Source organism: Manacus candei, unplaced genomic scaffold (genome assembly GCF_025592945.1).
Source record: "Manacus candei isolate 608988 ecotype Guabito, Panama unplaced genomic scaffold, ASM2559294v1 h1tg000061l, whole genome shotgun sequence".
Lineage (NCBI taxonomy): Eukaryota > Metazoa > Chordata > Aves > Passeriformes > Pipridae > Manacus > Manacus candei.
In genome coordinates this window covers 4,000,088-4,144,266 of record NW_026138109.1, presented here as the reverse complement: position 1 = coordinate 4,144,266, position 144,179 = coordinate 4,000,088, and the positions used below count along the sequence as shown (strand labels likewise).

Sequence of the window (144,179 nt, the reverse complement as noted above, 5' to 3'; positions counted from 1 at the left end):
GACTTAGGCGCTCTGGATGGAGGGAAGAGTGGTTTCAACAGACTTCTGAAGGTGTGAAAACGAGAAGAGAAATGTGCAAGAAATCTGTGGTCACTGAGCAGAAGGCAAGAGAGTTACAAAAGGGGTGACAAAAGACTTCAAGATGCAATCATGGGACCTAGAACTCCTGAACCATGGATAGACACAGTGAGAGGGTACAACTGAGCACATACCCAAGGGAAACCTCACATCTACACAGGAGATGATGCCAGAAGCAAGAAAAATCTGGTGAAGATCAGCTGCACTTTTATGGAGAAGGGAGAACCTTTCTACAGTAACTATGATAAATACAGAAATCTCAACATGGCTCTGTAAAAAAGACCAATTCTGTGGTGCCTTTGTCCTTTAAAGCTCAGAAAGGAGAGAAGCAGATAACATGCAGCCAGTATGCAGAAGACAGTCAGTACTTCATACCTTCAAGGACAATTTCTGATAAGTGTAAAATAAGAAGTCATAATGAAGTCAACTTTGCACCAGAATCACAGTTTTTAAGTACAAACCTCCTAACTGAGTACTTTCAGGTGAAGCCATACTTCATGAAGTTAGTCTCAGCGACTTTCTCACAATGTATTATTACTAACAGTCCTTGGTTGGCTCCACAGCTTTCCAAATATCAGTGTTTGAGACATACACATTACAAACGTAATATCAAGGGTCTTTCACTTGACATTAAGAAGTCAATCTTGTATGAAAAACATCCTGGATTTCCCATTCAGTTTTCTTTCAGGAAGTTGAGGATGCAGTGGTTTATAAACAGAGCACTCTTTTAATCTCTAAGTTATGGACATTTTCCTAATTTATATGAAAACTTTTTTAATAATGAAGAATTTATCTGCCATATGGGAAGGGATATTTTGCTATTATACAGCCACATTGGAGCTTTTCTAATCAGCCTTAACAATAATTTAATTACAAAACAGAAAAGAGATTGGTATCCATCCCCCCACCATTCAGAGAACTCCAACTTGAAAAAACAATGGCACCACATCCACTTCATAGCCGCTATTTAAACTCCTTTAAATTTTTCCTCCTAGTAATATACTTATATGTTATAAAATGTCTGAGCATTCAAGAGTTTTGCTGAAAGATTCCAAGACATTTATTTTTTTAGTTTAAAGATTTATATTTTCCCCCTCTTCTCTACTATTCTGAGACCTCACCTGGAGTACTGTGTTCAACTCTGAGGCTCCCAACATATGGGGGACTTGGAATGACTCCAGAAGAAGCCATGAAGATGGGCAGGGCACTGGAGCACCTCTGGTATGGAGACAGGTATGGTGTTGAGGTTGTTCAGCCTGGAGAAGGCTCTGGGGAGAGCCTTAGAGCTGCTTTTCAGTACCAAAATGGGGCCTACGAGAAAGCTGGAGAGGGATGTTTTACAATGGTGTAGAGTGATAAACCAAGGGGGGAATGGCCTTGAACTGAAATAGGGCAGGTTTAGACTAGATATTAGGAAGAAATTCTTGACTGTGATGGTGGTGAGCCACTGGAACAGGTTGCCCAGAGAAGTATGGATGCCCCATCCCTGGAAGTGTCAGAGGCCACTTGCACAGGGTGGATTGGGTTTTGAGCAACCTAGTTTAGTGGAAGGTGGCCCTGCTCATGGCAGGGGGGTTTGAATTAGATGATCTTTAAAGTTTCTTTCAACCCAAACCGTTCTATGAATCTATGGTTATGTCCCACTGAAGTCAGTGGGATTTTGACTGTGACATCAACTGAAACAGGCAGAGTAGGTAATCTGTATTGCTCCTAGACTTCTCATTATGAAGGTGATAATCATTATTCTGTTGTGCTGAGGAGTTGGAGGAAGGTGGTATTCTTTTCTCTATTCCTTTGCACAGCCAGATGTATTCACTTTTAGAATAATTTAATATTATGATTCTGTTTCCTACAGATCAAACTAAGAGCTGATACGAGACTGAAGAATCTCCAAAATGGTACAGAGGGTGATCAGGAAATCCCAATTTTCAAAAGAAATAACAACAGTATTTTCAGAGGTGTCAAATTTTCTATGTTAATACAATTCAATAGGATTCATCTGTTTTCCTTATAACTTGAATTTTGACATTACATCTGTGACAGGGAAAACAAAACTCTAAGCTTCCTGATAAACCTGGACCAAGGTGTGAATAACTTTTATACCATAATTGGATTTTTAGTGAAAGTCATTAAGATTATTTGCTTTGAAGTTTTTATCAAAAACATGATGGTTTTAGCTGAGTTTCTTCTTACATTTTTGTTTGAATTCTCAGTGTATGCAAACCTTATGCAAACTGCAGCCAGACCAAAGTCAGAACTCTTGCCAGCAAAAACTGCTGAGTTTCACACAGCTTTAAATATTTTACAAGGTCTGAAGCTTTGTTTGCTCTCATTTGAAAGAACTGTTAGGATACTGCTCACAGTTTGCCTGACCTCAGCCTGTAATTTGGAAGGTTTACTCTCAGGCATACCTGTAACTTTCCACTTCACACTCAGTCTCAACTACTTGGGAAGAATTGAGTGGGCAAAATATGAAAGGAGAGTCTCAGTCCATATCAAAAATGGCATTGCCTTTTTACAAGTCACTGAGAAGTTAGAAATGGAGTTCTTGAATGCTTACAAATCAGTGTCCTAAAGAATGAACAAAGCAAAGTATTGTGTGGGGCTTGATACCTATCACACTAATGAACATGAGATCATCACTGTAAGAACCAGTGATGTATAATGTATAGGCTAGAAAGCTGTATTATTACAGGTCACTCAACCTGACAAACATATAAATAATGGCATGAAATCTAAAAACAGGTAAGGGAGTATACTCATTCATCATGTGAACAGAATGTGTCTATGCTCATTCTTTCAACTTTTTAATTTCAAAGTATCATTAATGAAATAGTGGTAACAATAATTATCAACTACAAATCTGTAACTCTAAAGCCACTGCACAGGTAAAGAAGATGTGGGCATTTAAAGAAAAAGTAGCTTTGGTTAAGTAGCAATGAACTGTAATTTGAGTGGATCTTATAGGCAAACAGAAGAAAACTGAAATTAGTAATATGCATGTATTTATACATCTATCAGTATTTTTTAGAGGCTAAGTTTATATTGCCAAAAATCAACGAATAAGCTACCTGAGAGAAAAATGTGACTGGTAGTAGAAAGCATTTTAAGGATATCATGAAAAATTTGGAAAACAAAACAATTTTCTGATGAATGTGGCAGCAGCAAGATTCTGTATGCACAACTATCCATATACAAAAATATATACTCAAATGGAAAAAGCAGGATACTGTCAGCAAGAAAAATAAACTTAAATCTGAGAAGTTTAGAAAACTGGTAAAGAAATTAATGACTTTAAGAAGAAATCTTAAGAAACCTGTAAGGATAAGGACAGTAACAAGACTTTCCATATATTAGGACCAATTAAGAAGTTGCTAATATTGGATAAAGACCATGGCCACACAGATACGGTAAAACATTAGTAAAAGGCAGCATACTAATATTATTTCTGGTCTGTATCTGCAGAAGAAAAAAAAAAGGCAGATTATTTATTTATTCCAGGAAGATAATTACACAATTTCCATGCAAAAACTGAGCAAGGATATCATATAAGTACTGGAGGGTTTGGAGGAAGTCAGTAGGTCAATGTAATTTGCATTTAAAGTTTTAGCAAGCTAGAGAGTTCAGTTATTTGAACCATAACTGTTGATTTTCAGTAACTGTTGGTATACTGAAAAATTCCAGAAAGCTGGAAAGAAAACTAATGCTGAGAACATGTATTTAAAAGGTGGGCAGTCCAGATAACTCCATAGTTATCCACTTGAGGTTGATTATAACAAAATCAATCACTAATACAGATAAATTGAGAATTTCGAAATGGTACTAAAACTATATCCATCAATATAAAGATAATGGAAATAGGGCCTGACAACCCAACTGACCCTTTTTTGCTAAGATGCCAAGACAGGAGTACTCTCTCTCACTCTTCTGTACAACAATTGACTCTGTACTGTTACCTCTTATCAGTTATCTGGAAGAAAAGGTAAAATTATCATTGCTAAAACCTGTAGATGGCACAGTTTGGAGAACTGGTAAGCAGTGATACAGATGGGTCACTGGTACATAATGAGGTCATTTACTAAAATGGATATGCTCAAACAGCATTCAAGACATCCAATCATGAGATTCTATATCAAACTACATTACCACAATGGGCACTTTCTCATCTTACAATCTATACACTAAGTCATCTAGTGAAAATCATTCTTTCAGCTGCTGGGCATTGGAAAACTAATCAGCACAGATCAATTCCAGACACAGCCTTGCATTACAATTTTGGTATTATGCCATCTGACATTTAATATAGAAACCTACAAGCAGTAACACAGATTATTGTGGCCTGATAGTAACAGTGGTACGCAAAAAGTCCCCTTATTCTCTGTATGCTCAAAAAGAACAGGAACAATCTCTCTAGGTTCAGAGAAATTTGAATCACAATACACCTAGATCCACTAAAACTCTGCAAGAGTTGAGATTCAAATGAGTCATTCAATTCCTTGTGCCTGAATGTTCTTCCTGACATGGGGAAATAGGGAAAGCTCTTCACGCTAGAAAAAAAAGAATGAAGAAATGTAAGAAATAATAAAGGACAGGAAGCTTGAATTGAATGAGATGGCAGGTGGAAAGTTTGCAAATATGGGAAGACCATGGTCAAATAGAGGGACAGGAATATGGGTTTCAGAGTCAGCATTTTTAAAGGACCAGCTCAAGCAAATGATGTTGCAGTAGGTAATGCACAGTGTAACTGAAGGAGTTTGGGGAAATTTTGTCACTCATCCACTGTATCTTGAAAACAAACCCTTCTTTCCTTTTCCCTTGTCTCATACATCCAAACCATATATAATTTTTTTCTTTGTGCTTAGCAACTTCAGGATACCATTATTTTCCTTATCACTCTCATTTCTAGGTCTTTTGTTCTCTTATTTCTCAAAATTTTGCCTTAAAAAATATTTTCCTGGAAACATTTCCTGCTCTTTTACTGGTTATTTCTCCTTGCCTCTTCTGTGCTCATCTGCTACATTCTTTTGATTCTACATGCTTTAAATAATAAACTTTTTAGGATAAGAAAATGATCTTATTGAATGGTTCACAAATGCACATTTAGGTATATGGGCATTCATTTAGATGGCACTACTGAACTGCACAGGCTTAAAAAAAAGCTGTGCTCATCAAGCAGCAAAGGAGCTGGCTTCTGATCACAAAGCATCCTGCTAGTCAGCATGCTCAGGATGGAAATGATTTGCTGTCAATAAAACAAATCTCTTTTTACATATTGGCAACTATTAAATATTAAAACAAAAAACCCATCTTATTTGCCATACATATAAATACTGTTTTCATCTACAAAAATGCTGACCCATGTGAAATTATTTAAAATTCAAACAAATATTTATGATTTTGGTAACATGTCTGCTCATCGTTCCAATTACTTTATCCTTGTATTTCTCACTAGAATTGTAAAAATGCATTTTTAGCATTAAACAAGAAAGATAAGATTAGGTTAGGTTAAAAAAAGCAGATTGGTTATCTTCAGTAAAGTAAAGGTTATACATTTCAACTACCATAAAGAATTGCAAAACTTCAGTGTGTGTAGGGTTAAAGGGTGGAAATGTGCTGTAACTCGCAGTGGAAATTTCCACTGCATGCTTTATTGAGAGAGGAATGAGCCATACCCATGCTAAGGGGGGCTGGGGGTGTGGTCTCTTCATAAACATATCAGAATGCTTTGTCACGCTACTTTTCCTTCCAGCTTTCTGACCAGTTTTTGGTTTTGATTCTCCTGAGTTTTGTGGGATCACAATGCACATAGATCCACTAAAATCTGTGGGACATTTCCTTAAGGATAAACTGCAGGATCGTATTTTAGCCTGCTCTACTGTTTTCTCATAATGACAGATTGTACTCCGTAGTATTCGCCAATCTCTGTCACCCATTCCCTCAGTCACCCTTTTTTATTATTGAATATAACCCTGCCTTTTTAAAAATTCTCTGTAGCAAACAAAGACATAAATATGGATATGGGGAAAAGTATAAGGTTTGGGGGACAAAAACTGTTCTGTCTGTAAAATGGTAGTTACTGTACTTCTAAACTAGTAGTTGGTTAGAGGATACAAGAAGGAAATTAGGAATACTTGGAGAGAAGTTACCTAGAAAGTCAAAAGAAGCTTAGTACTGGAACCTGAGATATTGGATTTATTTATTAGTTATTTGTAAAAGACCTTGTATAATGAAGCAGCATCTCCCAAGGTCCCTTCCAGCTCAAAATATTCTGTGATTCTGTGACCTTGTAACTAGATGAAAGTTTAGAACTCATGAGGAACCCTCCAGTCATTCCCATCACTTGGACCATATGTTAACATATACCTTTCTAAAGAAAAAAAATATTACAGCATTTCCCCTATAGCAAATGAAAGGTGATCAGAAATATAGATTTCTTTGTTTTTGATCTGAAAGCCTTGCAAAGGCTGGATATGCTTATTCTGCTAATGACTTGGGGGAGAATGGGGAGGGGGTTTGTGTAGGTCATGTCCAACTAATATATGACCCAATGAGAAGCAACATCCTCAAGCAGATCAGGTTGCTCAGAGCCCTGTCTAACCTGATCGTGTTTCCATCACCTCTTGAGGCAACTTGTTCCAGTATCTCGCCACCCTCACAGTAAAAAATTGTTCCCTACCTCTAGTCTCAGTATACCCTCTTTCAGTCTAAAACCCTTACCCCTTGTCCTATTGCAACATGCTCTGATAAAAAGCCTGTCCTTGTCTTTCTTATAGGCCCCTTTTAAGTACTGAAAGGCCACAATAAGGTGTCCCCATAGCCTTCTTCAGCCTGGACAACCCCAGCTCTCCCAGCCTTGATTTGTAGGAGAGGTGCTCCTGATCATCTTTGTGATGCTCCTCTGGACCTGGTCCAACAGGTCCATGTCCTTCCTCTGCTGTGGACCCCAGAGCTGAATGCAGCACTCCAGGTGGGGTCTTCAGAGAGTGTAGTAAATGGGGAGAATCCCCTCCCTCACCTGCTGCCCACACTGCTTTGGATGCAGCCAAGGACACACTTGGCTTTTTGGGCTGTGAGTGCACATGGCCGGGTCATGTCCAGTCTCTCATCCACCAGCACCCCCAAGTCCTCAGCAGGGCTGCTTCAAATCTGTTCATCCCCCAGCTTGTGTTGACGTCAGGGGTTGACCTGACCCTCGTGTAGTACCTGGCATTTGGCCTTGCTGAAGCTCATGGGGTTTCCATGGGCCCACTCCTTAAGTTTGTCCAGGTCCCTCTGGATGGCATCCCATCCCTCAGGCATGTCACACTCACCACTAACCTTGGTGTCATCTGCAAATTTGCTAAGGGTGCATTCAATCCCTTAATCTGTGTCATTAATGAAGATACTAAATACACTGGTCCCAGTATGGACCCCTGAGGGACTCCACTTGTCACTGATGTCCAATGGGACTCTGAACTGTTGACCACTACCCTTTAGATATGACCATCCAACCAATTCTTTATCCATTGAACAGTCCACCCATCAAATCCATCTCTCCAATTTAGAGAGAAGGCTGCTGTGGGGGACCATGTCAAAGGCTTTACAGGAGTCGAGATAAATGACATCTGTAGCCCTTCTCTTGTCTACTGATGCAGTCACTCCATCACAGAAGGTCACTGGGTTGGTCAGGCAGGACTTGCCCTTGGTGAAGCTGTGCTGGCTGTCCCAAATCACTTCCCTCTCTTCCATGTGTCTTAGCACATCTTCTAGGGGGATCTTTTCCATGATCTTTTCTGGCCCAGAGGTGAGGCTGACAGGTCCATAGTTCACAGGATCCTCTTTTCTTCACTTTTTAAAGATAGGTACAATGTTTCCCTTTTTCTAGTCACCTGAGACTTCACGTGACTGCTCTGTCTTTTCAAATATTGTGGAGAGTGGCTTGGGAACTACATCAGCCAACTCCCTCAGGACTCTGGGATGCATTTTGTCAGGTCCCATAGAATTCCGTATGTTCAGGTTCTTCAGGAGCCTTGAAACTGATTTTCTCTTACAGTGGGAGGGACTTTGCCCCCCTAATCCCTGCCTTGAGTTCCCTCCACTCAAGAGGTGTGGGAAGGGAGACCACCCATGAAGACTGAGGAAAAAATTGTTGGGTACCTCAGCTATCTCCTCATTCACTGTTACCAATTTGCCAGTCACGTTCATCAGGGTGTATACTTTCTTTGACCTTCCCTTTCACAGAAGCCCTTCCTCTTATTCTTTGCATCCCTTGTCAAATTAAACTGCAATTAATTCTTGGCCATCCTGACTCCTCCATACACAACTGGGTAGTGTCCCTACCCCTGCTTCCACTTCCTGTGCATTTCCTTCTTGCATTTTATTTTGACCAGCAGGTCATGGCTCAGCCATGCTCTCTTCCCTTTCCTGATTTCTTACTCATGGGGATAAAGAGCTCTTGTGTTCTGTGTAATGCACCCTAAAGATCTGCCAGCTCTTCTTCACTCCCTTGTCTCTCAAGGAAGTTTCCCAGGGGGCACTGTTGGCAAACTTCTCGAACAGCTCAAAGATTGCTTTCTTAAAATTTGGGGTCCTGACTCTACTCTTCACCTGACCCATAGCCCTGCAAACTAAAGGAAGGACCCCAAATTTCCAGACTGAAGGACTGCAAACTTCACCAGTGCACGACCACTGCAGCCCAAGCAGCTTCCACTCTTAATGTCACCAATTAGCTCACTTACATTGATGACTGACAGGCCAGACTGGCTGTCTACTACCCCTTTTAAGAAAATACTTATTAAATATTTATCTCACCTTAAACACTAGAGGGCACCAATGAAATCACCCATCAGAAGATCTGATAATGTCAAGACAAAATATTTTTTCAGAGTAACACAGTTCACTGAGGTATTTCTTGCTGTAAAGTGTTGTGGTAATCAGTATTTTAAGAGATTCAAAAGAAAAGTGACAAAGTGCAGTGAATTCAATGACTAGCAGTGAAGCTCTGCTGCTGCTGACTCAGGAAATAAGTAGGCAAAGGATGCTCAAGCAGAGTGCAAGTTTTCTCTCACTGAGCCTTCCACAAGCACCTACTGTGGAGCCACATTAGAATCAAAACTCTGAGATGAGACAAAACATTGGGGTGTCCAAGCATGACAAATAAATGTTCCTTACTCTAAACATCCAACACCACATTTAACAATAACCTAATACCAACACCTAAAATCTGTGAAACCAAGACATTTGTAATACAAGTGAATGAACAACAGGGCTCAAAGTGCTGTGGTCACTTCTGGCTGGCCCAAATGGATTGAGGGCACTCCTGAGGAGAAGGACTTGGGGATGTTGGCAGATGAGAATCTTAACATGACCTGGCAATGGTGCTGGTAGCACTTTCACATGCTCCAGGAAACTCCTAGACTGTTTCCTCACCACTGTATTGTATTTCCAGCAGATATCTGGTTAGCTGAAGTCGCCTTCAAGAACAAAGGCTGGTGATCATGAGACTACCTCCCACTGCTTATAGAATATTTCATCTGCCTCTTCACTTTCACCAGGACATCTGCCTTGTTGGCATTACCCCACTTCTTATCTACAAAAGCTCAATCCTATTGTCACCATAAAGCTTCAAAGTGTAATGACTTAATGACTTTGAATGACTGCTCCAAATTTCGTCTATTACAAAACAAAAAAAAATTAAAAATTGCAAGGGATCAAACTACATTGTCAGGCAGAAGTGTACCTGATGAAAATTTTCCATTTAGTGAATAATCAAATGGTGGAACTCACTGTCACAGTATTCTCTGAATATAAACACTATAAATGGAATCTGAAAATCAATTAGACAAAATAATGGAAGAAAAGAAATCAAGTAAAAGCCTCTAAACACAAACCCACATTTAAAAATTCCATTCACAAGTCACATATTTCCTCAGGCTAGAAGGATACATCAAAGGAAACACCGCTATGGTCCTGTGTTGCTTGCAAACTCTTCCCCTGAGCAGCTACTTTTGGCCATTGGCAAGGACAGATTCTGGACTAGATGGACTTTTGAACTGACCTAGAGCAATATAAAGGTAATTATCTCAGATCTTCGTACAGCTTTTGGTCATGCAGTTTGTAGAATGAACATCTATTCAATAGGTGTAAGCTCATTTCTCAAGATAAAAAAAAAAACAAACATAAAGGCTTGACCATATGTACATCTCTAATTCACTCTCAGGATATACATTTACACATCTAAATTATTTTAGGGAAAAGAAATTGCAAAATGTAATAAGGCAAAATGGCAGCAGGCAGAGGAGCTTGCTTTAATAATAATAAAAAAAAAGGTTTGATTTTTTTTCTTTTGAAGCTTTCTATTATTATTCTTTAAATTTGAAACTTAATGTCTGCCGATGAATTTTTTTTGCTTCTTTAAGGAGATAAGTCAGTGCAAAAATAAAGAGAAGTAACATGATATCTTGATAAAAATCCAGTTTGGTCATAGAAGAAGCCTGGACTGCAATAGCTAAAGCAGTAATTCAGAATGTCAAGTGGATAAGGCTCCAAGTATGCATTTGAGGGGAAAATATCATTCCTCTGTGAAATTATGTTTGTAGGCAGCAGTGATTCCCCATACTACCTGAAGGTGCCTAATATGTTAAGGGGAGCAATAAATTTCATTTGGAATCAAATCTAATCGAATAGTGAGAAATATTTTAAATCAGCTTTGTGTCAATAGCAACAAATTATGAAGTCTTGATCAACATGCCAGAATATCTATATGCTGTATCTAACAAAAGGTTCATGGATATGTCTTTAAACAACTTTCACTAATTTCAAACTAAATGACTTTCGGTTCCATCTAAGTGGGTGTGTTGAAGCTGTTGATGGCTACTAAAAACAATGTTAAAAAGATAAATAAAAACTACTCATTAATGATGAAGAATCTGACCCTTATGCATCCTTAATACTGTTAAATAAAGGACAGCATAAGTGAAATCCGGTTTGTCCCCTTACGATTTAAATGTAAGCAAAGAAATAGAAAACTTACTATAATCAAAGTGGGGTTCAAGAGGAAGAGTATACAAAATCCCAGCACATTATGGGATCATGAAGCTGCCATAGCTTAATGAACAAAAGATCATACTTCTGGGGTTGAAATTAAATGTTCACAAGTGGTGGAGAGGTGTTCCCTGTGTAGTCTGATATGTCCCTGCTGTGACATGTCGTCCCAGATGGCACACATCAATATGGGTAGAAGAGCACAGTAAGACACAGGAAGCCTATAATTTAGCCTGGAAGAAATTAAAATTATGCAACAGTCACACCCAAGACACACAGTCAGGACATAAACAGACCAAATGACCTCTGATGAAGTCAAATTTCAAAGGAAATTGGGCGGACAACTATTTAACTTGGAAAGAGTATAAATCTTCTGCTTGGCTTTAGTTCTTCTAACAGGAGATAGGGAAACATTTCTTTATAGAGTTGGTAGCAATCTTGGTTAGCCACATGGTAAGGACTGCATTGCCACAATGAAGAAATAAAGCAACAGGTAAAGGGGACCTTCTAAGTGCTGCTTCTCCACGACATGCGCAAGTTATTCCCCTTGGAAGTACTGCATCAAAATTGCCACACTACCTTACTTTTGCAAACGGAACCACCCAGGCACAACAAGGTTTCTACTAAGAGACAGCAATGCCACCACTGAATTTCTTAAGAAAACTGTGGTCCTGCAGCTTTTCTAGAGTTTAGTGAACTTTTTATAAAGTAACACATTGAGCCTTCTCCTTCTACTAATGAGATTTCAACCCCTCTTCCAGTCACTTGAGTATCAGTTATGTTAAGAAAAACAAGGCAGAAATGCAGCAAAAAGTAAAAAAAAAATGTTTTAGTGGTGAATGCTACTATTAAATCATAAAAACTTTTCTGAGCTGATGAAAACAGAAGTCAGAATTCAGCACTGGATTTCACATCATATTTCAGATGTCAGATGAAGAAACACAGAATTATTTGAAAAGTAACATTGTTGATATCAGTTACAGTTACATAAAAATGATACTTAAATATTTCTGAAATTGAGACAAGAACCAAGAATTTGTTATAAGTTGCTGATGTCTGGAAGCTTTAGACACATTGCACCTTTCACCTTGAATGTGAATGTGAGGCAGTCAGTCTTTTACAGTATCTTCTTCTGAACTGAGTTTTTTAAAAAACAGCTCCTACTGTAATAAATATAACTAAGGACGTGGCAAATGTTTGTAAGAACTATGCAGTTAACAATCAGAAAAAAAAAAAGTCCCTCTCAGAAACAAATATTTGAATTAATTGTAAAAATGCAGATCTTAGATGTGCAGCGAAAGATTCGGGGTTATTGAAAAACCAGAAGCAACAGGATATCTGGAGCTAGGGCATATTACAAGCATTACACTGCTTGTGGTAATGAGAAAGATATGCTTGGATATACTGACCAATATGGTTTCTTTGGATTAGACTTTTGGAATCAATAGACTTAAAATAAGTCAATACAAAAAAGCCTTTAAAGACTACACCTTAGATTCATCATTTTTGTAGGGATACAAGCACCTGATTTACCTCTAACAATTACAAAAGTTGCTTAAATACTTTAGAATCTGGCCCTGTCCTCACTGTGGTGACTGTTCAAGCTTTGTTTCAATAGCATTGATATCCTTAAATTTCTGATATGATCACACACCTTCAAACTAAACTTGTTTCAAACCTTTCTATAAAAGAATGGTGGCCACATAATATAATCCTTTGGTTAATTTAACATATGAAGTGACTGCAACCACCTCTCATAAACTACTCACTTTATATGTTTTGTTGTTTACTACACAACTAGAGGGCTTGGTGGATGGGGGGAAAGCAGTGAGTGGTGTTTATTGCAATTTCAACAAGGCTTTTGATCCAAAACATCCTTATAGGCATACTGGTGAAGTACAAACCAGGTAAGCAGACAGAGAGATGGAGGGAAACCTGGCTGTACTGCCAGGCTCAAAACAATGGATGGAGTCAGACTCTGCTCAGTGGTGCCCAGTGGCAGGACAAGAGGTAATGTGAAGAAACCAAAATAAACACTGTTTACACAGAAGGAAAAATCGTTCTAATGGAAAAGTGATTGAACACAAAAACAGATTGCTGGGAGAAGTTATAGATTCTCCATCCATGGCAATATCCAAAACATGAATGGACCCAGTACAGGGCAGCCTGCCCCAGCTGTCCCTGCTCTGAGCAGGGAGGTTGGGCTAGAAAGTCTCTAGAGGTCCCTTCCAACCTGTACCATTCAACAATTCTATTATTTAATTCACATCATATATTCCTCTAAACAGGGACCTTACTATCTTGTGTGTTAATGAAGCATAACGTAACAATCTACAGAGAATTCCAATGATTGATTCAATTACACCCTGAACTGATCTAGAGGCTTTCTCTCATGTTCCCCTAGTGGGACACCTGGAAAAGGAGGGTTTTCTACTTTCTCTGATATGCTTCTTTTCAAAGGCTGAAGAATTATTACCACCTGCAAAATATTAACTGAATAAACAACACCCAATAATTTAAAACATCTGCTCTTAGTGAGCAAATCTGAAAAAAAAAACCAAATTAAAAGCTTTGTAATAAAAATGCTGTCTAACAGTATAACCTTGAAGCAGTCTGACAAGTTGCCCAATTCTTTCATGGCTAGTACCCTTAAAAACTACTCCCTGTTGCGCAGTTCTTTGCTGAAGTTCTGAAGTCTGTTTTGTCTTGCCAGTGCTACTCTCCTTGCTCATGGTTCAAACACATGCCATGCAAAACACAGCATTTTTATGACACTAGCAATTATAATTGTTTATTATTTTATCTTGCCCTGAGTATGCCAGATATTTCTCAGAAAATGTATCCCAGAAACAGTTTGCCTTTATCTCATTGATAGCCTTCATGTCTAATATGACCTGTTTCCTTTTTGCTGTGTTGGGTATTTGGCAGTGCAGAAACAGCATGTTCTTGTTGTGTACATTAAAACATTATCCTTATCTGAGTTTTCTAAACTCAGGATCAGTGTAGCTTTTTCCCAGAAGCAATTGCCACCTGCACACAGAGCTATAGACTGGAGCAATATCATGAACAGTGATTTTACCCCTTCCCTGGGATGAAACAACAGACAAGGTTGAAAAGCCCATTCATTCCTCCCCCTCTAGCCCCTGTCTGGTGGCAAGTTCAGCACATCTGAATTACTGTGTTACCCGAGCATTGCACTGAATTCACACTTTGTTCAGGAAGGTTTCACAGTCTCACGCTGATGTTATACTTGGTTGCCACTTTTTTTCTGAGAAGCAGAGGTCCCTATTCAGTTGCATAACAAAATCTTCGAGCTTTATTTTCACATTTCTATTAGGGCTTTTCTGTCTTTGACAGATATGTTCTTCTGCTAATACTTATGAAGAAGAAAATGTTTTTCGACCTGTTATTTTGGTCCTGATACAATCTTCCAGGCAGTTTTTTAACTGACACTTTTTTCTTTTTCTCTAGAAAACACAAGCCACTGTCCTTCCCCATCTCAAAGACTTTTGGGCCCACAGCCCTAACTACTATTTCCCATTTTTACTGAGATACTGACTTCAATATTCCATCAAATCCCTTCTTCTGAAATATCCCGGTTGCTTATAAACAACACTTTAAATCACTCTTCATTAGACTGCCTACAAAAGGATGATAATTCAGTTTGTGGTTTGCTTATCATGCAGACCAATGCTATCTTAATGTCCTCTTGTGCTTATATGACAGTTTCTAGTGTCACTTGTTTTATACTGCTAGATTTTTGACCCAAAGAAATCACTCTTTGGAATCCTGGTTCATGAATTAGGCTTATTGGAACTAAAGTAATGCTGTTATTGTTCTCTGAGGTAATGTGAGTAATTAGATAACAGTAGTTATTACAAGGATTTTTATTATTATTATTAATATAAATACATTTCTTTATGCTATTCATCTTGCTACAGTGTAAAAACTGACAATATCATAGAGCAATAAATTATACATCCTTTCAATAATAAACAAATGGGATCTGCTTTATCCCCATAAACTCTGGGAAATACTGGCTTTCTCCAGAAGATGGTGCTTATGTGCCACTAAATGAAAACGACAAAGCAGTTCTATTTCAGGCAAGTTTCCTACACCGTAGAACAGAAAATAAACAATCATTCATGATTTCTGGGCTTCGTTTTGAAAAGACTTGACTGAACCGTCAAGATAAGGAACCGGTGTATTTCTTCACAGGAATGACTTTTCCAAGTTCTCTAAAATGTGCTCTCATCTCATTTTACACAGAGACTGACAGAGAAATAGGTTTTTGCTGCTGTCAAGCATTGGTCTATGCCCAAAACAATGAGAAATAATTTATATTTCCTTTTACAAGGCAAGAACATGTAAGGTGTTTTAAGTATGAATGATTTAATTTTGTACTAATAAATTCCTGATGAGAAGTTGCAGTTTCGATAACTGATTTTTACTGTTATGGATTAAGAAAATGTTTTTTAAAGCCAAAAAAAGAAGATTAAAATATGTTCTCAAAAGCAAGCTCAAAAGTGTTTCTTTGAATAAGCTGTGAAGTGTTTGGGTGTGAAAAGAATCTGTGAAGAAACCGATTTCTTTTAAAAAAACCACCATTTTCATTTACACAGTACCTTTCATCCAACAGGAACACAGAAATTATTTTAGAGGCTTTGGTACATAATATTTAGATTTTCAGAAGTTCTAGTTAGAAAGCTAATTTGAAGAGGTGAGGATTGTATCCTTTTTCCTTCTGTTATCAGTTGCTTGTAAGTAGTTGAAAACTTACCCATCTTGGTCTGAAACTTTGCTTAGACCGTCAGAAACACACAATCTCTTTCACTGATTTCAAACAGAGGACTGAAGGCACAAGAGACCAGAAACTGCTCTTCTGTTCTGTCTGTGCCTCCAGAGATTCTCTGCTAGCCCAGAGCACAGCATCCATGGTGAAACACAACCTATTCTGGTATCTAAAACACTGTGATGCACAGCAGTGCTACAGCCACCACGGTTTTTCCTGGCCCTATGACTTGGTTAATGCTCCATAAGCATGCAACCTTCATTACAGACCTCTGTGCCTTGCTCAAGTTCTCTACTGGATAAAGGCATTTAATTTAGAGTCTATAGGTTGATTGGTAACTCTGTGATGAACCAGGCAGTTACTTGACTGGAGAATCTTGTTAGAGTAGTGTCTGTCTGTATCTTATGCTCTATGATATGACATATGCTCTATGATATGATATGTGAACCTGAACTAATCTAACAGTTAAAAAAAAATTAAAAATCAGAATTACTACTAAAGGGAAATGGACGATCAATTTCAGTATTCAGATTTGGATGTTCATTACACTATCTTCTTTCTTGACAGAGACCATCAATGTCACACCACTGTGTGTTGTCACACTACTGAGTCGAAAAGTTAGCCAAAATTCAGGGCCCTTGAGGCTTATCTCCATTAGGATCAGGGATGGGGAATCTGAGTCAGGTTGTCTCCAGAGCTACTTTAAACAAAATGGAACTGAAGTTCTGTTTTCTTGAAGATACTTAAACCAGCTATGGGTTGATTCTTCAGTCAGAAACTGCCCAATCCATTATCCTGGCAAGTGTTGTGTTCAGGAACCTCTATCCCTCTCCTCAGATTCACATTTGCCTCCTGTTTAAGTACATTCTGTGCCTATTTTGAAAATTTTTACCATTAGAAGATACTTTGACTTGCTGCTGAAGGTGACCAACAGCCAGAGATAGTAAATTCTGCCCTAGGCCAAGGGAAAAGCAGGATGTCACCTCCATTTCATTTGCATGCACATCCAGTGAGTGTGGATGCAGTATTTTCACTCAGGGTGCTGACAGCTGGACCACATTTGGTCCCTTACAGGAAAAAATAAGAAAAGAAAAATATCCTCAAACAATTCAAATGTGCTATCCTAATCTGTGGCAGGGAAGCAGAAAACAGCAACCGCAGACAGCACTGTTCTGCTACTTATTTCCACTGCTTGGTTACCAGCTGAGTAGGCATCGATCCTGTTGAGAGGAACTGGGCATTATGTGGCAGTGGACTCCAATCTTTGAACTGGAAAAAGACTGAGTGTGCAAAATAAATAGCGTTTTCAGCCCTATATTATTCGTTGTAAATGCATGAACAATGAGGGAGTTATTTTCAAATCTAGTTTGGTAGAAGGGCAAAGGAGAAAAGAATATGCTGCTGAAGAAGGAAAATTGAATCTGTCAGAGCTGTCCTCACTTTGGTTTGTTTCCTGGAATTAACTTTATTTCTTTTGGTAGAGCTTAAATGACATAAAGTCTGAATTACATGTCTCTAGACTTTGCCCCTTCCTCAGTAGGATATTCTTCTCCTTCCCTTTCATCTGTTCTCTGTGGAGTTCAGAAACATGATATCTTGCGCAGTTGCAACTGCACGGTGTTTGCCCTCCTCAGAAGAATGACATGAGGCTCCCTACAGAAGAACCCAGTCTCAATAGCTGCTCTAGATTTTTTGGCCTGAACTCTTGAGAAAACAAGGCTCCAAAGAGATCTCAACTCTCTTTATAGAAGTCTTTGTGACCCAAGGGTTCTCTTCTGTTTTGGCTCTCTAGAACCTCACACAACAAAAATTTCAGTTGAACCTTTTACCACAGAACAGACATTCCTAGTATTTTCCTCTCATTTTTCAGATCTCTGGTAAGGCTGGGCTGAAAGCATCATCTCACCATGTTTTTATTAAACACTTTTACTCAACCGGGGCCCCATGGTGCTCTAGTGGTCAGGATGCAGCGCTCTCACCACTGCTGCTCGGGTTTGATTCCTGGTCAGGGAACTCCTCCGGGCAGATGGAGCTCGTCAGCCCTGTAAGGCCATCCATCTAAGAGAAGGTCACTCTAAACAAACCTACATCCTGAGGACCTCACTGCTACTGTTCAAGCTCGCTCGGCCCTGGCAGATGAACCTCAGGATTAAAGGTGGGCTCAGTTCAGCGCACACTGTGTCTCACCTAAAAAATCCACTGCGCAGGTTCAAAGGGTAAAGACCTTTCCCAAATCTTCGTTTGCAAAGACTGGCCATGATGATTTACTCAAACAGTGCATACAGGAAACCAGGCTTCACTGGTCCAGCACTCACTGAAATACTTCTTATTCCAAGCAGTCAGTCCAATATCTCTGTCAGGGAGGTACCTCTACCTGTCATCCCACGCTTCCATCTGGTGCCTGAAAATACTTCAATAACCAAATTGTAGGTATTTCTTTCCAAAGATTTCCTAGGAAGTGTGACCTGCATGGTCACTGCCCGCACAGCTGCTTGCTCTATTAACACAACAAGTGTTGAGGCCATGTTGCTGAGAACACAGCTGCGCTGGGCAGGGCACGTCTCAGGGATGAAGGACCACCGCCTCCCTAAGATCCTGCTCTATGGTGAACTTGCCACCGGCTGCCGCAAGAAAGGAGCCCCAAAGAGAAGATACAAGGACTCCCTGAAACAACATCTCAGCCTTGGCCATATTGATCACCATAACTGGTCTACTCTGGCCTCCAATTGAGAGGTCTGGAGACACACCATCTATAACACTGCTGCTTCTTTTGAGAGCACACACAGGATCACTCTCGAGGAGAAAAGACAACGCAGAAAGAACCGTGTCTTGCAGAACACACCATCTAAGGAGTCTTTCTGCTGTGCCTTTTGCAATCGGACATGTCTATCTCATATTGGCCTCATAAGCCACCAGCGTGCCTGTAACAAATGTGGATAGAGCTTTCCTAAATCTTCGTTCACGAAGCCTAGCCATGATTGCAACACTTGCTCCTCTTTAAATACTTGGGCTGGCAGAAATGCACTTTTTATTCTAGGCTTCTAAGAGGAGCTTCTACTCAGCACACCTCAGCTAGCAGAGCTGAAACCTCTAGCCAAGAGGCTGGTGAAGGGCTGCAGGACGGTGACTGCAGGACAGTTCAACACAATGTCTATACTGGATGTGGAGTTACTCAGCCCGCAAAGAGCTGAGGTCTTGCTGTCTCATACATGGAGGCCTTTCTGAGGAAAGATCTGAACCACAGATCTTGATTTTCGCAAGAGTAGACACAGATTAAACCCAAAATCTCTACATTGCCCTTAAATAAAATGCAGTATTTTACCAAGTAAGGACTTTTCTATCCTAATGTACCCTCAATAGACAAAATATATTAAACCACTAATATACATCCTCTTCTTTTTTCACCTATACATCTTTTGCAGGATTCTTTCATCAGTAGTTATGAGAGGCTTTGTAGTGCTATACATCTGTGCAGTAGCAGCCATGAAGGTTATAAGATTACCCTGTGTTGGAAAATTCTGAATGCCAGTTTTGTCAAACAGCCACTTTGTAAGTTTACATGGTGTTTTATGTATTTTTAACTGACTTTTAACTGCTAGTAATGCTGTGTTTGCCTAGTACTCTAAAATTTAATTTTCATCTTCAAGCAGTCTGCATGCATCAACATAATCCTCTTAATTAATTACTTCAGTATTTCTTGTTATTTCTCCTCCTCCCAGAAATGTTCAAGACCAAGTTGAAGAGCTGCTGCTATAGCATTGAGTGTGCAAACCTCACCAACATGTAATATATAACACTTGATTATACTGCAGTGGAAATTTACAGTACAGTGAAAAGAAATTTGATAAGGCTTTCTTCTTGCATACAAACTAATAAAAGAGTTTTTGAGAAAAGGTTGTCATTGCAAAGGGGCTAGAGGAATTAGAAAACAAATCTCTAAGACAAAGCTTGATGCTTACACAAAACAGGTGACGTATGTCATATATATTCAAACATTTCTTTTAAAAGATTGGTGTTGAATGTGCATCATCTTGTACACAATACCTCAGTATTTAAAAGGACTGCACATTGAAGAAATAGGTTAATTTTCTAATCTAATACTTATGACATTTTTGTTGGTGGTAAGAAAGATGAACAAAGAGTTAAAAGAGAGAAAGGACTGGTTAATCAGGACAGTCAAAATCATAAGTTTTTCTGAAATTACAACTTGAGCTCAGACAAAATGGATTAACCTTTCAAAAACAGACCATTTGATGCAGGAGACTTCTTTGAGGAGGAAAGGACTTTCAGGGAATTCATGTGCTTGAGGAGAAAATGAAACAAAGCTAATTCAAAGAAAAGTTGAGCTGAGAAAAGAAAACCTGCCTATTCTAATAACATTAAGTGCTCAGTAGGAATGTTCATTTTCTTTTGGTTATAAAACTTGGATTAGACTGGCAAATGAAGTGCTTGAATTTTAAGGGCTGAGTCAATCTTTAGAATATTTTGTGCAATTATGCTTTCCCTCTAATTCTTTCTTGAACTTTATCCTTAGTAATTTTCACATGCGTGCATTGCATTCTAAGTCATTAAGTGTTTTTTTCCACCTTGTTTTGAATGGGCCAAGGGCCTGCTCCAATAGAGCAACTGCTGTACTCTAAATCAGTGGTTCTCAAACTATTGTTTGCAGTCATCCACGGAGAGCTGGCTTGTCACATGGTGCTGGCTGTAACCTTGTAAACAGAAATAAAAGACACTAAAAAGATGTATTAAATACTTTCCCATTAATGGTCTCGGCAAAATAAAACTGAAGGGACCATGCAGTGCTGTAAGAGCATGGGAAGGGTTCTTGGACAAATCTTGGATTCTGGATGTGATTTTGTGCACTTCTAAACATTCAGAAGCCTTGCACTGCTTCCCCAGAGTATCAAGGCTACTTACCACAGAAAAATCTGTTATGAGAATAACAGTGAAGAGCAGTGAAACCAAAGAGAGGAAGGCAAAATAAAAACAATAAACTTCAGGAAGGTAGATTCCAGTAAACTCAGGGAAACATTAGTTAAGAATTTATGGCAAGCAAGTTCATGGGGGAAAGGATTTAAAGAGACCTGGCAATTCCTCAAAGAAATGGTATTGAGGCACAAGTACAAACTGGCCCAATACAGAGGAAGGATGGAAAGCGTAGAAAGAGACCGGCCTGGCTAAGTCATGAGCTTGTTATTAGCCCTAAACACAGGAAGAGAGCACAGAGAAAGTAGAAATTAGGCTAGACTGCTGGGGACAAGTATTTTTCAGAAGACACAAAACTCAGGCCAAGACACAAACAGCTGCAATTAGCAAGGAAGACAAAGAGGAACAAGTAAGAAATATATAAGTAATAATTACATTAGTAACAATAAGCAAAGCAAGAACAATAGAGCTCTGCTCTGTAGGACAGAGGCAAAGTTACAGGCTTCAGAAATCACTACAGAGAACACTTGAGAACAGGAGGTTACCACACTTCATGGAGTGACAAAACATATGGCTTGACCTTAAAATAAGGTAAGAACAAGATGGGCAATTTTAAAATATGTCCTATGTGAAAACAGCTCAAAATAACTTTCATATTGGTTTAACCCACCATCAGAATTTACTTAGCAAAATGTCCGGTATAAGCTCAGGGCCTAAGCGATCCTCTGAGTACTTGTGAAAGAAAGCAGAGATAAGAAACCTCTGCAGAGGGAAAATACAATACATAACTTTAATAGGAGAGGAGGGAGATAGAAACAAGAATCAAGTGTTCAATTACCGGGAAAATCCCACTAACAAATAAACAACTTGCAAATGTTGTCAAGAATAATGTTTCCAACTCAATAAGGTTTCCAGCTCAAGATATTCTATGAAATGATGTCAAATCTTTTTCTATAAAGTAACAGCACTTGCAACTGAGGATGCAGAAGATAAATAGCATGTCTCCAAACAGTACTGAGGCTTTAGATGACTGTTCCTTAAGACATCCTCATGACCATTTTATGGAAGTTTTTTTGACTCTCCTAACATAGAATGGATGCATAATTTGTTGGGAATCCATACCCAGAGTGTACTTATTTATATTTAGCTGTCAAAATGGAAGGAAGTATTGAGTGATGCCATGATCTGAATGAAGCTCAGCACGCATGCATGAAAGTACTATATGAAAGCAGAAGTAATCAACCAACTGTACCATAGACAGAACAGCTGGCTAAGGAGGAACTAGGGGTAAATCACAAGCTGAATGTGAGCCAGGACTGGTTTTCTGTTACAGAAGAAGCAAAAACTCAGACTAGGTTATATAAACAGAATATTTACCACAGAACAAGTGATGTAGTCTGTCTAGTCTGATCAGCACTGATAAAACCAGAGTACAGAGAATAGGGCATCCAGTGTGAGGCACTGCCCCTCAAGAAAGACTTAGATCCCCTGGGCAGGCTCTAATAGAACCATAGGATTTTCAGACATCTTGAAAGCATAACTTAAGCATAAACAAAAGAAGACTGAAAAGAAATGTCATAATAGTCAAGAACGTAAATGTTTCTGTAAAGAAAAATACATTGGTTTTCTCTACCTGCATGTGACTGCATCAGCTGATGAACTCATTTTTCTGTGTACTATGCACTAGAATCTTAGGCACATTCCTGTGGTTCTGATCAGACATTTTAAAAAAATGTTGCAGAAGACAAATTGAAGTTGCAAGTAAGCTTTCATTACTGTAGTGAACGTACCATGCTACATATACTCATACCTTCATGCTCAGCTCCAACTCAGAACTGTTGTCTTCCCCAGCTGAAGCAAAATGTAATACATATACAAATATTGTTCCCAAATTCCTTGTGGTTATTTAATGCTTCTTCACTTTCCTTTTAAGGTAGCACATCACCCAAAACTTATTAATGCTCTTCTTTCTAGCTTCATCTCATATTCCTCTCTTCTCCACAACAGTGACCAAAAATGCCAGCTGGATAGCTTAAATAACATCTCTTACACACACTCGGAAAGTTCTCTTGAAACATCCCATAAAAAATTAAGAGTGATGGTTTCCTGGTCACTGCCTAGGATCCACTTTCTTAAATAAATCTGATCAACTAAAACAGAAGGGAAAAATGGAGAAAATTCACAACAATAAAATAAATTCAATTAAACACCTAGTCAAGTAGATCACCTGTGCAAAACAGAATGCACCTTAAGGTTAAGGCCCTTTTGTATCTCAGTGTGCAAATACCACTGAATTTCTTGATAGGAATAAGTCTAAGTGTCAGTTTTTGGTTTTTTCCACAAAGGAATGAGAGAAAAATCTGTATCAGAAAGATAACACTCTTGCAATCATGAAAGCTGGATTACTTTGGTTTCCAAAACTGCTGGACTGACTGTGAAACAGTTGTACATTACATGCTGGATGCATAGAAAAAAATTCATGGAAAGAAGCAGATTAATTTCTCCTTAGAAATACTATAGCCAGAAATGGTTCATATTCCATAAATCAAAAAATGGTTCCTATTTCAGAAAAAAAAAAATACAGAATTAAAACTGTGTTTTGCACACTGAGGCTAAATTCTTTCCTCTTTAAAATGCCAATCCTAGAATCTGACATGGATTTGCAAACTGTGTAAATGAATTTTTTATATCTGTTTTTTGAAATGTTAGTCATTTATCATCATAATAAGAAACCAAGACTCATTAGTCTCCACTGCTATCACATTTTGAAGGTTTAGTTAACAGATGTTCAACCAGGTGTTAGAGAAGAATTTAAGTTTTCAAATGTCATAGAAACTGCTACTCTTTCTGCTGTTACCAGCAGATAGTAAAAACTCAGCCTTTCACAAGATAGAAGTGTGAGAGCACATACAAGGGCAAGTACCTCAGTGCAATTCTACAGGTACAAGGCCATGAGAGAGCCCTGCTTATTTCACGAGCGCATATCCTGTGTTCTTGAGGACAAGGGGCTTCCAATACTTGCAGACAATACCTAAACAATAAGCCAATTGGTTAGATAGTTCTGTATTTAGAAAACAGCTATGAAAACTTCACTGACATTGCAAAAATCAAGCTCTGAAAAATTAGGAGATCCCCTCTGCAACGTCAGCTTTCACAAGTTCACAGTATTTACACACTGAATATTCTGCTCCAACAAATGGCACCTTCCAAACCCAAATGTTTTGAGTTTTTGTAATGCAATGTGAGAAAAAGATAGCTTCTTCTATCAACAGTCAAGCTGATACTCCTACAGGAAATTCCAGTCTAGGATACTTAAAGTTGTGAAAAAACTCTGAGCAGAAGATTTATAAAGTTTTAGCAGAATAACAATTATGTAACATACACAGAGCTGCAGGCACAGACAGACATATACAACTTTTCCAGACTGGCAGAAATAGTAGAGAAACTTTGTGCCATTCTAGCAGTTACAATACTGTTAAAATATGCGAAGGTATAATTTGCAATTTTAAAAATATTTGTGAAGAATCCCTAACATAAACTTGTACTGTAGGTTTCATCCAGACAACTTGATTTTTGTGATGACACTTAAATTTTTACTGCATATGATATAATCTTTTTTGTTGTTTTTGTTCAATTTAGACCAGTGGGACTTTTATCATGCTGTAATCTGCATAATGCAGTGTTCACTTTTTTGTTGTGGTTTTTTTTTTTTTTGGTGAGGGATTGTACTATCTTTTCTTCTTCATTTCAAAGTGCTTCCTTTCTCAGAGTATTGCTCTCTCTTTCATGGTGAGTCACTCGGAAGTGCCCTAGCAATGCTACAACTTGCAAATGACTGAAGGCTTATGCTTTCTCCCTTGTTTTGGTGGTTTCTAATTTGGGTGGTCTCTAATTAGCATTTGGTTTAAATGTGAAGGCAGTTACTGTATGCTCAATTGCTTTTTTTAAGAACATATTGATTGTCTAAGAAAAGGGTAAAATCACATACCTGCTATGAAGCAGATCCTGATATAAAAGATCATGTTTTCCTTCAGACATGAGAACAAGCAGTAGCTGTTTCTCGTCAACAGTAATTGCAGAGAAAGCAGGGCTCATTTGAAGTTTAATTCAGGAGGATCACAGTAGCAGCACTAGTTCCAGTGAGCTGGTCATATTTCTGTCCTCAGAGTGACCCTGCAGGGCTCCTATTCCCTGTCTCAGCATCAATGCAGGCAGTCCCCTGAAGAAGGACACCCCTTAAGCCACCTTCAGGAGGCTAGAAGGATTAAATAATAGATGTAAGATTTATTTACAGGTAACTAGGATGTTGCAGTGTTACATTTCTATGGTTCAAAAGGCCTTACAAAACACCAGATGATAAGGCTGGCAATGAAAGCAGGCAGTTTAAGCAATTCATCTAAAAAGGAAGGAAATAGCTTTTTTGAGGTCAAATCACAGTTCCTGTGAAGTCAATTGATTCAGTGAGATCAGCTATTCATGCTGGTAAGATAATTTCAGTTGTTTGTGAAGGTAGCTCTAGTGTGCATTTACTGATTGAATAAGTACAGTTGGAGTTCATATTCTATTTAGAATTTCCCCCCTGTTTTGGTGAATGAATACACACACTATTTCCTTAGTCCACAGATTTTACTTTACCCGCTGAGCATATTTTTGAGGAAAAGAAACACTTCATTTTGTTGATAGAATTCTTATACACAAATATTTCCCTTCAACTGTCCTCATAACACCCCAACAGACACAACAAGTCTCTGAGCAACAGTCTCAGAGATGAAAAGGGCTGAATGATGGTAGAGGTAACATTTGCCCGCTCTTTTCCTTCTCCTGGATTTATTTTATGACCACTACCAGAGACAAGAGCTTGACAGACACTTTTGGTGTGGCACAGAATGGCCATTCTCATATTCTAATGTGGGGATTCCTCCCACTCAGGAACAAGGAATGACTGATGTGACTAAGTTCAGTTTGGCAGATGGACTCTGAGACATTTGATGTTGCCTTAGCTGTGTTAACTTTGAGTAGTCTCAAATCACAGTCTGTAAAAAATATCAGAATACATGTCTGGGGGACTTAAATCACTTCATGGCATTATGACAAAAACAGATGTTCAGCTAGTGTTTGCTTCTGCTACAAAATACAGTAGTATTTTCACCTTTCAAACCTAACTTGTTATGGCAACAAGATAAAAAGTCTGCGCTGCACAGAGGATTGTTATTTTATCTGTGGTGTCATTTCAGAAACATACTTTTGCTGCACAGCAGTGTGGCATACCACCCTTCAAGGAAAGGGAGCACCCAATATTCATAGATGTTTGTGGTCAAAAGGAACAACAAAAGTGCAAGAGTCTGCAAAATCTTACACAGTTTTACTAGTAAATTACATGCTTGGCACAGAAATTGGTACAAGTTAGTCCCCGATCTCCTCTACAGAGGTGGGTTTTGGATAAAGGGATAGGGTGAAAGGAAAAAGAGAGAGATGAATTAGACAGCGAGAGAGAGAGATGAAGAAAGAGAGAGAAAAAGAGATCACTAGTCCTGGCTCCAGCACTGATCCAGCTTATGAGGTGTCCAGGGCCCTGGTGTCCGTGTGTATCTGGGGTTCATGCAGGTACCTTTTCACAGATAAGTTTTGCCTGCCCTGGAGATAAGCTTCTTGCTTTCTATGCAAATTAGTTTTCATGAGCAGTCCATTCTTTCAGGCTTTTCTGGAATTGGGCGGGGGGCTGCAGTCCATGCCCACTTCTCAACCTCATCCTTGCACTTGTGTGTACTTCCTGTGCTGTGTTGTGCCTCCCTCCAGGAGCCAGAACAAGTACGTTTATCCCAGAAAAGTGCTGCCCTACCTTTGTATGGCCCCTTCTCCAGCCAATCCTGTTCATTCTCACAGTGTGTTCTTATTAACAATCCTTGCCTGGTATTACCAACAATCCTTGGCTGGCTCCACAACTCTCTGGCTATCTGTGTTTGAGACATACACATTTGCTCCCTTATTCTAGGCTTCTACAAACTGAGCATAAGATAGAAAAATAGTTATAATTAAAGATGGATGAATTACAAATTAATCCTAAGTAAAAAGATCTCAATAGTTCCCAAACATGTGGATTACATACCGACTTTCTTCTGCAGAGGCTTCTGAAACATTTGCTCTCTTCATCTACATAGTCATTGGAATAAACGTGAAATGTATCTGCAGATAGATATACAAAGTTATCTGCATTAGCATACTACATACTGTCCAAATCAGAGACGTGTAATAAAAATAAATTAAAGAGCATAACATTGGAAACAGAAGACTACAGGAAGCTTTAGAAAGGCAAGTATTGTAAAAGGAATATCGTCACAAAGCCTGGATTACTGGCAGATTTAGAAAATTATTTTTGAGTGCAAAAGGATCATAGTCTTCCATCTCCTGACTAGCATGCCTAAAATTTCCAGCCCACAAGCAATAAAAGGAAATATCTGAAGGGTCCTACAGCAGCACAGATCCTCAGTCTTTGTCCTGCATCCCTAGTGTGAGACTTCTACCATTTCTTTGAATGATGTATTTGAATTGCTTTCATTGCAAACATTTGCTGCTCCCAAAGAGTCCAGAGCTTGTTTCCCATGGTGCTGTGTACTTTAAAAGATGTGTCATATGTACAGTACCACATTTCTGTGGTTGCTATGGTAATGAAAGTACTTGTCTTTAGCAACATTGTGGAGTGAAAAACAGGGATATAAAACATGAAGACTAAACAGCAGAATTTGAAGTTAATTACTGAGTGGGTTTGGCTAATTTGGTAATTGATATGTCAGTGGACTATACTTTCTTTTTGCTTAATGTTAACATGAAACTGAACTAGTATAGTCAAAATGACCCCTTTATCTAGACAATAGGATTTCTGCTTATTTGATCTGTGCATTGATTGCACAAATGTATACTTAAATACGTACATTTGTTAAAAAGGGACAATAACTGATCAGTACCCCATTTCTGTGTTTTCCTGTACAATATAATTCCATTAATTTCTAAAGCATATCCTTATTAGAGTTTTTATTGAACAATGGCAAATCTTATTTGTGTCCAAAGCTAGAGTATAAAGCAATCCCTGTGCTATAAAACTAATATTTTGAAGCTTAAATGCCCCACCCAGTCTCATGTAAAGAGTGGAGCAAAGTGCCCCTCACCAAACTTTACTAACCCACAGAGGAAGAGAATGAACTGGGATATTGTATTTTGCAAGATATTCAAATATCAAAGATGGTAAACAAACAAAGGGCAGGAACACTGAAAAAACAGAAGTATAAACATGAAACAGCAAAACAAGATCTACTTGGGGAAAATAAAATCTAATGCACTATGGAAGTGATTCAGCATCTCATACACATAGCATTGTTATATACCATCTATACAAACACACAGAAACACATGTAAACATAGTCCTATACACACAAATGCAGGATAAACTTAAAGAGGACTGAGAAACAGTGGTAACAAATACAAAAGTGCCAATATTTTGGCATCACAACCAATAAGCCATGAGTGTGCAAAGAAATATGGCTAAAAACCCAATATATTTTGAAGTGCATATACCCAAGTAAGCCCACGTTAAGCAAAAAAGGCCCATCTACATTCTGTACAGTTCTATTGCAACCATACCTGTAATTCTGGATTCACCACATCTGTCAGAGTAGCACATTAAATCCTTTTTCATCTCTTGGAAACATCTTTACCAATGGTTAAGTTCCTAGGAATGTTTTCAATTACCTAGAAAAACATTGCCTTACGCTTCATACTATCACATTTCTATTACTCCAGTCTCAAGATCATTCAAATCTTTCTCTGTGACCATAATTAACACCAGTGCCTTCCAACCTCATGGCAGTGCATACAGGCATTATAGAGGTTCTTGTCTTGAGTTCATAGTCTGAAATTACTATGTAAAAGAGAAAATAAATTAGATGAAACTAAGGGCACTAAGTCTATGTGAATTAACTGTAGTCTCATATAACGTCTGCAACTTAGCCAAGATGTGATCCCAGATCACCAGGATCTCAGGCTATTGCCTAAACTGCAAAACAGTGCTTTGTGGGAGGGAATAATGTTAAGCCAACAAGTCCCTAATGCCATCACTGACATGACAAACTTGGTATTTTTTCCTTCCTCTTAATAATATTAATGGTAACAATTTTATTTGCAACAAACTTTTCTCACATACATAATCACAAAAAAATTATGCTCCTTCAAATGATAACGGGAAAGTTGCTCTAAAAATTCACTACATACTATTAAAATCCTGTCCAACAACAAAAAAATTTTGTTTTCCTTGTGTGTTTTTCTCTGACATTTATTAATGTAGTATATAAGTTGTTCGTTCTTCTAATTTGACTTCTACGACACTCATGAAATGAAGGGGCAACATAGCACCTTACAGATACAACAGTTGTATCTATATTAGTTGTTGCTTACTAATTCTAGGCAATTACTCTGAAGTGTACATTATTTCCTAGGCTTTCTCTGAAAGCAAATGAGAAACAACCAAACAACAAAAAAAACCCCATGTTTTGTCATGGGGTTCCCCCTTTTTTTCTCTCCATCCCATCTTTGGTTTTTGTTTGTTTGTTTTTGTTGTCGTTGTTAGTTAACTTGTTCTTTTATGTTTTTTAAACCAAGAAAAGAAGAATTTTAGACTTACAACAAAGCTACTAAAGGAGTCAGCAATTGCTGTCCTTAGCAAGGCCTGAGAGGTAGGAGGATGAATTGCTACTTGGCCAAACACTTAGATACCAGTTCAGAGACGAGCAGTGAAACACAGAAAACTGGGACATGAATGTTCTTTTTCACATCTTCTCCTGTTTTCACCATATGTTTTAAAGGTGTTATCTATTGACATTCACAGGTCTTCCCAACACTGTTAAACACTGTTAATTAATCTACGTTGCATCCACCTCTTGTGGGGGGTTACAGTTCTTAATTTCAGTCCCATTCCTTTTGCCTACACAGTCTACCACAAAATGAGTGGGGTTATCTCTTGTTCTCCCCTTTTCACTTTATCCATGTTTTGACTTACAGTCAGTAAATACACAGTGATAAAAACTAAAAGGAAGTAAATCCATCCTCTTGGTTTATCATTTGCTTAACCATTACCAGCAACATTCCTATGTATCGATCAAATCCGTTTTCAGACATTATCATTCATCTTGTTCCGGTCAAACCCATGTTGCTTCCATATTGAATCTTGTCAGATTTCTATCCCTGGACCTGCAACCCATGCCCCCATCATTATCTGCCATTTTAGGCATCCATCAATTCCCTCTGGGAACTCGGTTCCACAAATTACACTGAACGAACTGCCTTGAAAAGAGAGACTTTCTCAGTGACTGAAATTTATTCTTCTCCCTTCAGTGCTATGGGCTACATCCTTCTCCCATCCACTTCATGTTGGAACTGGCGCCTGTTGGACCCCTCGAACGGTCCCTTCAGTTTCCTTAAGCAACTTTGTTGCTTAAGATAAACTGAGTAGAAAAAGTTGGATAGGTTTCTTCAAAATACCTCCATTGAGGCAGCTAAGGACAGCATTATCAGTATCAAGGCAAGGAATAGGATAACGTACCTCGTGTAGGAAGGGGAAGGGGGAGGAGCAGGAAGGGAGTGTGCATTAAGCAATTTAGCAAAGATGATCTCCATCTTGATTTCCTCACCCTCATAAGGAACTGCAGCCTAAATCTTCTTCATATCTGTCTACCTAAGTATTTTCCAGTCTCACTTCTTGTTATCTCCCTGCCCATAATGCTGTGCTGTGTGTGTGTCCCACCCCCCAACTCCCAATTCTGTACTCCATTCCCCTTGCCCATCTGCACCCTGCAAGCCAACACTCAGGTCCCCACACTGTTCCCTAGGTCAGTCCTTATCTCTATGGCATTCCAACCAGGTATCTCCTGGGCCAGCACTATCTGCACAGCAAGGTGCAGGCTGGACCCTGCTGTTCCCATCATCTGCTTGCCTGGAACTGGCCCACAGGCAGCTGGGAGTGACTGTGCAGAGAGAGGTTTTGTGTCTTGGCTACTACACAGCATGCACAGCTGTGTTTTCAGAGTGACGTGTACAGGCTGGCCAGCATGAGAGGCCTCTCCATCAGTCTTGAGATTAAGGTGCTGAACTCTTCATAGGTCTTGCAGCACATTCCAAGTGAGCTAATTCAAAGCTGTAACTAGGCTTGTGTGGGTGGAGCTCCACTGGAATAGCTATAAGCACTCTGCCAAACTGCAAATACCATAGTAAAGGGATGGCAGAACTTTTCAAAGAAGAGGTTGATGGATATCTTTCTTAAGTTGAAAGATAAAAGATTGCTTCTATCTGAATGGAAGCATTGCATACAAAAGCATTTCTCCAAATGTTCAATTTATGACAGACATTCAGTCTGAAATGTGAGTAAAAGCTTGGAAAAGTTATAAGCAACCAATAGTACATTCTTAATAAAAATGTCAGTTCACTTTCATAAAAGAAAGGGCTACCAGCCCTACCTATAATTATTGTTGTATACATTACAGCTACAGGTCTGTGTGTTTTCCTGCAAGTTTATGCAAGTTACAGCCTATTTCTTGCAAGTTCAAGGAAGTGGGTCTAGTGGAATTATCAGATAGGAGAAAATAATTCCATAGGAATTAGTTTAAGCAGTACTCAGCGCTGGTGAGGCCTCACCGGAGTACTGCATCCAGTTCTGGGCCCCTCAGTTCAGGAAAGATGTTGAGGTGCTGGAGCAGGTGCAGAGAAGGGCAACGAGGCTGGTGAAGGGACTTGAACACAAGTCCTGTGAGGAGAGGCTGAGGGAGCTGGGGTTGTTTAGCCTGGAGGAGGCTCAGGGGAGACCTCATCGCTCTCTACAACTACCTGAAAGGATGTTGTAGCCAGGTGGGGGTTGGTCTCTTCTCCCAGGCAATCAGCAGTAGGACAAGAGGGCATGGCCTTAAGCTCTGCCAGGGGAGGTTTAGGTTAGATATTAGAAAGAAATTCTTTACAGAGAGTGTAATCAGCCATTGGAATGGGCTGCCCAGGGAAGTGGTGGATTCTCCATCCCTGGAGGTTTTTAAGATGAGGCTGGACGTGGCACTTAGTGCGATGGTCTAGCAACTGTGATGGTAGTGGATCAAGGGTTGGACTTGATGATCTCAGAGGTCCTTTCCAACCTGTCTGATTCTATGATTCTATGATTCTACATTTGCAGAAAGTATAAAAAAAAGCAACAGAAACACCAAAAAACCCCATAACCCAAACAACAGTCATGATGTTTTAAGAAACAAATAAATTCAGTCAAGATCCTCAGTCCTTTTAACAGGACAATATGATATAAATGTGTAGACACATAGGGAGTTGCTGTGATTATGAAATTATCAAGGGTCTGAAATGCAAGGAAAAGAACTGTAGATGAGGGGAAGTTAGCTAATGATGTTATTCCAAATGGTAAGTAGTGCAGTCAGACAGTGAACTAGAAAAATTTCATTAACTGCTTTGGAAACTATAAGGGTCTATAATGTATGTACTCAAAAGGCTCATTTTCTGCTAAAGAAATCTAGCCTAAAGCAGTTTATACTTCCTGAAAATCAGACCTTCCTCCAATTTTTAATAGCTGGCCTTCAATATGACTTAGAAAACCATTCTAGCTATGAGAATGGTTACCTCACTTTTGAACATGTTGTTAATAAAGTTTGTTCATCCTTATAGATGGAGTTCATGGAACCTAGACACCAATGACAATGTTTTTTGCATAAATGGGCATAAATGAAAGGAGGATTCCACTGACAGATCTCTACAGCTTTGGATGACAAAAGTGGAAGCAATATTAGTTAAGGCCAATACTGACTAATTTTGAAAATCTGTGCCAAATTGTTTTCACTCCTGAATGATTTTTCCCTTACCACTGTGGCAGAGCTGTACACCAGCATGGCATGAAGTCAGTCTCTGGAACTGAGTGAACGACTGATCCCCCAGTTCACTGGATAAAGAACTGGATAATTTGTTGGCTAAAATAAAAGGCTACTCCTTGCTTTCAGATAGTTTGCTTTTTTTCCATTAAATGTAGAAAAGTGAGAGATTTCAAAGCAATAACAAATATATGAAATGCACTTATAAAAATCTGTATTTTGTTTTCAAAATCCCTGAAATTATTTATTGAGTTGGACAAGTTTTACCAGAGATTATTTTTTCACTTAAAACTTCATTTTCTAATTTTTCCCATCGCTATCCATTTGTTCATTTCTGTTTTAATTCTTTGTTAGCTGATTGTAGTAGATGCAGTCCAAAATAGCAAAAGAAAACAAGAAAATCCCCAAATACACAAAATTACTGTTAAAACTTTTGTTACATTGATTACCTTAGTTCTGAATATCTCTCAAAAAATACATGATGAAAGAAGAAAGCTAGCAGTAGACATTGGTTCTGAAAAGTAGACAGCACTATTTTGGCTGAATTTGATTTTTTTTGGTGATGAAACCAAAACTTGTATCCCTGCAACGTTGTTGGTCACTAATTTGATCAGAAAATAAGCAGATATAAACTATCTTATCTTTTTCCTGTGAAAATTACAGAAGTATTTGTGTGCTCTACTTCATTAACAGGGAAAAATAGTATTAGCCATTGTGGTCAGAATATAAACACTGTCCAGATTCTTTTGAATTCCTATTTAAAAAAAAAAAAAACATGATGGAATGAGATACCTCTAATGTTGCTGGCTTGTTTGGTTTTTATATTTTTTTTTAAACAGAGCTGATAAGAAGTCTCATTTTATTGACCGTGGCAAGATCAAACTACATCAAGCAATTCTTTGCTCATAAGTCCAAGATTGTCGCTCCAACCAGCACACAGAAAAAAAAAACCTCTTATGTTCTCTGCTTGCTTGTATCACAGTGTGTGAATGTTTCCACCTTCCCTTTGCTCTTTAGATATTTTTAATACATATACACACCTATGTCCTTATCCTCCCTTTCATAGATAATCTACAAGACACAGCAAGTACCCAAAATCTCAGACAGTGATCTACAAACAACTTAGCCTTTAGATACTAAAAAGGCACTTGGTCATCATCCTTCATCTGCTCACACTGCAAAGTTCAATATCACTGAGGAAAAGCAAGGGAAGCTGGAGCCTGTATCATATGTTAGCAGCATTTATGCTTCAAAAATTTCTGGCAAACATTTCTTTCCTAATTGGGGAAAACAGAGTGGCCTTGTTTACAGATGAATCCAAATCATTCCCCAGGTTTTGTGTTTGGATGATGTCTCACTGTTTTAGCCATCAGTCAAAGAACAATAAAGGTACTTGTTTCCACATTTTTGACTGGGTAGGCAGCAGCTAACATACCTATCAGCTTGAGTGCAGTCTGAAGACTCCCCGGATCAAAAATGCACTTACTAGCAGCCATTAAGCATCTAGCATAACATGCCATATTTTGTCACTAATGAGCTACAAACAAAATCCCAACCATGTATTTGGCTGTATTGGAAAAGATAGGAGTCACAGGAAATACCTGACAGAAATGCTGTAATTAATGATGTAAGTAATTAAAGTGCTTGCCAAGGAACCTGCTATGAGAAAGAGAGACCCAGAGGGGCACAGAGCATCTGGGGAGAAAAAGAATGACCATCAAGATTTAAGCACCAGTTTGTTTGTCTGTCCGAGACCAAACTGACATTCGAAATGGGCTCAGATACTACAGCATGTTCAGCCATAGACATGTTGTTGAATATTAACAAGTGTCACTACTTGCCCATTGTGCAGAAGCCATGGCACAGCACGAGAGAGGAGTGGGCTGATCAGCATGATGGTTTCTCAGACAACCTCCCTGTCTTTCATCAGGGCACAGTGTGATCCAGAAGAAAACTCTAAGAATCACGGATCACAGAACCATGTGATCATCTAGTTTCAACCCCCCTGCTGTAAAGGCCGGTCAGGACAGCACGGGGTCCCAGGGAGGCATTTGCTGATCATGGGGACACTGAGGTTCATACTTTTTTTGTCAACAGGCTTCATTTCAGGAGTGTGGACCCTCTGAGATGTGGAGGTACGTTCACGGGTTTGTGTTACCCTAATGAATTCTTGGCTGTCGTCTGACCCATGGTGACTGACTGTTGTATTTCAAGCAGGTTTTATAAGTGGTTTAGTAATAATTACAAAAATATGAAAAAGGGAATAACTTCATTCAGGCATGAAGTGTATTATGGATGAAGTGGCTTGTGATCCCCCTGAACACTCATCCACCTAAACACTTTTTTTCCGCATATGAGTCACATTCAATAATGCTGTTACACTTTATAGATAATATTCAGTTTCTAAAATATACTATGAACAACCTTATTTTCAGTTGTAGAAAGCACAACACACAAACAATCTGAACTGTATTCATGGTTGTTGATTGCTAAATCACTGTGCAACGTATGAAAATTTTTCAAAGGGAGCTAAAAAATAGTGGGTAATAAATTGCAATTCCTGCCATAGGAAGATGAACAGAAAGCTCTTGAACCAAGACTCAAAGCCAGACACTGTACTTCCTGTCTTTTAGATCTTCTAACATGTAAATCGACCGTTACAAAGAGGATTAAGTACTAGAAGTGTACAACTGAAGCCCAACATTCAGCCCTGCTCTTTATTCCTCGCCAGAGCAGACCAGGTGTCCAGAATCCTAATGCTGGGCTCTGCAGTTGGGGCTTATATGATCTGCATACTAAGCACAAGTCACCATTGTTTTCTGGCTTTAATTTATTGGTGGCCTTAACAACTGGCTATTTTACTCCTAATTGTACTTTAAATTGCTAGTACAAAATCAAACAGCACTTAGGACTCTAAACACGCACTTCCATGAAGTATGGTTATTTTAAAAAACTGTTTATTTTATCAGAGAATTAGATTTATGCTCAGAGAAGTAAGGCTTTCTCACAGAAAATTGTCTTTTGGCATTTTAGTTATTTTAATGGCTTAAGCTTATCATTATTTTCCTAGGAAAGCTTTATAGTATGCACTAGAAATGGAGTGGTGGTGGAAGAAAGCATTTTCAAAAGCTGCCAGAATTTAATCACAGGCATATCTCTGTCATTGCCTTGGGCATTTGAGAATCTCCTCTTTTAGCACTTCTTGAAAAAATAGGCCCAAGTATTCTGACAAATTCCATTTTGGAAAATCTGACTTATTTAGCAAAATTCATCACATGGCTTCAGTTGGTATTTTAAAGCATACCTTGTCATGGTGTCTGTGGAGCAGAGCTGAGGGCTGGCAAGGAATATGGAGTCCACCATGCCTAACCACAGATGTGGATGTTCCTCTGGTACAGTCTAGTCCATATCTTCTATGAAGTCATTTCAACTTGGAGGAAGTGAATTTAAACTACATGGCTTGCTAATTATTTTGGGATATGTCTTACTGAAAGACACTGAAATAATAATAGCTAGCTTCTGTTCCTGGATCTCAGAGCATTTTACAGATCTAGAAAGAAATAGCCGATATTTGTAGGTGAAGAAAACCTCAGACTTAAAGATTACAGGTAACGTATCCTGGGGTCACGCTAAGCCCCACTTACAAAACTGGGAGCAAACACTCTATCTGTCATTTCTACTCTGTAGTCCAACAACAAGACCATATTTTTTTTCAGTAAAAATTGAAGATCATCTTGACCTACACAAAATACAGGAGTTGGCACATAACTCAGAAACAAGATCCCTTCTACAGACCACAGGACTGCATGTCTACTCTTCCAGAGGCTGGCTTCATTTTTCCACTTCAAAATACTGACCAGGCAGAGTTGACGGAGTTCTTCCCTTTCAATACATTTACCAGATGTGCAGTTGCCCATAATGAAAGTATAATTTCTAATGCTGTGGGACTGCAAGGTCAGAAAAATGCAGTGAGAACTATGGCAGCCATACAGTCAACTTTTGGTTATGCGTGAATAATTATTTGGGCTTCTTAGTAATCAACCTTGCCAAGCAAGCTTGAGTTCTTCTCAGAATGTCAAACAGTTATGTTTCCATCCCATGGAGTACAATCCTCAGCCATGGAATATCGTAACAGTAATGAAGTAGTTTAAAGTGCTTGGAATAAACAAATGAACAAAATGAAAACATAGACACAAAATATAATGCTCGGGGGAAAAAAAAACAACAAACAAAACCAAACCAAAACAACAAAATTGTATCTCAAACTCAGATCATAAAAGTAAAATCCTGGTTGCAAGTGCCACTTGTACAGTTAAAAATTTATTACAAAATATTTTAGGAGGCTATTTTAACAAAATTCTTAAAAAGACTAAGTCTGGGTTGAAATCTGCAAACATTTGATGCAGTTTTAATATGTGATAAGCAGTTGATTTAAAATTCTCTGTGGAATATGTAAGCTGAAGTACACTCTGCTTTTTAACTCCAAGAACAGAAATCCTCCCCAAACATATCAAAATCGCTGCTGTTTTCTTGAATGAAAGTTCCCACTGCAGAAGGGCAGACCTCCTCCTCAGCCCCCTGCCCTGCAAAGAGGCATGCTGCAGTTGTTTCATGAGATGCAACAACTCAATGAAGGGTGCAAAAAAATGGCAGGGTTGTTTCAACAGATAGTAACCAGTCTGGATTGTCTTTTCATTTTTTTCCCTTTTAACCTTGGCAAAGACACAAAGGTAATAACCCTATTTTTAAGAATACTGATGTAAATATTTTCACTATTCAGATGAGGGCAAAGGCTTGATGTCTTATTTCATTCAAGTAGTACCAGCAGCCAGTGTTCTATCACATTGCTGAGATTGTATGTAAGATAATCTGGAGTGCAGAGAAACTACTGCGAGCTGAAATGCTAACGTGGCACCAGCAAACGCTTTTTTCAGGCTGTGGCATACTACTGTTGAACCGATCAGAATAATTTGAGAGACCTGTTTAGATTACAGACTGACATAGAATGTGGTTAGTCTGTGTAACATCTACAGTATTTTCTTCAGTTAGAAAAGTCTGAGCAGCTGCAAGAGGACAACTTTAAATCGTGGTATTGGGAAATCAGTATCAGGCTTGAAAAAATGTATTAATCATTCTTTCTACTACTCTTCTTTCAAAACACAAACAATTAAACCATCATTATTTATAAACCCTGACAAATATAAACAGAGTATTTAAACTTTACTGAACTTTAAGTTTTCAAGATCCTTGGTTATTTGTCTTCAGAAATGTGATACTGTCATCTGACAGAGGTTTGGCAGAGCTCTACTTTGTGCATATAGCTAGAGCTGAATTGAATTGTAAACACTGACCTATGATTCTTTCCCTATGTTTAATGTGTATTGTGTGTAACTAAAAGTGAGGAAAAAAGCCTGGAATAGGGATACAGTTATTCAACCTGATTGAAAGACAGATTTTTGTATATGAGTGCTTAGTTTTAAAGGTCATATCTGTGTATCATATTGTACATCGTCTGTCAAGAATTGTACCCTTTGTAAGCCTGTTCTGCAGATTCAAGAACAAAAGGTTAGATTATTGCTCTGGAAGATATACATATATGTATTTATATTTTGATGGTGTTGTCTCTTTTTCTGTTCAGTGTTTCTTACCTTTAGTCAGAAAACCTTTGAGGTAATTAAGTTACTGCTTGGACTACTTGCTAATAATCCATGTGTCTAAGTTATGTGAAAGAGATTTCTGTCTTTTTAATCTAGAATAATATGCATTTATCTGTCACTTCTCAGTGGAGGAAAACTAAGTGCTATTCAAAAAACTCTGAGTTGAGGTGAAGAAGACTTTTCACTTCTGTTTTGTTGAACAATAAGGCACAGAAAGACTGCATTTTTAAAACTTTCCCAAATAGATGTGAATGGTTCATTTTTCAGAAAAAAAAATCACTTGATATGTTTATAGTGAGAACCTAATTCAGAGCCTCTATCTCTTTGCTTTTTCTGAGTGGTAACAGTAGACTGTTGGTCCTCTTGGAAATCAAAGAAGCACCTCTCTCAAATGATGTATAAAAATGGTAGGTATTTTTGGAAAATTTGAGCTAAATGGTGTCTCAAAAAATACACAGGAGTTCTGTGAAGTGCTCAGTGTTAGGACATAACTCTTCTGAGTATGATTCCTGCCCTAGAATTATCTTATACTGCTAGTTCTTACCAGACATTTACTAAAGGATAAACTTTCATATCTCTCTTTTCAAGCCAGAGATAAAGCCAAGTCTATGAATATGGTAATTTTAATAATACATTTGAAAGTGGTCTGAAATAACATTAACAGGAAGGCATCTGGCTCCTATTTATGTTAGCGCACCAAGTGATGATGGCATCAGTCCATATGTCATAGGAAGAAATAAAAAAGATTCTCTGTGAGTAAGAGAATTTTACAATGGAGAATTGACTCTCTAATTTACCCAACCAACACTGGTAGATTTCAGCGGGTATCATGTATTCATCCTGGAATACATATGGAAGATGCACATAGAGAAGAAAGCCCAGAAATATAAACAGACTCTATATCTGTCTCTGTCTATCTAAGTACAAATAAATATGCAGGCATTGGTTATCTAAATAGAACTCTGGAGTCATATCACAAAATCATTGAATCACAAAATGGTTTGGGTTGGAAGGGACCTAAAAGACTATCTAGTTCCAATCCCCTCACCATAGGCAGGGATGCCATACATGAGATCAGGTGCTCAGAGCCCCATTCAACCAGGCTTTGAACACTCGCAAGGTTGGGTAACCTGTGCCAGTGTCTCACCATCCTGACAGTCAAGAATTTCTTCCTAATGTCTAAATCTCTCCTCTTTTAGTTTAAAACTGTTCCCTCTTATAAGGGTCCTGTTGGTTCTTAAACTATATATTTATTTGTATTATAGGTATAGCTTCTATTTCAGAAAAAACCAAGCTATTTATAGACATACAAGAATGTTATAGCTTAAAAGCTGTGTAATACTCAATTTTTCTTATTGAAAAACCTGTACCTCCATACTAGACGTCTGAAATTCTGTAGGGATGTCTTTAATCAGGGGGTAGCAACTTAAGAAGATTCAAAGAAGTCCATTAACTTCTGAGTTATGAGAGTTTTAGAGGTTAACAATTCCACAGATATCTAGTCCTTTCTGTGTCTGTGTGGTTCTTTGATTATTCGGTTTGAAAGGCTCAACTCAAACAAAGCATCTTTATTTAACAAAAATTCAAATTTAAATTTTGGTTATGTTGTGTATTCAAAGTATTAACTGACATATGATTTAAAATCTGTTCATTATCATTCCAGAGATCCCAAAAATGCAGTGTAACTTGGATAAACACACGTTACAAAGAAACAGGAAGGGAGCTAAGCTCTCTAGAGATCTCTGTTTCAGTCCCACCCATTCACTACCCCACACATACATCTAAATTTTTACTCAATTTAGCACCAAAGGTAGCTCACCAGCACTGTAAGCATACACACCCTCTTACTCTCTATTTACTGATGCAATAATTTTAAAAGAGGAATGCCTTGTTTCCATAATTCTCCCCTCTGTATAAATACTATTTGTGATATTTGCTAAGTTGAAAGCTGTTCTTCAGTTTGCACAGAAAATATTTGTGACATAAAATAACTGAAGCCACCTATGCTAGATAACATACAGAAATGCTAAGAAATAATCAACCCTAGGTCCTGCCTCATGTCATCACTATGGTTTCTCCACCTGTAAAATAAGGAAAAGATATTGAGTTACTTTGTGAAATAGTTTCAAATCTGCAGATGGGAATCTCTATACAGGAACAAGGTATTTGTTATTGTAACTGATATTAGTAATAGAGAGTAAAATATAAGTTTTGGAGAACCAGCTTACACACAAAACTCTTGCTAATTTAGACACCTTTACAGAGATGCAGGTAAGTGTAAATAAACATTTGCTTTAATATATCCTTTTACACTACAGTCCATCCAAGTAGCTGTACAGTGAGTATTCGACAAACTGAGGTGACAGCACCTTCTTTTCAGACTCTAATGGGAGAGAGGATTCTGGATGGGGGATGAAAAACATTAGACAGTCTGAAAAGACATGCCTAAAAATTTGAAACTTTAGGAAAATGTTTATGATAATCTGGATAATGCCTGCAACACACATATACTTTTTCACTGTACTCGTGTTCCCTGACATCACTCTTGGCCTTAAGAATTGAAAATGAGGGCCCAAAAAAAAGTTTCCAGATTTCCATAGATAATGTTGCCTTCTAGTAGACCTGGGTTTAACTGAACTTAACTTCCTAACATTCCAGGAAAACTCTTTTTACATGTTTTTCCACTGTTGAGATGTCAAAACTCTTTATTTAGTTCCACGTACCTTTTTCTAGAAGTAATCTGCTTTCATGTCTGACTTGCAGAATAAAACACTGCATGCTTCTGCAGTGAAATGAGTAATATTAACATCTATAGCAGAATTTATATAGAGAATATATATTCTCTCTAGTAGAATATAAAACAAAGCTGTATTATCTCTCTGTATGAATGTTAATTTATGAATATTTATTCATTTTAACATATTGTCATTCTTCAGGTTGTGAACATCTTCCATAATACATTTTCTTACTATTTTTAGTTTTAGCATTTTGCTTTGGTGTCTTGATTTTACCTATCTGGACAAAAGAAATGAAGTATCACTTTGGTTACAAGTAATTTGCAGTCCATTCTCTTGCCTAATTCTTTCCACCAGGTTGACACTAATCCATGGACAGTGTACGTGAAAGTGTGGCCCAACAAATCAGTGAATAAAACAGAAACAATCCATACCCTTTACTGCAACTGGAAGCTATAAATTCTATAAAGACATAGCTGTGGCTTTGTTGCAGGTTTCAAGTAGTTGGCTACTGTGCAGTTATGCTCCCTCAGGATCACATCTGAAACCAAAATATAAATCAAAATATTGTAATTCAATCACTAGGTTTCCTCCATTCCATCTCTTAAAAGATGTCAAAACCACCACCCTTGCCTTAAGCATTTTTCATGCCATTCTATAAATTCGCCGAGCGTACTTTCGTCTGAACGTACATAAACTGTTCCCTTTAAATCAAATGAGAAACTACAAATAACATTAAACGTCATTCCAGATTCAGATTCAATTGCAGATTCAGATTACAGTTAAATTTAGATTTATTTCATGAAATGCTTTGGATTAACATGATTAACATGCTGTGTTCTTTCTGCAGATCAAGAAGACTTTTTTCCATTTGAGAACACAATATTTCTGACCAGGTACATGAAGAACCTACAGCAAAAAACACAACAAAATTCAAGCATTTCCTGTAAGAATTACCTATGAATGATAAGATAGTAACAGACTTGTTTGTGGTTTCAGATATTAACTGCTTAGTGTTTACAGAATTACAGATTTCACCGATATTCCACATCCTTCTAATATTTCTTCACTAGAATGGTTTTATTATTGGTTGGTAAACAAACTCACGTGGAATCATTTCTGGATGGATATCTACTCTACACAAATGATTTTAGCAAGCTTCATGGCTATTCTGGGACATATACTGGGAAAAAATTAAACTGATATGAATCCTCTCATTACTGTCTTTTTTTTCAGAATTTTTGTGATGAAAGATCAAAAATATGTTTCATGTGCCTGTCCAAGCAAGCAGTGCTTCATGAAAAAATATAAAAACTACCTTCAATATTATTAGCTGCTGCATATTTTGTGATATTTTTTTCGTGCAAACCTGCATTCCTCTGCCATCTAGTTTAGTAGTGGACTGTGAAGTTTGAGAACAAACCTAAACATACAGTCGAAGCTCCTCTACGACAGACTAACACATTATATAAAATTACTGCAGGAATTCAGCCAATAAAGCAGGGTTGCCTACAGCTTCTAAACACAACTGGAAAACCATAAAAGTCAGGCAGAAGTAAAGAGAAAAATAAGAAAAGTATGTATCTTCCTTTTATGCTCTGAAGTACAACAAATACCAACAGAAGGGTGGGGATGTCCTCCAGTAAACTTTGCTTCACTAACATTTTAGGAAATGAACAATAGTGACAAGAGTTAGCAGAATTTGTGTCCTCCAGCAATAGAAAATCAATAATTTACACCTACTGACTATTAGTTTACCTAAGTAGTCAGAGATTATACTTTTATGTGTTGTATTGAGTGTAAGTAAGTCACAGGTGTGCATTTTGAGCACCACTTTGATGCGAAAGTTTTACAGAATTTTATATTCTTGTAAGAAGTCTTGAAAGCTTGGCTATAAATGGATGAAAAAATGAGCAAGCAAGGTATGTAAAAAGAGGAAGTTGGTCTTTATTAGACCAAAAAATAGAGTTGAAAAAAACAGATAAGTCTTATCCTTGTGTTTACTTTTTTTGACATTATTTTTGTAGAATTACATCTGTTTCACCTTATTAAAACTGATGATTTTCCCGTGGTAGTTTCTCTTTTAAATAACTGGGCTTTTTCTGAGATCTTGGTTTCAAGATTAAATTCATTAAGGTTTCAAAAGTCTCTCAGATAGAACTAGCTATGGAAAGTTTTACCTGCGTTTGAATTCTCCAAATTTCTCTTCATAAAACTTTTAGTACAGACAAGTCAGAGCATGCCTCCCATTTAAGTCCTGACTTTTTCAACTGTAACTTCGCTGTAGTATTCTGCAAATTTCTGTGCAACATCAGCCATATGGCTTTTTCCCTTAAAAACTTCATATTTAAGATCTTCATTTAAGCAGTAGGAAAAAATCTGAGACAGAACCAATGTCCACATGTAGCACTAGCATTTGATCTTAATATTCAGATTTGTGAAAATGTTAGGGGTAGCTTCCCTGTTATTGATGGCATTTAATTCTGAAAGTGGTAGCTCTTGTTCCTGGCATAGTACAATGATTTGTGGTTCCTTTTAGAACACATTTCCATGCAGACATACGTTGCATTTTTGCTGGTAAAGCAAGTGCAAGAATCCACACGGAGGATTGCCCGGTTCACACAGCTCTTCCACTCCACAAAGGCTATCCAAAGTGAGTGCAGATCTCCTCCAGCCCCAGCAGGTCAGGAAGCTGTGAGAGGATGCATTGTGTCTGAATGTTTTAAGGTGATCTCTTGCAATTGATTGGGTTGGGGTTTTTTTTGATTCAGCTGAACACTGCTTGTTTCATGCTAAAAGTTATTATACCACATTACATCTTTGATATAATAAAACGCTGGGTGTGAAGTGCAGCTAAACGACCAAGAAAATGCTAGACCTTTTTAACAGGTTTTTGTATTAATAAAAATTGCAGCTTCTAAATGTGAACTTCAGAATGCCTAGGAAGAGATAAAAAATTTGGAAATATCATTCATGAAAGCAATATCATTCAAGGGCCTATGCTACCCTGTCACAGAGCGAAAATGAAGAGCAAAACCATGAAGCAGGTTCTAATAAATATTATTTTTCCCTGTGCACTGACACATTACAAACCTGAATGTAATCCCAGAAAAAGGCAATAGCAAAAAGCATGGGGGATCTGTACAACGACGGCAGTTTTGACTGTACCACAATGACCGAGACCCATCACTTGTAACTGAATCCTGAAACTTTAATGGAAACCTCTATTTATTTTTATGTGCCACTTAAGGCACATAAACACTCACGGTTCTGTTTTTTTTTTTTTTTTAAATGCTTTCTTCACTCTCTGGTAGTGACAGGAACTATCCAGAGGGTTGCTGTTTGTATGCTCTACCTCTTTCAACTTTTGGTCACATAATTAATTTGTTTACCATTACTATGACAACACTGACTGCTACAGCAACACTTAATAAACTGACACTAGAAAAGATAAAAGAAATGAAAAGAAAAGAGAAAAGGAATCAAAGAAAGCACATCTTGCATGAAACTGCAGGAAGATAAAACATTTTTACATCAGCTCACTTGTTGCAGGACCAGATTCCATTCCCCTTTCTCACTCAATGAGTTAAGGCACAACACTGATTAAGCAGAAAAAAGCTAACAGAAAGAATCAGACTATCCTAATTTACCCCATGAGGTTAAGTTTCCCACTTTTGCAGAGTTCTTCTTAATTCTCACCATACTTATGACAAAAGAAAGCTTCTTTTAATAGACCTTAATTTAAAATCAACCACCATCACTGTTTTTACAAGTTATATGAATCATTCAAGTCATAAGTACCAGATAATTCTTAGTGTATTTAGTTTCAAAGAACTCTTGTACAAGCACTCTAATGAGCTGGGCAAACATTTTGAAGAGGGAGGACTGAGACACAGAAAAAGTAAAATATCAGACACTTGACTTAGTGCATAGTGTAACGAACTGCAGTTGAGAGCAAAAGCATGATATCACCTTATGCTTGCTCCTAGCCATGGCAAGTGTGAATTAAAAGCATGGCCTTTTAGTTCAGAAATGCTCTATGAGAGACATCATGCTATCTTAAATCCTAATTTAAAACTCATAGAAACCTAATCTATCACAGGAATATTTCATCACTACTGCATTCAGTCTCAGAAGGCTCAAAACAACCTGTATATGTTATTTTTGTTCATATAATGAACAGTTACCAGCATGGCCAAATTTATAAATGTTCTAAGTTTCAATTTAAGTTTCAAATTAAATTCCAGCTCACAGGGTGGAAAATGCTATTCTCCTCATTTAAAAAATTGACAGCTCTTAGTGGGCTCTGTCTGTTGCTTGTACTGAAGATTTTTCAATCAAAATAGGTATTGCTGGCTTTAGATTTTTATACAGTAGGTAGAAGTGGTGAACTTTCCCAAAGGTGGTCAACACCCTTACTAAGTTATCTTTGCAGAAATCCTAACTGAAGAAGTGAAGGGTGCAGATTAAGTCTGAGTAAGAAGACAGTTTGAGGACAGGGCACCACAGGATAACTGGAAGGCTTCTGAGAGCACACGGTATCTCTGTGAACATCTTAAGGGTGTCCTGAGGTAATGAGATACTTCAGCTGCCTGCATGGGCAAGTCTTTTGTAATGCTTAAAAGGTAGGCTGTAATACATGAAAGGGAGACCTTTAGGTGAGTAGACCAGAGGTTCTTAAACATCAGTGTGACAGCAGGGATACCACATAAACTCTGAAACTCTCTCCCAGAGAGTTAGCAATTTATGATCTCTCTTCGATACAAATACAGTGGAGGTTTTTGATCTGCCAAACAGAAAAACAAGAAGTGGCAACTTATTTTCTTCTCATAACCATTTTCAGTAAATCTCTCTCTGGCTTGCAGAACAAGCAGCACAGGAGTATCACAGAGCTGTTTCTAGAAGTACTGTATGCAACTATGAAGAATGCCTGTTTTGTTAATATATTATTTTCATGGTTCAACCCCCGTCTATTACTTTGATATATTTTAGTTGCATTAGTAAGATAACCACCACCCCTATATACACAGAGTGCAATGCTCTCAAAAGAAAGTTTGTGTCTTTCCAGCATAATGCCAGATACTTTCTGCCTTTTAGAAACTCTCATAAAATAAAAGAACCTGTTGTTTTGTAATACTTGACATTAACCCCAGGAAGACAAGACATCAGTGGGCAAAATAATAACTGAAATTGGGAAAGTACCTGTGACAGAATTGATTCCAACAAGGTGCAAAAGGCAGACAGAGAGGACAGTTGTTACTGTCCACCTTCTGCCTCTGAACAGTTGTTATGCCCATATTGTTTCCTATCAATAACTACCAGTGGCAAATACAGTAGCATATCTTTCACCTTCACATCAGTAAGATAACTTTCCAAGGAGTGCTGGTATGAAAGGGAAAATCCATCTCTTTATATCCAGGTTTTCGGAATGCTTAATTTACATACAATGCAGGTGAAAGTTAATTACACCAAATTTGGTAATTTTTATATTAGTATCTTTGTAAATAGGAGTCTAAATTCAGGATTTATGTCCAAGACTCACGGAAGCAATTTATTCCACATAGATTTATAAAATGCTGTTAGTAAACAAACCAACCAAAAAAATCTAATTGAGTAAGTAATATATTTAGCAAGGAAAATCAAATAATTTTTTCTATATAGTATGTATAAAGACTGTATTGTATCAGATGATGCCACATTCTGGTATCAGTTAGCATTGTTCCAAAACACAGGCTTATTTCAAGAACTGTAGTCTGAAAAACATCTTTAAGTGGCATCAGGTCTGAGCTGACATGATCAAGTTATCTGAACTTCTTTACAGACAAAAGTATTGAAACAGAAATATTCCATTCCTTTTCTCCACTGCTTTGCCCTCAATAAAGTAAGTCACTAAATCTTTGAGACACTTTCTGCAATCTTTGCTGAGTTGCATTCTAATCTCATTCAGCAGACGAGATCCAAAAAATGAGCTTGGTATTGAGATGCTTAATGCATCAGTGCCTATAAGTGAAAATCCAAGGTGCTGATAAATTCCCTGTACAGTGAATTGGAGGGAGTTACATCTGGGTAGCAGCCAGTCTAAGAAGAAGGCAATATTTAATCCAGGTGGTCAGAAATACTAAAGTAAAAAATCCCAGAATTCTGTCCCTTGCCTGTCCAAGAGCTGCAGTTGTGAAACTTCAGAGCCCAGACCCCACTTATCACTGATACTTTAGCTTTGCCTGAGGAGACGCTTCCCAATCAAGGAAGTGACTGAGCTGAAAATTTGCAATTTTGTTTTTGATGTCACGAGTTAATTCTCAGCCAGATCAGTCCCTCAGACTGGCCAACTGTTTAGCTTGGCTAGAATTCATTCTGGCAAATAAGACTCTGGGCAGCAACTTGAGCAAAAGCTTACAGAAATCAAGGAGCTGCAGTTTAAGGATATGGTATAATGGTACAGCTAAGAGCACCTAATAGCTGAATGCTGCTAACAGGCAGAACAGCTCTCCCCTTGGCCCTGTCGGTGTTTGCTGCTTCCCTTGCATTAGCCATGGTTCTTCTTTGGCACTTCAGTGATCTGGGCCACGAAACTAAGCTAACTTAAACTAACATCATGAGGAGAGAAAAGCTGCATTCCCATCAGATCTTACCATTGTCTTTGCATCCACTTACTTATGCAAAGCACGAGGAGTACAATGGGAGTCAGAGAAGTGAGGGGAGGGCAGGACATGGGGAACAAAGCAGAGACAGGTTGGACTAGCTGCTGAATGGTCAGAACTGTTTGATGAAGAGGCTAGATCACATCAGCTGTTAACAGAAAAAACAAAGTCATGAATTTGAGTGCTGACACACAGGTCATTGTTTTCTCCTAATAGTGTAAAATAAAGTAAGTAAGGACTGGTAGTTTTATTTTTAGCATGGCAGTCCAGTGGTTTGAACACTTTCCTTGTCATTGGAAAATGCTGATTGTGTTCTACGTCTGTGAGATTTTTGGTGTTTTTTTTTTTTTAGTTTTGGTCTTACATCACACATGAAAGACAACAGTGAAACAAAAGCAAATGAAACATTTATTTTGGAGTATTTTGGTCTTCACAGAGTCAGTAAAGATGTCTGCATAAAGCATTCTGCTGTTCATCAGAAGGTAAATGAGGTAATGACAAAATCATGTGGAAACAAGAAATCAGACGTTTTTAAATGTATATGCAGTTAATCTTGCAAAGATAAAAGCTCCTTCTATAAAATGAATTCACTTTGCATTGCTTTCCATAATGTTTTAATGTTTGTTCTGTCTAGAGATACAGTCTGTCCAAATGCAAGATATATTTAAATGGATTTTTTTTAGGCTCTGTCCATTCCATGCAGTATAGCTATGATCTTATCTTCCTGTTCTTTGGGCTCTTACTTTAATTTGGATACACGAATCTCTTGATAGTACACAATAGCATCATCTTTTTCATTTTCCCTCAATTTCTGAACTTAATATGCAACGTTAGTCAGTCCTAAAAAGTTTCTCTGGGTTTTAAGGCATTCAGTCCATTGCCTACTTATTGTTAGGAGCCTTTAGAGACATCCAAGGGCTAACAAATGCAAAATAAAAGAACCTGTTTTTCATGTTGCTAGAGGAAAACTTCTGACTAAAGGAAAAACAGGAAAAGAATTATTTGTTCAAGATTCTCCAAATTTCACTGAGAATATGATTTCTAGTAAGGGCATTTCCTGCTTTTTCACACATCCCTCAACTGAAACAATTTATGTCTAAGTAGAATTACAGTGTGTAGAGACTGTTAATATTTTAATCATGTTATACAAATACAAAAGTCACAGTATCTATGACTTCACATATTACCCCTTCAGAAGAAGAAGCAGCATAGTAGGATGAGCTTAATTAAATAAGCCCTGTTTTCTTTTTTGCATCTGTCATGATTCTAAGTGTGGCTGCAGGAAAAGAATTGTAGCCTTAATAATGTTGGGGCAAGGCTAGTAAAACATATTTAAATCTCTTCTGTTCTTAGTCCCCATCTTTGGCAAAATCAAAAGTAGAATTTAGGCACTCAAAGACTAATTTATGCAGAATTTGAAGGCTTATACTTGTGATAAGTAACATCTGTAGTATCAAACATTTTAAACCAAAATTATTTCCCTGTCTAAACTTGACATGCTCTGCATTCCAGATGCACTGTCAGCTATTCACCTCTCACCTAAGGCCGCTTGGAACCCACAGCAAGGCATCCCTGTGCCTTACGTCCAAAGAAAGGGGAAAAGGTTGGGGGAGAGGGGAAAAGAGGTGTGCTCTGCAGTAGAGAAAGTGGAGCTAATATTTGCTCTGAGATGGAAATTCTGAGTGAAGAATTTGTCCTGAGGGTTTATGTAGCATAAACCTCATTCTTATCTCGTATTTACCCAGTAATTTGAATTCCTTCTAGCCCACTGAATTATGATATCTTAACACCAAATTATTCCTGTAGCTGGCATGACTAGTTTCCTAGTTTTTATTCATAAGATCAGACTTAAGAATTCTTGAGTTGTTCCATAATAAAGTGTAAGTTTATACAATTACAAAACCAGAATAGAACACTCTCTCTAATTCCATCTCCTAAAGATAAATATTTTACAGGAACCATAAAGGAAATACGGTCACAAAAGTTTTCTAATTAAATCCTGTTGAAACTCGTCTTGTTCAGAGCATCAGTTCAGTGTATATTTAGATTTGTCTCTGTATACATTTTTAATTATGCAAACCCAATTCTGATGTTTATGAATTACATGTCCTACTCCAAACCTCTTCTTTGATACCTCATATCCAAACTCACTCACTAATTTTCTTCATCATATACTTGCATTGGTTTAAATATACTGACACAGTGAAGAAGTACTATTATAGTGACTGACTTATATTGGTGGAGAAATGAACATCTGGAATGCAAGAAGTAACACACCAGTGCCCTGGATGATCTCAGTATGTTTACTCCCTGTCTTAGCAATGAAGGCTTTGCTTCATATATTCCTTGTATTGTTGCTTTTCATATTTTCCAAAAGGACTGCGTGGCTGTGCAAGAAATTAACTTCCAGCACAAACACATTCCCTGTGGGGTACACCCTAATGTCTCAGTCTGCCCCGCTGTAATTCAAGACAGAGTCTGTTTTATGACAATGCACATCTCAGGCCAAGTTTAAATAGCATTACATTCACTTCAGCAAAACATAAATAAATTCAGTAGTTCAAGACAGTTTTGATCCCTTTTACTATTAGCTGGCTCGTGGTTTTTATCTGCAGCATCCGTTGCCAAAATTACATCTTACTATGTCTTTCAAGGTAATGCACTCAACACAATGACATAGGGCAAGGTCAACAGCATGTCAAGAGAGTTACAGATTTGTGTGATTTAAGGCCTTGCTACACAGGACCTCATACAGTTAAATTTTGAATATCTCCTCCACTGATGAGGAGTCCGCAACCTCTCTAGTCTTCTCTTCCAAAGTCTATCACCCTTGAGTTATAAAAAATACTGTCATGTGAAGTCCTTTCTTCCAACTTGTGCCCATTGCCCTCTTGTTCTTCCACTGTGTACCTCTGAGAAGAGTCTGTGTCCACCTTCTACATCCTCCCACATCTGAAATGTTTGAAGACATGTCATGGTTTGAGAGCCTCAAAATCCAATTCCCTAGTCTAAGCCCCCTCCCACATCTCAACCCAATGTGAGATGGTTTCCAGACACCACACGAGACTCAAAATGGGGGAAAGGGAATATATATTACAATGACTGTACAAATAAATACTACAATACATTATATACAATCTTTGCTATCTCTACCATGACATAAGTATTTACAATGGATCAAATCTCTTCTCCCCTCCAAATAAAAGTCCAGGAGGGAAGAAGGAAAGATCCTTTTCACTCTCAGAGCAGCAGTTTCTAAGGTAGCAGGCTTTCTTCTTCTCATACATGCAGCAGCTGTGACTGGATCTCTGCCAGTACACACAAGGGGGTATCCAAGCCCTCATGGCCCGTCGTCTTCAAGCAAGGGTGTTCTCTTCCGTGGACTGCATAGCAGGGACAAAACTCGCTTCACTACAGTCATATCATGGGGTATAAGACCCCCATGAAGGTCCCTTCCTCAGGGGATTCACCCCTGAGTCAGAACATCTCGGGTAGCTTTCAGTTGGAAGCCTTTGCCTCAAGAGTTCTACCAGAGCTCCTGTCTCAAGCAGCGGGGGGGCCAAAGTCACCCCCTCTGCATTCTTCTTGGAGCTTTCCAGCTCCTCTCTGTAGTGCATCCTGCACTTCACCCCTCCCTTCTAGGATGTGCGGGATCTCCAAGGAGTTTGGGGGGGTTTAGTTTCAGTTCTTACCCCAAAACTCTCTCTGTAGAGCTTAGGTTTACTCTCTCTGTTGCTCTCTCTCTCTCTCTCTCTGTTCTCTCTCTCTCTCCTTCCAGGAGTTCTCTCTGTGTGCTGCCTGCCTGTTGTTGCTGCCCGGTCTTATCTCTCCTGGCTCTCTGCCACCATTTCTTCGGTCGGTGCAGTTCTGCCACTGCTTTTCCGTATCTCTTGCTGTGGCTCACAGTGGAGAAACATCCCCTGGCTTACAGCTACAGATACATAGTCCAGCTTAACACTGTTCCAAGTCCCTGCAGCCCCAGCTGGGGGCTGGGGGGGCCAGAGCCCCCCAGGGGGCTCCTGTCCTCGCTCCTCGTGGCTTTCACAACATGGTTACTTCTTCTACAACCAAACTACAACTACCCTCTCTTCCGTTCTGAGTGCGATATGTTTATATTTTGCAGAAGCGCTCATTGGGTAAAACTTCAAAACTTCAAGGGTCACCACCCCCTGGGGTTTTACCATTTTATAACTGCAGGGGGAAAACTGTTTACCCCCCCCAAGACGGCAGTAAGATCTGCCTCTTTTTGTCTTCTCTTTTAAAGGCAGAACAACCTCAGTTTCCTCTTCATCTGTCCCATATGCTCCAGCCCCATGATCAGTTTCACAGCTCCCTGACTCGTTCCAGTCAATGTCTTTCTTGTACTTGGAAGTCCAAGACTTGACACAGTAGTCAAATTGAGGTACAACGAGTGCCAAGAAAAGGAGAAAAATAGGTTCCCTCAGCCTACTGGCTACACTCTAAAGTTATCGTGCTAATGTGGTTTGCCTTCTGCAAGGGCCCAGTAACATATCTGCGAAAATATACTATTCCTAACAGAGACAAAGATATCTATGCACTGACACTGAGTTACAAGGCCATCAACAAAAAAGGTTCTGTTTGGTCTGTATGCTTAAATGTATCATCAGGCCTCCCTTATTTCAATTTCAAACAAAACAATTATGCGTCCCTTACAGTTTACCTTCCACCTTAGGAAACATCCTCTGTTCAAGATGGCAACTTAGTTCTTAGTTCCTAAGGGAAAAATAATACAAATGGTATTTGATCCCAAAGACTAAACAGTGCAATAGGAAGAAATGGTTCAAGGGACGAGATGTAATGAGAAGGAGCAAGGAGAAGTAATGACATGGGAAGAAAGAAAGAGGGACTAATGAAAGGGCAAAATGGGAAATGGTAGGGGAAAGGGCAAGAGAATTATTGTAGAGGTGAAAGCCGGGAAGAAATAGCCTTTAGTCTTTAAAAGCATCTGGAAAGTCTGGCAACACTAGCAAAGGCCTCTTCTCAAGCCCTAGAGCCTACTGCAAAAACAGACCCTGCTGACCTCTTCTTTCAAACCCTTTTAAAGTTCTAAACACTATAAAATCTATCCTAGTGTTTCAATAAACTCAGTGACTGCTTGCAGTGCGTGAATCCTTGATCAGTCTTTTGGCTCTGCATAATCAACTTTCCACAGAACACTGAGACTCTGGCATTGCTTCTCAGTGGCCAGTGCCAGCAGCAACCTGAGTTTCAACCATTTTAAATTTTGGAAGGATTAAGAATTTAAATCTAAATTCAGTGATTTGTTTGTCCTAAAGAGACATTCTAGGTTTCGAATTTATTTTTTTAACAAAATCACTCAACAAGTCTAGCAGTTGTTCCTAAACCAATTCTGTTAATTTTGCTTTTCAGCTTTCACATTTAGTGTTCAAACTACCCCTCCTATTTTTTTTAGCCATTTGCCCCAACAGGATCAAACAGGGCATTTTTGTGTAATGAACTCCTTTCTCCATGACCACAGCTTTCACTGTGCACAGCAAAAACGTTGCAAATTGGGCTTTATTTATTTATTGTATTTGTTATATAACACCCATCCCCATGTATCTGGCTGCCTTACAAAAGTTAAAGGCAAGAATAAATAAAATAAGGCTATACCCAATGGCCAGAGAGAAGCAGCTGTTCTGCCAAGAGAAAAGCCAAGAAAAAACAACCCTGAGAAAAAGAGCTGTTGGGAAAATCAAGATAAAATGATCAAAGATGCACCATCCAGAAAGGTCAGCAGAGTTTATTATTGAGGTTTTTGCATGCCCTGCCTGCTTAATTGCTGTATATAAGCATTTTACAGTCAGCCCTGGAGGCTAATGCAGGTGGAGATGGTGTGCAAACCTATCAATAGAACCAAAAAAGGGTCTGCAGCTGTCCAAAAGTCACAGCTGTGAAAAAAGAAAGAATGATGACACTCAACTGTGACTGCTTAACAAAGATGAGGACACTTTACATGCATTTTTTACAGTCACCATCATAAAATGTAAAAGTTACTGTATTTGTAGAGCAGGAGCCAAGCAAAAGAAAATGAAATTATTTTTAATACTAACAATAAAAGACAATATCACAAATACTGCAGAAAAGTACTTTCTCCATCATATAAAAAAGACATCAAAAATCCAAAGAGTTAAAAGTTATTAGCACTCCATTTATCTCCAACCCTGTTGAGTCTCTTATAGATTAGTAAACTGTACTTGAAATATATCCCTCCAAAAAACAGGGGGCGGTGTACTTCATTTTATTTGTTTAACAGAGCAGAATCCAGAAAAGATCATTTACCACATGATCTTAAAATCTTGCACAGTACAAATACCAGCCAGATCCCCCCAGCTTTTTAGTCTATATGACTATACGAAGATACTGAACCCTACCTGGAAGACAAAGGACAGGATCAGTTTACATCTGAGCCAAGCTTTGTCATTTGAACCACTGGGCAGGCAATGAGATTGTTCTGCTCTTTTGCTGTTTCTTTTTGCTCATGTTCCCTGCTGACCTGGCATGCTCCACCAGAGGTGCCTGCCCCTATAGTAGCAGAATATATTTTAGGGCACACATGGGCTATGCATCCTTTCTGGCTGCAGCTGTGCCAGTTCAAATCCCTGCAACTGCTGTTCATCTTTGGCTACTCACTGGTGCATCCTTTGCGGTGTTTACCACACTTTCTTTCCTGCCAGCAGAGCTTTTCTACAAGCACCTCCTAAAATATGTCAGTCAAACTGAGTCAAATTCACAGGATTCAGTGGGAAACTTACATGTGTATCTGGTTCCTGAATAAATTCTGACAGTTCAAAGCAGTGTGCGTCCAGGCTAATTTGCAGTAAATGAAAATGAGAAAGTAATGACATAATAAATAATACCTGTTACTTTAAGAACCTTATATTCTCTTCTTTTTTCCTTTTATCATCAAAATCCTAAACACAATTAAAATTCCTTCTATCATGATACTGTGGTTCAAAGAATCTGTCTCTTAAAACTGCAATAAATAATCAGACATATCTTTATCTTCCACCAAATCCCTTCGTAAGGCCTCAAGCTCCTGGCAAATTTCCAGCTATAAAGATTGTGTGGCCGTTTCCCATCCCTGTATTCCTTTTATAGTTGCTTCCTCCCCATCTCCAGGCTCAGGGGAAAAGAAAGAGAGTGCATTCCTTACAAATGTGACAGCAGAGCCAATTCCCCCAAAAAATTATTTGCTTGGTAAAACCTACCTTATTCTGTGTCTTCAGACAGAAAGCCCTTCAGGGCACAGTCTGTCTCTTTTCTGTGCTTAGGAGACACAAAAGGCCCAACCCTCCCTGGGGACCTGTGTGCTGTCTGGATTCTCAGAGATGCTTTATCTCCCACCATTATTAGGCTATCCCAACAAGGCTTCATCAAGCTGGGCTTAGTTTACTGAGGCTCTTCAACATTTGTCATCAGACATTAAATCCATATACAAATTAAGGTACCTTTCTTTTTTTTCTTTTAAAAAAACCTCCTTGTCCTTAGTCTCTCTGTGTGTCAGTCTAAGCACAGTGAATCCATCCCTTACACTCTCTGAATTTGTGCACACAATTTACCACACCCAGGACTCTGTAGTTGCTAATATAAGCTGGCCCTACAGTCAGAAACCAAACCTCCCAATATACACAGTCAAATATGGATTTTTGAACATGCAGAACTTGCAGATACCATAGTCAGAGTGACAAGTACCTGGAACACAAATCCCTGTGAGCTTTTCGACTCCACGAAATCACCTTGCAAATACAAAGAGCGTTTTCTGAGTTGCTCATCACACTAGGAGCAAACCAAACATGCGCAGAGACTGAATTACCTCTTGTCCGTGAAGAAAATATTGCTTTTGATCGCAGGGTTGAGGTTTTTGGCAGGGTACCAGGGAGCTCCCAGTGTGGCTGCCTGTATGACACAGAAGTATATATGGCTGGAGGGCAAACATAAGATTCCCACTGTGCCAACATATCAACCTTTGTAAACACAAATACGGAATGAAAAATAAGAAGCAGCATGACCATATCATGCCATAGGTACGTGTCATATTTATTATTCTAGTGCAAATGCTCTGAAAAAGAGTCTTTGTGGGGATTCTACTGCCTTTTCCCTCAAAAATTAGACATTTCTAAATCCACAACAGCTGACGGGAATATTTTTTCAAGTTGAAAAAGATCCTATGAGGAGAAATCCAGTTTAAGAATGTCTACTTTTTTCTTAGTGCCTTTTCAGTTTTTATTTTTCTCATTATGGTGTATTTCAAATCACTGTACATTATCAAAGTGAACCCAAAGCATACCCTTATAATGCAGTGTTTATGGAAAACAGCTCTCCCAGACTCCAATCACCAACTCTCTGCCATTGAGTGGTTTACAGACAAGGTGCATTCTATAGGAATAAAATTTCACATAAAACATCTGTGACAAAAGACATTGTAATAATTTGAACTGTCTGTTTTCACTGTTATAATTTAATTAGAATTTTAATTTGAACGGATATGAGGAAAATGAATATTTTTCTAAAGTTGTTTTTATTGCCTCATTTAAAAATTCTTATAGAAGATATCATAATGATGAAAAACACTGGGACAACTGTTTTAATCCAGTTTCAATCTTTCAGTTAACCTACACCTAAATTTTATATGAAATTTCTTCACAATAGCCCTTGGAAGGAATTCATACCTCTTACTGCAAGCTGTGTGAAATGTAATCTTTTTTCTCTGAATTTGCCCAGAGGATGCATGTTTTTCTGAGTATAAAAGAAAGCAAATTTCTATACTTCATCTGAATCAGAACTCTCACATTTTCATGTGCTTAGAGACTCAACTTTTTACTCTTCATTCACAAGGAATCCACAGGCACCACCAGAACGAGCTGTGCCGGAGGAAAGGCAGCTTCAAGATCAAAGTGAATATTTATCAAGAAAACAATGAATAATAGGAAAACAAAACCATTTTAACTATGAAAAGTCATTGTACATTCATACCAAGAAGATTTCACTCATTATCACGTTTGTGAACAAAAGGGAAAGGCAAGCATAAAGAGGAAAGGCAGAATGACATTAATGAGGTTGCAAAAATGCAGCTGAGATTTTTCCCTCAAGTTTCAAATGTGTGTAATATAATCAGTGATAGATTAACACACTGGAAGTGAAAGGTTTGGAATCTTTTCTGAACTCCAGAGAACACCTGGTCTAAAAGTGGTGCTGTAGCTATTTGGACAGTCTCTCCCAAAATTTTCCGAGTGTATCTATGGCAAAAGTATTTCAATATTAAGCTTTTCTAAAAACATTATTGTTTCAGTCTTACTAGAATTTACAGTGCCAAAATGCAGGCGTACCTCCAGGGAGAAGTTAATGTTTTCATGTCTGCAAGGCCAGGCTATTTGTGAACAAATTCAGGAACAGAAGGATATTATTAGTATAACAAGGTGGACAGGATGTAAACTCCTCAGGTCTGGCTGCTCTCATTAATTCCAAGTAAAACTGTGTCTGCTTTCTCTGCCCCGTGGTAGAACTAACATTTTTGTCCAGAGAGTGAAAGACTTCAAAGATCTCAGTATGAGGAGAATAGTTTTAAGATTAACACATATAGCTTATTTGAATATTCAAGTCGAGTTTTAGAATCATGTTTTTGCTCACTCAGTGTCAGCATTCCACAGATATTTCTAGGGAGTTATTTGATCTGTTTATAATGGTAAAGAAGGGCAAGTAAACATGCAGAGCCCTCCTTTGCTTCTCTGGATATATTCGTATATCCTATGACTTAGACCATCAAAGACCACAGCTCTTCTAAAGGGTCATCTTCCTTCAACTCTAACCACCTTTCTACTACCAGTTGCACCTTCCTGTCTTTTATTGTTACCTGAGACTTATTGGTTCCTTTCGTGATTTGGTCAAAATTACAAAGGAACAAGGAGTTTTGAAATCAGAAAGTTCCTAAACAATTTGTAGATGACTTTGTAGTCCAATTTATATTCCAGTAATCTCACTTGTTGGTCAAGGATTCATTCAAAAGCCACATATAACTCTTAATACAAAATTGAATGTTTTGCAGGCTTATAAAAGGTGAATACAGATGTCAGGAAAGACCTCTCTTCTATGAACTGTTCCTGGCAAATAATGTGATCAAATGGCCATCTATAGAATATTCATGAAGGTAAAAGTCTTTTTAAAGGATCTTTTCTTAAGAAATATCCAAAGCAATTGGTGGATACCTTAACATGTTATCTGAGATTGAAGAATATCTTCTGAACAAGATAAAAATCAGCTACTAGGCAGAATTTTCACAAAAGCCTCCACAATGACACCTTTTAAAAACATCTAGCTTTCAACATAGCTGACTTGTACTAATGCCAACTAAAGTCATAAGCTTTTATCTACAAGGAATCTACACATTAGAATGTAGAAAGATGTTGATTCATGTATACTAAAAGAATGGTCAGTTTCTGCTATTTTTTATGGTGACTAAAAATTACCTCAGAACATTCCAACTCTCAGAGTTAGTTTGGCATCTGGTGGAAGTCATAATTAAATAATTAAAAATAACTGAAAGTTTATGTTCATTTTTTATTTAAAAAAAAAATTAAAAAAAGGGACAAGTTGTAGCAGAGATTATCTTGCAGCCTGAAGATTGCAATTTATTCTCAGAGACCTCATCTGTGATGTATGAGGATCCTATTACATTGTACTGTGTTAAAAGTATCAGAATTAAGAGAACAGTTCTGAGATAGTGAGACTGGGACAAGGTATTATCATGACCTAATGCCGTACTGCAGGAACTTAATATGTTCCTTCTCCAGAACTCTTATCTGTATTATTATGACCTGATGCGCTATTGCAGGAATTAAATATGTTCCTTGTCCAGAACTCTTATCTGAAGCACCTAGAAAATGAATAGAACCATGAATGATTCTAACAGTGCTTGGGAATCCAGAGCTGCAACCTTCCTCTAGAAAGCAGTTTAGAAATAAATTTTTTAAAAATTGAAAATTCAAGAGGAAGTTAATCTACATAATAACAATGACAAAGAAGAATAATTTGGAGGCTATCGAAGCTGAGAGTAGAAGGCTTAGACAAAGTTATTAAAAAGCAAAACCTTGCCGGTGAGTTTTGAGGTGCAGAAAGGACTCCCTTGCTTTCTAAACTCCTTCTCACAGAGGAGTCTAGGTGCGGCTAAACTCAGTCTTAGCCTTGGATTATGTTAATGGTTTAAATTTAAGGAATTACAGACATATGATTGAATAACTTTTGTCCATCAGGTTTTAATGATTGTCTAAATGAGAATCTCTATATAAAATGAATAATTCATTTTATACAAATGAGCAGACAAAAGATCTTAATCAGAACTATTTACTACACAATATAAACACTAAAAATCTACCAGTAGACTATCATATAGCATAAAGTAGTATAGTGCACTGTAACAAAGCAATTATTGAAGTAGTTATATTAAAGCTAGCAAAAAGAAATCATTATTAAGTAGAGATCTGATGTAACTCATCCATATCAACGCTCATGGGGAGATCTCTTTCTCTCAGCCTCCAGGAGTAACCTTGGAGGGCGTCCCCAGCCAAGGGAGGAATCTCCACACATACACTCCAAGAAGGGTTATGTCAGAGGAACCTGCCTGTACGCGAGGGGACTGAACTTTTACAGTATAAAGTGACTGACTGCTAGTCACAGACCTACAGGCCAGCAGACTAGCTTATCTGTCAAATCCTGCTTCAATAGCAGGATATATATTTGAAGTTGGGTGAGCCAGGATGGCCTTAGCACACTTTATCACCATGACAGCACCCTGGCCCAGCAGTTGATAGCTTGCACGGTGTTGGATTTTAGGTCTTATCAGGGGGAGGCTCTCCTGCCACAGTCCACCCCTTGACTACAGTCAATCACTACTTTCATGAAGTGGTGGAGCAGGTACCTCTTGTCTCCATGCCATAAAAGCGACTACTATATTTGTGTATATTATTGTTCAGTATATTGAGATACATCAGTCTCTTAAGTTTTACTGTTTTATTTAACTCATGTAGTTTAAAAGTTGTTGTTATGTTATAATGACACATTATACCATTATATATAAAATTGTTATAAAAATTAGTTAATATGGAATTAACTGTTGATTTTAGGAAGAAAACAGTGTTATTATTTCAATGTATGCATTTTTTGGAGTGGCTAGTGTTCTCATCAGTTGGGTTAGGTATTACAGTCTGTGGTGGTTTGGGCTAGGCCTTCCTTGGTGACCAGTTTGTAACCAAGGAAGGGTCCAGATTTACCCAGTATTCCCTACGATTTTTACGTAAGCCAGATTATAAGAAGAAAGGAGGAGAGGCCTTCGTTCTCTTTCCTTCCGGCGGCTTGGAGGTGCAGGTTCCCTGCTGTTGAGTCTGCCGTGTTGGGGAGCGAGGCCTGGTTGGGCCTTGTCGACCTTGGGAGACAGAGGTTGCCGGCGATCGTTCCGGAGCGACCCTCGGTTGTCCCAGGAGAGTAGTGAGCTATTTCTTTACTAACTCTTTTAGTGGATAGATATTGGGCTGCTAATTGGGATATTTATATATATAATATTTTGGTTTTGTTCCTTTTCCCTTCCCCCTTCCCTTTCCCTTATTTTTAATTGTATATAAGTGTAAATATATTTATATATCTCACTTTGGTTGTCTCTCTCTCGTTTCGGGTTTTCTTTCGATTTTTTTTCTCCCTCTTTTCCCTGAGGTTTGAGGGGGGGGGGGAGGAACTCTGGAGACTTGGCAGGGAGCCAGCTTCAAACCATATCACAGTCATATACATACATGTGTACATAATGAATATCAACAAAATAACGGTATTATAATAACAAGATATAACATTAAAGGTAGAGTGTTATGGCGGTTGGGAGCAGTTCAAACAAATCATTCCACCAGTGATGTTACCAGTTTGAATAGGTCAGGATGTTCTCTACCCCCTGAGTCTCAAAAATAGCAGGAAAGTTGCGATGCAAACCAGGATCGTGGGGGAAGAGATCATAAAACCAGTCATTCAGTTGCAGTGATTTAAAGAGTTCCACAGTTTAGTCAGTGACTTCTTTCACTTTCACTCGTGCTTCTTAATACAGCATTCTTCTCTGGTGCAGTTCAGTATTTCACATATTCCTTGATCAACATATCAAGCATTAGTCAATTTTATATAACATTTTTGACACTTATTGGACTAGTAAACTGAACTCCAAAACGGCATGGTGAGCTTAATTTAAGATTCTCTATTGCCCCTTGATATTGCAGTGCAATTGCACTCCTTGTACAACTTTTAGGATAGGTCAATTTTCAGCAGCTAAGCCACCTTACATTTCAGAGTTGGCAATTTTACAGGTCCAGATACTGTTGTAACACAAACAAATACGCAACCCAAACAAATATATAACCCAAACAAACATACATGTCCCAGATTACCACCCTTACCCTTCCCACCAACCAGGCTTCAGGGGAATGGTCAGGGTGCATCATGGGAGAGTAACATTCAGTAAAAATTTTACTACATATAATCAGGCTGCTTCAAGAGAATCAAAGGTATAATGAAACTCAAGCAATTCTTACCTACTCAGCATATTATCCCAGTCATGGTCTTAAGTTTGGACCAAATACCTTCTATCTTTACTAAACCTTTCATTGGTTTCTAAACCCAAAATCTTTTTTTTATTCTTTCTGTCAGTTTAACTACTTATGCCTAATTTGCCTAGAGCTGAAGAAAACTTTCTAGCTGCTGCATCAGCTTCTCTGTCATTCTTTTTCTCCCTTCTCTCTAAGGGTTACCAAAAGTTTAACATTCTCTTCTTTTGCACAGTCACACTTCATACATTTCTTACTATTACTACATAAATTTCCTTCAGTATAGTCATTTTATACTTTGCTCTGAGGAGGTACAGAGAGGTATACAAATTTGATTTCATAATCATATGAAATTCTGTGTGAACTCCCAAGCTAAATTCAGGGAGAAATCTTTTTTTCTTTAACTTACTGTGGCAAGAGAAGACACAAACGTTCCAAAGCAGTGCTTGGAGAAAACTCACATACATACTGCAAAGCTATTAAGACAAAACATATACAAATATAAACACTGAAAAATTAGCAAGATAAAAATGAATACAAACAATTGATGCAGCAAAGAACAGTGCAAGTTTTCAGTTTTGTTGCTACTTCATCTTCTTATGGAACACCTGCAGAAGGGGAAAACTCAGTCCCACTTGGATCTGTTTTAAAAAGAGGGAACTATCCATCTGATGATGATCTAATAATAAAACTAACAGTAGCAATTTGTGAAAAGAAACTTAGAAGACACTAAAATGCAATAATCATTATTAATAAAACTTATTTCAAATTGTCTAGTACCTTAACAGTGTTTCTCAATATTTTTAACTATGTAAACAAACTCAAGTTAGAGCAGTCACTCACCCTTTTGGGACCTTTTCAGTATTAGATAAAATGCTTTTGCCAGACTCACACATTCTGCTGTGGATCCATGGGGTTTTGGGCATGTTAGAGTGGTTTGTAGGGAAAAGGACATCACTCTCTTTTCCTTTTTGCCTACTTACCCCTTAGGTATTTGAAGCCATATTTGCTATTATGATTGCTAGTTGCAAGGTCCTGAGTGGATGGTTGACTAACCCAGGTATAAATAACCATGTTGTAATACCAGAAACCATATTCTGCAAACACAAAAAGATAAACCACTTAATGTTAATTTTTGATTCCATTGCAGTTTTATCTGCAGTGGGCTTACTATAGATTTACTGTTTATAGTACTGTTCTTCTGTGTCTGGATCTGTCTTTATTCACATATAGTGGGTCTACTAGGAGTTTCTACTTGTGGTTTTTGCAGCAGTGTGGGTAATCACAAGAACTGGAAGCAGTCCTTTCCAGTTCGAGTGGCTCGTCATTTCCTGTCCAGATAAACTTGGACATTCAAGGTTATTAGCAATGCTAAACCAGCAAAGTTATACAGTGATAGATGACTTCTCCCATTCTATCTCTGATCACCAGTAGCAAAGGGCAAGGCTCCATATTCACTAGCCCCAGTAGGTGGTACTGCAGGGGCAGTTTGTAAAGCCTTACTGAGAACACATGGGAACTGGATTTCAGTTCATTCCCCTTAGAATTCACTCAGGTTTTTGCTTTCAGGAGGTCCAAACCCATAACATTCAGAGGGAAAGACTCCAACATCATCACGGCCTTGGTAGGGTGATTATTACCAGGCAATCAACATATTACTCAAGCTAAACACAGCAGCTTAGAGCATCCAGCAACATATATCCATTTTTTGTCAGGTATTATCCCACATCCTTTTGCAGTTTCCTGATTCAGAGGAGATATCTGGAACTCTGTGTTGACTGAAAAGGTGGCTTGTAACTGCAAGGGACCAAGAAGAAAAGTCACTACTATATCTCTAGCAAGCCTTTCAAGATATTTCCATTCGTCATCTCCAGCTCGAGTATTGGGAGCAGTGCCAGGAGTTTACTCAGTTGGTTCCAGTCTTTGAACGGGGGAGGTTTGTCTTTCCAGTCCATTCTTCTGATGGCCATTTGGTGTTTCACCTCATTCATAAGAAATACTACCCATTTGTCATGAGTTACCAACTGCTCTGCTATTTCTCTCTATGCAAGACCGGATCTTACTTGTGTTTCACCCATGCAAGCAGCTCTAAACTGATCTTGCAACTGCATTCCTCTAATTAGGGGGTTCACTCTATCTGGATTAGCAAACAACACAGAAGAGAGCTGAGAGAGTACAAGATGCTTCCTGTGTAAAAACTGGAGGCAAGCTGCCTCCTGCACCCCCTCAGTGAAACCAGTTAACACCGGAGGAGTAGAGGAGGGCTCCCCCTGCTCTCCCTGGTCAGCTTTTACAAGCAGGCAGAGTTCAGAGTGTGGTTTTACATCATGCTCATAGGATCATAGAATCAACCAGGTTGGAAAAGACCTCTAAGATCATCAAGTCCAACCCTTGATCCAACACCACTGTTGTTACTAGACCATGGCACTAAGTGCCACATCCAGTCGCATCTTAAAATCCTCCAGGGACGGAGAACCCATCCTCCCTGGGTAGCCCATTCCAATGGCTGATTACCGTCTCTGTAAAAAATTTCTTCCTAATATCCAACCTAAACCTCCCCTGGCAGAGCTTAAGACCATGCCCTCTTGTCCTACTGCTGATTGCCTGGGAGAAGAGACCAACCCCCAGCTGGCTACAACCTCCTTTCAGGGAGTTGTAGAGAGTGATGAGGTCTCCCCTGAACCTCCTCTTCTCCAGACTAAACAACCCCTGCTCCGTCAGCCTCTCCTTATAGGACTTGTGCTCCAGTCCCTTCACCAGCCTCATTGCTCTTCTCTGGACCTGCTCCAGCACCTCAATATCCTTCCTGAACTGAGGGGCCCAGAACTGGACACAGCACTCCAGGTGTGGCCTCACCAGTGCTGAGTGCAGGGCAAGAATCACTTCCCTGGTCCTGCTGGCCACACTGTTCCTGATCCAGGCCAGGATGCCATTGGCCTTCTTGGCCACCTGGGCACACTGCTGGCTCATGTTCAGCTTCCTGTCAATCCAAACTCCCAGGTCCCTCTCTGTCTGGCTGCTCTCCAGCCACTCTATCCCCAGCCTGTAGCACTGCATGGGGTTGTTGTGGCCAAAGGCCAGGATCTGTCACTCGGCCTTGCTGAGCCTCATCCCGTTGGAATCAGAGCATCTCTCCAGCTTGTCCAAGTCCCTCTGCAGAGCCCTCCTGCCTTCCAGCAGACCAACCCTCCCCCCCAACTTGGTGTCATCTGCAAATTTGCTTATGGTGGACTCAATCCCCTCATCCAGATCATCAATAAAGATATTAAACAGGACTGGGCCCAACACTGATCCCTGGGGGACACCACTAGTGACCGGCTGCCAACTGGATGCAGCACCGTTCACCACCACTCTCTGGGCCCGGCCCTCCAGCCAGTTCCTAACCCAGCACAGAGTGCCCCTGTCCAAGCCGTGGGCTGACAGCTTTTCCAGGAGAATGCTATGGGAGACGGTGTCAAAGGCTTTGCTGAAGTCCAGACAGACCACATCCACAGCCTTCCCCTCATCCACCAGGCAAGTCACCTGGTCATAAAAGGAGATCAGGTTGGGAGTCTGTCTCCCTCTCCAGATTTTGTGAGAGGCTGGAAAACTCCATCTCACACACTGTTTCTCTCCCGGTCTCCCCGAAGAGACAGGCAGTTTGCAAATGCAATTTGCTTTCTCTTTTGAAAAACCTGTTGAACCGGCTTCTCAAGTTTTCAGTCAAAGGTTTAGCCAACTGGACAAAAGACTTAACGAGCTCGTTATCACCTTTCTTTAAGGCTTCAGCCGTAGCCTCTGGCAAGTCAGTTGCAGAAGCTTTTCCCTTACCAGACTTTTTTTCTTTTACCAGGTTTCTGATTTTTTCAGTAATATTGTGCCTCGGTAAAAATTCTGTTAAGCTTTTTGTCTCTCAAAATTGCCATCATCCTGTTTCAACTACATAATTTGTTAAGGGTGGGAGTGGAAGGCTTAGACAAAGCTGTTAAAAAGCAAAGCCTTGTCAGTGAATTTCGAGGTGCAGAAAGGACTCCCTTGCTTTCTAAACTCCTTCTCACAGAGGAGTCTAGGTGCGGCTAAACTCAGTCTTAGTCTCGGATTATGTTAATGGTTTAAATTTAAGGAATTACAGACATATGATTGAACAACTTTTGTCCATCAGGTTTTAATGATTGTCTAAATGAGAATCTCTATATAAAATGAATAATTCATTTTATACAAATGATCAGACAAAAGATCTTAATCAGAACTATTTACTACACAATATAAACACTAAAAATCTACCAGTAGACTATCATATAGCATAAAGTAGTAAAGTGCACTGTAACAAAGCAATTATTGAAGTAGTTATATTAAAGCTAGCAAAAAGAAATCATTATTAAGTAGAGATCTGATGTAACTCATCCATATCAACGCTCATGGGGAGATCTCTTTCTCTCAGCCTCCAGGAGTAACCTTGGAGGGCGTCCCCAGCCAAGGGAGGAATCTCCACACATAGACTCCAAGAAGGGTTATGCCAGAAGAACCTGACATCCTTGTAGTTTAAAAGGGAAATCTTTTCCATTATCCACACTCTATCATTGCTTAGTTGAAGGAGGGAGGGATTTCTGACCAGTTTGCAGCATAAGTATGCAAGTACATATTCAGTATCGATAGAGACGGTCTCGGCTACTCATTTGTGATACAAACTCTTCTATGGACACATGTCAGCATGAGTGAGACCTTCAATCCCATTTCTCAAATCACTGAGAGTTGGTATAAGAAGAACAAATGTAAAAGCTAGGGGTGAAAAAGAAGGTAGAGTGATCTGAAGAAAAAGAACAAGATAACAGGACAAGAGAAGGGAGAAGATAACATGAGAAAACAAAGAGAAAAAAGAATATTACAGACCCAGAAAAAGCACATAAAATAAGGGATGTTTTGGAATAGGTGTCTAAGAATCAAATAGGGCCAAAGTCTAAGCTTCCCTCAAAACCTGGATTCACTGATTCATACGAAAACAAGACTTGTCCCGAATAATTTTTCTCTGACTCAAAGGAAAGCAGTGGTGGGCTAAGGAGTGAAAATGGAGATAAAGTTAATGGAAATAAAGGGAGAAGGAGGCAGTGAACCTGCAAAAGCACGGGGAGTAGTTGGTCTACCAAGGAAAAGAGGACAAGGGGTGACAAGGACATTCAACTAACTTCCCTCAGGGTAGAAGAAGTAGAATGGATGGAGTGACTGCATGAAAAAGCAAACCTGATATATACGGTACAGTGAATCAATAAATGAGGGATAGGATACTAAATTGTGGATGAAACATGTGATTTACAGATCTTTTTCATCTGAATGAAAAGACTACTGTTTGTTTTCTTTCTACAGATGTATTTATAAAGTATGTCAGAAGAGCTTTGATTGTACAACACAGAGATTTAAATAAAAACAATGTACAGTCTATCAATCCTTTGTCTTTTTACAGAAAGACAGTTTCAAAATATGGATTCAACATATTTTTTTCTGAAATTTTAAAAAATTTTAACAATTATCTGAATTTCTTTTGTACAACATTAATACTCATATCCTCTCAGAAACTGAGGGAAGAAATCAGTCCTGAACAGAACAAATTGCGGCAATATATCATATCAGTGATACGCCATCTTTCCTTTGAAACATACTTGTTCACCCTATATAATGCTTTATTTTTCTATAGATATGATGACAGGCATTTGAACATATTTCAAGAAGAACAATGAGTAATAAATATCAAAGGACAGTTCCTATTTTAAGCAAATTGCCGGTTACCAATGAGTTCTGTGAACTATGGATCCTAACAGAGAATGGAATTTCAGAATGAAAAACACAGCAAGAAAATAAATGCCGACCACCACACAGCCTGAGTGTCTGGATGCCAGGGATACTCTGAAACATATATTTTGAGATCTTCCTTGGTATATCAAACAGAGAAGCTCCAAAAGAGTCTAATTGCGTTAAATCATCCTATCCCATGTGGATACAGAGATAGAAGCAAAAACGACCTTCTGCCACTCTGTTTTGCAGACCTGATGCTGCTTTTTCCTTTGCTGAAAATTTGCATGTTTTCTCAGAGCCTGTTTCTTTCTCACAATAAACAATGCAAAGCCTTCCTGCCAAAAAAATGTCCAAATGCTAAACAGTTGCTATTATAGTCATTATTATAGCAGCAACGTTGAGCTGCATGCTTTTCAATTATAATTATTTTTACAAAAGATTTTTGTGTGTCTTGATTGCAGTAATTATGATTCCATAGTAGTAAATATCTATTTAAAGAGTCACGTTAGCTTACTGCTCCAAATAAATTAGTTTCCTTAAATGAACTTCATACAAATGAGTGGTTTTCTTTGTATTTATTTTACTTGCTATGCTAACAACGAACTAGGATGTATTAAACAGCTGATAAACCATTGTTTCATCATAAAAATAACTATGGACAAAGATGTCAAATGCAAGCAATGTTTTATGAAATGTCACAGAATAGCCAGCATAAACAACAACAAATGATTCAAGAAATGGGCTTAACAACTGGTCTGGGAACTAAGAGAGAGAACAGTTCAGTCAGTGGAAAACCCACAAATGGTGTTATTATCCCGAAACAGGACCTATGTGGGATCACTGTTGTGTTGCCACCATGACAGGCAGGGATTGGAGGTTATAGATTAAAGTACCTATGACAATGTGTAGTCTCAGCCAGAGCTTCCACAGGGCACTCTCAGTAGTCCTGTTCATTCACAAGCTACTGAAGTTTAGCAGCTGATCAGAGAAAAGGGTTTTTTTTAAAAAAAAAAAAAAAGAAATCAGGAAGAGGAAACCAAGAGGGACCTGAGCGACAGGGGGTAGCAAATTTCTGGCTCCAATGTTACACTCTTTTGTAACTGGCCACAATACTGTATTAACTTTTCAAATGAACCTGTCTCTCCCCTCGGCGCCCATTTAAGTGGTTGCCACTGGCTGTGGGAAAGCCAGTGAAGCCACACTATACAGCCGTTTGCATCTGAAATGCTATCAGCTGCCGAGGCATCCCATTCGATTTCTTACAATGACACAGTCCCATCCTATTCCCCATCCTTCCTAGACAACCTTGCCTATTCTTCGGTGAGAATCGCCCCATTGTACATACAGACATTCACATCCTTGATAAGACAGTTAGGGGAAAAGTTCACGAGCCACATCCTCTGCTGGTATAACTTCATTTCCCTTCCCCCTTCTCCCAAGAGTGAGTGGCAATCTGACTCCCTGCGTTGAAAGGAAACAAGGTTGTCTATTCAGCTGCAGTCAGACATACAGTGTGTGTTAAGGCCCAGACAGCCCATGATGCTGAGTGGAGATACTAGAGGTTCGTGTTTCTCTGCTGGGAATTTTCACAGAGCAGAAAAGGAATGCCACGTTTTTGTGTGTAACTTCCGACTGCCAACTGACAGAGTTCAAAGGCATAAAATCACATTTATTCTCACAGCTCAGGGCCTCAAAATGTAGGAATAAAAATGACCAACTGGATTTGTTGGCTGGCTTGAGTGAGCAATGTTAAGACTGTAATGGGACATTAAATAATAAAGTAGAAAAAGATCACTGAAAATCTAAATCCTGCTGATTAGATTGGCCAGTGCTACTAGTCATTCAGCCTAATCTTAGGCAAAACACTCTGCTGTTGAAATGTTCTTTGAATGGAATAGTAGCATTTTCTAAAAACATTTATTTATTTTTTTAATAACTGAGCTTGACCAATGATTTGCAACTTATCAAAGATAAACTGGAGTTCAGCATACCCAGTAGAGGAAGCTTCCTCCGAAGAGTGATCATGAGCAAGATGCTTTGATTAATTTCATGGAGTGGTCCTAGAAGGTGTGAACTGGATTCCTTTAGAAGAAACAAAACCAGATCATACAGTCCAAGTGCAAAAAGGTGTTTGGACCACAAAACACAATTAGAAGTAACCCAATGTAACACTGCTGCAGTGCAAATTCTGCAAATGTCATGTATTCAGAACCAGTTAGGGTTCTGCAGATCTTTTCCTGCAGCTTTTCATGTTTGCTGACAGAACATAGCTTATGTCTTTTTTGAAGTATATAAATTACAGCACATTATTTCCTCCCAGTGTCTTCAATAGAGCAATATAAGAACTTTCTTGACATTAAATCTTAATAAAAAATAAAGTATATGTTTCATATCTGGCTGGTCAAAATGGAGGCATTAATCAAATTCCCCTCTAATAAACATATTTGAAAAGAAACAGAAAACAAACCTCAATTTCTCATACTCCTTTTAGCATGCTTGAAAGAGCAAGAGCCAAGCAAGTATCTCACAAAAAAAAAGATGCCATGGTTCTGTGGAATTTAGGTGCCTAAGGCTGTGTCTTAGCTCTGACAAATATTTGCTAACTTGTGTGGTTTCATTTTGACCTCTTAGAGACTCAGTTTCTTCACTGATACAAGAGCGTATAACAGTAATAAATAGTTCTAAGCTGAATTGGAGCTTGCAAGGGAATCATATATTTTCTTATTTTGTCCAACTTCATTTAAGTCTGGGGACATAATGACATGCCATTTACTGTGAATAAACATGTTCTTTCATAAGAATTTTATTCCTGTTTTACAACCGTGATATCAACAATACTTCACTAAGCTCCTACCTAGAGCTCCTGAACTTCCAATATTCAGCCAGTATTAATTTATAGCGCTGATTTATTAATGTGAAACCTGGGTTACTTCAAATGGTAAAAGCTTCTTTCAGTTGGGATCCATGTACTCTCATACAATCTTTATGGCTATCTGGGAAATTAAATGGTTGTACAGTTTGTTACTTCATTTCCACTTCTTGCATTTGCTACAACTGACTTCCCTGGGGTTTTGTTTGATAGCTCTTGTCAGCTGAAAATAACAATAGTTTATGTTTGAACAGCAGCTTCCACACTAATACCTTTACTTATTTTACAAAGGCACTCAGATACTGTGCCGACGTGCAAAGTACATTTACTGACTGACTTTGTCAGCCACAACCCAACAGGGCTTGGGTTTGCCACAACACGTGATTTCAGCTGGTTGAACCCATGCTGCCTGGGAGGATGATGTTCAAGCTCGTGCCAGCCCTTGCCCTATATCTGCATTTCCCTGCTTTGCAAGCCATCTGGTGCATTGTCAAAGAAGTGCTGAAACTGGAACCCAAAGCATAGGTTAGGGCACTGAGCTAGTATGACATCATAGACTCATCCAGGCCTTAGGTCATTCCTTGCCAATTTTTATGGAGAAAAAAAAACCTAACGCTCTGAGGAATGTACAAATTATTTTATCTGTGTAAAAGTGGTGGTTGCACCATTGACTGCTGCTCTGTGTTACTTACAAAACCATCAGTGTTTTTGTATATTTTTAAGGTTGGCAGATCCAAACTAAAGTCTACAATGTGTCTAGTAACATTTAAGTTGCTCTTCCTAGAAATTAATACTACTGAAAATACTACAGATAGAAGTACTTAGTCAATAACATTTTAAATTTGTCTTTGTCCTAGTATTAAATGCTGCATACTAAATCAGTTAAATCTATTGTATATGTAAAAGGAAATTTTAGTGCATTTTAATTACATGTATTGCAGGGTGACACTGTACTATGAACTCATTTGACTAATTTTTTTTGCTATCCAGGGATATCTAAAATACATGGGGTTTTATAATACAAGGGATAATACTTTTCCTACAGTATAATTTCCCTATATCACCATCAAAGTTACAATCAATAAAAGAAATCAATGTGAGGAGAGAAATAAGGGAGGAAAAAAGGCAGAAAAAAAATTAATATATTGCCATTAAAGCTCTTAATATTCTATTTTTCTAAGCGCTGTGTAATAATATCTGTTGTTCACTGAGAGCTGATAAAAATATCACTACTGAAGTTCAGAAGAGCTGTATGACTGATTATTGTCTATTTTCATTTTGCCTCACTGCATAGGTAATCTTACAAGATTATCCTCATTTCTCATAGACTCCTTTATTAATGAGAGTATTAAATGATGAAATACTTTTGGATCACCTCATTTGGGGCCTGACCCCTGTCCCATTAAGGCAAGTGGATCATTACCATTCATAGGAACAGAGGGCAGAGCCTATCTGGGAGGCTTTGCAGAAAGCACGCCATACTCCAAAAAGAAAGATCAAATGAGCAGATCACTAAAGGCCAAAGGTTAGTTAAAAGGTCATTTCCCATCTACAGACAAAATGGTGAAAGTATTTAAAAACTGCACCACAAAAAAAAAAAAAAAGGAGATAGACACGCTGCCAGGTGCAAGAAAATACAGCATGTGTTTCTGTCTTTGCAACACAAGCTGTCAACATATTTTCTTGATTTTTTTTTAAAAAGTTAATTAATAACTTAATTTAGATGTTTACTTTCTTTCTGAAGTTAGATACCAAAGATCAAGATTCCATGGTACACAGTTAAATCTCAAAACTACATTAATCACGAGAAAGCTTGGAATAATTGTAAGATTATTTTACTCTACATCATTATTTGAATAATATTCAAATTAGAAAACACTTTAGCAAAACCATTACTGTAGCTGTGTGGAAGTAAATCTGCTCTTAATTTTATTTTGTGTCTAACTGTACTTTGTGTGTCTAGTACAGAAGTGGTTTTCTGTACACTTAAAATGACTTTTCAGGAAGCGAATCTAAAAGTCAACATCATCTATAAACAAACCTTTATAGATTGATATATATAGATTAATTATATATTTAGCATAAATTTATATAAATTTAGATTTACAGTATTTCTCTTATAAGGAAATACACTTAAAATCTCATGAAAGATCCACTGAACTATAATTTTGGAACATTTTAACCTGACTTTACCAATGTTTAAAAGGGAAATGTTCCTCTAAAAAGTAAAGTTCTTTCGGAATTCCCCTGGCTCCCCCCAGCAAATATCTTTTCAACACCATGGACTTTGAAATGCTAGAAAAACTGAAGGCCAATTCTTTCTCAAAAGTGGATGTTTTATGCTTTTCCCTTTGTCATTCATTCTCTAGCATTGAAACAGGCTGAATGGGGGCTTGCTATCAGTGAGTTTAAATTGCCAAACAGGAGGCAAGTCTTATCGTGTGTTTTGAGTATCTACAAGAAACATACAAAGAATTATAGTAGATCATGTTTTTCTCTATCCTTGATAATGCTCCAGTTGCTTCTGAAAGATAGGTCTGGTTCACCACCTTGGGAAGAGTAGATCTTGAGTAACTGTCTTTAAGAATTACAAAATACGTGATAACCTCACACTGTGCCTCTTTCTAGAACAAAGTAGCATGCTTAGATATTTTATAATTAAAAAAAAAAAATTAAAAACCCACAGGAATAGTGTTATATAATTATGTTTAGGCTTTTCAGATATCCAGTCTGGAATGTCTAATAAAGAAGCGCTCCAGCCTCCCCTGCTCTGTGTGTGTGGGATCGTTCAATTCTTCCCGGATCCTGATTTTGCATTTCTAACGAAGCTGAACCGACAAAGCGTGAAAGTGGTCTAAACGGAAAAACAAAGAAAGTGACCCTGCTTTCACTGTGCCAAGACTAATCAATATTCCAGGAGCTCCGCTTCCCCCTCTCTGCTGATGTGTGCTTTGGTGTGGGTTGGGTTGGTGGGGTTTTTTTTTCCTTCCCCCCCCCCTCCCCAAGCGCTGCGCTCACAGTCTCCTCCCCTTCCTTAAGTTACAGTGATAGTAAGCTGTCGTATTCCCCAACACGTGCAGATTGTTTGTCCTGCTCGCCGGGCGCCGCAGCTCCGTGGTCTCCGCCGGGAAGCCCCCGCTTTATCCGTCACCACCGCGCCCTTGGAGCACGGGCAGGTCCGAGAAGGTGAGCCCACCCTGTCCTCCATCGCGGGTGGGAGGGGAAGTCCTCTCTTTGCCTTTGTATCGTACTTAATGCAGCGGTCCTTCTGGCTGTACCCGTATTCTTTCTTGGTTTCGATGTAAGTTACACGGGACAGGTTAGCTGCGTTAAAACGTCCTGGAAAGAAAAGGGACTGGGAATTATTAAATTTTTTTTTTTTTGTATTGTTCTTATTTACGAAATATTTACAGTAATTGTTCTGAACAAAAAAAGAAAATCCTGCTTGTACACAGTAGTCGTGTCCAAGGTAGAATACTGACTGATTTAAATATGTAGCTCATTCTCAGAATGTTTCCACTCTCTATAGAAGCAAAGCTTATAGTGTTCTGTTAAAATTCAGGGAGGAATATTGCACTAAAGTGCCAATCTTGAAACATATGGTAGAAGGAACGCTCAAATACCACCAAAATAAACTTGTTACGACATGAAATTTCTTTAAAACATGCGGATTGAAAGCTCTGTGTATTTATATTTTAAATGCTTCCTTAAAAAAAAAAAAAAGATATTTAGGCAATTGATGTATTAAAAGTAAGATGTGGAACTGCTTGTACATGGAGAGAGATGAGAGACTTCAGCAAAAGCACCTAACTCAATGCATTTCTTAATTTCTAATTTCTTCATAAAAACATGCCAGTGTATTAACTAAGACTTCAGAAAATGGAATTCTCTGTGTGGAAAATACTGTTGAGCAGGCTCCATTATTAAACAAATTCATACCCATCAGCCACCAAAACTCGCACAATTTAAAATAGAAAATAATGTCTTAGTGAAAAACTTCTATTATTAAACCATTTTAAGGTTGATTCAGTGTGTGGTTTCTTAAAATCAGACGTAGTGTGAATTTTGGGTTGTCCTGCACAGGGCCAGTATTTGGATCCGATAATCCTGATGGGTCCCTTCCAACTCAGTCTGTTCTCTGATTCTGTGATATATGTCCATAATTGCTGTCAGGCCAAGCTAAGCATTACTTTACTCTGCAGTGTGAATCTGAAGCGACAAGTTAAGTGGTATGTTACCTCTGATGTTCTACAGATGCTCTCGGGGTAGTTTATTTATAAAAGAGTTAAAAGATGAAAGTTATTAACATAAAACTGTCAAACTCCTATCTTTTAAATAGTGGTTGAGGGATAAATAAACTGTGCCTGCTGCCTTTTGCCATGTGAAAAAGAGGAACTGAGCCAATTCATTCAATCATTTAAAAATATCTGAAATGCAGAATATTTTAAATGTACCAATTTGAGCAAAATATTTCTTTCTCCAATGGTTAATGTGAAGGTGAGATTTTTTTCAAAAAAAAATTTTTCAAAATTTTTTTTCAAAAAACCCTGATAAACAGGTTAAAAACAAGCCTGAAAGACAGTTTTAAACACTATAATACATTAAGTTTCCTTGAATTGTACTGATTTTATATTAGTATATCACTAGAAAATGGCAAGAAAAAGAAGCTAATCCTGGGTTTTGCAGCATAGCAGCGATTCATGTTAATGTCTGAAGACACAGGACACCTATCTGATTGTATCAAAACCTGCAAATCAACAGCTTAGATGTCACAAACAATTCAAATTTTACTGAAACATGAAGAATATTTGCTTCCATGTAAACATATGGCTTATCATTCCTCTAAAGTCTTACTGCAATGTTTGATATTTCTTGTCTTGCAGGTTTCTCCAGTACCTCCCACTTCAAAGAGTCTTCCACTTTCCTGAAAGGATATTGATAGAAGTTAATTACAAAAGAAAACTTTCTGCAAGGTAGATGACTAAAGGTAACGGAGAAGATCCAAAACCTGGAAGTAGGATGGAACGCATTCAGCAAGGAGTCAGGAAACGTACACTTTTGGCAAAAAAAAAAGTGCAGAGCATAACAAAGGACGATGTTAAAAGTTATTTAATGAGGAATGCCTTTGTGCTCTTCACCGTTGTTGCTGTGATTCTTGGTGAGTAATTTGTTCAGTAGGAATATTCTGTTCTCCAATGTGTTTGACAATGATGATGTGCCTGGGCGATTTTCATTACAAATTAGTTCCCAAATTCTTCACTGATAAGAATGTTCTGGCTTGGAGAGTTTTAGCTTTGACAGCTGCATGTTGAAGTTTTAAGGAAGAGCTATTTAGTTATTCTAGTTATTCCTATGAAGAATTTTGGTGAAAAAACAAAACCCCAGCTGTTTTATGGATACTTCTCTTAAAGAATTAGATACAAAAGCTGAATTGAACGTTTTCAATTATATCTTTTACCAAAGCCATTTACAGAAAAAAGCTCAAAATATAATTTTTATTTACTTAACCTATCAAAGAATTAACACTTTGCAATGACAAACAAAAATTCTCAATTAATGAAATGAAGAGACATTTCTAAGCAAAGGAATATGATAGAGTTTCAGTCTTTTCAGTTTTCCCTTGATAAATGTAAACCTAAGTACTAAATGCAAAGGAATTAAACCTCAGTACAAGTTTATTCTCTCTCAGCCACACAATCTTACACAGGTATCTTTCAGGTGTAATTGGGGCAACAATGGCAATGTTACTTATTCAAAGGACCGAAAGATAGCATCTGATTAAATGCCTTTTAAGAGTATATGGAGAGGAATCCAGAACATCAAGCAGCACTTAGATTTGGAATGCACCAAAATGTAAATTTAAAATATTGCTACATCCTTTCAACTAACATTAGAAAGAGAATCTTCTGAGAAAAACATGCAGTTTTTAAAACTACTTTTCCTTTATATGATAACCTGATCACTTTTGAGAATTTTTCTCCAACTACAGATTTTCTAAATGGCACCATATGTTTCATGAAATAACCGTTCTTTACAGAGTGAACAAGAACTTTATGACTTTACTGTACTACATTAACTTTTGTTTCCTCATTAGTTTAAAATATAAAAGTGTGAATCTGCTCCTGATAATGAAAAAGCAAATGTTAGCACCTAAATATAAGGGTATATATCGTATTCCTAGGTAGGTCTTCATAATGCTGTTCTATATAGATCTTGCTGTGTTTCTTCGACTCTTTTAGGAATTGAAATTCTAGGGCTGTACCATTATTGTTGTTTGATGGCACATCTGCAGTGTTATTTTAAATTAATTTCAGATTTGATGGTCTTTTTCTGGGAGACATTTATATTAATGTGCCTATTGGTAAAAATAAAGTACTTTGTTTCTGTAACAGTAATGTCAGTCTTTCATACAGCAGTATTTCATCATAAGTGTTTTTAATTCCCGAGAATTTTCTCAATGCAAAAGCCTATTAATGTCAGGGCTTAAAAAATTAGATGTTTTATCTACAATGGTCAGGAAAGGCAGAGCAAATAAAGCATGTTTTGAAACACTGTCCAACCTCAAAGAAGTCAGTCCTTTGATTGTCACCTTTCCATACTGCTTATGACCAACATGCTTTTGTAATTTTTTGACTGTACTCTGCCTTCAGTATGGCTTCCATAAATTTGTCAATGTGTGAAATGAAATGTAGATTGTACAAGTGTTTTTCTTGTTATTACATGTTCCAATTAGCTTTAGAAGACCAGCGACAACCTGCCCACAGCTCCCCTACCACCTACAGCAATGGCAGAGTATCAGTAGGGCTGGAACACAAATTGGAGAACTAAAGAAAACATGCAGCCTAGGATGAGCCAGCTGCTCCAATTCTGCTCATTAACCTATAGACATATCCAGCATAACACAAGGCAAAAAAGCCTTCTCATTACTCTTGATGGAATGCTCAAAATTTTTCTCACATTTGTTATTTGTGGTGTAGTTTTGCAGTACTTGTGTATGATTAGAACAGTAAGTTCACTATAAATAGTTCTTAAAAGGTAAGATTTGGGGCTTTTGAGAGTTTTTTTGCTGTTGTGAAAATATTCAGAAGTAGGGAACAGTTGGATAACGAGTTTGGAAAACACTCGGTGGTTGAACTCCATCTGTCTAGTTTGGCAAGGACTAAGTTGTGATCATCACTCAGTTGTTTGGTGGTCTGTGGAAAATCAGATGGTGGGCTTGATCCCTTTCCTAGCAGACAGTAATCAACATTGCAGAATTAACCTATCAATTAGCACTACTGGCTGTCTCATTAGACGTGCCTGGATGTGAGTCTAGGTGGAAATCAAACTATATTCAGGCCTGTGTTGAATGATTTACAAGAAATTATGCTTAATGCTGTGTAACCTAAACAGACAGATGACAGTTTTTGGGGCTGTCAGTCCAGGAGTTTTCATAGAGACCGAACTCAGAAAATGCAAAACTTTAGTTTAAAGGGAGCAACATTTCTTCAAAGACATTTCTTTCACATCTCTTTTATCAAGTGATTGATATGGAAAAGCCTTTTTTAATAGAGCATTTCCTATTTCTTTGCTGAACAGGATTGATGCTGGTGGAGGTTAAGTTCATAAGATTAGTTTCAGGACTGTAATTTATAATAGGCACTTGAGTTTGTGTCTGTGGAAACTTGCACTTTGGTATGAAGTGGGTAGATACAACATGCAGTTCTTTGTGTTGCATACATATATTTTGCAGACATAGTAGAGTTATTCTGGCATTCACATAATAAGATGAAATACAGCTATTTACACTAATTTCTGCTGTTACTCTGATTCTAAACTGAATTCTAACCTGCTACAGTACCAAGTCAATTAGTCATTTAAAAAACTATTGATGAAGATGCGAGGAGTTATTATTCATTTTGAGAATTGCTTAGCACTAGTCTCTATTTCCCAAAAACCTCATAGAAGGTCCTTCTGACTTCACCTTCTTCATAGGCAGGGTCTGTCTAGCACATCGTCATAATCAGTGTTACTCTTTTTAGTGAAATTTAAGTTCTTTCAAGACCTTTGAGAAACTTTTGAGGAAAGCAGAGTCAATAAATGAGTTATGATGCAATTTTTCAGATTCTTCTGGTACACTTAAGAGATATTAAATTAGTTTTCTGCAGTCAATCTTGTCAAGACCCAGTAGATGAGAACAATTATGTGAGGCATGTTTGGGAAGTGGGCCACTGGTAAATTCAGAACATCACGATGACCAGGAGCAATTTAAGGTAGGCTAGGGAACATGGTGGCTCATGGAAAATCTGCAGGAAGTCTTTGAAGTGCTAGCCAAATTACTGGCAAAATCTCAGGCAGTGCCCTCTCTCCCACGCTACTTAGAATCATCATCCTGTCCCCAAAATGCCTTCCTTTCAGATACCCTTCCATTATCAGGCTATGTTGATTCTCTGCTACTTACCTCCCGTTTTCTGAAAAATGCCACAAGAGTCCAGACTTTACTCTGGCAGGACTCCTAAATGCCAAAGAATCTCCTGTGGATTCTGAACTTGTACTGAAGGAAAGACGGAGACACAGAGAGCTGCTGAGCAAAGATCCTCAGAAGTTGTTCACAGAGAAATACTGTTTTAATTGAGGGGCTCAGTGAAGTAGAGGCAGGTTGTGAAGCAAGTATTATAAAAAGCAGTTTCTGCACAGTTATTAAGCCATTATAGCTCCAATTTGTTAGCTAAAACCCTTTACACTGCCAGAGTTTTATGTCGCAGTTGTCTGCTGGAACATTCAGGGGGGATGGAAGTGGTTCCAGTTCTGTTTTCTGACTACCTGTCCACTGAAGGGAAGGCAGGACTGGCTGTGTCATGGAAACCAGGCTTCTGTAATTGCCAGCAATCTCAGAATACATGTGAAATTAGATAGGCCCATACAACATCTGTTCTGCAATAGCATGAACCATATGGAAGAGTCCAAAGCTTTCCAATGGCTGTACAAAAAAACCTAGTTAAAAGTACGGAGAGAAGACAGGAGATATGAAGGCATTGCCATTTGCCCTTGTCCCTGAAAAATGTAAAATGTTAAATAAAGCCTATTTCAGCAACAGTCCTGGTCTGAGCAATAGTTTAAAATGAGACCTAAGAGGTACAAGTCTGTAATACACAGATAGGCAAAATCCTGGATAACAGCCACAGAAAGGACAGTCTCTGGTGTGTTGAAGCAACATCTTTTCTGCTGTTGACAGATCTTCTGTATCCACTGAAGGCTGAAGCTGACATTCTCAGAGAAAGGTATTTGATCCCATTATACATTGACACTGAACACTGAGATAATGCCTAAGGCAGCCTTGGTAAAATTTGCATGAGAAAAAGGCAAAAATCCCTCACTGCAGGAGAAACAGCTGTGGGACTTGAGTTTGGGGTGAGAGAGTATGTTAAAACATGAAGAGAGAAATGTGATACCAAAAAACCCCAATGAGATATATGCAAGAAAATCAAGATAGTTTGGATACAGCTAAGGAGAAATTAATTCTTTTTTGCTGAACTCAGAGACTGACTCTGCCCCAATGTTCTCCTAAGGAACCTGCCCAGCACAACTGATTTTTCACTGAGTGACAAAACCTTCCTAAGTAATATTCCGAAAAAGTTGCTAATCAAAACCTTAATTTATTTTTGAAATATAAAATAGTTATAATTTGGGTGAAAAACCTCATAAACAGCCACTGTGTAATTCAGAGTGACACTTAAAACTTCAAAAGAGATTATTCTTTTCAGAAGGGAGAAAAAACCATAGAAATACAAAGAACTGTAATTCTGTTATTAAGAACCCAGTAATAAAAGTCAGACTGTAAATATGAGCAGTACTCTAGTTTAACAGTTACTTGCAAAATTAAATTATGTTAATATATTATCACAATCCACGTTTCTTACCCTTCACTCTGGTGTTACTGAAATGAAACGGCACTGATTGTTCGACTGCCATACGTGGCAGAGAATAGCAACAATAAACTTGGCTATCTTGAGAATCACAGTTAAGTGTTCTGGAGAGAGCAGCTGTGCATATATGCACAGTAAAAGATGCAAAGTGTGCTGAGTATAGACTTACTTTCCTTTGCTCTAAGTTATCAAATTGCTAAGTGGTGCTCGAAAGTAGTATGTCTGAGTGGTCATAAAACGGTCCAGAGAGGCATCCATTCACTGCACTCTTCTTACAACTTGTGAACAGGCAGTGGAGATTCTCGAAATTCTGTCTAGAATTTATTTATTTTAATACTGCTTCTTACAAATCATATTTGAAGGCTGTCCTGGGTGAAATGCAGGGTAGTAACTGCATAAGACACTTAGGATGTGGTTTCTCGGAGATTTTACAAGAAAATTCTCTGAATGGCAGTAGAGTATGGCCATCCTGTTGTCAGAAAATGTCATACGGCTGAAACAGTGGTCATCTCAAAGACTCAGAAAAACTTTGGTGTTGAGCACCAAAGGGGACTGAGAAGAACATTTCATCATGAAATAAACTAGTATTAGGGCTTATCAATCCTTTCCATTTTTCAGTAGGCATGGACTGTAATCACTATGGTGACTGCAAAGCAGCACAAAGTCATAAGCAAGGTGCCAGTGGTTTGTATGCTGAGTGAATGTTTAACATTGTTAGATTCTCACCTGCACTTTAGCTGTAAAGCTGGCATGACCTGTCATCAGCACTGAAATGCTTTTGGGTTGGCCACAATGAAGGTGTGGTTGAAGACTGCATTTTCAGTTGTTTATGAATTCCTGAAACTTTCATTCATTTGGCTTAAACTTCTCACACGATTTCTTGAAATAACCTGGCATCTGAAAGTTTCCAGGGATTATATGATACCAAATTAAAAAAAAAGGTTTTATAAAATACTTGTCTTTTTAGGTGAATCAAGATAAAGGGCATTTGAAAAACTATACAAGAAATCCAAAATTAAAAAGAGCTAAACAAATGCATTAGATCTTCTAGATGTTAATAAGGTTGCTATAAAAAAGTGAGATATAAGCGCTAGGATTGTCATAATTCGTACTGTAGCATAGACTTCTAGAGCTGTAGCTGAGACATACTGACTTCTTTATATTTTTATTAAAAGAAAATCAGATGTTTTGAAACTACCAACTGTATAAAATAATCCTTTAGTCACATTAGTTGTTGTATATCCTCTGTCCATCCTCCCAATTCTTTTCTTTTACTGTGTATTTCCTTCAGGTTTTGTATTTAATTCCATTTTAGATTACAGTTCAATAATCTTATGGTAAGTAAATTTAAAACAAGCCATGCTGGAGCATGTCCAGAGTCAGATAATGAAGCTGGGGAAGGGTCTGGAGCACAAGTCTGACAAGGCACAGCTGACGGAGCTGGGTGTGTTTAGTCCAGAGAAAAGGAGGCTCGGGGGGACCTTATCACTCCCTACAACCACCTGAGAGGAGGTTGTAGCCGGGTGGGGGTCTGCCTCTTCTCCCAGGTAACAAGCAATAGAACAAGAAAACAGGCCTCAAGTTGCACGAGGGGAGGTTTAGATTGGATATTAGGAAAAATTGCTTCACTGAAAGGGTTGTCAAGTGCTGGAACAGGCTACCCAGGGAACTGGTAGAGTCACCATCCCTGGAGGTATTTAAAAGATGCGTAGATGTGGCACTTGGGGACATGGTTTAGTGGTCGAGTTAGCAGTGTTGAGTTAATGGTTGGACTTGATGATCTTGCAGGTCTTTTCCAACCTTAAGGTTCTATGATTCTTTGGGATTTAGCATATTTTGTAATATATTTGTCCCACAATTCAGTTTAATGTGGAGCTTTGGAGCAGTAAGGCAATGCAAGTGATAATTTAAAAAAAATTAATAAGAAGCCAAGAGATTTCTTTCTCCCAAACCAATGTCTGTGATTGTGTTGTTGAAAGAATATGCTATGGTGTCTGCATTCTGTGTTGGAGAACAACTAAGCTCCTCACCAAGAAATTTTAAATTATTCATGGATACAACAAAAATATATGGTATGAAATAGGGAAGAAACTATGGAAAATAGTGAAAGAATAAATGGAATTTATTCCAGAGAAATTTTACTAAGAGCTGGATTATTCCATTAATTTTGTCAACTCATCAGACTTGAAGCTGTAGAGATACTGTTTGTGCTTTCAGTCAACACAGTGAAACCACGGGGTGTGTAACCTTTTAAAATCCATACAAGAGAAATTTATTTTGATGATAGGTTTTATAAGACTGTTTACAATAAAAGAGTGAAATAATAGGTCTGATGAACTATACAATAGGAAAATAATTAAAACCCATAAAAGAGGCAAAGAAAACCAGAAGGATAACAGGAGAATCAGGATCGTAACAAAATGTTACTGCTACTAATATTATGGTTGTTCTCCTTTCCTTTAACGCCAGTTATATTTATCTTTTGAATTCTCATTCAATTCTCTACATTGAAAAAAATGCATTATCTTGCTTGAAATTTGACATGCATATGCATTTTCTATTAGCATGGATAGATGATCATAAATGAAATTCATCTTGAAAGTTACAAAGTATGTGCTTGTTTTTTACCATTTACTGTAACTTGGCATAACTGAAAATTGATTTTTAAAAAAAAAATGTATGAAAGATTGGGCTCAAATGTTAAGCATTATTTAAAGTGGAACATAATCTGATCCCTCAAGCTGGCTCTAGTAAATGCTTTGGTTTTACCAGGCACAAGGACTAAATGTAGAAAAAGAGTAAAATTGCCTTTGTATTACAGTGGTATTACTCAGGGAATTCCTGGAAGTACTAACCAAAGGTAGTTGGTAAATAAGGCTACTGCATATATTTTGATGTCTTTTACAGTAATTTTGACTTGGGAATACATACATCATATAGACATGGATGTGCAGTTTAGTCCTTCAAAACCTAAAATATAAGGAAAGGAAGCTGCACATGGAATCCAGATCTCTAGGGCTGGAAGACTTAAAAGGTGATTCCACAAGTCCACAGCCTAAGCATGTAACTGCCTAAAACTTGCCAGGAGAAAAATAGACAGACAAACAAACAAACAGGCTTGCGTTTCTACTCCCACACCTTTCTAAGTGAGTCAGGACCATGCCAGATATTTTCACCCAGTGAAGATCCAGAAGCACAAGAGCCATCACCTTGAGAATAGTGTCAGCAGCACTTGATGAGTTGGGTTATTCTTTTCCTTCCAAAAGGCAAGTTACAGGAGGATGCACTTCTACTATTTCTTTAAAAGCTGTTTTGTCAGGCAGGAGGAAATTCAAGACTTCTAAAGACAAATACATATGCCAAGAGAGCAAAAGGCAGCATCATGTTTTAACCTGACGGCTAAAATAACAGGGAGCCCCCAGGCTGTGAAGTGAACCTTTGAGCAAGAACAGGAACGCAGGGCATCCTGAGTCCAGATGATTCTGTGTGTGTCTGTTTTGTTCAATTTTTAGTCCCTCAGAACTGGGAATTAGGCAAGTAGATGTTTAGGTCATGGCAGTTCTGAGAAAAACGCAAGCAGAATGGTGAGAAGTGAGGAGTCTTCCAAACCAAACAGAGAAGTGTCCATTAACTTTATAGATTTCCAGATCTAAGCTTTTTTATCTGGAGGGATTTTAAAGGTCACAGTTTGGACTCAGGTACTTACTGTGTAATTAAGTATTGTTCCAGGTGCAAGTTTCCCTGTGCTGGTTTTGTGACCTTTAAGACGGGGAAATTCTACCATTCTGAATGACACCTAACAGCGAGAAGAGAGGTACCATTACCTGCATGGAGGCTACATCTAAATTAATTGTCATGAGTTAACTCACAAGAAGTTAGGCATGACACCTCTTTTTAATCGACTGAAATAAAACACTTCTGGAAATTCATGTGTTGAAAGAGGCTGTTGGCTAATAAACTAAATATATGGAAGGTTCTAGTTATGAATAGTTTCTGTGTCATACTAGGATGAAGTGGCTCAAGTAACAAAGTCAAATAGCTAGGGGTTGGGAGCATCCTAGCTGTCCTTTTCAGAAGATGCTAACATGATTCTAGGAATGTCAGCCATGAAATTTCAGCCTGATTTCCTTGTGGAAAGAATTCACTGAACGACAAATCAAACATAAATAAAGAGTTACGGTAATGCTTTCACCTGATATGGCAAAAGCCGTGTGTTCTACAACAGGAATTGCTGCTTCTCAGTCTACCCAGGTTGCTTGCATGTCTCAGCAAAACACTGGATAGAAAAGATTCTTTAAAATCTTTTAACAAAGTCTGCCACGTGTTATGTTCTGTGAACCAAAGAGATCTGGCATAGGCATATCTTGATTCAACAAAATACTTAATCCTCAGTGGCAAACATGTCAGTTACGGATTTGGAATATCAGTACTAAGCTAAATTAACAGGTGGTTTTGTAGGAATTAAAAGCCGGGCTAGCTCCGTAGAGATAAGAATGCATAATTTGAATGTCCTGCTAACGATGGTGTAAAACTGCGTGATCCAACAGCCTAGCCTACAATGAACTGTTTGTAGTGTATGTCTAAGCTGGAATTTAAAAAAACAAAGGCAGATCTCAGTGTCTAAATTCAGGCTCTCGGTTACTCTACAGCAGAAGTTCCTCAGAGTAGAGCTCTGTTTTCTGTGCATGTTTGCACAAAGTTCTTGGCCCTGAGGGATCTCAGTCTCATTGACTGCAATTCCTCAGTGATATTATAATGTAGAAAAGACAAAATAATATGGATGGGCAGCTGTAACTGTAGTAGGGAAGAGCAGAATTCAGTGCTGTTAAAGAATATGTCAGTTTCCAGTTGAGTTAAAACAGGAACAAAAGAAATGTAAAGGCAGGAAGGGAATTGTGTAAACTTTCAGAGAGCAGCTTTCTTATCTGTTGGGATCTATATTTTATGGGAGTAAATACATTAACATTAGTCAAGCATGTGAAGCAGCAAAGTAAAGCCAGACAGGAAAGAAAGAGTTATTACAGTAACTTTGTAAAGCACTGAATAGTACCTTAATTCTAAGTAATACTTCATAAAACATAATCTGACATATATTATGAATGCCTGATCTTTTTTATATGCATAATAAGACATTATTCCTATATTTTCATGGCATTATTTGCTATTTTTTGCATTAAAACCCCATTCTTTCTATAGGTCAGAGACTAACAGGAGTACATAAACTAGGCATAGTTTGTCTTTCAATGAAGTCTCTTATCTCAGGATGCAATTGGGAATAACGTTCCTATTCCATTAAGAACAGTCTGCTTCAGTGCCAGCAGTGAAAACGCTTCTTCATTCCAAATCCTCTACAAATGCCCTGCTATTGCTTGTCTTAAAAAAAAATTAAAAAAAAAGAGAGTAAGAGGGAAATAAAAGATGAGAAATCAGAAATAAATACAGAAACCATTCAAGGACATCAAGGGAAATAATAGAAAAAAAAATTGAAGGCAAACAGAACTAGAAGTTGGATAAAAAGGGAATAATCTTTTGGACATGTTCTCAAAAAAAGAAAATTACTTCCTGATTGGGGAAGAAGGGCGACTGAGCCAAACAGCTAGAGATGAAGGGAAAAAGCATATGAGTCTAACATTGGAGCAAATAAGTTGCGAGGGACAGGTTTCAATGATTTCTTTCAAAACTTTTTAGCAGCACTCAGATGCTGTTATATCCTCAGATTTGGTGTAAGAACTGTCCGGTTTAGGCAGTACCTGATAAAACAATGATCTTAATAATTTTCTAGTTATCTGTCCTTCCTCACAGCTTTAGACTCCCCATTCCAATTGTGTGCCCTCTGTCCACAAAAATCCAAGGAGGAACTGCCGTGTCTGCAAATAAAGGCAACATGCAAGTGAAGCTAAAAAGGCGTTTCAGGTATTCAGGCTCCTCCAGAGATAGGCAGAGGGTTTGAGTGTCTTAATTTTGAGCTGTGAGCTGAGTATGTCTGTATCAGTGTTAATCTAGCTCTAAAGACCTGTAAAATATGTTTGTTAAAAAACACCTCTGGATCTTTGCAGTTTGTCATAGAATAGTGATGTTAGAATTCTGGTGTGGTTTTTTTTTTGGAAGGCAGTTATCTCTCGCAGGACAAAACAAGCCTTCAGGGTTAGGTTCCAAGGGGCAGGTGTTCCTGATGGACTGTGACTGCACCCACAGTCTAACTGTGGCTCTGTATCTCCTCAGCAGAACTATAAGCACCGTGGCACTCTTGTGACCCCTAAGAAGAGGTGACAAACTGACTCCTTCAATGCAGTCAATAGCTCTTTGACATAAATGTGACTCTTACTTCACTATACTTTTGCTTTTCTCTGGACACATTTTTTTTTTTTATGGGTCCCAGATCTTTTCTGTATTGAAGTCATGGCTAGGATATCTAGTTCTTCTACAGTACTTCTCCCATGACTCTCCTTGCAGTATCTCTCAGGCAAAGGAGAATTAGCTGCTTATGTCCAAATTAACCCATGTTCCACTTCAGCATAGACATCTAATGGAACAACATCCTTAAGCTCTCTGTTGCAGTTGCATCATGCAGTTAAAACCTGATATTTAGGTTCAAAAAAATGGTTTCAAAGGGAACATACTTCCCTACCTTCATAGGGGGAAAGCCAGAAAGCAAGGAAGGAGTGTGTGATACACTAGAGAGTGAGGATTCAATATAAAATTATGGAACAAAAATTATGAAAATCAAAATTAAGCATTGTGTGGTTCTTGTGGCAAGCAAAGAAAAAGATTAGGAAAGACTGGGGTTTTGTCGGCAACTTAAAGTAATTCTTATCACTAGAGAAGTCATTTACCTTTTTGTCTCAAGTAAATACAGTTGTGGATTTATCTGAAATTGGTTGCTAAAAGAAAAGGTGTCAGAATAAAATGGTAAATTAAGCAGAAAAAAATGACCCAAAGAACAAAACCAGTCATTCCAGAGCTCTGCAGGAACATAGGAATGAAATGGCTGTGCAGCTAACAAAAATATACAATGTCCCATTAAACTGGTACAAGCCTGATTCTCTCGATGGCTGTAGCCCAATTTCTGTTATAGAACAAAATGTTACTTGCTTGCTGATTACAAGGTTTTCTGGAACTGGACTATTAACAGCTGTTACTTTAGTGCACTATTCTACCTAGTTTAAGGTATTTTCCAGTTATTTTTTAAGTTTTCTATTTTCTGCTGTAAAAGAAAAAATTATTTTGTACCTTATTTATCAGTATTTTGAGATTCACGGTATAAAAGAAGTGTGTATAACTCTCAGTAGTGTGTTCTGATTGAACTGGCAAGCACTGATAAAGAAAAGGCACCTCTTGCACCATCATTGATATAACACCTAGTAATTTCCTCTTGAAATATGTTTGAGTGATGTTTGATCAATTAAAAAGTAAAACTGCTAGATTTTCCTAGTTTCTTTGTGAAAATACAGCAGAGAGCATGGACATAGTAAAACATATTAGCTCCAGATAATTGTGTGGTATTAATTCCTGTGTGATTCTGAAATAAGATAGAGACCAGAAGCTCGTAAGAATTCATTTTAATAGCTTAGACCTAAAATTATTAATTACTCGAAGCAATGGAAAAAGCAATCGTCTCTCTTTATTAAATTTTTCTATCTAATTCTTCTGAGTGGGCCAAGGAAGAGGATAGACGTAAGCTTCCCTAAAGTTCCTGAATGAGCATTTAGATGTGGTTAAAGCCCCATCTCTCATCTTCTTTTTTTTTAATTTTTAATTGATATGGTGTTTTAAACTCATGTAGGTGTGCAACTCATTTCATCTATGCAACAGAAAGAATCATGTGAAACAGCTCGCTACTATTGTGAGACCAAGGCATTTTTGTACACAATTAAGAACTTAATTTTCTCCATGGAGGATTTTGAAGTTCATTTTCAAATTCAATTTAGGAAATTATATAATTCTTTTTTAAACCATCTCCATAACACATGTTCCTAAAAACTTAATATTACAAAAGTATTTTTGTCTTGCTACTTCAAATCCTGTTTTTATTGCTCACTTCATCACATTTTGATGTTAATCCATTTAAGAAATTTTATATAGAAGGCTTCATGTTTCTTAGCCATTACAGGTATATCCATAGTTTTGAAAGTCTGATATGAAGTCTTTATTGTTTCCTTCTTGGTACCTAGCATGTAGAAGTGAAGACCCTAAGCCATTCATTAAAGTCATTCTGTTTTTGGAATAAGGAATTCCAAATCATATCTACTATTTTTGTAATTTTCATCCCTTTACCATCACTTCTAGAATTATTTTCACCTTCTTCTCCTTTCAAGTTTTAAATCTTCTCTTCACTGTATTCATACAGATTGGATTTTACTTTGAACATGTATTCTGGTATAAAAATATAATAAAATTGTTTAGTTTAAGGATTGTTCTGATTGTCATCAGGATTATTTGCAAATAAATTTTTCCATAAACTTGACTGTATCACTGACAAGAATACCTCAAGAATCTTTTTACAACTTTAATCTCATTTGGTTCATCATTATGAAGTGTGTAAATTATTTAGCAGTATGGTTCTATTATACAAACTATAGACATGTATACAATTCAGCTTGTTAGCTTAAACAGGCACTACTCATTTTTGTCCAGAAAAAAACCTAACAAATTCTGTTGAGAAATCTGCTCTTTCCTGCGGTGCAGAAATGGTACACCATTTACCATTTGAGAAGTCAGGCTCTGATAGCGCTGATTAGTTGTTCCTTTGTGTTACGAAGGGTAGACAGAAACCTGCACAACAAGTTGTGGGAGCTTGTTTCACACAAGGCCTTGTTTCATTACAATTTTCAGAATTAACCTGAAATTTGAAACTTTTACCGAGAAAGGCCAGTTCTAATATTTAATCTTCCCTGTCTTGATTATGGACAGTGCTAAGCAGTAAAACTCTTACTGCACACAAAGTATGGGATGGTTGTTGGAATACTGCACACCTTCCAAAGGTTTAGTACCTCCTAGCAGGTCTTGTTTCACGGCTTTATTTTGATGCTTTGTCATTGTGTCTGTCTTTAAATCGTCATTGTGTGCTGCTATCTAAGCCTGTGAATGTTGATTCTAAGAAGTTATCTCAAAGAAGACAAAACTACCTTGCCAAGTTTGAGTTCTCTGTTTCAAGAACACAGTTTTTGTTAACAAAACTTTGTCAGACGGGATGTAATACCCAGTATCTAGGTATTTAAAATCAGAACAGAAAATAATGTCCAATCTTCATTTAATCTAAAATCAAGAGAGACTGGTAGAATCATGCTGTTCTGCTTTCAGTAGCACATGCTACAATGAGGAAATAATTTGCTTGAATTTCTTCTTGAACTGCTAAGATCACTGTGTGAACACAATTCATTTTCAGAAATATCTGTGAAATAACTGTTACCACATCTACGTTACAAGCAGGGAAACTGAGTCAGAGAAAGGTTCCCATGTCTTATGTATGATTGCATACAAATTAATAGCAGTGCTAAGATTAAGGCTGAAGAATTAGTAACTATTGGGTGTTTATCCATTTCAACAGAATACACTACCAGGGCACATTTTTTTCACATTGCAGAAATTCTTTCTGTAAACTGTAGTGCTGGGCAACCCTGTAGTTACGCACAAAAAAACCCGATAATTTTTGGCTCAACAGGTTTGCATAGAAGGTTCAGAAACTCACTCTCACTACCAATAATATTCATTCAGACGGTCATCTGGTTCTCTCTTAGGTAATTTCTTACTGCTTGGATAGTAGTGGAACAGATAATCAAGCCCTTATAGCATAGCATAAGGACTAGATTTTATAGCAGCCTCAGAAACCCTTACCAACCTCAGCGAGGCTTTGTACTAGTGCAGAGATTAATTCATGTGGAACTAATTGCAGAACTGTGGCCTAAGTAAGAAACTAGTCTAGCTCTATTTGCTTGTTATCCAGTTGTCAAAATGTAGTGCTCATTAAGTGCAGAAACAAAAGGTCCAGATGGATTCTTTATATCTGAGAAATGTGTTTCCCATATGAAAAGAAAATAATGAGTAACGCTGCAGTGGAATTTAAAACCTTATTGAAAAGAAGGGAAACTCTTAGGCAGGTCTTTTAAAAAAGACTAATTCAGAGGCCTTTCCTCTGTGCATTTTATGATGTAATTTTACCTAAAAAAGAACCATTTATGCAAAATGCGCTTTGTCTACCTGAGACTGTAGAACATGAATGAGACTAAAACAGATGCCTTCTAGTCCTGCTGCTCTCTTCCATAGCATGATCTCCATGCTTGGTGCCAATTGCACTCTAATCACTTTTCTCTCATTTTGTAATTCAGATTTTCTGTTTTATGCAAGATATTTCTGGATTCGTCTAGCTTAAACAACCTGCTGAAGTCCCTAAATCATGATCAGATAGATAGAAGTCACTAAATTGAGAGATACAGCTGTTTCCTTACGTCAGCAGGTGTCAATAAGCTAGAGCAGGAGGTATAACAGCATATTTTAACCAGCAAAATTTGGCATGAAGATATTATCTGCTCTCTGGATGTACCAATCAAAAATCTGATTTTAAAGAAGAGCAAAACCACGAAATGATTAAGAATTGGAACTGTCAGTTTCCAGAAGTGTTCAGCGGTACAGAATTTTCAGGTTGCACTCAAGTTCTAACAGGATCTAGAAGGGAGTTTGAATGCTCTGCTGCCTTATGTCACTGAGGAGGCAGTTTCATGGGAAGTTTTCGGAAACTGAAGTCTGGCTATCTGCCAGAAAGGGCAATCCCAGTCTTCTTCAAGGCACATTTCTCTCTGTAAAGCTACCAACATTTGTGTAGCTGTACAAAAAAATTGCCTTAGGGAATTGACCTGGCTAAAAATTAACCCAGTAAAAATAAATTCTTTATGCAGCAGGACCAATCTTCTGATCCAGCTTTCTATACAGTCACAGTTAACCCAAACACAAGTACTAGACGGTGGGGTAGAACATGGAGTCATGGAGTCATGAATGGGATGGATAGTTGAGTTTCACCATCTGTATGGTTAATGTGTTCCAGATAAAGCCATATGTTGTTTCACTGGATGTAGAAGATGTACATCAGATAGGCACCAAGCCATTTAACAATTGCAAACTGCAATTGGTTGTATCAGTTAACCAAATAACTAACTAATATACAAATAAAGCCAAGTATAGGACAAAATCTACAAAGTTGTAGGTGAGAAGTTTATGTTACCACACATCAGCCCATCTTTGGCTTCCATTTGTAAATGTATCTCAAGCATCATTTATCTGTTCACAGAAAGATGGATCCAGGCATTCCCTTACTGTCCAGGCTTTCCCATTCCCTGTCCCTCAGGCATTGAGACCCACCACTTAATCCTCTAGTAGGACCTTCCAACCCTGATTAGCTGCTTCTTTGCAAATGCCAGTGTTTCTGAAGGTAGGAGTGTCTAAAACCACTTACCTCCTGCTGATGTTTGACTGTGAAAAGACCAAACCACAAAGGGATTCTCAAATATGTCTGTCCTGGTTATCTCCTCCCATCTGAAGCACATCTGCAGGATCAGGCCCCACAGAGTAAACAGGCATGGACAAGACTTCTGAAGACTGGTAGCTAGTGCGTATACTCATTGCATATGTGATTACACTCAAAATCCCAGAATTCGAGGCACTTGGCTGTAGTAGCAGGGATTGTTTCCTTTTCATTAGTGCTCAAGATGTACCTTTGACAGTAATCCAGATTTCAAAAAACAGCAGCACAAATAACCTTCTGAATACCTGTCCTGGTTCTGACCAGAACAGGGGTAATTTTTGCAGTATCCAGGAGGGGGCTTGGCCAGGACCCAGGGGTTATTCTGTATCCACCCACCTCATTTTCTGGGGGCAGGAGGAAGGGTGTCTGCAGGGTCACAGAGTGTGGCAGCACAGTGGGGTGTTGTCAGGGGTTTCTAGGTGGTGAGCAATCATTTGTGAATCGTTTGACTCTTGTACACTTCCTTATTAAAGTTGTTCGTTTTCTTATTTCGTTGCTGTCTCCAGTAAATTGTTCCTATCTCAACCGGTGATCTTCACCTTTTGTGCCTCCGATTCTCCTCTCCATCCCGCCACAGAGGAGGGGCAGGGAGGGGACAGGGGTGTGAGTGAACGACGTATGGTTTGGAGTGTTTTGCTGGGAACACTAAATTGGGGAATACCACTCCTAAACTATGACAATAACTTCCTGGCTTCGGTAGGACTACTCATATTACTAGCTATGATACTGGAGAAAGAAAATCGGGACTGCAATCTGGGGCGTAATAACAACTGCATGTTACAATCAGATATGTTGAGTAAGCACTCTATAAATATTCATGTTTAGATGTTACTACTCCTTTAAAAGAGTAAGTAATGATATCTTTTCCCTCTCTTCAGGTGTAATCCTTGGATTTTCTCTCCGATCGTATAAGATGAGCTATCGGGAAGTGAAGTACTTTTCGTTTCCTGGAGAGCTACTCATGAGAATGCTGCAAATGCTGGTTCTGCCTCTAATTGTTTCCAGTTTAGTCACAGGTAAACTTGTGAAAACAAAACACGCTACACTTTTTCTGTTCTTTTAAATAGTTACATAAAGATGCACACATCAAAACACACACAAAAAAATGAACATTCCATGTCCTAGCAGTGTTATAACCTGCAGAAAGAGATATCACTGGTATTGCTGTTTTAGAGACAATGTAATAAGAGGTTTGAATTAATACACAGAGAAACTGAAAGATGCTTTTCTCAATTCCAAGACAGTCTAACTGTATGAGCTACTCTATGTAGGTGCTATGAAACTGACTCTCTACTCCACTCTCATCCTACTTTCTGAACAGATACTTCATCCAGAATGTCCTATTGTTATCAAAGATAATGCATCTCAAAAAACTAGTTCCAAAACCCAAGAAAGTTGAAACTATTGGTAGTAGGCAGTAACACATGCTTGTAACCCTGGATATGTAAAACATCTGTCTAACTTGTAATCTTTTGGCATCAGATTAGAAAAAAATAGAATCATATCATAGAATCACAGAATATGTTGAATTGGAAGGGACACACAAGGATCATGGAGTCCAGCTCTTAACCCTGCAAAGGACCATCCTGGGTTGGAAGGGACCTAAAAGGGCATCTCATTCCAAACCTCCTGCCATGGACAGGGACACCTTCCACTAGACCAAGTTGCTCTGAATCATATCCAACCTGGCCTCAAACACTTCCAGGGATGGGACATCCGCAGTTTCTCTGGTCAACTTGTTCCAGTGCCTCACCACCCTCACAGTCAAGAATTTCTTCCTAATACCTAATCTAAACCTACCTTTTTTTAGTTTAAGCCACTCTCCCTTCTCCTATCACTACAAGCCCATGTTAAAAGTCACTTTGCCGCTTTCTTGTAGGCCCTTTAGATACTGGAAGGTGCTTTAAGTTCTCCCCAAAGCCTTCTCTTCTCCACACTGAGTAAACCCAAATCTCTCAGCCTGTCCTCACAGGAGAGGTGTCGCAGTCCTCTGATCATTTTCATGGCCTCCTCTGGACTTGTTCCAATAGGTCTGTGTCCATAGGTGATAGATGGAATAGACTGGATAGTTTGTAAGAAACTTCATTCCATCAGTTCTGTTTCTTGTCTTCTTGTCAGCAACTGTATTAAGCTTTGAAAGGTCCTTTCCAAGTTGTTCCTTTACCTAGTGATATAATATCTAATTTCTTATGATGATGTGTGCCTTGTGCCTTGACATTCCTCTTAAGTTTCATGAAGGACCTCTCAAATTTGTTAATAATGTTCAGGATGTACCTGTGATGTATTTATTGTACCAAATATTCAAAGAAAAGAAAGCGTAGACTTCATGCTGTCAACAAATAGTGGTACATTTTGGAGAACTTAATCAAAACCACCCACTGTGCAGTCCTAGGCTCTAAAATACCTAATACACTACCTTGATTGTCAGAGGATCCAGAGACTATAAGTTCTCTATTTCATTAATTTTCAAATATATTAATATTAAGATCTCCTCTTACAAACACAAATGAACACAGACTCGCATCTTCACAGAAACCACAATTTCACAGTTACAAAATCATTTGCCTTCTCATATTTCAAGGAGAAAGTGAAACTTGTTTCTATACACACATATTATATGGATACTGAAAATTAAATGAATACTAAAACTAGGGAGAAATTTATAAATTTTGTAGGGGAAATGGTGGTAGGTTTTATTCCCCACCAGTGTCTTATCCTGTTACATGTCGTATCTTCTTCCTATCTTCTTGTCCCTTTCACATGTAGAACTCCCCAGGTTGGTGGGACATTGATAGGAGAACCATTAAAAGCAGAAAAGGATTTACCTTTTACCCTTTTCCAGTGTTAGCTGAGACTGGCACTGCTGCTCTATTTTGCAGGATGAGTTATTGCAGGAGAATTTATCTGACCAGTTCTCAGGTCCTCGTAATCTGCATTCATATTGGTTCTCAGAATGAGCTCAGGGTAAAACAGGAAATTAGGAAGATCATCCTATACAAGGATTTGAATCAATTTTCAACGTTCTAAGCAGAAACACTTGGTTCAAGTGAAGATCAGAAAATCCACCTTAGAGAGTCATGAGTATCACAAGGAGCTGGCTTTTTGATAAAACAAGTTCACTGGCTGTATCACCAGGTCTCAGTAGAGATTTTGTGAAATATCAGAACAATGAGTTTCTAACTAATCCTATTCTGAAAAGCATTTCATTCTCTGGATTGAAACAATACCCTTCTTTTTGATGGTTGGTTTTTTTTTACCTTTAAAATCTCTGGAGGCCTTTATCCTTTTTGTGCCCTTTTTTCATAACAATCACTTCCTCTATTATAGAAAGGCATTCGGCAAAGAGAAATCTTGTCTATCTGAAAGATTTGTCCTATTATCATGCAAGTGCCTTGCAATGTTAAATGGATTATTTTTAGAGCTTCCCTTTGAAGTACAGGCAGTAATTTTCAAGGTGAATAACAACATTTTAAACTTTTTTAGTGGCACAAGGAGCAATCCGAGAAAACTCAACTCACAAGTTACAGATTTAATTCTTTTTAAAAATCATTCAATACAGCAAGACTATGTCCTTTTTTATGGGCATTAAAGATATTTCGCAGTTTTTTGCTGAAAACTGTGGAAAAAGCTGAACTACACTGAACAATGCCTCCTTTAGCATACAAGTTTGTTTCTTTTTTTTAAAGATGCTTTTACATATTTATTGCAGAACTCTCATACACAAGTAAATGTACAGGTATTAGTGGATATCTAAATCATAATTAATGATAACCGTTACAAGTGTGCTACTGTGCAATTTTAAGTACACTTGAATTCTTTTTTTATACACTATAGGATAATTCATTGGATAAAAGTCGTATGGTTCTCAAGTCAGTCTTAAGACCACTCGGTATCCATGAAACAGATCTCTTATTTCCTGTATTTTGTTTGGCAGAGCAAAGTGGATGCCTTTTAACTAACCTCAAAAGATTGCTCCAGGGTCTTCACGCTGATAACATACTTGCTTTTTCCAAATGTCAATTATTTGAATAAATAGTTTTCTCTTTGCAGGTATTACAGTGTCTCCTAGATATAGTGTTCTGGGTTTCCACTTGTAATTATGCAAAATGTGCTGAATATAACTGTATGGCAATATCAGAATATAGAGTCTCTGAGACATTAGAAATAGGCTGGGGATGATTATATTCCTTTGCAAGTGTTGTGAATGTCAAAGAAATTAGAACAATAAAATCAAAGCAATACTTAGATAAGCCATGGGCTTTTATTTATGTTCCATAAATAAAAGATAAATTGAGAAACTCAAGACTTTTGCTGCACAGGTAAACAGTTCTGATGTTTATTCACAGACCTCGGAAAAATAAACTTTCAGTGGTGAAGTCAACCCAGTCATATTTCTCTGTCCCGTGTTTTGGTACTGTCATGAAAGAAACCATGCAGAATCACATACAGAGGTTTTTAGACACATTTTCCTTATGACTTACTATTATTGCACGTGGTTCAAGCAGGTATGCAGTTTTCTCCATGAGATTCTGTCTTCTGACGTACATGTTACCAGGCATGTACAAACATCTGCTTGGGAGAAAATAGAGGTTATTTGCATACCATTCACCATCTTTTCATGTTTATAGGAAAATATGATTATGTGCTTATCTGTATTATTTATCTCTTGTGGTCTAGACATAAATTCAACTGCATACTATGTGTTAGTCTTTATTGTCTACTGTCTTTAAAATGAAAGAACTCCTAAGTCATCATTCCCAGTCTGTTTCTCTTATAAAGTCAAGGGCAAAATTAAAACACAGTATATGAGAAGAAACATAAATAACCAAAGAAATAAATGAAATTCTCATTTGGTTTATATTATAGCCAAATCTGACCTGAATTCTTATAGAAACACAGAGCTGACAACTTTGGTCCATTTCTGTTTCAAATTTGCTGCAGTTATAGGAGTTCAGAATATTTTATACTCTCTCATTTTGTTACAACATAAAGCATCTGACCTGAAAATTGCTTGACACAATTATTTTAAAATATACATTATCCCTAAGATATATATCATGGCTAGGCTTTGCGAATGAAGATTTGGGAAGGGCTCTACCCACCTTTGCTGCGAGTACACTGGTGGCTAAAAAGGCCAATACAAGACAGGCACATCTGGTTGCAAAAGGCACAGCAGAAAGACTCCTTAGGTGATATATTCTGCAAGGCACGATTCTTTCTTCATTGTCATTTCTTCTGAAGAGTGATCCTGCGTGCGTTCTCAAAGGAAGCAGCTGCGTTATAGATGGTGTGTCTCCAGACCTCCCGATTGGAGGCCAGAGTAGACCAGTTATGATGATCAATATGGCCAAGGCTGAGATGTTGTTTCAGGGAGTCCTTTTATCTTCTCTTCAGGGCTCCTTTCTTGCAGCAGCTGGTGGCAAGTTCACCATAAAGCAGGATCTTAGGGAGGTGGTGGTCCTTCATCCTTGAGACGTGCCCTGCCCATGGCAGCTGTGTTCTCAGCAACATGGCCTCAATACTTGTGACAGCTGCTTGTTCTAGAACAGATGTATTGGTCACATAATCTGACCAGTGGATGTTTAGGATTGTGCGGAGGCAGCGTTGATGGAAGCGTTTTAGGAGATGCAGGTGGTGGCGGTAGATGACCCATGATTTGGAACCATATAAGAGAGTAGACAGCACAATGGCTCTGTAAACACTGATCTTTGTACTTTTCTTCAGGTGTTTATTTCGCCAAACTCTTTTATGGAGTTTTCCAAAAGCTCTATATGCCTTTGCTAAACTGTTTATCTCTCCGTCAATCTTACCATCCGAGGAGGTGAGGCTACCTAGGTAATTAAACTGCTGGACTGATTTGAGCTCTGATTTGTCAGTGGTGATATGGGGATGAAGGAAGACTTCCTGAGGTGCAGGTTGATAGAAAAACTTCTGTCTTCTTTAAGCTGATTTCCAGCCCAGAAAGCTCAGCAGCCTCAGCAAAGCAGGATGTTAAACGCTGCAGAGCTGCTTCTGTGTGGGCGACAAGGGCGCCATCATCAGCATAAAGCAGCTCCTGGACAAGATGGTTTAAGGTCTTAGTGTGGGCCTTCAGTCGCCTTAGGTTGAAGAGGCTTCCATCAGTGTGATATCAAATGTAGATACTGTCCTGATCATTGAGATCTGCCATGACCCTTTGGAGCATCATGCTGAAAAAGATTGTGAATAGGGTTGGTGCAAGAACACAGCCTCGTTTTACACCATTAGTTATTAGAAAGGGCTCTGCAAGTGCATTGCCATATCTGACTTGGCCGTGCTGATCCTCATGGAGTGAGATGATCATTTTGAGGAACTTGGGGGGACAACCTAAACGTTCCAAAATCTGCCATAGACCTTTTCTGCTCACGGTATCGAAAGCCTTGGTGAGATCAACAAAGAGACCTTTAGAGACCTTTGTTCTGTTCCCTACACTTCTCTTGCAGTTGTCTGAGAACAAATACCATGTCTGTGGTTCTCCTGTTGGCTCTGAAACAGGTTTAATACAACTAGGATATGTATAAAATAAATATATATATGTATGATAACAATTCATCATGAAATAGACAAGGATTGGAAAAATTGCACGAGCATTAAGAGCTTTATACCTTAATGTTTTTTTGAGCTGATACAGCAAGATCATAATGCATGTTTCAGTTATTCACTGAATATAAGGATGTAAGAATGAAGTACCTTTGCTTAACAAAAATATGTATTTCTGAAATGTCTTTCACAAAAACAATTCATAACCAGTCTTTATAAAAGCGTAATTTGTGACAAATCTTAAAGCTAGAGAAATTTTATAGGGCTTATTTGCAAATATTTTGCTCAATTATAGTTCAGTTTAATAGAGAGGTTACTTCTCCTCTCCCAAAATTTTGAAAGCTTGGAATAGTTATACAGGGACCACCGCTTTTAAATGCAAGTGAACTGGGATTAAAATTCTGTACAGTTCTTTCAAATATCATTGTCTGGTAAAACATAACAAGGGATAAAAACCCAATTCAAGACCTGAGACTAATTTTTGCTGCACATTGCAGCAACAGTAAGAGAACAGTTTATTTACTAACATAAGTCAAGATGGGTAAGGAGAAAGGGAACGTAGAAACAGTGAAATTGAGGTCCACTGGCTCACCAAAGATAATACAGCAGGTCAGCAATTACAGAATCAAGCAAAGATCCCAATATGAGTACAACTCACTGTGCATGAGACAATAACACTTGTCCAAACTGTTAATGGGAGGAACACTAGTGTGGTACAAACGAATCTTAATCACAAACCAGGATTTTGTGTGCAAGATCCTGTACAAACACAAAGACTGTGAATCTACTTCCACAAAGGAATGCTGTATGGAAAAACAGTTCAAAAGAACAAGTACAGAAGGTATACATCAAAGAAGAGAAACATCTTAGTATGTAGTTTGTATATATCTTTGTTTATATTTGCTCCCCTAATTCAAATAATGACATAACTGTTGTTAATGGATTCTGGAAGATAGAGAAACTTCCCTGCCTCTGATGTAGCATTTAATAACAGACTACAACACTGACTATTGCAGGAGGCACAAATTACTTTCTTTTGGACAGATTCAGAGACACAAGGTTTTGCCCCCACACTTTGAAAATGTTCATAGTATTTATCACTACAAAAAAACTATAAGAAAGTGTTGACAAAGAGCAGAAGGCTGGAATTTCCATGTGTGGATGCTACTTAACTAACTTCAGATATACATATGATGCTTTTGATTTCAGCTATCGGAGAACTGCAATGAAAGGTGATGATAAAAACAAGTAGTAAGGAGCGTGGTCTATCCCCCCATTGAGATAAAAAAAAGGTATACAAAGTGACTCAAGTAATAAAACAAAGCACACACAGAGTTGACAGGTAACAGCCAAGCGTAGTTGCAGTTGCTTGAAATTACTACAGTGAAAAAAAGGTAATATTCAAAGAAACAACTGAACTTGACACAGTCTCCAAGCCACTCCCTTACGTAAGTCAAGAAAATTGCAGCATCTGGCTATGAACAGATTCAACTGCAGAAAAGCCAGATTTTGCCCAAAGCAACTTGCGGATGTAAAATGTGGAAAATCAATGCTGTTACATATTGTATAACCTTAGGCAAATTATGTTTTCCATTTACATCTCTTCTTTTTCTTTCTAGACATAGGGCTGGTGGAGTTTTTTACTAGCTACTGGGGCAGAAAAGAAGATGGAGATATGTAGATTAAGTTGCCATAGCTCAGCAGATGCAAAGTATTTTGGTAGCTGTTTTAGTGGTAATGCTGCAAAGATTGCAATAGACTTCAGGTAGCTGCATCAAGATGGTATATAGGGCCATCACTGAGAGCTGCTGTAGAAACCAAGTTACCTCATGACTGCTTGCAGCTAACTGTGATGCTATCACCAATAATCAAATATGCATAAGCAAAACGTATTTTTTCACTGATTACAACTCTTTACCAGGAATGTGTTAGCCAGGAAGCTAAAAAATGTTCTCCTGAAGTTAGAATGTGGTGTGATAGACCCAAACTAGGTTGCATGATGGGGAACTGTGATACAATGGCACAGCCTCCCACATCCAGATAGCAGCTGTACATGGCCTTCTGTAAAGACATAATTCTAGAAAATAGTTCGATGTTATTAAATTTAAGAAATTATGTTTTATATCTGCATTTCCAACACTGGAATGAGGCAGTAAATGGCCCATCAAGTGTAACTGGATACAAATGTTATTAAATCATATCAAAACACCTATCCTCCAGTAAAGTATCAGCATTTTTCATTTGACAGTTGTCATGTCCTTTCCTAACACATTAAATTAATAGCAGCAAACATAAAGGGCCAGAATTTTGAATTTGCTCATCCTAACTCCTTGAAGTAGTTCCAGTGCTCTCCTGTCTGCTTGCTGACAATTGTATTGTGGAAAAAAATGTGTCACCCACTACAAGATCCCAGGTGCTGTCTCATATCACCCACAATATTTGTGGTAGTTTCAACAGATGGAAAGTCTCTTATTCAGGCAGAACAGACCTGTGGAGCCAGAATTATCATTCTCCCAGGGGCCCAGCAGTAATTCCCTTTAATTCATTGTGACAGAACAGACCTGTGCCTGTGAAACATCTTGGGTACTCACAGTTAAGCTGAAAGGTAAAAGCATTAACAAAAGTCAGTCTTAACACTTCAGTGTTTCAGTTTAAAAAAGTACAGAATTCCTGATTCAGTTCATATAGTTCATACATGAAAACTGAGAAGCAGTTAGGCAGTGTTTCGTCAGTTTAGCTGGCCACCAGAGCAATGAATCCATTTTCCAAATTCTAAAAATTGGGAAATGTTCTGATTTTCCCAAAATTCCCTGATTTTTGCAAGTCCTAGAGAAATTATTTTAGAAGCCAGAATAATCAATGCCCACCAAATCAACAAAAACTTTGACACTGATCTCAGTTGACTCTGGTTATATGGAAAAGAAGAGAATTGGCAGATCCTCTCTGAGTGAAGCGCTTTTCGGATTGTCAGTGCATTTGAGCTGCCTGTGTGTTTGTCTGGGAATCTTTCTACAGAGGAATCCTGTTGATATCTCCTGTAGTAGTAAGCCTTCTATGAGTAACCAATCCATGGACATCCTAGGAGTGTGTTACTTTTTCACTTATGCCTTTCTTCTAATGCAAAAGAGGTTATTTAAAAAGTAACTTACCTCCTTTTTAAGGCAACTCTTTCCTCTTTCTCCCACACCCACATTTATAACCATGTCAGCATTGTAAAAGCTGAATTGCGTGGCAGCATGAATTTAATGCACTTGTGCATTTCATGCACACACCAATTCATGCATTCATATAGGTATTTACATATGCAACTTACATAACTGGATGATAGTGCTGTTTAATTTGAACATCCACATACTTTTTTCCACAAGTAAAGGAAAACTTGTGCTTTGATTTGTGTGTGTCCAAAACCAAGACTGGCATGCAAGTTACTAAGTGTATAAAGATTCAGTTCATCACGTAAATGGAATATTGTAGAGTTAGAGAAACAACTGAAGAAACACCACAAATGTTGATCCATGTTAAGAAACAATTTCATCTCAAACGAGTATCTTTATGGAAGATTCAGGCTTATAGCAGCTAAAAATATACAACCATGAAACTACACAACTTACTACTTTAAAGACCTTTTCATCATTTGTATTTATGTATAACAACAAAAATCTATCAAGTCTGGCACACAGTCTTTATTAGTCATTATTTAGATAGGCACTCAAAGATGGAGAAATTAGAACCTTCTTATACTGTTCCCTTCCACAGTCTTTGAGGGAATGTGGGCAAGATAAGTTTCATAATGATGTCATATAATTCTGAAATATTTTGGACAAAGATTTTAGAAGTTAAAAAACTGAGTTTAAATAGCAAGTAGCTACATTCAAAATAAATCAGTAAGGAAAAAAAAAGTAGCTTAGAAAGTATTCAGTACCTAGAAACATTGACTTTCTTGTCAAAATACAGAACAAACTGTGTGCAGATTCAGAGTGTATTGGCCATCAGACTATGATTTCCTGAACAAATTTTTGCACAGAAGTTGATCCAGTAGGAAATAAACCATACCCAGCTGGAAATCAGAAAGCTTTGTGCAAGGCATGGATTTTAGAAAATCATAATGAAATGTCATACATATCTGTACAACAAATACACCCTTGCGTGGAATCCCTTCCTCAAAAAGTGCTATACCTCTTAATCTGTGCAAATACTAAAAGCAAGAAGCTACAGAAAGGTTCATAAAATTAATTTATAACTCATTTCTGACACAATTTTTGCAATAGGCAATACACAGAAATCTATCTGACAGAATAACTAAATAAACCCATTTCTGACTAAAAATTAGAATGCAGTAGCAGCAGAGATTAAATTCCTGCATAAAATCTGTACAAAATAAAATTTGAATATACCACAAAAAAAAAAAAGAAAACCTAAGGAGGATATAGAGCATACAAAAGCAGAAAGTATGCAGCACTGCAGTTTTTGAAGTCTAAGTCTCTGCAGGCAGCAATGCACAAACACCAAGAGTGTTCAAGAACAAAATCTGCAATAATTAAAGACAGCAAAACTAAAAAACTCCTCTAAAATAATTCAGTTTTGCTAGTAGCCCTTAATTAAAGGCTGATTGAAATTCCATTGCAAAATATAGTTTTTGTTAGTGGACCATTACTTTTTAGTTGTTTCACAAAGTATTGAATAACAGGTTGTTATGCTTTTTATTCAGTTTGCATTCAGTATGGGATTCCAGCTGAATTAATAATAGGGAGCAATCTCCCATCCACAAAGACTTGGTTTTGATTTTATGTTTTAGTTCAAATGCATAACACCAAGAATTTGCTTCCTGACAGGCAAGTCACAGTCAAAAAAAAAAGCAAAAGCTATTTGGAAGAACATGTAGGAGTGCATCTTGCCTGAGCACTGATGGACCACTGTAAAACCACACTGCCTCTTTCTTAACATTTCTATTTTAGTCAAGGACAGAAGGACTAAAAATATCTTAGAGAAAGCTCAAAACACTTTTTGAGTTTAATACAAACAAATATGAGTTGTTTACAGAAAAACAGCAAACCTGAAAATTAAAAACTCAAAAATATTACAAAGTGTAAATTCAGCTGCATTAAACTGTAAATAGAAAATACTTGATTTTGTATTTTGTACAGTAAAATGTCCAAAATGCAAAACCAAGCCTCAGCATTTTGGGAATTAGGACACTGAGAGCAAGTATTTTGTTCAGGATATTGGAGACTGAAACTCCAATGTGATGTTTTCAATAATGAATGAGTCTGTGGTAACATGACGGGTGAACTAGAATGGTGCCAAGTGCAAAGTAATACACCTGAGAAAGGGGAACGTGCTACACCTGTACCACACTTAATCACAAGTTCTCAAATGGGCATTAGAACACAGGCAAGAGTTCTCAGACTCAGTGAACAGTACAGAGAGGGTGACAGGGCTTACTAGTGGAATGGAGTTCTAGTGAAATGCAAGGAGGGATTAAACGGACTGCACCCTCTTGGTTTGAAAAAAAACCACAACATTTGTAGAGGCTTAGGTTAAGTAACTGTTTACTGTTGTATCTCCTGACGATTTTTCCTAATAAAGGAAATGCAGGGTATCCAATGAAATAACTAGGAAGTACATTTATGATAAAGAAAAGGAAGCACTATTTCACACAGCACACAATTAAATTGTGTTGTACAGCACCACAAACCAGAAGTTAATAATTTCAAAATGAAATAAATTTCACAGATACAGTCATTATTCACTATTAAATTCTGGTGACGAGCAATTTAGGATGACTCTGGTCACCAGTGCTCCCTAGATGTTGGTAGGGCAAGCAAGGGCAATTAACTCTATCTCTTTCTGTTTCTCATAGTCTTTCAGTAAGAATCTGTTATCATGTAAAGGTGAAGACAAAGAAATGGGTTGGCTGATCACTGAACTAACTAATTTCCCATAGGCTTATGTTGGTTTTGCACTCCATGGAATTTCATATCAGATTGAAGGAGTCTCTGTTTTCACTTGTTAAGATTTCACCTACCATTTGCTTGTAGACAATGACCACTGTCTACAGTTTCAGCTTTCCAACACACATAGGTCTTCAAGAACCAGTTCAAAATGAAGGGAAAACTGTTCCAGGATCTAAAAATCATCTCACCTTCAACAGATGTAAACTCACTCCATTGGCATGAAATTAGACTTAAAAATAAAGGAGCTAAGGCCAGCCATATGTCAAGAAAGAGGGAAAGAAGTGTGCACAACTATATAAGAGGCTCTTAAATATCCCACTTTGGGAAGTTGACAGATAACAACAGTGCCCTTAGGCCATTATCAAAATATGACAAAAACGAGCCTGAAAACTTGTGAACGCATAGCACAGTTAGGTACACAAAGGTTTCATTCAGGCTTTGTATGCTTTCTCTTTTCTGTTCTTTTCACCTCTTTAGCTCTAGCCTGAATGTTGTGATCCACAACCTCTTTTCCTACATGAGAATATAGCACAACCCCATTGTATTTGCTTCCTTGTCAGTTTGTTTTTGCAATAGCTGTCTGTGAACACTGGAAGAATCTAATGAAAAAAATTCTTGAGGCTGGATTTTGGGAACATATGGAACAATACAGGGAATACTTGCACACCAGCAGAACTAAGACATCGTCATTTCATCAATGCTGTAAAATGTGACAAGATCCAAAGTACTTTCTGAATGACTGCATCAGCTAAGCAGATCATTGTAGAGGGACTGACTGCAAATCAAACTACATGCAGAAGGCTGTCTTCTTTCAGAAACAGGGGTCTTCAATGCCATCATTAGGTGCTCTACTCTTGCTTTCACTCTGATTTTTTTTCCATTTTTTGCTAATGGACAGCTGTTGACCTATAACATATTATTTCCATTTAATTCTCAAAGCTAATTGCTGGATCTCCTACGTACTATCCTTCAGACAGGTATTTGGATTATAAACTTCTATAAGGCAGATCCATCATTGTCATTATTACTGGAGCAGAGGTACTGAAACCCAGCCTCTTGATAGCATTGCTGGAGGTCCCACCTGAGTTCTGAGCAGTGGGGAAGGAGGAGAGCCACTGTGCACCACCACAAGACCTACAAGACTCAAGCCTTGGGTCTGGGTTCCAGTAAGATGTTGGATAGTCTGGAAAAGCAGGAAAGCTGGCCAGCTAATTGTTCATCCTGGTATCCAGCCACATGTCACAGGTCTCTTACTGGTGATGGAGGATAAGAAGGAGAAAACAGAGACACTCAGGTCAGAAATCTCTAATAATTTGTTGAGACTACAGATATAATTAAGGGCCAGCAATATGTTGTGGTGAATGTTATGGAGTCACAAAGCAGTTCCTGCATCTGCTACAACTTCTTTCATCCAGATACCCCTGTTGGTGCACATTTTTTCTTTGCTTACAGGTTGTTTCTGAATATATTCTATATCTTCCAGTTCAGACCTTGAGCAATGAATTCAACAAAATGTAAACAATGCTGTTGTTGATGGTGTGGAGAATTTCTCAGAAGACAATTATGGCAAATATACAAGAGCTGGCCTCATTGATAGAAATTGTTTTCCATACTCCTCTTCACCGTTGGCACAGGGTAAAATGCTTTTTCCGTATTCCTTTTGTTGCAACATTGTCTCCAGATGAGTGCCTGAGGCAGCGGTGAACACCAAAATGTCGCTGTAACTGAGAATCTCCTTACAGAGTTGCCAGTCTTTCTTAACTGGGTGGAGTTAAGAACTCTGAAAGTCTCTTGGTGTGTACTTTTCAGACTCACACAGTCAGCTCTCTTTTTCTTCACACAGATGGGTCTAGGGTGCTGTTACACTGCTGAAGTTTGAAGCAGAACTCTTGTGACATAACACCAGTCCCAGAAATGACTGGAGGTTTGTAGTGATGACTTATTCTAGAAAGCATCAGTTTGGGCTAAGTCTAGGCATGCTCTGCCACTCTTACACACTGCATCAGATGTTTTGCTTGGGCCTCCCTGATGGCCCATTTTTCCCTTTCACATGACTTTTTTCCTTTGATTCTCTCTAGAAATTGATCTTCCCAGGTTTGGCTGAATAGACACTACAACAAAGCTAATTCTCTTTACCTGAAAGCCCATCTGTGTGTCTCTGTAAGGTACCATTTTTGATCTTGGATAAGTGTAAAGCGTGGCATTTCTCTATGAAGGAGGGACATGTCCAATCAGTACAAACACAGATTCCTCAGAGGTTTGTACACTTAGCAAATAAAAAAGCAGTTTAGTGCACCCCAGATCTTCAGTTCTTGCTACTGTGAGCACAGATATATGTAGCAAACTAGCAAGGAAAGCATCTGAGTTGGAAAGCTCCTAAATTTTCGTTCCTGGGCTCACCAGACACAGAAGTTCTGTGTATTCCTTCTGTCAATAGTATCTTTTCCTCTGCAGGAGTCTGTCAAAAACAGATGTACTAATGATGATCTACAAAGACAAGTAAAAACTACTAGGATACAAAGGGTCTTGGGAGGAGAAAAAAAAAAGTACTATCAAGGAAGGAAAAGGTAAATTACTTCACAGTTTCACACAAATGAATAGCAATTCTAATTCAATTCTAGTACTGAAGAAGAAACATGAAAATAAAGAAAACTCAAACCTCAACTTCCATGCCAGCAGAAGCTTTCAGATCTTGTTGTTCTTAATGATCTACCATATCTTGAAGTCCAGTATCAAAGCAAACTAAATTCCTGGCCCCCTGGTTGTGAAAAAAGCTCACAAATAGATCCTGACTACATTCTGAAAACTCAAGAGCAGTTGTTTGAAAAAAGGTTGGGGTTTATGGTATTCCAGTATTTGGAGAGCATGAGTTGCAGTTTCTGATGTATCAGATCTAGTATTAATCTTTCAGCAATATTCATCTTCTGTACTTAACTGAAGAGCTTGAAGGGCTCTAAGTGTGTGACAAGTTTTGAAAAGTTTTTTGGACTTTAACGCAAACATTTATTTAGATGCTTCAGTTCATCACATTCTCAGAATCAGACTTTGTTATAATTATATACTTAAACAGGATTAATGTTTTATTCGGATAATTGCATCTTTTCCTCCACAGACAATAGCTCCTTATTGGTAGTTGATTAGAAAAAGTTCAGCATAGTACTAGAAGTACATTATTTGCACCACAGTTAACATAATGATGCTGATTCTTTCCTCCATAAACAGCTCTCTTATTTTCTCTTTACTTACATGCAAAGCTAAATACTTAGTTTATTCTGATATTTCACCGCCCACTTCTAACTTATTTCTGAATACTTAGATAATATCAGACCTTCTCCAGTGAATATAGTTTCTTTTCAGAGCTAGAGAGAAAGTAGGATTTGGTCAAGAGTTCACCTAATGAATGGCTATTTCATTAGTGAATACATTCTTGCACTGAAAATCAGCTTTGTGCAGTATTTACAATTTCAGTAGGTCTTAGCTCCCCGAACTCTGAAAACAGAGTTAGAGAACATGTGCTTACTAAGCCTGGCTAACATCTGTCTCCTGGCTAATGAACCTGTGCAAAGGACCCACATCCATTAAGAAAATAAATCTTTCAAATTCAAGATAGGATGATTAATAGTTTGTTAAAAAGTAAATATGCTACTTTTCTGTTCTGCAGAACATCACAGTCCAGTAATAACAGTGACCTAAAAGCCCCCTCTTCTCTTACATCCATTTAGTTTAAAATCAGCTGGTATTTTTTTTGGTACCTGAGACCTCTCATAGAAATTCATATTCTGAATCCTGCTTGCAAGCAGATGATGCCCAGATGGCAACAGTGTAGCATTTGAATTGTGGAAGCCAGAACTCCTATTTCAACTGTACTTAGCACTGTAACATCCTGAAAAAGAGCTTAATAATATTATTAAAAAGCACTGATTGCTACTGTCAGGCATTCCAGAGAAAATCTTAACTTCTTTCCACTGCCTCCTACAAGTCTGTAAGGTGAAGAAATACAAAGAAAAAAATGTGCGGCTTTGATGTTGCAAGGCTGACCCGAAGTTCAAGAGGTCACTGAAACAAAAGAGAGAAAAGAAGGAAAACAAAAGCCTGTTCACATGAAACTCCAGTTCCACACTTTCTTAATGAGTTCTCAGAAGAACCTTAACATCATTACTGAATTGTGAAAAAAACCCACCAAATTATAACGACAGTTTAAACCATAATAGACTAATTGCAGCTAAAGTAATGACTCCTTAGTATTCATATGGCATATTACCAGAGGACCTTAAATTCACAAATAGAAAGTATTTTTCCCCCTAAACTTCATTCGATTATTACCCATTAAGTTCTTGGGGGATTTAGGGTGTAATTAAGTTCCGATTTACTCCTATAAAAAAAGAAGGAAAAATGCTATCATGTTATTAATTTATTATCAAGATATTAACTTATGGATTGTAAGTGCTGTTTTGTAAATCCTACTAGTTCATAAATTTATAAATGCTTACACATTTTTTTTTTCAAATTATGTCTTCATTGGATCCCATACTCTTTAAACAGACTTGACTATATGAGATAAATGAAGACTCAGATTGTTTCTAGATTCTTTATCAATACAAGACTCATTTTTGCTGCCACATAAAGCTTTATGTGCAGAATTTCTCTTATCAAATCCAAGTTCGTGTGATTCTTTAAAAATGAGAATCCAAAAGTACTCTATATTGTCAAACTAGTTACTGTTCTGCAGTTTTTAGTACAAATAATGACTTAGAGACATGAAAGAGCTCTGTGCATTTCCTTTTGACATGAATAGATATAATGTAGTGATATATCTTATTTGTGCCTGAACTGTCAGAGGGACTGAGACTCCACTATATTAGTGCACAAAAGTCAGTACAGTCTTGGGCATAATGTCTTTCAGGATAAACCTCCCCAATCTGAGAAGATGTTATATCAACACTGCTGACTTCACTCTGTTGTGGTGAATAACTGAGCTAATTTTATATCACTATGGGGAGCACGATAGCAACAGCACCGTGGAGCTCCATTCAAAGTGATTTATGTTGCTTCATGTGAATGCAGATAGCACCTCAACTTGGTGGAAGCTAGAATTATACTTGAAGTGTGAGAGAACAGAAGTCACCGAACAGTGTGTGAGTCCATCAAGAACATCCCATGGAGGCACACACACTGTTGCAAAACACTACCAACTGAAAAAACACATCGCACATAGGAATGTAATAAACTAAAAGGATTACAAGAACATGTAAACACACGTGTGCAACACAGATAAAAAGGAAAGCACTAGATCCATGAGCAACTCAGATAAATTCTCTGAAAGATCAATGGATAAAACAGCAACAGATGAATGAACTGCTAGCTTGAAACAAAATGAACACTGAGCACTTCTAAGATGGACACATGCACAAAGCAGTGTTGTCTCAAGACAACACTGTTGTGACAAGATTTCTGAAAAAAAACACCCAAAACCAACAAAACACAAAGCAGAGATATTTTGATTGTTAGCAAACCTGATGCAAGAATAGATAGTAGCTACTGCAACAACAAAACCCATGCAGGATTACACTAATAACTAGGGTTCTAGTTATTAGTGTAACTTCAGATTACTCAAAAAAATCAAGTCCCGTTGAACATATCTAAAGGCAATATGACATCATTCTTTTCTAGATTACCTTAATATTCCTGAATTAGCAAAGAAGAATGATCTCAAGGTTTTAAAAATTGTGCTAGAATTAAAATTCCAAACAGAAGTCCAAAGGCCAGGTTGTTATCAGATACATTAGTCACACTCAACCATTAGTTCAAATCTTGTGTTGAATCACATCCAGCTGGGCAAAGCTTCTTTCCAGATGGTGGCTGCTGCATGAACTCTATAAAATTAACTTAACTACCATCAGATCCTAGTGGACAAACATCCAAATAAGACACTATCACCGCAATAAAGTCTATTATGGGAAGTTGTAGTGAAGAAGCCAAGAAACAGGCTTGCCAATAATAGTGAATCACATTTTGGTGAGAAAGTGATTCTTCCAGCATAGAGCTGTGACAAGTTACCAACCAGTACAGTCCCGTATCCCAAATCCCATATTTTTTTTTTTTTACACACTCATAGATATCTTTTTCTGTCTTTTTTTAGAGGGGAAACCTTAATTTTCCATTATTTAAATCTTGCACCTCTCTGACAAGAATTGTATCTATTTTTCTAGAAATTCAGTAGAAGTGTCTCTTCAGGCATGTGTTACATACCCAAGATAAAAAGCAAATTATGTTTTACATTAGACTGCATTACTGCTACTGTTCCCTTATGAATACCTCCAATCTCACATCTGTATTCTCAAGGATGTAACATTATTTTTTCAGTAGCAACTAAAGAGTACCTAAGGAGTGATTTGGCACAGTAAATAGCTTATATGTTTGTCACATGGTGTAGAGCCAGTAAGATAACAGAAGCACTGTACATTTGTGGAATGTTGTTTAATAAGTGCTGCACATACAAAAACAAGCCTGTGAAAAACTCCAGACACAGTTTGCCAAAACTTAGACCAGCATTTTAGCAGATTAAAAGCTTCCACATGTATTTTAAGAAATTTTTAATGGAGCACTGAGTAATGTCCTTAGCACCATCCAGAAGGCAAAGGTATCTTTAGCCCTTGTATATTGCTAGGATGCAGTACATTTCATGTTTAAAGTAGATATTTTTGGCAATATGTTCAGAATAAGTAAAAATTAATATTTTCATCTTCAGGGAATAGGATCGAAGTCTTATAACTACTAGCATATTTATTTCAGTCTTGTAATATATCCTTTAGTATTTAAACTAATTTGATGTGCTTTGGCTTATCAGCTACCAAATTTTTTTCCTAATTAAACTGAAATAATTTACCATGTTACATTATGCTTTTTCATAAGCAAAAGTACTTATTTTTTTCACTCCTTATACAGAAACTAATCAGCTTTATGCCCAATAGAAGAATCCCATTTCCAGGAAAGCTTAGTCAAAGTGTCTGGACATAAAAGGATGTCTTTTTAGAATTGCCCTATGCAGGTAGCAGCAGTGTTTTGTTACCAAAAAAAATTGTGAGCTGCTATTTTCTGTGTTCCTAGGTCTCTGATTCTTGGCTTGAAGACAGTCAGTTCTTTGTACTCTGTTATTACAATGAGGTAACCAAAGAAAGAGAGTCTTGGTTTGAGACTGTCAGCTGTTACTAATCATTGCTCCATGGCTTGCTGTGAATCCCTGCTTTCCTCTCCCTCCTGCTCTGCTTAGCACACATAAAGAAGATAAATTACTCCCTAGTTTCCCTTCAAAAAGCATATTGTTTGTCACATTCCAATACTGTGAGCAAAAGATGGAATAATGTGAAGAGTTAAATGAGTATCTCAACAGCCCCACAGCAGGGTCCTTCTCAGGCAGATGTGAGTTTCAGGAAATGTACTTTCCTACTGTTTCTTCAAATATACCCTGTTATATTGCAAACCTGAATAGCAAGTTAACTGTACTTCTCAGAACAGTAGAGCGTAATCATGCAGGAGTTTTCATGTAGTAACATAAACATCACTAACATTCAGTAGATGCACCATCCAGGTGTACAATATTTACTTATTTCATTTTACCAGAAAATGTTATACTTTGTTTTCTATAAATGTTTTAGCTTTGAGCTTTCGAGTCTGGGGAGGTTTATCAAATTCTTCGCTGCCCTCACTGACTCACAGCAACAGAAGAATTTTAAGGGAAGAATCATAGAATGGTTTGGTTTGGAAGGGACTTTTAGAGGTCATCTTTTCCAACCCCCTGCAGTCAGCTGGGACATCTTCAGCTAGATCAGGTTGCTCAGAGCCCCCTTCAACCTGACCTTGAATATTTCCAGGGAGGGGCAGCCTCTACCTCTCTGGCCAACATGTTCCAATGTTTCAACTCCCTCACTGTAAAAAAGTTCCTCTTCATATTCAGTCTCAGTCCACCCTCTTTTACTTTAAAACCACGACCCCTTGTCCTAAATCAGCAGACTCTACTAGAGTAAAGTCTGTCCCTATCTTTCTTACAGGCCTCCTTTAAACACTGGAAGGTGCTATAAGGTCTCTCCAGAGCCTTCTCTTCTTCAGTCTGAAGAACCCCAACTCTCTTAGCTTGTCCTCACAGAGGAGGTGCTCCATCCCCTGATATCTTTGTGGCCTTGTCTGGATGTGCTGTGACAGGTCCACATCTTTCTTGTGCTGAGGACCTCAGAGCTGGATGCAGTGCTCCAGGTGGGGTGTCATGAGGGCAGAGTAGAAGGGGAAAATCATCTCTCTCAGTGTGCTCGTCATGCCTCTTTTACTCCCACTTGGCCAGCCAACTGTCAGTTTGCATCACCAGATTCTTGTCATCAGATGCTGGATGGTGTTTGCTCAGCTACCATTTGAGAATAAAGGCAGCTTAAAGATAAGCAGGAGGAATTAAAGAATGCTAACTTGCTTTAGCAGTGCTCTTAACAAAGAGCAGAGGATGGACTTAACCAATACAGCCAACTTTAAGTAATGACAGACTAATGCCAAAATGTTTGTTTTCTGCCTCAGACGCTATTTCCTTCTGCTTCCCCTGTAAAAGTTCTGGTGTTCACATGACAGAATTTTGAAATGATTGAAAATGAGAAACAGAAGAATTAACCCTACAAAACCCAAAGTTAATAGTTTTTTTGTAGCAAGGACGGGCAGGACTATTAAGCTGTGGGGGCAAGACTAGTAATTTAGGAGCCATTCTTAGCCATTTAATTGGCTCTTTGAATTGCATTACTATATCTCAGCCATGGGTTTCATTAGTCAGCTTGGCTTATTCACGGTCATGTAATTTTGGATCAAATACAACTGCTAATTTTCCTGTGAGAGATTTGACCATTGTTCTTAATGGAACCAGAAAAAAAATTAATTATCTAAATATTCCTATTCATATAAAGATAAGTTACATTGAGATTTGGGAGCAGCTTGTCTCATCAGTTCATGTAAAAAGGCATACAGAGCTGTATTTCAGACGTGAATTTTGTGTGGCTTCAGGAAGTCATTAGCTGTATTGATTTAATATTAATTAACTTCACCAACTTATATAGTCCTTTGAAAATGTTATTATCTTTTTTTCTTTGTAATTTTACTACTTTACTTCTAGTGCTGTTAAAAATAGTGGTCTAGAGTTTGGATTAAATTTGTACCTGATACTGTGAAGGGCACAGTTGTCAAAGCTTAAATTTAACTTTTGTTTTCTGGGATTGCTAAGCACCACACAGGACATGCTCAGCTACTCTGAGAATAAAACTTTAGAGCTTAATCATGCTAATTAATCTTAGGCAATACTTCCACTGTCTTTACCTAACTATTGCTTTTCCTTACAAATTTTCTGTCAGCATATTTTACCGTGACCTTGCACAGTGTTATTCATTTCCACAAATCCTCATCAACATACACAAAAGGGATTGTTCTCACGGTCTCACACTGAGAGTTTACTCATCACACAGTGCTTAGCGGGTGTAGGGGGTGGGAGTAGCCCATTTGAGACTGCTTCATTAGGAGAGTGAAAGACAACCTTAAAGAAACAAAATTAGGGCAACACTCCTGAGTCAACAGTTGCCAATATTGCTGTTCCACCATAGGAGTCCTTAACAAGCAACTGCAATTTCCTAATGAAGAGACCATAAAAAGTAAACAGGGAAATAATTAGGAATAAAAAGATGCTCTGTTCATAATGTTTTGTTTTTAAAGACTTAGTACAAAACATCTAAAGGGAATTTATATAAAAATCTATGTTGGCAAGGAAGTGCCATCAATTCATTTCTAATAAGCTGAATAAGAAAAGAATTCATCATAGAAATCCTCTCTGTTTTATTTCTGGTAGTCAATATGTATGACTAGGCAAGAATGGACACATTCAGAACTGTTCAGCATTGTATGCATTTTCATCAACGTAATGCCACAAGCTGGCAGAATTCTGACTTAGAGGTGTTCAGTCCTGTGCCCACAGATGGAACCCTTGCAGCAGTGACTCCTCAGCCAAGTGCCTACACCAGGGTTCTGAACCCACAGTCCCTTCTCTACTGAGCAGGATTGCTACTGTCCTGTGAGGAGTAAGGGGGGAATTTGGGCTTGTCCAAAGGAGAAGGAGACTGAGGGGTGACCTCATTGCTCTCTGTAGCTTCCTGAGGAATTTTAAATACAGAATATAGTTCAGGGGGAAGGTGCCTACAAAGACCATCCAGTCCAACTGCCTGATCAATTCAGAGCTGATCAAAAATTAAAGTTACTAAGGGCATTGGCCTCTTAAACACTGACAGGCTGGGGTCATCAGCCACCTCTCCAGGAAGCTTGTTTTAGAGAAGGTGTGCAACCACCCTCTCTGGAAAGAAATGTTTCTAAAGATGCAGACTGGACCTCCTCTGGTGCAGTTTCAACTGTTTCTACTTGCCCTGTCACTGGATACTAGGGAGAAGAAATCAGCATTTCTCTTCTCCCTTCCCGCTGAACTATTCTGTATTTAAAATTTTCATCATTCATTGCATCAAAAGTAATTTTAAGGAAACCAAAAGTTAAAAACATTGTGGGCAAAATGTTAGATTCTGTTACAAACACAAGAATTTTAGTGCAGGAAGGCAAAAAAACACATCAGCTACTTAGTTTTTCTAAAAGTTTTTAAAGGGCAGCAAAAATATTTCAGAAACAGGGAAATATGAAAATGAAATATGAAATATGAAAAATGGTGGCTGAGCATTTCAGTTGTTTTCAATCTGAAATTGTACACATGCATATCTTACACATATGTAAGATATCCACACCCCTTCCCTCAGTGACAGTCTTGTTTGCTCCAAGAAATAAAAAAATCATGGAAGGTACTAGGATCAATCCTAAGTAGTGACTGTTTTTCTAGGACAAGCAGAAGAAAATGAATCTTGCTACTTTCCCAGTTCTTCAGTGGGATACTATTTACTTTGGATCCTATCTAAAAACTGCTAGTTATGGGCTGTCATCTGTCAGACTATGTTAGTTAGTGATTGATGTTTTGGCCAAATATAAGCCCAAGAATGCTTTGCTGAATAGGAGTTTACACACAGAAATAGAGCCTCAGTCATACCAGCTGCTGACCAGTTACTGTTGCGGTAAATAAGCCCGTTAGATCTAATTGTGTAAATATGTATACTCCTATACTCCTTTTGTTTTTTTTTTTTTTTAGAAAATAACACACTCAGAAACTCTTTAAGTACTGCAGCAGCAAAAGTAAGCATGTGAATAAACTCAAATCTCAGACTGAAATAGCTCCTGGCTTGAGGAGGTTGGACTGTTCTGCAAAAAATCAGTTGATGTAGTGCTGATCAATGGGAGAAAGTATTCTGAAGTTGCAGGACTTTTAGGGTAGGTTCTGCATTTCAGCTTTTAAAACAACTCCTTTGAATTTATTCTTGAGCAAGCCAATTCAAAGATGTTATTGGCTTAATTTTTATCTAAAGAAAACATGCTCAGTGTATTTTGCCTTTGATCTTTCTGAGGAGTACAGTACCATCCCTTTGCGTTAGTGCTGTCTAGTATAATCCAAGATCAAACATAGGTGACGTGCAGCATACATCCAAAGTAAGGGAAGTTAATAGCAGCAATACTGGATTGGTAAAACTAGTCATAATTGCTATTCATGAAGGTTCATAGAATAATTAATTCATGCTAATTTGCAGAACTGTGATCAAGTCAGGTGAGCAATCAGAACTACCAGATTAACAATTCAGAATTTTTAACATTGCCTTAACTAGATTTTTTTCTCCTTTTCCCTGCATCCTGTCTCTCTCTTTCTCCTTCTTTTAAAATTACATACTTATTTTCTCCTCGCCTTTTCTACATCCTAAAGTATTTTCATTTCTTCTCTAACGTCTTTGTTAGAGAACAAAGTAGTGCTTTGCTTTGTGCCCTGAAACGCTGGAAAACTCCTTGTCATGTCTTTATTTCATCCACAGTGTTACCTCTCAAGAGCGGGAAAGAGCAGATGAAGGGAGAGGACAGGGATAAGGGTTTCCGTTTGTTTGCAGTTTTACAGACTTATGCCTGCCCCCTTCTTTCTTTTCTTCCCTTCCTTCCTCTCTGCCTACCTCCCTCCCCATCCACACTTAAAAAATCATTCCCATTCATGTTGTGTGAGTGCACACGCTGGGAGAAATTACAGGGGCTCTGCTCCAGATCACCTTGACAACTTCAAGGCATCCCTGTGCGTGGGGACCGGTGGCACAGCAAAGTTTCCCAGGCCCCCTGGGGAAGGGGAGGGGAGAGGAAGAGAGGAGGCAGAGGTGCTGGAGCCAGCAGCGTGTGGAGGAGAGGGCAGCGAGCGAGCGGGATGAAAGGGGCACATACATCTCCCGCGGGACAATGGGAGTTTTGCTGGCTGACTGTGAAAAGACACACTGAGGATACAATACTCTGTGACACATGAAAGCTTTGGGGACCCTTCCAGAGTCCTATTCAGTTCTAAGGAATCTTGTCAACATCTTAAAATGCAAAGAAAACAACCCATTTCATTTTCTTGTGTTTTAAAAACAAATTTAAAAATATTTTTTAGATAATTCTTTTTCTTTTTTTTTTCTTCTTTTTTTTTTTTTATATGCTGGAGTCTTTTGCAGTTCCCTGAGTTCCCATTAACTGCAGTGGGAGGGAAGGCTGCCCAGCAGCCCCTCAGTAAGGGCTCTCAGAGGTGGGCATTTGCTTCCTCCTCATACACCTTTTGTTCATACTTAGACCTGTTGTCCCTCTGCTTTGAATGCTCTCTGCTATACATGCCATGAGCAGTTACAGCTCAAGAGGAGAGGAATTGCTGTTCCTTATGTTCAAGCTGAGAAATAATTTCTATGATAGCAAGAGCAGGAGTGAGACTGAGCAACCTAAAATAAGAAGCCATGTAGTCACAGCCAGAGTCCACAACAGGAAACCAGGCTGGAAAGCAGCTTACAAAGACCAGAGCATGACTCTTGCTCCCTGACACATCACTTGCACGTGGTTCACCACTCAGTCCCAGAATCAGTCCAAGGCAGAAAGATGATCACAAGCTCTAATCCTTCAAGACAGCAATCTTTATTGGCAAGAAATGCCCTACACTGACCCCTAAGGATTTTTGGGGTATAGAAGACTCAACCTAGTATCAAGTGTGGAGTAAAAAAAGAAAAAAGATAAGGCTCGGTGTGCTTGTGAATCCTCTAAGACTGACAGTGCTCAGCCTCTGGTCCTTAATCAATTACCTGTCAAGGGCAGAATACTGGGAACTGACTGATTCAACATCTGTGTGTTTCCAAACATTCCTTCCAAACTGTATACGTTAACCTTCCATGCTCAGGGTGTTTGAAACGAGTTTAAAACTGGTCTGAGCTAAAATGAAAAAATACATAGGCCAATGTTGCTACTTTAGAAAAAGCAAATAAGAACACAAAAAAAGCAATTACAATATATGAAGATGAAATTGGGGGACTAGTATGCAAGCAGTATTTTTTCATTTTGCAAATTACATTTCATTTTAATTTTGACTCTTAAAAAAAATCTGTAACAAATGGTGTCTGAGGTAAATATTGTGCAATTCAGTAGCAGATCTGAAGTTCTCAAAAAATTAGTAATTTTATTTTTTGCACTGTTTAATAATATTTTCACTATTTTATATTTACATTATTTTGAGGACTCTAAAAAACACCCTGATCTTCCATCCAACAACAAGAGGGCTACAGGACTTACTTCCTGTTTGTAAAGATAAGAAAACTAGTAATTACTTGCTAGTATTTACCATTTTTGTCACAGAATTTCAAAACTGAAACATTAACTTACCATGAACATTATTATCCGGTTTTACGGATGGAAGAGCTGAGCAGAGAAATGAAGGATCAAGTGATTCAAATGTTGGATGCCCATTTTCAGTTTCTTACTCTACCAGTAACGCTTTGTTCTTCCACTGCAATGGCACACATAAACCAAGCAATTTGGGGTGTGAACCCAGTGACCTCCCTTCGCAATTCCTTTTGAGGGTACAGATCTTATTGACTCATGGTTTCTGCCAATAGGGCAGGCAAATACTAGCTGAAATGAAAGGATAAGTATGAAGCACGTGATTGGTTTTATACTTTGAAGATTCAGTCAGAGCCTGGAACAGTCTTGGTCTAAGTTACATGAGTGACTAGAGTGCTTTCACTGTTACTCCAGTAACGTGTGTTTCCTCCTTTAGAAGACAGACAGTATGATATATCCGCAATTGTTTGAGAAAACATTTAGTTTTGCCAGGTCATGATTCTAGTTTTATATTTCTGTATTATTTATATTCCTGCAGTCCTCTTGATCTATTTTAAATGCTTTCTCCTGTTGAGACAGACACCCAGAGCAGAAGGTGGCCAGCTTTCACTGTATTTTATATGTTCAAAGATGGCATCTACGTATATGTATAGGTTAGGCAGTTCCATACAGTAGGAGATAATAAAACCAAGAGATCCATTTCGGACCTCTTTTTTCATTCTGCACTTTGAAAGCTTGATTCCAACAAGAAGTATCAGAACTGCTTTGAGACAGATGGCACATCCCTCCAAATGATGTATGGGGAAGTAGCTGACTACTGGAAATTTTAAGGAGAAGGAGCAATGGGGCATTTTAAGAAGAGGAATACTAAGAAGAAGAATACTAACTGCATCTCATGGAAAGAGAAAGAGAACAGAAAGCTGTAACTCTTGTAATAAAAAATTATGTAACAACAGGCATTAGGGGTGGGATGGGAAGACAGTGGCTGTATGAGCTGCAATAGAGAGAGACAGCTTGCCATGGGTAGCTTTAAATGTACTGGTCATCAAAACTCTTCCCACAAAACAGTTTTCATCGTGCTTAATTTGTACTCTTTGCTCACGGCTGTGTCTGGTGAATCTCATTGTGCTTAAATTTACTAGGAATTGCTGCCCTGGATAGTAAAGCATCAGGGAAGATGGGAGTCCGAGCAGTAGTCTACTACATGAGCACTACGATCATTGCTGTACTGATTGGTATAATCATTGTGGTCATCATCCACCCTGGGAAAGGTACGAAAGAAAACATGCACAGAGAAGGCAAAATTGTGCAAGTGACAGCAGCAGATGCCTTTCTTGATTTAATCAGGTATGCCTATGATATTGCACATTTTCTGTACCAATAGCAATGACAGTAATATTTAGATTCACAGAGAACAAAAGTAGAGCATTTTAGATAGTGACTGCATAAAGTTGCCAAATTTCTTTCAGCTGTGTGATACCAATATCTCTGTTTTTAATATCTCCCTTTTTAACCCATGACAACTCTACAATACCACAAAATAGATTTAATTCCAAATCAAACTGTTGCAGGGGAAGAAGCTGCTTTTAATATTCAAAGAAATATTCTTTCTTTCATGCACAAAAGAAAGACTTCTGTTCTGCTATCTGCATGGGTCTTTTTTCCTCCTTCCGTAGCACAATCCCTATTACCAAATTCCTCCGCTTTTCTTTACTTCCAGCTTTCAACAGTTTTCTCACTTCACTTGAATCCCTGATTTAGTTATTAATTTTAATTTTGAATTGTAGCTGCCAATCTGGGTGCATCTAATCAACTTGTTAAATTGTATGAATGGGAAACAAGTTCCAGGAGCAGGCAAGTAACATGCTTGAAATAGAGGGGCACAGATGTAAAATCATGTTTTCTCCTTGCTCAGAGACTCTGCAATACCTCTTTTATAGACCTAATATGTCACAGGGAGGAGGGAAGCTGAGGTTTTGAACTCGGGAGCTTTTCCACAGGTAAAGCCACCAAAATTTTGTGTTCCACTAACCCATTTGGAGAAGCCAGAGACATGGAGAAAGGCCTCCAAGAGTCATGCTGCCAGGAAGGGGGACTTTAGAAAGACCCATGAAGAGGTTTGCACTCAGATTTCTCAAGATTTATTCAGTTAGGCTGCTTCTAATTGCCTCAGAAATGCACCATTCTGGAAAGTAAAGAAACAAACTCCCATCTGTAAAAAATGTATGCACACATATGTACTTATATGTGTATGTTTTATTATTATGGAATACTCAAACTTGAGAGAAATTTATTTTTTAATTGCAGCAAGACTAAACAGAATGATAAATGTCATGAAGTACTAGGCTACATGACTGCAAAAATTGAGAACTGGAAATGCATTAAATATTATTAAATTATTTATTACCATGGATTCATAAAGCATTAATAAATATGAAATTAAAAATCAGCACTGTCCCACAGAGCTTTGTACATTTGGTAATTTAGCTAATATACTGCTCCATAACCAGACCTACTATACAATACTGGATACAGAGATTCCAGTTGCCAGGATCTATCCAATCCTGCTGCATTTTGTCCTGATAAAGCTAACCAGGCCAATGCTATATACAAAGCTCTACCCACCATATACAATAATTATATATTTGCCTAAGGATTCCTTCAAAAATTAGCTGGTCAATTCTTTAATTCATTTATTAACTGCACCCTTACTTAAAATATTACTGGAGTATTATCACTTCTCATGTTATTTTGTTTCTTTTTCACAGAAATATGTTCCCTCCAAATCTGGTGGAAGCTTGCTTTAAACAGGTAAAAATGTGTTGTTATTTCCAAAGAAAACACAACAAAGTAAGAAACTGAAATGTAATAGGACTTGTTTCAGGAATATCACATACTTGTACTTAGTGCAGAAACACAACTTATGTATGCTGTCAGCTGTCAAAAAAGCCCCAAACTAAATCAACCAAATCTGTGCTTTGTTTTTAGTCATATTGAGACAATGGTACTTGCTATGAGAAGTGAAGAAAACACACCTGGCTTGACAAATCAGAAAATAAGGTTTTTTCAAAATGTCAAATTTTTAAGTCTGAAGAAGGGTTCACTAAAGTCAGTACAGAATTTGCTTTTCAAAAACAGTGTCATGTTAAACTGGGAGATACTGAGATATGCACCATCTGCACAAAGACTGGAAGACGTTCAAGAATGTCATGTGAGGAACATGCATAGATTCAAAGCAGAAAGAAACATGTTGTGGACATTAAAAACAAAAGCAAATGGGGGGGACTTCCTGTCACCTATAGTGGGAGTTCATAGGAGTGCTTTTTCTGTGTTGCTTCCTAAATTCTACCATTATTCTGGCCTTAACCTTAGCTCTTCTACAAAGAAAATAGTAGTAACCAGCTACATTCTTTTTTTTTTAAGATTTAGTGAAACCTGTAATTTGTGTTTCTATGTTCTAATTGCTTCATATTGACCTCCCAGACAGCCTTGAACTGTTATTCGCCAGTTACTGCTGTAACAATAAAGAAAAGCTGAAATGTGGAGGTCAAGAAGTAAGAGGATAAAGTAGATACTTTCCAAAGTCCAGCTGAGTTACATCTTGCAGAAGAATTGAAAAGAAATTGTAGCATTATCTTTGGCTATATAAACAGAAATCAATAAAAAGCAGTGAATTCCTGCATTAAAGATTTCTAGATTAAAGATTAAAGATAAACCAGACCCAAGTCCAAAACTAATAAATGCTGTGCCTCTGTCTTCAGCCAGGATGTTGATGGCCTCAGTAGAGTGATGCAGAAGAACAGTATGGAAATACAAAAGTTTATATTTAAACTAGAAAAAAAATTCAAATAATTTAATGTAATAAAGTACAGGAATGATATGATCTTTATCTCAAAACAATGAAATAATTAGGGCATTAAGTTACAGCTCTAGCAGCAACTATTTTTCATAAATCTCTCAAGTTGGGAAGTTATTATCTATAGCTCTTGAAAGCAACCAAAGTGTCTTTCAGATTGCAGTTTCAGAAGGATTTGGGAATTGATTTAAGCAGATAACAAGCCATTAGCTTGATCTCAGTTATACTGAAGGATATAAAAAAACCAACAAAAAAAACCAACAACAAAACAAAACAAAACAAACAGAAAACCCCCAACCGACAAAAAACCCCACTGATATCCGAAACAGAGATTGTACCATCTTTTTTTCCATAGTATTGCTCATTTCCCTTTTCTGTGTTTTGATTTGGTCTTGGTTTTCACTTAGGTTTTCTTTGCTTGGTTGGTTGGCTTTTTGGTTGTTTTTTTTTGTTGATTGTGGTTTTCTCTTTTGCCTTTTTTGTTTTGGTTTGGTTTTTTGTTCTTTTGTGGCAGAGAAAGGTAATGTATCACATTTCTTTAGACTTCTGACAAAAGTTTTTGATATGAGGAAAGTGAAATAGTTGAGTAGGGGATAAGAGTATTGTAAGAATTGTAAAATTTGTGGAGATAGCAATGGAAGTTGCTGGAAGACTGGGCATACTTCAGTTGATATTTTTGTGAATGACGTTGCCATAAGATACACACAATTAAATTTACAGATGACAAGAAAGTCCAAGCACTTTGTATTGAGATATGTGACAAATACCACGAAAGGTGGCATTTCACTGGCACACTGCAATACTGTGGAGTCAAAGCAACAAAATGAGTCAGCTCTTGCAGACATTGGCATGTTTGATTATCTCCTTGTAGCTCTCCATCACATGTGAAATAAACATTTAGAAATTAACAGTAATTTCTACTTTGACATAGCAAGTTACCGTCAAAAAGACAAAAAAGAAAAAAAATTAATCCTCCTCTAATTCAGCTCTAGGATATATTAGGTGACAGAACACCAAGACAGAAACTAAAGCTGGAGTAATGTGACCATCTAGAATACTGAATATCTTCAGCTTTTTCATTCATAGACTAAATTAACACAATGGAGAGAGGAGTTATTGTTATATTATTTTATTGGGATTATTGAAAGAACAGAACGTATAAAGCAAAGAGGATACTGATTTAGAAACTATTCAAGTACAAAACCAAACTGGCAACAGAGCTGAGTAAGATAAAGAAAAATGTTTATGCGAAAAGAAAGAGAAATCTGTGTTACTGAATTTAGAGCAGGAATTGGTAAGGTTTTTATCTTCCATTACTTAAAGGTGAGGTCCTGGAAAAGTCTTCAATTAGGAGTCATAGGAGCACTTCAACAGTTTTACCACACAGCTTAAAAAAGTTCTTTTCATAAAGTATCCTACAGCAACAGGAAACTTGACTCAGTGACTAGCAGTTCTAAATCTATGTTCTTAATTAAAGATGTCCTGCAGATTCTGTTTACATTAAGTATATTGTATTTCTCATGTGCTTTACAGCTTAAGGAGATTTCTAAAAAGTAGTTTGAAAACCAGGAAATGTTTAGTGAAAGTTTTTACTGACATTCAGCAACAGCTACACTTACTGAAATACCAGGATTTTAAATCTGTCATACTAATACTTTTATGTATTTGAATTCAGTACCAAATCCTACATTTTTAGGTAAAATTTATTTTGTTATAGCAGATTTTTTAAACTAAAAAAGTAGTTTACAAGTGAGTAAGATTGCTAGGTATCCAGATGATTTTGTACATCTGACCCCATAACTTTCTTTTCAAAAGTTTCCATCCACTTTTTCATATTTTTTTCAGAAGACTTATGAAGAAGGATGATCCATCTGGCACTAATCTGGTTCTATAACCAGATGTTGGCTGGCCCAAACACAAAACACACTGTACATATACACTCACAGTTGTCCACAGTCAAAGGTGTAATACTGATCCACAGCTTCACACACCTGGAAACCACCTCTGGAATATGCACTCAGAATTCAAATCACATCTTTTGGTAGATCAGATGTGCACATTCTGTCTTACAACATTCTTAGGGCAGGTTTCTTTCCTGTCAGAGACTTGTACTGGAACCCACTGAAACGTGCAAAATTAAATGGAACTGTGGGGAGAGAGTAACCAAGGTAGAGAGGGCTTCTAGATGGAAAAGCTTTTATAGGATTGCTGCTTGTAGAAGAGTAGTCATTAAGGAAGACTGGGACCTTAGGATATATCTGGGAAAGATCTTCCTAAATTTTCAACTGTTCCTCATCCTTTGGATTCCCTTTCCTGGTTTTACTTTCCTAACAAGCCTGTGAGGCGAAGCTATCTCCCCTTGCTATTTCTTCTCCTTCTCCTTCTCCTTCTCCTTCTCCTTCTCCTTCTCCTTCTCCTTCTCCTTCTCCTTCTCCTTCTCCTTCTCCTTCTCCTTCTCCTTCTCCTTCTCCTTCTCCTTCTCCTTCTCCTTCTCCTTCTCCTTCTCCTTCTCCTTCTCCTTCTCCTTCTCCTTCTCCTTCTCCTTCTCCTTCTCCTTCTCCTTCTTTGAACATTTTCTTTCCTGAAGATTTTTCGCTTTTTCCAGTCACCAGGGATTTCACATGACTGCCATGACTTTTCAAACACGATAGAGAGTGGTTTGGCAACACCAGCCAGTTCCCTCCAGACCCTGGAATGCATGTTGTGAGATCCCATAGGCTCCCGTTCAGTTTCATCGGGTGGTTTCAAACCTTCTCTTTGCTTACACTGGGAGGAACTTTGCTCTTCCAAATTCCACCTGGAGATTCAGGTGCTTGAGAGATGTGGGAAGCCAGATGGGCAGACAGTGAAGACTGAGGCAAAGTACTCTTTGAGTAACAAAGCTTTCTCAGGCTGATTTTTAAACAGCAGCTTCATTAATCCAAACAGCACACTTCCTGATGCTGCTTATTTCCGTGTGATGTGTTGTGATCTTCACTATGCACTGATCATGCAAGGATTTTGTGATTTTTATCAGTAACAGGAGAATATAGTTAGATTGACTGCAGGTAAGTATTCCACACTTACCTGAAACTAGACTACTTTGGTCAAAATTTCCTCTGTGCCTCTGCATTCACCCCCACTTTAGGGATATCTAAAAATCTTTGGATTTATCTTTCAGCTCTGGCCATTCTTTCTTCATTTCTCTTTCTTTGCTAAATTCAAAAATGCTGTCTAGCCTGGGGCTGAGCAGTGGGCAGAAGTCTGCTTATTAAGCAGATACTGTTTCTTAACTGCTTGTTCCTCCTGCTGTGCTCTGGGCTCTATTAAAAGATGAAAGAAAAACGAGTGAACTTGGGATCTAAAGAGAAACAAAGTCTAACAATTTGGAGGGAGTCATTCTATTGTGAATAGGTGGGATTTGATGCTGTCATAAGCTTGAAGAACTTTGCCTGATAACTGCATTTCTTCTGAGCTATTTCTAATTACATATTCCTTCCTGAAATTGCCCTCATCAAGGGTACTGGAAGTATTAATCACACGTTCAGAAATGAACACTAAATGATATATGCTGTCTATTCCTCGTGATAAGTTTGGCTGATGACTTGTGTCATCAGCTCTTCTGCAGAAAATTTAGAATGTTTTCACACATATCCATATGGAAAGCAAAGAAAAAAATAATTAGGAAGACAGAGTACTACTGCCTTATTTTCATTTCTTTTAATTTTTTAGGGCTGCATTTAAGAAAACTTGTTGCTTTTAAAATCTTATTTCACTAAACATAGCATCATCGTACAGATTTAGCACAGACAGTGCTAATTGCATTATTTCAAAGTAAATTACTACAGTGATTTATGAGTTTTCAGAACAGCTACCTGTGCAATTACCTTCTCTGCAAATTAACCACCTGAATGTGCTACTGTCATGTTACAATGCTGCTTCTTCAAAAGTCCTTGATATATCCAACTCAAATGACTGTGGCTATACTGTATCACTAATGAAAACAACACAATAATCAAAATGTAAACAACTGGTTCATTAGATTATGCAATAAAAATGTATTGTCTATTTCATAATGAGCTAACTTAATTAAAATTAATTTTAAAGTTGTTTGTTAGTTGTTCATTACCACCATGTCTTACCAAAAAAAAAGTCCAGAAATGCATTATTTTTTGCAGATAAGGTTGTTCATAGAGAGGTATTCAAATTAATATGTTCAAATAATATTTATCTTGCTCTTCAGTTGTTGTAGATACATTAAATTAAGAAAATATCATGAGTATTTTGCATCTAAAATCTTACCAGGAAAAAATATCTCTGACTGGAGACATGATGCACCAAATATCCTCAGAAATTACAGATTTCAGTGATGTTGTCTAGCCCATCACATACTATCAGTGTGTGGAGCTCTAGTCTCTCTTCTGACACTCTTAATGAGCAGTTTTATTTTGTCTAATTTCTTCCATTTCTGAATGTTGAAAAGGAACGAGGATCAGCAGAATCACAATGTGACATTAAACTCTCAGTTTGAGCTACATGAACGGCTAATAACTCTGATTCCCACTGAGATAGAGATCTGCTGAATGTAGGAACGTCATAAAAGCTCACAAAATTATCTTTTGCTACCAGTTGCTCTGCAGAGCAGTAATAGTCAACACTGCTATTCCCTCATCTATTTCAAAACCTTTTCTAACATCTTGAAGGTGGTCTTTTATTCGGTCATTTACTATAAGCAGTTGGTCTTTCCACCATTTCACGTACAGAAAATATGTTTTGTGAAGGTCAAGCAATCTTGTGTTTTGCCTTTATTGTCATTTTAAAAAGCAGTAATAAGAGTAAAGCTCAATCTACACTTTTTTTTCTTAGTGGATACCTCCTTTGCATTTCCTGTATTTGGTTTTCCTTGATTTCTTTTCCTTCACCAGCAAACTTCTCATGACTTTTGATACAGGTTTGGGCACAAGAAGACAGACACATCCACATAGTTCTCCTTGAGCTCATTTAGCTATAATGAAAGAAAGACCAGCTCAAGGAAATATTCCAGACCAAATAAAGTTGCTCTGGTTCCTGTTGCTTAGGATACCATTTTGAATCTCACGCTAAATAGATTGTTTCTCCACTTCTCTGGAAAGCGTTCCAGAAAGACTCTTCTCCCTAGCAATATTTCTGAATACTTAAGTCTGATGAATAAGGTGAGTTAACAGATAAGATCTACATCTCTGTGTACCAGTCTAGTAGCTGAAATGGAAAAGGACTTTCCTAAGTGAGGTCCTAAAATCCATATTATACCAGAAGAGACTTAACTAATAAAGAATTAGAAGCATGTTCCTTCTGTGACAGAATTCCAGAATGAGCACAAAATGTAGGAGTGTGCTTGTTACAACCTAAAATTATTTCTAACTTATGTTTTAAAGGTAAGAAACTTCATGTGATTGTGCTTTCTCCCCTGTAAAGCCCAACGTTCTCTCAGCCCCCTGCCATAATTGTTGAGCACCATGGCCAATTCCAACATAATTTGGCATGAGGGGTGCAGTTCTCAGGCAAATCAAGACTGTGCTTCCGCTGAAGGAAAAGCAGTTTATGACATAGCTGGTGGCTTGTTCCAACAGGCAGCAGCCAATCAGGCACATCCAGCACTGCTGAACAGCTGCACCACATGTACTTTTGACCTAGTCAAATAGGTAGGAATGAGATTAGGACCTGAGGGTAACAGAGAAGAGTCAGGAGCAAAGCAGTTGTGATGTGCTAGGGAAAGTGGGAAATGAGGAGGAAATTTTGTAGGAGATTAGGCTTTAATTCCAGGCTTCATTGTTCCAGACCTCATTAAACAGCTTGCTCTTCTACATTTATCTAAACTAGTATGCCTGCAAGTCCAGCATGGTTACACCCTTCAGATATTTGCATTAATAAATCTGCACCTAAGTTTTTTTTCCTACAGAAAACAGTAATAAAAATACACATATAACACAATTACCATACCTGTAGATAAAAAGAGAAAGAAAAAGGAGCATGCTAGCCAGTATTTTAATATTCATGACAAGACCGAAGAAAAAACACTTTGTTGAGCACTTATGTTACATTTCCATTTACACTCCTAATACCTCTCTGTCACCTAAAGAGGCAATCCCAGCCCTCCTTCCCCAGCTGTGTAGTTCCAGGCTCAGTGATTTTTCCTTCTCTGTGAGAAGTCATTGAGAGCTGATTCACCTGCATAGCTTTCACCTGAAAAGTGGCCACTTTTTTGCTTAGTAACATTTCTGCCAATTTAAAAAGTAGAATCAGCTCACTAAGACATCAGACAAGAATTATCACAGGGTGGGTGTGAGTGGGTGAGGAAGTGAAACTGGGCTTTTCTTTATCAGCCAACTGTTCAAACAGCTCAGATGACTTCTCTAACTACAGCCCAAATCTTAAAAGATTTTAAGTAAATTTCATTCAAAACTCAAATATATTTGACCTTCATGGAGATGTGTTCTGCTACATATTATTCAGAAACTTTTCATAAATGGTTTTTAAGCAGTTTTATGTGACATTCTGAAAGACAGAACATTCAGGGGGATACATCAGATACGTGGAAGGAGTGCATAAAACTATTCCAGCATAGAAAAAAAATGAGATCAGTGTTGAAAGGTGATGATTCAGGTTTCCCATCTTAGTGCTAAGTACTTCATATCACACAAATACTTTTGGAGTGTGCAGCGATCTCCATATATCACTAGTGACACAACAGCTCTTAATATTTGTCTTTTTTTGGTAGTTGCAAAGGAATAAAAATCCAAAGTTGCTGAATAACCTTCCAGAATAACCAGCTGCTTTAATGGGATAATTAACATCCTGAGTCACATAAGAAATATTTTACTAGTGAAATTTAACATTGTTTGTGTTCGACAGAATTTAATCAGCACAGACCTGCAGGGCTTTTTGAGCCCAGATAGAAATACTCAGGATGTATATTTCTCTTTGGAAAAATATTAGGGGGTGAAAGACTGTTTTTAAAAGCAGACATTTGGGGTTTGAGATTTTGAAATTGATTTGTCTGTTCCATAATGGAACCATTTAAAGAGAAATACTTTTCTTAATTAAGAGAAGTGGTGACTTGTAATGGCTTTGACATAGTAAAGGAAAAAAGAGGTATGTTGTATTTAAGTCAGCTTTGGTCTAATTATTTGAATTATAAATTCAAAAAGATGAACAAATAAAGAAACTCCAGAGGACATGAAAATATTTTAGCTGTGCAAAAAAAAGACCCATTTACTTAGTAGCTGGAATTTTGTTGTTGGGAAAAATAGCAATTTATAAAAATGCAAACTAAGAATAAATAACTTTGTCACAAAACTCAGAAGCAGGACAAATCTGCATCTTTGACTGTGACATTTATGAGAAAATGAGTCCTAGTAGCTAAAGGTGAAGTTTTAGCTCTATGAAGTTAATATGGATTTTTGTTACTTTCAGGAAAGCCAGGTCTTCATCACAGTACATTTTACCTAGAAATGTTATGCAAAGAATTCAAATGTCCTACGACTGTAAATGTTAATTTAATTTGTGATTTCAACCTTTGTCTGCTGTGATTCACAGAATTTCTGTCTTTCTTTTGTTTTGTTTTAACAGTTCAAAACTAACTATGAAAAGAGAAAGTTCAAAGTAGCTATTCCACCCAATGACACATCCACAGTGACTTCCATAATAAGCAATGTGTCAGAAGCAATGGAAGCCCTCACCCGAATGAGAGAGGAAATAGTTCCTGTTCCAGGTTCTGTAAACGGAGTGAATGCCCTTGGCTTGGTGGTTTTCTCAATAAGCTTTGGCCTGGTGATTGGAAGCATGAGGGAGCAAGGTCAGGCATTGAAAGACTTCTTTGATAGCCTTAATGAGGCTATCATGAGATTGGTAGCTCTAATCATGTGGTAAGTGCCTCTTTGATAAATTCCTTTTTAAGTTACTAACAATATTTTTTCATCACAATCAGGCACTGGGTAGCAGGAGTCTGCTTGGCAGAAAGTCAGACAGTAAGGTGTATCTGCCTTGTAGCTTTTTTCACAAGTGAACTCAAGAGCTGTAATGCTCTACCTCAGTGGTTTGCCCAAGCACACCAACTCTTTCATAGGGTTTCACTTTCAACATGAGAAAAATCAGGGTCTGTGTCAGAAGTTACTACACTTGTATCTTATGTCTTCATAAAGGTAACAGTCACAGCAGTATGCTTTTGAAGTTTCCTTATACCCTGATCTGACTTCATTAAAGGAAACCAACAGACCTCCCCCACAATCTTATTTCTAGGCAGCAAGACCTTGCTATCATCGGTTTCCAACACAACTGATTCCCGTAGCTGTGTAGTGGATGTGGATGTCCTTGCATCACAGCTGCACTGCTCACACATATACATACTGTTCCTACTTCCTTTATAGTGTTCACTAAGTAAATAAAACAAATACATTTTCCCTCAAGGTGGGAAATATTTTCAACAATTAAGATTCATTATTTGCCAGGTAGAAAGTTAATTATGAAAAGAAATTACATCTTGTTGCCTTCTTTACCACAGAAAGAACCCCAAATCAACTCCAGAAGCCTGTCCAAGAGCACACGTGTTGCAGTATTGATACAAAACTAAAAATAAGTATATTTGCTCCAGTATCTAAAATTCTGTTCTTCCAGATCACATTTATACAAAACAAACATCTTTTCTCCTTTACAGTGTGCTTAAAATTACAAAGCAGAGGATGAGCGTTGCTACATCAGATAAATTTCTAAATGGATTTGATGTCTTAAAGAGAAATTGTGATACGGTGGATAGATTTTGTTCTGTGATGTCTTAGTGTGAGAAGACAAGTGGACATTTATAGAAATAAGTCTGTACCAAAAGTATCACTGCAGCAGAATTATGTTGAAGTTTTATGCTCAACAGTAGCTCTTTCTTCACCTCTAGCTGTGCTTCCTGATACAGAAAAGCAGTTCATACCTCCTTTGTTGCTGTTGCATAATACAGCCAACCTTTGTCATACAGATGTCTTCATGCTGAAGAATATATTTATTCAGTGCCCTGATGGATGAAATATAGCATGGCCAGAGGCAGCTTGAAATCTTCAGAGGTTATCAGACTTCTGTGTGGGTTCCTTCCCGAACAACATGGGAAACAGCACTGAAATAGAACTGGTGCTTGGCATAGACTGCAACCACACTGGCTGAGCCTTCGTTCACACAGACAGAACTATAACAGAATTGGCTAAACCAACTTTATTACTCTTGAATTCCAAAGAGAATTCATCTCCCTACATGTCTGTAGGCATGCTATATGTCTTGAAATCCTTACCAGATCCTGAATCCACTGAAGCCCACCAGAAAAATTCACTGCTGTGGTTTATTCTGGGTTGAACTGTTGGAAGTTGAAGAGTTAAACTCTTGAACTGCTCCTGCATGGGAGTATTGTAGCAGTGCAGTTCTACATTCATGCATGCATATAAACACAGTGTGGCTGGGGGAGTGAATCTGCTCAGTAAATTACTTTGCTCAGTAATGCTGATTTGATTTCTTATTTGCAGGTATGCTCCGCTTGGAATTCTCTTCTTGATTGCTGGAAAAATTGTTGAGATGGAAGATATGGGTGTGATCGGTGGCCAGCTCGCCATGTATACTGTGACAGTCATCATCGGTTTGCTGATTCACGCTGTCATTGTCCTACCTCTTCTGTACTTCGTGATCACTCGTAAGAACCCATGGGTATTTATTGGAGGCTTAATCCAGGCATTAGTCACAGCTGTGGGAACATCTTCCAGGTAAACACAATATTTTAAAGCTGTATTTTTATTATAGTATTACTGGTTTGAGGAACAGTTTTACCTCACGTTTAGTGAACTCTGTATTCAAGTGTTCACTTGGGTACTGTATTTCAGTTCTACTGCTCTCTGATTCTGACTCAAACTCTGTTTCCTAGAGGTTAAATGAATCTCTTCAGTGATGCAGACTGTATGGCCAGAACCCTTGTGACTTTGATAAGTCTTGGTGTCTGATATTTTTAGGTAGTGTGTGCTGGCTTGCTTGTAGAGGATACAGCTGGTAAAGGATTACATGGCAAAATGGAGCAGCAAACTGGAAAGTTCAGAGGGGATTCTTACTGGCAGCTGACATTCTGTGCTAAAAATCCTGATAGCCAATAATGGATATAGAACCTGCAATAGGAATGCCACTTTTGCTCTGTTGATGAGGTCATAGGTACACTATATGAATTAAAAATGAAAGGAAACATTACTATAATGAAATGTACATTTCTGTGCCACATGACCTTTCATAAAACACCTTCTATTTTAAAAGATTTTTAAAAGTTTCCCTTAAAGACAGGTGTTTTAAGTTAGATATTCTGTAATGCTAAATTCAAGTCCCTGGTGTTTGGTATTATTTTGAACATCTGGAGGAGAAGCAAGTGTGACCATTAATGTAGAATCTGATTTAGTTTTGTATCACTGAAAAAGCTTTTGAGGACTAAAAAATTCTAACCGTGTAATGGGAGAGAGGGACAATTTCACATTTGACATTTTGATATCAATCCCTGCAAATCTGGGAATGCCTAAAAGTGGAATGCCTGAAAGAGAAATTGATTAAAAATTATTTTAAAAATAAAATAAAACATACACTAGTCAACATAGCTTAAGAGAAAATAAAATAAAACTACAACTTTGGTGGCTAACAGTAATAGTGTTAAGAGGGTATGTTCCAGTTTTTGTTAGACATTCCACCTGGAGTGGAATCTTTCATAGCCCTTCTTTACTTTTTGTCAGTATTTTATCAATATTGATTGAGTTTTCTAAGACTTGACAGTCTGTTAAGTAGTTAGCAATGAAGATTTCACTTGTGAAAAGATTTCATGTGTGTGACAGTCTTTTCTTTCCCTCTTTATAGAATTTATATGACATATTACCTTCTTTATTTTCAGTTCTGCAACACTATCTGTTACTTTTGAGTGTCTAGAAGAGACAGAGTAATCTGAATTGTTGTGTCTTGAAAAACTTCTTTACTTTGTTGTAATCAGATGTAGAAATACGAGGCCTGGCTTAGTCAGAGTTAACTTTCTCCATAGCTGCTCATATGGCACCATGCTTTAGATTTGTGTCCAAATCCACAGTGATCCCACACTGATGTTCCAGCTATTGCTAGGGTGTGGAGGCAAGTGAGTGAGTGGCTGTGTGGTGCTTAGCTACCTACTGCTGTTAAACTGTAAGTGGTGAAGTAATGCAACCATTGATCAAAATGCCCTTTCCAGAGGAGCCAGCAAGTAAATAAGAGAAAGAATGCTTTTTACTGAAGGATTGAATAATCTGAAGAATTGAATAATGAATTTGTATAATTTCAAAAAAACAGTGCTTAAGGATGATTCAGTCACAGCTCCACGACATAGAAGTGAGGAGCAGGAATTTTTAAATCGATTCCTCTGCCTAGCAGAAGACTCTTGTAACAAAACACTGAACTTAGACACATTCAGATGAGGGACTGCATAGAGAATGACAGTTATTAACCATTGGGAAAAGTTTATAAAAGCATTAAGAGAATCTTCACCCTAAATTCAGACTTTTCGTTTAAGTGCAGTGCTTAAATCCAGCCTTTGCATTTGAAAAACAAAAATATTCTGGTAGATCACAAAAAAAATTAAGGCATTTCTTGCAATCATAATGTGTGACAGTCTTTTCTTTCCCTCTCTATAGAATTTATATGACATATTACCTTCTTTATTTTTGATTCAGTTCTGCAACACTACCTGTTACTTTTAAGTGTCTAGAAGAAATAAATGGAGTGGACAAACGAGTTACAAGATTTGTACTACCAGTTGGTGCTACAATTAACATGGATGGAACTGCTTTATATGAGGCTTTGGCTGCAATTTTCATTGCACAGGTTAACAACTTTGAGCTGAACTTCGGGCAGATTATCACAATCAGGTATGGAAGCCATTATTACTTACATTTCATAAAAGCACCTTTGTGAGGACTTCTTGCTGGTTTATGTGGGATTAGCATCTAGAGCTGAAAACAAGGAACTGCTACAGTAACTGAATACCTGTAATTATTTACATCTTCTGCACAGGAAAGGGCCCCCAGTACATATTTTCCTTTAGGTAAACCTTCAAAAAACTGTAACAGGACACCTGTCACTGCACTCGATGAAGTCAACAAGAAAGTTCTTATTTACTTTCAAGTTTTTCTTTCTAAAGAACTCATGCAGCTCTTGGGAGCTATATACTTACAATCAGTACCAGGTAACTTATAGAGCATGTACAAAGCTGTAGCATAAAAGCATCACGGTGTTAGAGCTGGGAGAGGTAGTGTTTTCCTAGTCCTGATGGTCTCAGGATACAAGCAGGGGCAAGCTGTGTAAGGAGCAGTAATATAGATAAGAACAGAGAAGATAGGTATGTTTTCAAGCACACGAGTCGTCTTGTTTGAAATAGAACAACAAACAACCCACTGATTAGCACTCAGTGATAACTGATCTGCATTAATTTTGTTATATTTATCATAGTTTAAGAGAAAAGGGTGACGGGCACATGTGTAGATTAAAGGAATGTCAGCAAGGGGAGAGATGGACGCTGTAGGACAAAGAGACATGTATTTATCACACAGGAAGACTGAAAGTTCAGTTACAGTGGTTCTCTCTCCAAAAACCACCAGTTTATTTCAATACACATTAACATAAGGCAAAACTCTGCTTTCACACTCTGTGGTAATAGTTTCACATTCATTACTACTAGACTGCTCCCTGGCAAACCACCTGACAAAACAAATTCTTCCTAAACCAGGTGTGAACAAGCATATTTCTCCTAAGTCACTAGACTGTATGATTCAGGGTTTCTGGCAGCTTTTCTGATGGCAGAACACCAACTGCTGGAGGACAGAGACTTCACCTGGCATGAAGTTATAGTGAGACGGACAAAGAATAAAAGTTCTTGCCTTAGATCTGCCAGGGCAGAATTATCTCCTCAGCTTTCCTTTTAACATGTTTGAGCTTGTGGACTGAGTTTTTTCGGTGGGTTGGGACATGTGGCTATGATGTTTTGTCTGGCCCTTGGCATCTAGTAGGGAATTTAACACTAAAAAAGTCATGTTGCGAGGTTTCTGGATAAAGGTTTAGTGCAAACACTTCGGATCAAAAGTCACGCTCCCCTGCAGCTATGAGGTGTTCAGATAAGGGACTGGGCTCATCTTTTTTTACTACTTGCTTCATATCTGGTTTTAAAGTTTGCCAGATGATAAAGAGAGTTTATTGCGGAAGTCAATTAATTGCTGTTGCCATCTCTCTGCACAGCATCACCGCTACAGCTGCCAGTATTGGGGCTGCAGGCATTCCTCAAGCTGGACTGGTCACCATGGTCATTGTGCTGACATCAGTAGGTCTGCCTACAGATGATATCACTCTTATCATTGCAGTGGACTGGTTCTTGTAAGTATTTTTATGGAGTCATTAAAGGCTTAGACAATATTTAGAAGTGAAATAGCCAGGGACATTCTGACTGTAGTGCAATCTTTTTGCTGTGGAAAGCAGTTGGAAACAAGTGTTTAAAAGAGTCACAATTTCTTGCTTTTATGGTATTTTCATAGAGCAGATGGTGAGGGGTATTGCTTAATGATTCCTTTTGCATGCAGAAAGTTTACTTAGAAACCTTTATCATTAGGGTAGTAACAGGCACACTGTAATTAAAGAAGCAAAGAATTGCTTTAGCCTGTTTTTTGTAGGATGCAATGAAAACCTTTTCTTCAGTTCTTCTCAGAACTGAATCAAATCCAACCAACAAATTGCAGCCCTTCTGACTATGTAATCTGGGAAAGGTTCATATGTCTGCCCCATGGACATAGAAATGAAAAATAGTTGTGTAACTCTTTTATCCAGCCACCACAAAGTATTGCCCCTAAATTTTTCCATTCCTCTATCTGTAGAAGACTGACAGACACCTGTAAGTGTACAAATTCCCTTAGGTCCAGGAACTAAATCAAAGGAAGGTTTCCTCCAACCTCTATCTCACCTAACACCTATTATCCATGGTTTCCAGGGCCTATTACCCATCAGTCTCTTCAAGTGATCCCTGTAAGAAGTTCCCAGTGTTGTTATCAGAACATAAGGTCTTCAAATGATTATCTAACCACAAGCCCACAGCCTGATATGGGTGGATGCTTATCTAATAATGGTGCCAGTCCCTTCTCATCAAGCTGTGTCCTACATCTGCTGGGCAGAACCCTCTAAGGGGGCTGAGTTGTTGTAGTTTAATTTGAGTCATTTCAGCATAATTCCACCCTAAATTGCTCATCATAGTTTATGGTCGCGAGACAAATAACAAGGTAGATTATTATTGGCTTACATGTTCGGAGCATATAAACCCAAACCACCAAAGTCTCAAAATGCCTCCAAGAAGCCATGTGGTCCCTTTGCCATCCTCATCACATGGCTGTTTCTTGCTGTCAGATTACTAAGAGTAGTAATACATTTTGTGACTCCACATCCCAGTATATTTGGTAATTTCTGTAGAAGAAATAATGGCATTAACAGTTCAGGTTAGCGAATATATATATAACAGGTGGCTCATCTAGTGACTGTTTAAAGGCAGTTTTAACAGCTAGTCTGCATGCTTCCCTGAACAAGTGATGAAATCAAGACTAACTCACTACTTTTTCCTTAGGGATCGTCTCCGTACCACGACAAATGTCTTGGGAGACTCCATCGGAGCAGGAATTGTTGAACATTTATCACGGCATGAGCTGAAGAACAGGGATGCTGAAATGGGTAATTCTGTGATAGAGGAGAATGAAATGAAGAAACCCTACCAGCTGATCTCCCAAGAAAATGAGAATGAGAAACCATTAGATAGTGAAACCAAGATGTAGGGTAGAGAAAACGTGAGTTCAACACTGCAAGTGTGGAAAATCACACAATTTTCCGGCCGTTTATATCTTGAATTCACCAAGTTCATCTATTCCTTGATTTCTCCCTTTATGCTCGCACTGGAAAGAATTAATGAAAATATATTCCAAACTAGCAGTGATCATGGTATATGTTGGCTTCCCACTTAAAAATTAACAGGCAACAACAGTGGTCCTGCTAGACATATGCTAACTGGGGATAAAAAAAGAGATTGTGTATATGTTACTCAGTCCTGTGAATCTCTTTTTTTTTTTTTATGAACTGGAAAGTAAAAACAGATAACAGAGCCTGAAAATGGTTTTATTTTTTTAAATACCTGTTGCAAAATTCCTAACATCTTTAAACACACAATCAGTACTTCTAACTTGATAACTACATCCAGCTAAGTAAATTAACAGGACTTTTACTTTTTTATCTGATTATTTTTCTCTAGTGTTATATTATTGTTCAAATACTAGCAGGACAATAAAAAAGCAGGAGATTAATTGAGGGGATAAAAAGGGGGAAGATATATAAATAAAGAAAAGAAATACCCCCAAATCAGCACTTTTACCAGCTGAGTTGAAATATTTCTGAGAAAGTTATTTTATCTAGACTGTTTTTCACATTAGATTCAGCTGTTCTTTATAAAAATTTAGCCTAGTTGGCTCCCACTGACTCAAACATTTACAATATGCGTGTATGTACTTCCAGTCTGGATTTACTCCTATAATTTAAACATCACAACCCAGCTGAACAATCTATGTGTGGAAGTGTTTGTAGGGGCAAGGCCCTAGTCTGGGACAGAAAATGTGTCTTCACCTCAGTTTGAAAAAAAAAATCTACTTAATAAGCAATGATAAGAAGGCAATGCCAGCCTTCTGTAGAAGGTGCAGAAGGGTGAGATGCTCAGATCCTAAATTAGATGGATTCTAAATCTAAATCCCTGAGACTAACTGGAGGTTTTCTGATTGAAATCTCACAAATTCTCCATCATACCACTAATAAATTATAGAGCAATTAACTGGATTTACATTTTTCCATCTGGAGAAGACTCCCTATCTCAGTGTGAAATTTTGAATTCCTAGAGTGTTTATCAGTAGCATCCAAGAAAAAACCAAACAAACCCTTAGGAAGTAAAACTAATGGGTGCTTTTATACATTTTACTAGGAAAAATATATAAACTGCAAAATAGTAAATACTATAATAAATGTTGAAATTTTAATTAGAAATTATTTTAAAATGCAATACTGTAGGTTTCCTTCAGGGAGTAGATAAGCAAAGAATGAAAAAAGGGAGACAGTGCATTTGTAATCCTGTGGCTTTTTTGTTCATTTCAAGATTATTCCCTTAAGAAGCACTTTCTAGAAATATAAATTATGTACTTTTTCTTTTTTACCTTGTATTATTAAAGAGATTAAACTGAAAAGTTTTGTAATGCAGTTAGAGTCGGGAGAAAGACAAAGATATTGACAGGCATAATAGTGTTGAGTGATCTGTTTTATTAAAATTGTTGTCTTCTTTCTCCCTCTCCTTATCAAAAAAATTCTGATGATAGAAATGAAGGATTCCCTTGCATTGTCCGAGCTGCCATTCAAAAAATATTGAATATGTTGCTTCTGTCACTAGAAGTCCATAATATGGTGGTATACAAGTAACTAGTGAAAATGTCATCATGCTGGTTGAAGGCAAATCTTTTCCCAGGCAAGACTGGTTTTTAGGACTGAAAACTCCTGTCCATCTTCTCCAGTTAAGTAATCTGAACAATATGAGCAAGAACTCTCTAGTGAATGAATTGAGCTGGGTTTAATATAGAGTATTGAGCAGTCAAACCAAGCAAACTCTAAATGAATCTCTGACAGAAAGAAAATATGGGTTTATGGGTTGTTCTTTTTTTTTTTTTTGGCTAACAAAATGCAAATCTAGGATACAGACTGGCATTTTCTGATATATAATTAGAGATATTTTTATATAGATACTGTATTCAGAATGTGTGTATAAACATTAACTGTAGAATTTATGGCATAACACTTTAAATTTTTGTTAAGATTTTGTTTGGAAATACATTGCAAAGACAATGTAAAAGGCTGTCTTTCTATGACATCAGCTGAGAAAAATTAGTTGTGTCACAAAGAATGTGATCTTTTTTTATACTAACGTTGTTTCTTATGGAAATCAGGTATTATAGAAAGATTCCCTTCCCCATTCCCCACTGGTTTTGCATTGGTATGCACCCAGAGTGGTTTGAGAAACATTACTTTGTAGATGTATTTTCAATAAAAATAGTTTTACATTACTGCTCTTATTGTGATTTAGAATTTCTTTCAAAGGCTCTGTAACAGAAGCTTTACACAAACTCAAGGCTGAGAAACTCATAGTATGGGATTTCAGGAATTTCAGGCCATTTTATGCAGCAGGACTTGGCTATAGCAGGGCTTCCTTACTTTAAATATGCGCTTACAGTTTTGTGATCAAAAATAAAGAAGTAAAGTGTGGTAGGGAGGAACACTAAGAATTAAAAGAACCAGTATTTTTCCTACTGAAGTTCATTCAAATTCACATATCGATATCTGCAAAATACTGAAAAAAAATGTATTTACATTTTCAATGATGCAGCAGCTGCAAAATTGCCGGTTCATTTTGGATGCATATAAATAGATGGTGTAAAGCCCCATTACAGCTTTGTAACATTACAGCCATCCTCAACAATCCACTGTTTTTCTCATGGAAGTGGGTTGTGATGCTGTCAGGGTTCACTTGGCAGCAACTCCAGTTAGTAGTTCTCTTCTAATGGAAGTGACTCTCATGAGAAGTTCTGAGAAGGTATAAAAGACACGAGCTGAATCACTGCATCTAGAAAGTTCTGTTGGTTGGAGAAAATGGAGGCAACAGAGAGAAGTCCTGCCTTCTTAAACATATACCAGCAAAACACCAAACAATTTCCTCTCTAAATTTTTCTGTGGTGTTTTAACTGTAAATACTATATAATGCAAACAGTATTGTTAAAAAAATCAGAGAAGATATGGTGTTCCAAAGCACATGAGCATAATTTTTCTAAATGTTTTTTCTAGTTATCTGTGTGTGTGTTCTCCCAGTACAGTATCTTTGTGTTTCTAGAACTACTATCATGATGGGGATAGTTAAAGAAAGAGTGAGTGTATCACAGAATCATTTAGGTTGGAAAAGACCTCCAAGATCAACAAGTCCAACGTTTGTCTGATCCCACCTTGTCATCTAGACCTTGGCAGTAAGTGTCATGTCTGGTATTTTCTTGAACACTTCCAGGGATGATGACTCCAACACCTCCCTGGGCAGCCCATCCAATGCTTGACAACCCCTTCCATGAAGAAACTCGTCTTGATGTCCAACTTGAACCTCCCCTGGTGCAACCTGAGGCCTTTTCCTTTTGTCCTGTCACTTGTTACCTGGGAGAAGAGGCTGACTCCCACTTGGCTACAACCTCCTTTCAGGTAGTTGCGGAGAGTGATAAGGTCTCTCCTGAGCCCCCTTTTTTTCTCGAGGCTAAACACCCCCAGGTCCCTCAGCTGCTCTCCGTACCACTTACCACCTAGACCTTTCCCTAGCTCTGTTGCTCTTCTCGGGACTTGCTCCAGCTCCTCACTTGGAGAAATTGCTGGCACAGTGGCCTTGCTTACTCTTCTGTGCCTCCATGCAGAATAAAAATCTCTGGTATCCCATAATTTTTCAGCAGTGTTTTCATTTGGAAGTTGGGGTACAAAACAGCCTTGCCATTCTTAGGCAAGAATTCGTGTCTCTATAACAGTGTGTGGCCAGTTTAAAGCAAAGTGGTCATGCATGTGGAAAATCGACTACTGGCACAGCAAAGTATTTCTGTGTTCCCTTCTGAAGGATTGAATTTGCACAAGCGACATTTGTGTTCCAGTGCAGGCACAACGGACAGGAAATTTAAGGAACTGTATTTCAACTAACCTTTGGGGTTTTGTAATAACGTTACAATGGAAATGGTACAGAACTTATCTTGCTTCTACTGTGAACACCAGTGTCCTAGTTGTGGTAACAGTGTGTCATCATCTAGACTCTAGTGGGATAGCCATTTCCCAGAACGGGATAAAAAATCTGAGATGAACTGATAGATCACCACCTGTCTGGATTCCCTTTTTTCTGAAGAGATCAGTTTATCCTGGAAGCACAGAATAAGATGGAGAAAGACTTTTACACCCCTGTGCAAAACAGAAAACTCAGACTGGCAACATCAGTGAGGCAGCAAGATTCCTTCTGATAATAGAGAGCAGTAGTCAGATGATACAATCCTGCATGATGAGCCCTTTCTCTCTTCTCCACCCTCTGGCTCCTCAGATGCCTCTAAGGTACCCAGAGGTATCTAAAATTCCAAAATTCGAAGACAAGAGCACCTGCATCTCTAACCAAAGTTTTTCTTTAACATGCCTCATTACACAACTAGGACTGCACAAATAATTGATTTTTCACTTCAGTGAGAGAACTGAAAAACGGGAGAATAATTCTTCCAGGGCATCATCAAAACAATTCTTTATTGCTTAAAAAAAAAAGTATTTTTCAAGTATAATGACATGTTTCATTCTCCACTTCTTAAAACATCGCATCTCACTTCTTGATTGCTTTTCCTCTATTTTAAGCTAAAACAAACTGAGCTGCAAAATGAACTGAACTTGAAAATAAGACATTGAATCATTTTGCTAGGAAGATGTCAAAATGAAATATTCTAACTTTTCTATAATATCTCCTCACTTTAAAGTCAATTGTATTTATAGAAGTTGGCACAACTTCACAAGTTCTTGCCTCAAAAACTGCATTTTTCAGCAATATATTTTCATATTAATGCTTTTTCTTTGTTCTTTACAACTTCCTTTCTTTAGACATTGCACATTTTTCTAGTTTTCCTGATTAATCAGATTTTTTCTTAGTTGGACTGCTGGCTTTTTAAGAGCTTTTTGAAACTCTTGATACTTGATAAAAATGATAAAAACCCAAATCTTTTCTGATAGTTGTCCACTATTATTACTTTGACTCCTAAAGTTGTATTCATTTTCTGCATCATGGGTTTTTTTGATGCCTTAAGCAATTTCCTATTTTCAGCAGTCCCATGTACCTCCATCCCTCTATCCCACTAGCTCTCTTGGCTTTTCTCCTTATTTTTACAGCTGCTCCTCCAAGAACCCTACTGCAGCAGGTCTTCACATACCCCAGTACAGGTCTCAGGAGTATTCTTGGTCTTCAACATGACTAAGCCTTTTTGAGTTCTGGTTCCCAACCAATAAAATGGGGACAATAGCACCAGGGTTTCTAGAGAAATTAGGATTGTGGAGAGCCTGTACAACGGGGCTGACACGCACACCTGGACTACATCTCAGGCATCACTCAAACCCTGAGGATTTGCCCCTAGTGCATAACACTTTTGTCCTTCTATCTCCTGTGCTCTAGATACTTAGGGTGTATTTAAGAATTTGTGCTACCCTCTCTTCAAAACAGAAATTAAATTAATTTGTTCATCATAATAGTACATAAAACCAGGCCAAATCATGTAGCGCTTGCTGGCTTCTTTCACTGGCAAAACTCCCGCGAACAGCAAATTGAGGAGGATGAAATAAAGATCTGACTTGGATTTCAAGCACAGAGAATAAACTACATTGCAAATATATTCAGAATAACGTTAGTACTGGTGGCAGATGGTGACTGTCCTTTGAGCTGGTGCCACACAAACCTCCCTTCACAGATCTTCCGGTTCACCTTGCTCATGACCTGCAGTCCCTCTCCCATTCGAATCCCGCTCCTCTCCCAGGCAGCAGCTCCTGGCCATGCCAAATTGCCTGGTGTTTTTGTGATATGCACAAATGGGGACTGGGATGAGACCACCCAACTTGCTTTCATTTACAGGCTAAGCCAGGATGTAAGGTTGAGTCTCCAGAAGAAAAAGCCGACAGTACTAACCCACTGTGCCACTTAGCTTCCACAGTGCAAAGGAGCTATTCAGCTGCTGCCAGCGCTTCATTTTCAGATGTACTGTGGCTCTGTAACAATCAGCCTCCTAAAAACTGCAGTGTTTCCCAGAAATGACTGCCAAAATTCTTTGTCCATTGGATTATGCTGCCATCGTGTGGCAGCTGTTTTTTTACAAGTAACATTTTGCATCCAATTAAAAAAATTAGGTTAAATCCTCTGATGAACAATCGAGCACAACATTTAATGTTTGCTTCAGATGCAGAATGTTGTTATTATAATAATTCTATTTATTCACATAAAGAATATATTAATTTATCTTTAAGGTACTGTCTTTAAGATGTTCAGCTGTGAACACTGTTGTACTGATTCTTTCGTGCTTCTGTTCATTTGTCTGTGTTTTATCTGAGCATCTCTCAGGCAAAATGAAAGTGTCTTAGAGAAAATATGTGCCACAGTTCCCAAGGCATTCTTTCATATACTCTGCAAATAGTGATGTGTGGGCTATTTTGCTAACACTAATTGCTGAGAGAGCAGGGTCTCACCAGGAGTGATGTCTCTTCCAGTCTCAGTTGTTTCTCTCTGGTAATCTGATGTGCCCCAAGGTTCTGTGAAAACACTAGATTTGCACGTGTGGAATCTGTACTTGCCAAACTGTGTTTCTGTGGATGCATACAGACTGTACCTTGATACAATGCATGTCAAAGTGGTGAAGAGCAGCAGAGGGAGCCGGGGGTGTTTAGTTTGGAGCAAAGGAGGCTCAGGGGAGGCCTTATCACTCTCTTACAACTACCTGAAAGGAGGTTGTAGCTGTGTGGGGGTTGCTCCCTTCTCCCATGTAACAAATGACAGAACAAGATGAAATGACCTCAAATTGCTCTAGGGGAGGCTTGGATTGGATACTAGGGGAAAATTATTCATGGAAAAGGTTGTCAAGCACTAGAATGGCCTGCCAGGGAACTGTGGGAGTCAGCACTCCTGGAGGTTTTTAGAGCTGTGTAGATGTGGCACTTGCGGACATGGTTTAGTGGTGGACTTGGCAGTGCTGGGTTAATGGTTGGACTCAATTGTTTTAGAGGTCTTTTCCAACCTAAATATTTTTATGATTCTATGAAGCAAATGCTGTGGCATCTGGCCAGGGCCTGAGCTGTTCCTTTGCAAACCAGCAGTGCTACCAACACTTGTAGTACTGAATATTGTATTGCAAACTCCTTGAGACAGAACTGGGAGAATTTTACACTACCTTTTAAATCCATTTCCAGCCTCATCAATAAGTAAAAACATGATGTGACATAAAGGACTAGAAAGCAAAGAAAAAGAGATGAAAATTTTTAGTTTTAAATCAATCTTATAAGGGTCTGATTCATGATTTTGAATATTAGACATCTGTAATACTGCATCCTACATCTCTAATACTGAATCCCACTAAAATAACATTCCTCAAAAGTTACTCCAGCAAATACTGAGCTTCCTGTCAATTACTGTCTTTGTTGAACAACAATAGGTCTTTGACAGTTCAGCAGCAATCAAACCACCATGAAACTCCATCACTATCAAAAAGTTCACCATCTGCTAAAAATATAAAGAGTGTTAAAATCATAAATATAATTCCAGGAGCATGGATTGGACTTTGTTTACTGCCAACACAAAGCAGTTCTTCTGTTTCAGTAATCAATAAAATACAATCAAGCTTTGCTTGTTCCTTCTTTCCTTTCAATTCATTACTTCTCACAATATACTGTAATCTGGCGGGTAAAGCATTCTCCAGATATAAGCTCAGCTGTGAAACAAGAGAGAGAGAACTGGAAGGGTAGGAGGGTGCAGGGTAGATATTGGG

At 38.0% G+C, this 144,179-nt stretch overlaps 1 protein-coding gene across 1 annotated transcript; it reads left to right on the top strand.

Moving 5' to 3' along the window:
• Positions 1 to 73,017: 73,017 nt before the first annotated feature.
• On the top strand, positions 73,018 to 138,680 carry SLC1A3 (solute carrier family 1 member 3). The gene is made up of 10 exons (XM_051804782.1): positions 73,018 to 73,164; positions 74,862 to 75,136; positions 92,277 to 92,414; positions 118,817 to 119,021; positions 120,443 to 120,485; positions 129,118 to 129,413; positions 131,046 to 131,279; positions 133,239 to 133,433; positions 134,797 to 134,931; positions 136,163 to 138,680. Exons 2-10 carry the CDS (start codon positions 74,956 to 74,958, stop codon positions 136,365 to 136,367), a joined length of 1,632 nt encoding a protein of 543 aa, XP_051660742.1. The 5' UTR covers positions 73,018 to 73,164; positions 74,862 to 74,955; the 3' UTR covers positions 136,368 to 138,680.
• Positions 138,681 to 144,179: the final 5,499 nt, after the last annotated feature.

What these genes read in the sequence shown, in the direction of transcription:
- SLC1A3 (XM_051804782.1), top strand. Translation starts at nt 74,956, where the DNA reads ATGACTAAAGGTAACGGAGAAGATCCAAAACCTGGAAGTAGGATGGAA. An exon ending in TGTTTCCAGTTTAGTCACAG is followed by an intron (nt 92,415 to 118,816) that starts GTAAACTTGTGA and finishes TAAATTTACTAG; the next exon opens with GAATTGCTGCCCTGGATAGT. An exon ending in TTGGTAGCTCTAATCATGTG is followed by an intron (nt 129,414 to 131,045) that starts GTAAGTGCCTCT and finishes TCTTATTTGCAG; the next exon opens with GTATGCTCCGCTTGGAATTC.